General features: G+C 46.9%; 3 protein-coding genes across 6 annotated transcripts; 1 reads left to right on the top strand and 2 right to left on the bottom strand.

The window, feature by feature from the left end:
* Window positions 1–1,410: 1,410 nt before the first annotated feature.
* Window positions 1,411–44,248, bottom strand: SVOPL (SVOP like). 3 transcript variants are annotated; one of them, XM_041002385.1, is made up of 16 exons: window positions 44,165–44,246; window positions 43,934–44,025; window positions 41,535–41,633; window positions 39,257–39,328; window positions 35,656–35,780; window positions 34,358–34,421; window positions 33,021–33,146; window positions 30,249–30,377; window positions 21,791–21,864; window positions 19,811–20,016; window positions 19,131–19,242; window positions 17,396–17,477; window positions 16,004–16,093; window positions 3,658–3,771; window positions 2,309–2,326; window positions 1,411–1,421 (listed from the first exon to the last, which is right to left on the bottom strand). In XM_041002385.1, exons 1-15 carry the CDS (start codon window positions 44,244–44,246, stop codon window positions 2,315–2,317), a joined length of 1,479 nt encoding a protein of 492 aa, XP_040858319.1. In that variant the 3' UTR covers window positions 1,411–1,421; window positions 2,309–2,314. The 3 variants fall into 3 exon arrangements, with proteins under 3 accessions (XP_040858319.1, XP_040858320.1, XP_040858318.1); XM_041002384.1 differs by lacking the exon at window positions 1,411–1,421 and having other exon boundaries at window positions 2,201–2,326; window positions 44,165–44,248; XM_041002386.1 differs by lacking the exons at window positions 35,656–35,780; window positions 41,535–41,633; window positions 43,934–44,025; window positions 44,165–44,246.
* Window positions 44,249–52,750: 8,502 nt separating this feature from the next.
* Window positions 52,751–86,830, bottom strand: ATP6V0A4 (ATPase H+ transporting V0 subunit a4). Of its 2 annotated transcripts, XM_041002020.1 has the most exons (20): window positions 86,691–86,830; window positions 84,277–84,355; window positions 83,921–84,015; window positions 79,983–80,108; window positions 79,417–79,511; window positions 78,146–78,272; window positions 75,811–75,893; window positions 75,130–75,223; window positions 73,291–73,503; window positions 71,884–72,034; window positions 70,959–71,098; window positions 68,725–68,882; window positions 66,528–66,621; window positions 62,581–62,699; window positions 61,285–61,501; window positions 59,534–59,635; window positions 56,259–56,387; window positions 54,410–54,527; window positions 53,290–53,461; window positions 52,751–52,848 (listed from the first exon to the last, which is right to left on the bottom strand). In XM_041002020.1, the coding sequence occupies exons 1-20, from the start codon at window positions 86,805–86,807 to the stop codon at window positions 52,755–52,757; spliced, it is 2,523 nt and encodes an 840-aa protein (XP_040857954.1). In that variant the 5' UTR covers window positions 86,808–86,830; the 3' UTR covers window positions 52,751–52,754. The 2 variants fall into 2 exon arrangements, with proteins under 2 accessions (XP_040857954.1, XP_040857955.1); XM_041002021.1 differs by lacking the exon at window positions 56,259–56,387 and having other exon boundaries at window positions 52,755–52,848; window positions 86,691–86,807.
* Window positions 86,831–106,642: 19,812 nt separating this feature from the next.
* TMEM213 (transmembrane protein 213) lies at window positions 106,643–112,958 on the top strand. The gene is made up of 3 exons (XM_041001961.1): window positions 106,643–106,724; window positions 110,670–110,738; window positions 112,789–112,958. The coding sequence occupies exons 1-3, from the start codon at window positions 106,643–106,645 to the stop codon at window positions 112,956–112,958; spliced, it is 321 nt and encodes a 106-aa protein (XP_040857895.1).
* The last annotated feature ends 7,954 nt before the right edge of the window (window positions 112,959–120,912 follow it).

The raw sequence follows: 120,912 nt of genomic DNA, 5'->3' as shown, positions 1-120,912 counted from the left end.
GGCTTTGCAGTTGACAACTGTACAGATCGAGGAAGGTGAGTCTGTCTGCAAACATTTGCTTCATTTAGAAATTCACATTTTAAGGTCCTGTGCTGTGGCTGTGCTTTGAATTTAGAGAGATAAGGAAAGAGGAACTTCTGCTTGAGACCTGATCCAAATTTTGGATGAAGAAAGTAAACCACATCATATGAGTAAGATTCTCAAGTTTAAAGTACATTTTCTGTTTGTAATTGCTATAAAGGAAATTGGGTGATCTAATTGGCCATTATCCAGACATGATCATGAGTTCAGTTCTCTAATTTATGAAATTGAGCTCATATTTTAAGTCTTTCATTGCCCTTTGTAAACTGGTGGTTTTTATAAATATCTAAGAAGAAGGTACAATAAGTCACAATGCCATGTTGGGGACTCCTAGCCGGTTTGATCACAAATCCCAGCGTCCATGAAGCTTTAACTTACTGTGGAGGACATGTGAGGCTACCGGCTATTAGCTTCTACTAATTTGGAGGTCAGAGTGGTGATTTTGATTTTAATAAGTGTTAAATGTGAATTTATACTTGAAATAGCATAAGAATTTCAGTAATTTTGGCATAGTGTTGTGGTTTGAAACTAATTTCCCTTTATTACCTCTGTGTTCCTTTGCCTATGATTTTGATACATAAAGGGAGGCTCTGATAAGTATATTAGCAAAATTTCTTTATTCCAACATAGGTATTTCATGAGCCTGAAAAGCAGCAAATAAGCAAGTGGGAATAAATATCTGCATTAATTTAGGATTTTTTCGTGGAAGGATACCATGAAAAGCTCGGTCTCCACTTTAATTTTGTTCTATTAGTTTTGACATAGAATTATCCTAAAATCTTAGCAAAATCGGGTCTCCCAACATTTTCAAATGTGCTGTGGAAGAAAGACTATTATAACATTCTCTTCCATGTTTTCAGAAAACTTGTATGTATTTTTTTGCCCATGTTTTACTGCCTTTAACTTAGCCAGGAAACTGCAGCCAGGAGTCTTTCCATTGCAAAATCTCTTACGACAGTGGCAATATATGGAGAGCATGGAGTATACAGATCAAAGGTAAATATTTCTTACCCTTGGCATGAGACTTGAAGTGGGATTGACCAGAACAAAATCAGGATGTTGCAGGACAGGCTTCCATCGTGATGTTCACTATGCAATCATAGGCATTTCACTAGCAACAATGACAAGGAGGTCTGGTATACAAAAAGTTCCAAATAGATGCTTTGGCTGTTGTATAGACTAGATAGAGATGTCAGAACATTAATCTATTGTACAAAGCAAAATGTAGTTGTACAGATATTCCAGTTCCATAATCCTTTTTATTAAATTATGTCTTGACCTTTTAATGATCTGGGAAGACACCCCAAAAAGCTTACAGGTAAGTTACTGCAAAGCTTTGCCTTATTTCTGTTCATGTGTTTTGCTAACCCTACTTAAGAGTGTTAAGGGTTTCTCCAATTTAGTATGAATGGTTTTCTATAGGCTGGTATCTGGTTGAAGCCTGGGTTTCAAGCAGGGTTGTCAAAATCTTAAGACCTCCAAAATGTGGAAATATGCTTGAGCATCACCTTTGATTAACTCACTCAGTAAATTATAAATTACTATTAAGCTGAGGGTTGAGATTTTCAATTAAAATTTGTAGTTGGTTGGTCTCTAACCCTACAAATGTAATAGACTTCTTAGCATCTGAAATTTTTTTCTAAAACTGAAGAATTATTGATTTATATGTTCTATAACTTACATACAGCCTGAAAACCAGGTGATGTCTAAAGGTACATGTAGCTCACAGACCTTAAAAAAAAAGCCTAGTCAACCAACTACAAGTTCTTGTTTGGGTTCTGAAGAAGAAAACATAAAGTAAATGTGTTTCATCTATGATTTAGTGGGTAAGGGATGGTGATCAAGGGAAGAAAAGCTATCTTTAGTCCATTTCTCCCATTCATACTCCTTTCCAATTATTTTAAGATGCCGGGGCTAGATATTTGCTTCTGACACCTGCCAAGGCAGACCCTAGCAGCTAGTGGTAAGAACAGTGATGTGAGGTGGCACCAACTGGGAGGCCTGGATATGTTGCTTTGACCTGACCCCAGCCTTTATAATCATCTGGGGAGTCGAGCAGAAGAGAGTGAGTCCAGGTTCTTTTTGCTTTATATTAAGTAAGAACAATACACAAATGCCCAGTTAATCCATAATCATTTATTCCAAAAGTAGCATACAGAAGTAGAATGTTAAGATAAACAAGTCTGTTGAAAAAATGGGGGGGGGGACTTTTTCTTCACAGCAGTACAGGTCTTCATTTGATTTGCTGAGCAAAGAAACAATTGAATCAATATTTTTAGAAAGCATTTGGCATTCATACTCACATAAGGCAGTAGCAGAAAATTAACATCCAACAATTAGTTACAAGTTGTATTAAATAATGTTTGTGAACCTGAAAATGGGATAAGTAAGTATTCTGCTTCAACATAGACGGCATTAGAAAAAATTATACTTGTACCACTGTTTTGGTTCAAAAAATATAGTTGGCACTATTGTATCATCAGATCAGTTCATTAAGTAAATTTGTGGGGAGGTTGTCTGCACATGTGCTAAAAGGTCAGTTACTTTTGGGCCTATTCTTGGACACATCCCTAGGTTTATCAGATGGTTTCATGTGGTCAGTAGGACTGTTTCAAGGGATATATGTCCATAACTTAAACATGTAGGTTTAATATTTAGGACCACTATCAACTCTACAAAATCATTCAACCTATATCTACAGGAGCCCTTACAGGTAAATATTGCTTGTCATGCAGATTATAAAAAGAATCTTGACTAAGTTTAGCTATTGTATATACAGAAGTTGCATAACATGAGCAGTATAAAGGAAGCACATGCCTCATCTGTGTCTGGTCTCATTCACTGATGCGTCAGTTTTCTAAGCAAGGAAACTAAATGAAGCCCTAAGGTCATTATTGCATGATGAGTCTAATATGTGATAATTCATATAACTTAAACTAGAGAAAATACAGTGAGGCAGGTATAAGCCATCTCTTTACTCACTGGAGGCATCCTGTGTGCACTCTGAAAGGGGCCTGCTGCCTCTCCCTTGATGTCACTGACTCCACTGCATCCTATTCAGCAACTAGAGCTCAGGAGCAAGCATCCAGTCTAAGCTCCAATGATTCTCACCATCATTTTATACATTTGCTTCATTTGTGCTACAGACGGGAAAACATCAGAACGCTGGATCACAGAGTCCGACCACCCAGGAGGTATAGTGTTAGGATTCCCTCTTTGTGTATGTGAGCAGTCTGTGTGTATTGGTTGGCAACGAGTGCATGCTGAATACATTTCTTAACGGAGGTACTGTATTAAAGGAACCTGGACCAAGTAATGGCCCTCTCAGCTCCTCCCAAAGTCCTCTATCTAAACAGGAGGGGGCTGAGATGTTGCCACTGCTTCTGAGTATAGCTTCTGTTGTAACGGGTTTGAAGTAAACCATTTTGGTGCCCTCAATTCTACATGAGAAGAATTGAGTTCAGATAGTAGTTGAAACCCACTAAACATTTCATCACCAAAAACTTGGATCTCCATAGACCAAGTTCTGTGTTTTTTGAGAAAAGGGTAGTTAAGACTGATCACCGAATTACTTACCTGCAGGGCCCGCCCCTTGGTCTCAATGGGGAGTGTAAATGCAGAAATGGCACACAGCACACAGACAGATGAAAAAAGACACAGGGCTCCCAAAAATGATGCACTCATTAGAACCTGCAAGTCACAAGAAAGGGACTGTTACTCAAAGGGTGCTTAGATGGGGGTGGGAGACATTTTCTGTACTGAATTTGTATAGAATTTCAGAAATAACTAAGTGGGTAGCGCCTTGGTGCTGCATGTTAAGGAACCAGCAGAAGTGCTGGCAGTCTATATTGCGCAGTTTGGTCCAACATCCTGCTAACGCACCTGGAAAAGCAACAAAGATAGCTAAGTGCCTTGGGCCCTGCCACCCACATGAGACCACTCCAGCAGGTATGCCTTTCCAACAGAAATAGTGAAATATGTAGAGATGTTTCAATATGACAATTTTTAAAATCAGCCAAAACTGAAATTTTATAAACCATTTGATCAGAAACTATCCAGTAGACTTACCATAAAATCTTTTTGCTTCAGACAAACTTGTATGGTCCTAACCTTCCCTGCCCTATAGTAGAGCTGTGTATTTTTTGTTTTGCATATTTTCATAGCATTAATCCTGATATTTTCTCTTTAAGTTTCATTCTAGCAGAGAAAGAATAAAACCTTCAGTGGCTGATTGCAGCACTTGGACACACTGTCCAGTGTTCCATTGTTTTGTGACAATAAAAATGTGAATTAACAAGAAAACACTTGTGCGCCCACTTATTGAAGTGGATCTTATACATCCTGACAAAAATTAGTGGAAAACAGTTGTCACATGTACATTTTCACAGCTACAATCCACAGATGTGGATCAAGACGGAATTAGTTTTCTGACATCTTTAAGCCTCACTTCCTTCAGTGCCATTTTGAAGAAAGAGTAATGTGCATAGAAGGAAATGTAGAATCCATAATGGATGGCATTGTGTTCTTTACAGCTAAGTGAAAAGTATGGAAAAACACCACATATGCTAATAGAAGCGAATTCATACAATATTACAGTGGTCTTGTTAGTGTAGGACAAATATAAAATTAAAATAGCAAGTTCCATTGTTTATGGCGCACGGCTAATTTGAAAGATCTATCTTTCCATCCCTGTGAATATATTACCTAGATGGTTGCAACAACCAAAACTGCAGGACCTTCTTTTGGGTCTCTTATGAAGTACTAAAATTCATAGGCCTCAAGCAGAAATAAGTAATTAGTTCTTCAAGTTATTATATATATTGTAATTATATATAATATATATACTTGAATGTGTATTTAATGTATATTATTACTATTATCACCCTTTTCCCCAAGAAATATGAATTATTTTGAACAGTATGTAGAAGAGTATGCCTGCACATAATTTTCTTACGCAATGAAAGGAATTACAGAGAACCACCTACTGCCTCTCCAAGTGCAACCGGAAGCTGGTGTCCTGTAGCTAAGCGGATTGGATTAATACCCCAGTCAACATCTTTGGCTAGTTGCAGTAGCCTCGGGCTGAAAGTGTACTTCAGTAGCAGTAAGCCAACAGCATGGGGCTTTTGTCTTTCACTGAATGTTGCTGGGCTGTTGGAGCTGACTGATATTGCAGTGCAGTATTAGTGACCAGAAGACCAATTATTTGTGCCTAACATAGTGGCCAGCAGAGGCTGATGAAATTCATTCTAAGCAACCATGAACATGGAAAATTAGGCTTGGAGCAGCAATACCACAATAGCAGCTTACCTGCAACAATCCCAAACTAGGCACATTCTTAATGCTGATAGCAGTATTCATAGGCTCAGAAAACAAATTGCTTAGAATTTCTAGAAGGACAATGGCAGCAAGGTCAGATGATGAAACTAGAAAAAATGCTTCCGTGCAAGTCAAATAAGGTGTCAAACCTACCACAGGGATGAACTAACATTCATAAATACCTGAAGAAATTGAAATACAGATTAACACTGGGGGCAGTTTAGTGCTTAAGGTCTGGAAAAGCAACAAGGGATGGCCTAAATTCTTGTGACCATGCACCTGCATGGTTGATCCAGAAGCAGCTGCTGGCTTCAGATCAGATCAACTCTACTGCTGTAGCCAAGTAGATTCCAGGATCTTAGTTGTTCTTCCTCCTCTCCATAAATCTCCTTCCAAAGATGGATAATGTTTAATAAAATAAACTTCAAAAGGACACAGATCCAATAGCATAATAACAGGCTTACCAGAGCGGGAGATCCTTGTGCTAAAAAGCAAGCAATTAGCAAAACTTAAAATGTGATGGAATGCATCCATAGCGGAATACAAAAGCACTTGGCTCAGTTACAGAGGTGAAAACAGATTCAGGATTAATAGTCCAGCTTCGGGACAGCATTACAGGAGAAAATACTCAATGTATTGGAGTGTAAGTGGGATTTCTGAGAGTCACAAAAGAATAAAAAGCACATTCAAAGAGCTCTTTTCAGAATTCCTTCCTGAATCTCCAGACATATCCAGGAACGAGTGGGTCAGAGGTGACCAATCAGAGTCAACGTAGTGAAGCATACCCCTAGACATACTCAAGTGCCCCAGATAGAACACAGTAATAGCAGACTAATTCCATTTTCAGTGTGTCAGAAATCAATATGGAACGAAAGTGTAGCCTGCTTCAGTCTTGAACTTCCATAGAAAATTCAACAGGTCCAGAACTTTGTCCAGAACAGATCACATGATAGGTCACAAAACTTCAAAAATCTCATTGACTACATTGCGAAAAACTGAATAAACAATGTTCAATCAGTAGCAAAATAGACTTTGGGAGCTATATAAATATTGGTAAATAATTGAACATGAACCAATTGATCAAGGAAAAGGAATTTAAAATGTAACAAATGAAAATAGACATACAACCTTTAATGATATATAGGATACGCTGGAAGAAGATGGCAATTTAAATTGACAATGACCAATGAATCCTTTGCTGATTCTGAATTTCAAGGGCATATAAAAACAAAAATTATACAAAATAAGCCTTTGCACACACAAAAACCAAACCACTCCTTCTTGGGAAAAATGAAAGTCTGAGATGAGAAGATGGAGAACATTTGACAACAGTGGCACGATCCTCCTAGGGATTCTTAGATCTGATATAGTAATCGCATCCTGGAAGATAAGATGTGATGCCTCAATTATTTGGACTTGTGTCATCAACACTGAATCCCTGCATGGACAAAATCTGTATGTGCTTTGCTACCTTTCAATTGTTTTAAATAAAACTTGCCAGAGCTGACACCGTGGCATTGTGCACAAAGTCTTGTATAACACTGATCTCCCAGAATGCATACCAATTCAAGTTCCAGATGTTCCACTTCTGTTCCGCATCCCCACTAATGCATCTGGGAAAGCGGCACAAGAGGTCCAAGAGTTTTGGATCCCCGAATCCAGGTGGGAGAACCAGAAGCAGCCCCTGGATCTGGACTGGCCCCACACCAGATGCTGTGACTGCTTTGGCAGTGCACCAGCAGATGCAACATAAACCTCTTACTGCCTTTCAAATAACTAAACATTCCAAATATAGAAATATCATGGACATGAAAAAATTTTTTAGAAGTTATAATTTTTATGAACAATTATGTGCGACCAGATTTGCCAGTCAAGAAGATATGGACAAACTCTTAAAACTTACCAGGACTGAAGAAACAGAATGCCTCAGCAGGTATTGAGATGGAGTTGTTAAAATCTCTACCATCAAAGAAAATCCCTGAAGGAACATGTCTTTACCGCTCAATTTCCTTGAACACTTATCAAAAAGTTACCAACAATTTGTCTTCAATTATGTTAAAATATATAAAAGCAGATTAATTCTTCAAGATACGTTCTCTGAGACCAGCATCAGTGCAATTAAGAACCAAATGTGTAACAGGAAGGAAATAAAGATAAGCAGCTTACACTGGGAAAGCAACAGGTTTTCAAAGTGCTTGGATGCCTGACCTTGAAGCTTCAAAAGACAGATGGATTTTTTAGGTTTCTAGCCCTGCCTTAGCCATTTGGGAAGCTCACCACCAGAAGGAGATTCAATCTCTGTGTCTTTTAAAAAAACTAAAGGCTACAGGTCAATAGTCTTGATGAATATAATGCAGAAATCTTCAAGATACCAGCAATCTGAATTCAATAGCATATTGGATTTTTTCCAGAGTCAAGAATGGCTCAGCATACACAAATCAACAAGCGTGATGCATTACGTTTACAGAATGAGGGGTAAAAGAATTTAACAGAATTAAGAAGTATGATCAGTTCCAATATATTTTCATGATAAAAACTGCAAGCCAGGTAAAGAATATATATATCTAAACACAACAAAAGTGAAATGCCAAACAATTGGATAATGCCATATATAATGGCAAAAGTTGAAGGTTTACCCAGATGCTGCAATTAGACAAGACAATTGGGGAGGAAGTGAAACTGATTTGCTTTGCAGATGACGGGGTCATATGTGTAGAAAAGGACCAAAGATATTACCAAAAAAAAACCCCTGGATACAAAATGTGCAAAATCAGTAGCAATGTTATATACCAATAGGAAATTACCTATAAAACAAAGCAGTCCCATTTCTAGAGGCTATTAAAACATCACAATAAAAATCAGAATAAAATTTTCTACAGTTTCTAGATATTACAACAGTGAAGACGAATTGGCAAACGAAGTTGAACAAAACACAGAAAGACAAAACGTTACTGATTCGTTGCAATCACTATCAAAATACCAATGACAGCTTTCATAGGATTAGAAGGAACACTATTAAAATTCTTTTTGTGCTACAAACGACCCCAAACATAAAACCCATGTATAGCAAATAGAACTCAAACCATTACTTTAAGATATTATGAAGTTGTAATAATTAAAATAAAATAGTATATTACCTTTAAAACATTTACCTAGAAAAATGGAATAGAGCGCCAAGAAGTAAGTTTCAGAAAGTTGCCAAGAACACATTGCAGTAAATACAGTTTTCAGTAAATTGTACTGGAGAAATTGGATATTTTCATGCTTCTGCATGAAATTACATAATCTTGTAAAAAGGTTAAAATGAATTAAGGGTTGCATATATAACTTGAAATAATGAAACGGACACTACAAGAAATCAAATCAAAATCAGAATGAAAGCATTGCATTGGGCCAAAGCGCTTGTACACAGAAAGGAATCAATCATCAGATTACAACCTAAAGCGTCAAAGTATTTGTAAACTATACCTCCAATAACGGTTCAATAACCAAAATGAATGAGGAAGATAGCTCAATAGCACAAATCCCCTAATCGTTTAAAATGTGCAGTACATCTATCTAAATAGCTATTTTCAAATGAAGGCATGCAAATAATCAACAACTGACATATTGTTCAATGTAATTCTCTGAGCAAAGGCAAGTCACAATGAGTCACCACTTAGAATGTGAAGGAAAAATCCCTGCACACTGTGTTGGGAAGGTCAATAGTCTTTTTAAAAATCTGGTAATTTCTCAAATTTAATATAGAACTAGGCTATGGATCCAGCATTCTTTCTTGGTTATACAGCCAAGAGACAGAAACTCCCATATTAGCCAAAAAGTGAGAATAATCCACATTTCCATCAACTGGTGAATGGTTAATGAAGATGTGATATATTTACACAATAGGATTTGATGTAGTTATTACATGAGATCATCATGAATATCATGGTTGATAATTAAGGCCATTATGTAAAATGTAATGATCCAACTACTTTATAATCCCATAAATGGGATCTGAAAACACTGATCCTAGGCAAGTGTGCTTTGCATGCTGATTAAGATGCTGCATGTGTTTGCCTACATCCAATATCAAAGTGCTGTGATGGAGTTTCACTTCCAATTCCAGCTTCCTGTGAATTACACAGAAGGAGGTAGCAGGTCTGAATACTTAAGATTCAGATTGAATTTGCACCTTGGCTTCATCATAGCCCAGCCCTGATTATGCTGGACATTTTGGGGGACTAAATTCACTGATGGGAAGATCACTCCCTGCCTTTTGAATATGTAATTTTACGTAAGATGCCTTTATTTAATTCCAGTTGAAAAATCTGACCTCACAATAGTTGAGATACTGTTTACCTCAAGCTGGGAAGATTAGAAGGAAGACAATTGGGAAATGTTACGTAACAGGGAGTAGGACAGGTGTAACGCAGTTTTCCCATTGCACAAGAAAGTGGCTTTAGGCAATGCTGATGCACTGTAAATTAGAGTTGCAATAAAGGATTTTGAATGTTTTTACCATCTTTAAAAAAAAATGACAGAGACCCCTATACTGTGTCATAGTAAGCTAAGCCACTGCCCGCAGTGCCAGCATCCCATATGGATACCAGTTCAAGTCCAATGGCCATAAGTTGCAGTGGAGGATATCCCAAGTGCTGGGGCTCCTGTTCTCATATGGGAGATCTAGAAAAATTTCCTGGCTCTTATCTTTATACTGACCCAGCTCCAGCCATGATGCACATTTGGGGAATGAGCCAGCAGGTGTAATACCTGTTTCTCCTCCATCTGTGACTCTGCTCTGCCTTTCAAATAAAAATTTAAGAAAAATAAATTGGACATTATAACGTTTCTGCATGTAATGGAAGTTTAAATGGTAAGTCATAAAAATGTACAATTTTTAAAGGTGTATTTGAAAGAGTGACAGAGGAGGCATGGAGGGAATGGACAAGGGAGTCAAAAGATTCTGATCCTACTCCTTCACTCCGTAAACGGCGTTACCAGTCAGGTCGGAACCAGATCGAAGCAGGAATCCAAGTCGTGTGGCCATGTCCTGCTGCTTTCCCAGGCACACTAGCAGAGAGCTAGATCAAAAGTGAAGAACCGAAATGAAAACTGACGCTCCAACCTTGGATTCCAGCGTTGCCAAGGGGTAGCTTAACTACGCCATTATGCTGGCTCCCACGTCTGAATTTTGTGTATTAGTTATTGCTTTAACTTGCATCAGCAAAGAAACATCCTCGCAAAATGTTTCAATGCTCACTATGTGGCAGAAAACTTAGTAGGTGTCAGCAACATAAAAGAACTGAAACTTCACAGTACATAATGAAAAATTTTTGTAGATTTTTCAAATCCATGGATAGTTTTACTATACATTTTCTATGGATTTTTGAAACTATAAATATAAAATTTTATTAAAGATAAAAATTGGCAAAGTATGCATACACTTTGGGACTTTAAGGGCTTAAATTTTACTTGGAGAAAGAGGCAATAACATTCTGATAAATGATATAAAAACGTTCACAGTGCCATGATGGCTCAAAAGGAGACTACTCTAAAGCGAAGTCATCAGAAAAGGCTTCCCGAGTAAGTAATGAATTATGGCTAACTAGAGAATAGGATGGGGAAGGAAGATTCCAGAGTGAGGGAATAGCAGGTGAGGAAGCTCCAGGAAGAAGTAATTATAGCATTTCTAATAAACTACAGGAACACAATTATTTCTAGCTGAGCAAATGGGGAGAAAGGTAAAAGATGGGGCCGGTCATGGCTATGTTCCAAATTCCTATGTTGAAGCTGAAGCCCTAACTTCCCGTGAGAGGAGACCTTTGGGTAATTCAGGTGACGATAGTGGGGCTTTTCATGGGCTCAGTGTTCGTGCAAGAGGACAGGATACCAGAACTTTCTCCTCATGAGGTTGACACAGCAAGGCAGCAGTAACTTGGAAGCCAAGAACCCTCACCAGAACTCAAGCTGCTGGCATGCTCAGCATAGCATTTCAGCCCATGCAGTCATGCAGTCTGCTCAAACTACACAAGCTATAGTGATTAGTCACAGCAGCCCAAACTAAAGCATGGCCTCACTGTGAAAATCATAAGAATTCTGGGTTTCATCCATGAGGAGAAGAAACGATTATACGCATGGGAATAACATCTTCACAAATACAGGGAAGGAAAGAAGCTGAGGGAGCAATGTGGGGACATGAGCAGGATCAGGCAGCAAAGTGATGGTAGTTTGAACCTGAGTGCTGCCACAGGTAGAATAGGCGATCTGGTGAACAATTCAATGTGTATTAGGAAGTGAAAAACCTATAGTTTGCAGACTGACTACAGGAAAGAGGACAACTTCTAGGCCAACACGTGGTGCCATTCACTAATGGAAGGAATTGGATTTGGGGAGAAATAACCAGGAGTTCGGCTGCATACGTGCTAAATACTTTCAAGACATTCAAATCCCAGAGTTGGGAGATAATTGGGAGTTCAGAAGCAAAACTTGCCTAAAGAGATAAGCTAGAGAAAGATGAGCATCTAAGTGCAGCTGACAACTGGATCATGAAAGTGGATGATATCCCCCAAGTGGAGAAAAGTAACAAAAGATGAGGAGCTAGAATTGAGAAATAAGAAATAGGAAGATACGCCACATAGAACAGAGATCAAGAAGCAGAAGTCATGGGTTGTGGCCTAGCAAAGTCACCACCTGTGACACAGGCATCCCAAATGGGAGTTGGTTCAAGTACCAGCTGTTCCAATTCCAACCCAGCTCTCTGGGTTGTGCCAGGGAAATCAATGGGAGTCGACCCAAGTCCTGGGAGTCACTGTACCTCTATGGGAGACTAGAAAGAAGCTCCCAGCTTCTGTGTGACCTAGCTTGGGCTGTTGCAACCATTTCAGGAATAAACTTGCAGATGAACAATCTTTGCTGTCCTTCCCATTTTCCAACTCTGCCTTTCCAAAAAAAAAAAAAAAAAAACAACGGGAGCCAGAGGCAAGAGGAAAATCAGATACATGCAAGGCAACAAACTATTGAAGGGGGCAGAGGCATTCAAAGAGCAAGGCCAACGTTCTTCAAGTGACAGACCAAAAAGAGTGAGGGTATAACAGAATCCTTGGACTCGGTCATGGAGGTCACCAGATACCTTATCATTTTGGTGGAGCAGGGGTGGCTACAGCCACACTGGAGCTATTGAAGGAATGAGGGGAGAGAAGAAATGGAGAAGAGAAAGAATATTTAAAGAGTTTGGCAGAAAATAGGGTCAAAGAGTCAATGGAAATAAGTTTGCTGTTGTAAGCTGTGGAATCTATGAAATGCTAACTGGGACGCTTTAGCATGTCTCCTGCCCTCCCGCATCTCTCCTGCCTCCTAACTCCAATAAATAAATCTTTTTAAAAAATATATTAATTATATAAAGGATAGAGATAGGAATTATTGCCAGCAAGATTGGCAGTGATCTTTGTTGAGACTAACAAAACCATCTGGAAGATAATCTTAAGTAATAGCATTGATACAAGCTTCTCAGAGACCTTTAGCACAGTGTACCAAAATGGATCTCTTGATCTACCAGGCCAATTTCTGAGAACTCACCCAAGGCAGATGATTACATGGTTGGGTAAAAATGTGAGCATACTGACGCTGATGATTCTCATTTATAACAGGAAAATATCTGAAACAGTCTAGATGCTCAGCTATATATAGAGCTGATTAAGTGATTTTAAAAATAGCTTTTGGAGTATATGTAATCAAGTACTTTTCAACATTTCAAGAACACTTGAATATTTGCAATGTTTTGAGTGCAAACAAAGCAGGCTTCGAATACAATATGAACTCCAATCACATTTGGAGCACACACACATTTTTAAAATTATTTTCAGTGCATTTGAAAAAGAGACAACGTAAGAGATCTTCCGTCTGTGGTTTCACTCTCCACATGCCTGCAACAGTCACGGCCAGGCCAGAAAGAACCCAGCAGTCTGGATTTAAGTCTGTGCCACAGTTCAAAGCTGCATCCCTAGAAAAGACCCCAGCGCTCCTTTAAGGCCTGCCAGAGCTAACTGAAACACTGCCAACACAAAATATTTCTTCCAACCAGCATCTGAAAATAGAGGCTCTATCTCCTCAGTGCGAGAGCAGAAATCTTAACTGTGATAAGCACCACTAAGAAAACAGATGGAGTCCACATGGAGCAATACCCTTTCATGGATTTTGTATTCACTTCAACATGAGCCCCCTTTTCCTCCTTCATACTGCCTTAAAAATACTCACTCGGGCCCAGGGTTATTGAAAAAGCCAGTAAAATCTGCTTGCAACGCAGATGCATCACCTATGTGTGTCACCTTGTGCTCTGGTGTCCACTTTTTAAAGATTTAATTTTATTTATTTATTTATTTATGAAAGATAGAGAGGAGCAAAGACAACAATCTTCTGTCTGCTGATTCACTCCCCAAGCGGTCAGAATGGCCAGAGGAGAGCCGATCGGAAGCCAGGAGCCTCTTCCGTGTGTCTCATGCCAGTGTAGGGTTCCAAGGCCTTGGGACATCTTCGACTGTTTTCCCAGGTCACAAACAGGGAGCTGGATGGGAAGCCAGGCTACCAGGATAAGAACCAGTGCCTATATTGAACCCCAGGGCATGCCAAGCAAGGACTTTGGCCCTTAGGCTACCATGCCAGGTCTGCCACTCCACTTTCAATCCAGCTCTCTGCTAATTAATGACCTGGGAAGATGATCCAACTGCTTGTCTCCTGCCACTCACTTGGGAGACCTGGAAGAAGCTCCTGGCTCAGGGCTGGCCTTTGTAGCCATCTAGGGAGTAAAGCAATGGATGAAAGATCCTCTCTGTTTCTTTCTCTAATTCTTTCTAAATGATAAATTTTTACCAAAAACCACCTAGTCACTCTGGCCCAATGGAAGTTGAATCAACTTCCTCGGGGCTCTTTTCCTTACTGTTGTAGTTATTACCGATTAAAATCCTTGCCACTTGAAGTAGTGTCCAGTTTTAACTGACAATATACAGTTTCTCAGTAACTGAACTCTATTGGAAATCACTTATGGAAATATCTAATGTAGTTTTGATGTCCATTATCAAGTAGCTTGTATTCAGTGTTTACCCTGTCAAGTACTGAGCTAAGTGCTTTGCAGTTATTGTCACATAATCCCCAGAACAAACATAGTGAAGGTTAGTGCTCATCTTCATTTTACAGTGACAGCAGCATGGGAAGGTGAGTGATAACCGTCAACAGCTGAGAATCTACTCTGGTCACAAAGCAGCGGCCAAGTGGAGTCCTCTGGCCTGGAGACCTACTGCCCATCTCCCAAACCATCAAAAGCATCATGGCCTCAGACATAAACACTCCCAAATACCCAGGGAAAATACCTCTAGTGATTGAGAACCAAGGAACTCAATTCCTAAATTGGAGAAACACACCATGCTCTGCAGTCTGGTCATCCAGAAATATTTAATATTTCACTGCCCTCTTTTATGATTAAGTTATTTTCTGAAAATCATAAAATCTTAAAAAGATACTTTGTAAAGCACAAGACATGTAAATGGGAAAAACATTCCCACGACAGGTTAAGAAAATTCCCAGTGGCAAAATGCTGTTAAAATATACATTATGTCCACTTGGCCCATAACTGCTCGCTTCTTTGAAAGCTTCATTTCCCACCTCTGCATTTATGTATAACCCCCCAGATGTAGCTTAACCATGTACAACTGGCCAGAACTGGGCTAGACACCCCTGCCCTTTTTTTCTTTTTTTGGAATTCCGAGCTAGTCAAAGAGTAATGTGTATTTCGGATTTGTAAGAATCCCGTGCATGCACATTAGCACAGCACACTGGTCTTCAGGTGGAAAGGAAGAAAGAATGCATGCTCAGGAGAACTGAGGGGCCCCAGGCCCCACAACAACATGTGAAAGCAGAGGCTGGGTTCCTGCCAACCCTCCTACTTGCTGGACCATCCCTCCCCACTAGCCCTCCTCCATAGCCATGGCCCAGCCTCATTCCTGCCACCAAATCATGTGGATTTCTGTTCTTTTCTACTCAAAAGAGAATGACCAGTGCAAAGGGACACTCTGCTTGATCCTCTTTAGTGTCCACAGCCCTCTAGGCCATCCTCTCTGCCCCTGTTTTCTCTCTAAAACAAGGTCTTTGGTTCCTGGTCACATTGAATTTTATTCCAGTCTGCATTTGATCTGCCTGTCATACAACTTCTGTGCAATGCCTCCTCCCTACTTGTCAGCTCAACCACCCAGCACCTTCAGGCTCCATCCTCAACTTGTCCAACTGACCAACTGCCTGGATAACAAATGGAACTCAGAGTTAGAGCCACGGCCCCTGCACTGCTCTGGCTCCTTGTATTATCCCTTTTCCTTACCTCCCCCTCGTCCCCGCCAAACAGTAAGCAGTTTAAAGCTGACCAACACCAGATGTGAAGCCATACCTACCAAGGACTGGCTAAAAGCCAGGTCACAGTTATGCAGTCTTTTCCCCTACCCAACCCACTGAACAATGAGAAAAATGGTGCCCCGAGCAGCTTCACAAAGCAAGTACGAACACTTGGTTATATCCTTCATCTTGGGCGACTTGGGGTCCTCTCTTCTCCCAACTCTCCCCCTGGACACACTGGCTGTACCTGGGATATAAATGGCGCCAGCATTGCTCCGATGCGGCACAGCGAGCCACTGGTTCCCATCCCCAAAGCACGCATCGTCGTGGGGTAGACCTGGTGAAAGACATAGGAAGGGCCAGTGAGTTATGTTTCTTCTTAACTTTCCCTCGCCCCTCCACAGGGCAAGCTTTTCTAGGTAGATAACAACACTGTTTATGGATTCACAGAAAAAAAAAAAAACATTTTCTTAGCAATAGAAGCTTGCATTTTTCTAACAATATCAAAAAATTGAAATTATCCTTTAAGTGCAGAGTTTCAAAAAATATGTTTAATTGAATATTCCAAATATAGTGTTAGAGTGGTAATCTTTGGAAGCAAAAGGAAGATTTCCTCTTTAGGATAAAAACTTTTTTGGTATAAAAGTTCTACTGATTATAAAGAAAATACTCTACCACATACCCCACCCCCCAATAATAATCTGATGAAAAACAAATTTATGTGAACGGCAGAGTTATAGCAAGAATCTTCTATGTGCTGGTTCACTCCCCAAATAGCTAGAATGGCCAGAGCTAAGTTAATCCAAAATCAGGAGCGTCTTCCAGGTCCCCTCCAGGACTTCGGCCATCCTCTGTTTTCCCAGGCCATAGTAGTGAGCTGGATTAGAAATGGGCAGCACCTATATGAGATGCCAGTTCCAGTAGGAAGAAGATTAGCCTGATATGCCAAGGCCATGGTCTTAGGAAATAGAGTTTAACTTCAGTAAAAGGGAGAAGTGAGCAACTTTACACTTTTACGACCAGGTGTCACTTGATGCTAGGGCAATGAGTCATTTTCCATATGCATGACATTTAGTGAGAAAGGGAAGATTGGCTTTCAAGAATTAAATGAGAGGACTGACATCTTGGTATATTGAGTTGAACTGCCACTCGCATGCCAGCATCCTACATCAGGCCTGTTCCACCTCAAATGCAGCTTCCTGCTCATGTGCCTGAGAAAGCAGTGGAAGATAGTTGAACCCCTGACACTGGTGGGAGACCAAGATAGATCTCCTGCTTCTGGATAAGACTTGGCCCAGATCAAGCTTTGGCAGCCACTGGGGCACGGGGTTGGAGGAGGGTCAACCAGCAGACTCAAGTGCTTCCTCTCCTTCTTCCTCACTTTTTGTACCTTTCAAATAAATACTTCTAAAAAGAATAGTAAACTTAAACTCATTAAGCCATACAAAGTCCCTGTTTTAAAAAAATTAATGAAGGGAAATCCACATGAAGTAAAGCTTTTGATCTTGTTTTAACTTGATGCTTGAGGAATATGTGCAAACATCAAGAGAAGCCAGAGATACATTACATGTGTATTAACCCACTAGAAACAGCTCTCCTGGGATGCCCCGAGGTAACCAACCTTGTCAGGAGAGCATACCTCGGCAGTATAAATGTAGATGGTGTTGAAATTGGCAGCCACCAAGGCCCTCAGCATGAAGAGGAAGCCAATCAGGCCTGCACTGGAGAACAAGCAGCAGAAGGAAGTTAGGAAAGGCTTCCAGTGGGCCCCTCCGAGTGCGTGATAAAGGCTGGAGTACACCCACAGACAGCTCTGGCCCAAGGGAGCCACTGTGCCCGACTGTGGGGTCCTCGAGTCAGCCCCTAAGTGCTCCTCGTCTGGCCTCTTCTTTCCCCCAGCTGGATCGTTCCACCCTGGCCCTCAAAATGATCCCACTCTCTTGGCCACCCTGACTTGCAAACCAGTACAGTTTGAAGGGAAACTGACACCTAGTCATGCCCAGTTTCCGCAGAGCACTGCTTCCAGCCTCCCCTTTAAGATGCAAAATCCCAGGGCTGCTGCTATTAGAGGGCTCAAATGCTGTCTACAATACCAGCATCCCATCAAGTACCAGTTGGAGTTCTAGCTGTTCTGCTTCTGATCCAGCTCCCTGCTAATATGCCTGAGAAAGCAGTGGTGGATGGGTAAAGTGCTTGGATTCCCTGCCACCCACCAGCGGGCCCAGCTGGAGTTCTTGGCTCCTGGCAACTGCCCCAGGTTTTGTGGTCTTTTTTTTGGAGAGCGAATATCGGTGGATGGAAGATCAGCTTCTTTGTCATGTTGCCTTTCAAATACATTCTTTTAAAAATCCATGGGTGCTCCATGCCTTACACGAAAGTGCATGGTATTTGCATAGAACCTATGTTTACTCTCCGGGATGCTTTTCAAATCATCTCTAGATTTCTACTAACAGTGTCAATGCTATGGAAACAGTTGCTATACTACATTGTGTAGGAGTGACAAGAAAAATCTACATGTTTAATACAAAGGCAACCTTTTAGTATTTTTTTTAGTATTTTTCTCTTGATGGTTAGTTGAATCTGCGCTCAGAAGCTGTGAATACAGAGACCTGGTTGTGAATTACAGCTCAGAAAACACTAGGACAGCCAAATAGAATGTAGTGAACTTCATAACACAAGCTATGTCCTCTGGATCATCACATTATCTTGGTGCTGGTACAAATAATTATGAATAGATTTTTTTTTAAGTTAGCGTATTTATTTATGAAGCAGAACCAGAGAGAGGACAACAGACAGGGGAGACAGAGATCTTCCATCTGCTGGTTCTTTCCTCAAATGACCGGAGCAGCCAGAGCTGGGTGGTCCAAAGCCAGGAGCCAGGAGCCAAGAGTCTCCAGGTCTCCCAGGTGGGCACAGGATTCTTCCTGCTTAAAAGTACACACACACACAGGGGCATTCTCCACTGCTTTCTCAGGCACATCAGCAGGGAGTTGGATAGGAAGTAGAGCACCCCACGGAATGTCAGCACTGCAGGTGAAGACTTCATATACTATGCCACAATACCAGACCCAAGATACAGATAATTCAATAAATGACAAGGGTCCTGATCCTCCAGGAAGCTTTGGTGGGTCAAGTGAGAACAACAATGCCGGTGCCCACATCCCTGGGACCTGAAGTAGGGCAAAAACAGCAGTAAGAAGGAAGTAGGAATGGGAGCCGCCAGGTAAGATCCTTTTAGTCAAACAAGCATTCTGTTCTCTACCCGTCCTGGTGAAAGGGACCGTTCCTGGATCCCCACTGAACGCCGTAAGCCAGGAGACCCCATCATAAACCACCACACATACTTGTCTTGAAGCTACCCAAGAGAAACTTACCTGGATGTGCAAATATTGAGGAGAAGGAAGAATAAAGCTGTGCATCCCATGGTGATGGAAAGGCTGAGCCGCCGGCCCAGGAAATTGATACCCAAGATATTCAGTGGATTCACTAGGAAGCAAGCAGCAAAGACAACCAATTCCTGGGGTCTGGAATACTAGTGACATGGAGTCACCCTTCACCCAAATCTCATGACAGCCCAAAACCCATCACATTGTCATCAGCCTCATGAGACTCCACTTGCCATACTTTCCTCACGTGGGTCCAAGAATGACAAGGGGCATGCTGTATGTCCAGGAAGCTTATTCTATCACACAGATCTATTGCCAACTGCCAATCCGTAAGGCCTGTGTTTCAAATGGCACCTGTTTATCTCCAAATTCAAGGTGGCATTAATGGTTCAGTAACTTCAAGTAGAGCAGAAATAAAAACTGCTGCTTGAAACGTAGCAAGCCTGGAAGGCACACCCCAAATTCAGAGATATTAAAATGTGGAGATAATACATCAGATAATGGGTAGAATATAGTGATTCGAAGCTTTACCCCCCTAGACTTCCTCATGACTCATCCATGAGATTTGGGGACTTTGTCATCTACTAAGTCATGTCACAAGTTTGTCTCCTCCAAGACACAAGACCCACACCCAAGCGGTCAGAGCCAGCGTAGAGAGGAAGACTTACAAGCAATTTCGCCCACAGTGCTGATAATCATGGTCCGGTAGTCAGAGGGGGCAAACATGTGGCAGTAACAGGGGCTCTGATTCTCCTCCGAGTCCCCCACAACCACCACTGTTTCAGACTTAGACTTTGAACCACAGACCAGGTCTCGCTCCAGCAGCTCTGCGCTGGCCAGGATGACCCCATAGTAGGCGAAAGAAATGCCCAGCCTGGGAATGAGAACACACCGTTAGCCAAAGCTTCCTCCAGACGTGAAGGACAAACAGCATCACACGAGGCAGGGGAGGCCATTCCGAGCGGGAGGCACACATATGGAATGACCAATGGCACAGAAAACTCAGCCCTGCTATCAACAACATACTCGTTTTGCTGAGCATACACATGCATTTCTGTTGGGTACAGACCTAGCAGTGGAATTGTTGGGTCACTAGTCAAGCATAGCTCGACTTTCAAAGCAGTTGTGTTAATTTAGAACTATCATCTCCAGTTACTTTCCAAAACTTGGTTTTCTAAATGTAGTCATTGTCAGACTGATAGATTTGTAATAGTGTCTCATTGAACTTTAATTTACACGTCCCTGACTTCCTTAAGGTTGAGCATGTTTTAACGTTCTTATATGATACTCATGTTTTGGTGAAGCGACTTCTGTTTTCTTGCCTATTTCTAAACTGGTCATCTGTTTTAGTCTTAAAATACGATGTTATATACATTCGCTTTGCAAGGCGCTGCAAGAAGTTTTTGGAAGAACAGGTGTTTAGTAAACACCTGTGTTTAGGTGTGAGTAAAGTGCTCACATACGAGCACCCGGATTTAATTCCCAGTAGCAGTTCCTGACTCCGGCCCCCTTTCCCCTCCAATATCAGACCAGAGAAGCAGTGGCAACAGCTCAAATCCCGGGGTTCCTGCCGCCCACTTGGGAGACACAGACTTCATTCCCAGCTTTGGGCTGTTGTCCAGTCCAGCGTGGCTACTGCAAGCATCTGGAGAGTGAGTAGCAAATGCGAGTTTTTAAATTTTAAAAAACTTAATGGAGCCAACATTGTGGCACAGCATTTTAAGCCAGTACCTACAACACCAGCAACCCATATCAAACTGGTTCGAGTCCCAGATTCTCTGGTGCAAAATTCAGCTTCCTGCTAAAGGACCCAGGAAGGTAGTTGAAGTTGACCCAACTGCTTGTACCCTTGGCATTCATTCATGAAAGAGACCCGAACGGAGTCCTCGCCACTGCAGCCATTCGGGGGAGAGCACCCAGAAATAGAAGATCTTTCCCTGCCACTCTGCCTTTCAAATAAATAAACTTATAAAATATATAGATTAAAAATTGTGTGGAAAATTAAGTTTGCTTTGGTGTAGAAATCCAGGCGTAGTTTTTTTTGACAATTTATTTTCAATCTACTACTTCAAGTTACAGATTTCAAAGTGTTTTTTTTTTTCCATCAGAATAAACTCACCTTTTCATTCCATTGTTCATGGACTTTTGAAAATATCCTTATATACATTAATGTATACATAATGTGTTGGATACATATGTATATGTGTATATAAAATTTCTTCTTCAGTTGATAGCTTACCTAACAGGTTCTTAATGACACCAAATTCCTACTTTAATGTGGTAAAAATCACCAATCTTTTCCTTTACGCTTGGCACTGCACGTGTCCTGCAGAGCAATTGCTCACGGTGATGGCTGCAGAGAAATACAGCAGAGAGGACCCCATGAGTCTCTCTCACTGAATCGGAGATGTACGGAAAAGGTCCCAGCTGCCAAAGGTGAGCAGTGAACTCAGGGGCTCCTTAGAAAAAAGCAAATCAGAAAGCCTCCTTCTGTCTCTTTGGAAAATGTCACTTCCAGTAGTAAATGTTACCAGTGGCAATGCTTGGAGCAGATCTGGTGTTTGAGTTGGCAGCACTCAAAGGATGTGTTTAAGCAGATGTCCTCCAATTGCCTGGTGAGGCAAACTCTGAAATCAGTCCGTTCTTACCATATGACCCAGATCTGCAATGTGGTTCGTAGATACTTGGCATCTAATAGGTCCATAAATCTTCCTCTCTTTTCCTGGGGTGAGAAGGGGGAAAACAGAATACAAATAGCGGGGCTAAGGATAAACAAGGCTATGTCCTGGGTTTAGATCATAGGAAACAAACGCCGGCATGTGGTAGGCGAAGCCATCACCCAGCTCCACTGAGTATAGCTCTTGCAAACCCCACAGGTTCACTATTTTCAAACATTCATCTCAACCAATCAGACCTCGTGGTTTTTGTTATTAATGGCAAGAGGCAAAACTCAGTGACCTCAAGGTTCTAATTTGCCTGCTCTGCCTCTCCTAACCAGTGCTGTTGCTGGATGGGGGAACAGAGAACACACAAGTCAGGAAGCCAGAAGGGAGAATCCTCCTTAATGGACGTCAGAGTGAAAAATCAAGACAGAACTTGAGCTTGGTGTGAGACAACAGCATTAATGTGGAAAGGAGATAAAACACCTCATTTGTAAGAGCAGTATTCAGCAGAGATCTTTCTGTCCATCTCGGAGCTCACTTCAACACTTCTGGATAATAATGAGGATGGGCGCTATATGACTGCACAGAGATGGAGTTTCATGTCGAGAAGGATGTTTCTGAGGGTGCTCAAGTGGAAAAAGTGACCCTCAGGATTACAAGATTTCCCAGAGGGCTCATTAGTGTGGACCTGGTTTTCAACGTCACAGGCAGAGCATGAAGCCAGAAGTCTTTTGCTCCCAGGGCTGGGGATTCAGCTCCTGGAGATCTTTGTGGGTTGAGGGCAGCAGCAACAGCCCCACTTTCACCTGTTTTATTCAGTCGAACCCTGCTTCCTTGCCACTAGGAAACACCTGCCTTGTCCTAGCCTGCAACTTTCTAGCAAATACGTAGCGCAGAAGGCTGGCTCTGCAGTACAGTAAGATAAGCCACCACCTGTGATGCCAGCATCCTTTATGCGTGGCCGTTCAAGATCCAACTGCTCCACTTCTGATCCAACTCCCTGTTCGTGGGAAAGCAGAAGAGGATGGCCCAGGTGTTTGGGCCTCTACATCTACATGGGAGACCCAGAAGAAGCTCCTGGCTTTGCTCTGGCCCAACCCTGGTCATTGCAGCCATTAGGGAACGAACCAGTGAATAAAGATCTGTCTCCACCACTGTTACTCTGCCTTTCACACAACTAAATCTTTTATAAAAACCACATGGCCCAGAGAGGACAAACAGCTTCTCTACGGCTGCAAGGCATTTGGAGCCAGCCTAGAATCCAGGTCTCCTAAGCCCAGGCCTAAGTCTTGGCCATCCATCTTGGTGCTGCCCCAGTGCCACCGAAAGCTTACAGCACTGAACCCATGAGTGACTCCTAGCCATTATTCCAGTAAAGCGTTTGGCTCTCTTCAGCTACAAACCAGATGGGAGAAGTCATTCATCTTAAGCCCAGCATGGCCTCCCGTCTGACTCTGGAATGAAGCAGCCCGTGTGTTACCCCGTCCAGCCCTCTCAAACAAGACTATGCTCCAACCGCCCAGGCCCCTCTGCATCTGCTGCTGCTATGGGCTCAGCTCACGTCCCGCCTGCAGCACCCTCTCTCTTTCCTCTACAAAGGTTTGTTGTCCTACTGCCTATTGCCCTGGAGGCGACTCACCTAGCCCCAGTCACCCCTGCCTGCACCACTCACACCCTGCCCTAAGCACCGGCTCTGCTTTGTTGTTCTTTCAGGCTCAAGACTCATCTCAGCACCCAGAAAGGAAGAGACTAGAAGGCAGGGGGTCTGTGACTCGGGGCCTCGCTCAGCAGGTGACTGTGCAGCAGGACAAGAGGGCTTAATGCGCATGAGAGGAGCCTGCAAGCTTGAGAGGGGGAAGAGGCCAAGGATGAAGGAGAAGAGAGGAAAGCAGGAGGAGGAGGAAGCAAGGGAGGCAGCAGAGCATGGGAGGCATGGGAGGACAGGCAGAACTAGGACATGAGGGGAGGAGGGCAGGCAGAGCAGAGAGGACAGGATGTGCAGGAAGAAGGAAGGAGGGGAGAGAAAGCAACAGGTGGTAAGGACCAAGTCTCGGAGAGCGGAAAAGGTGATGGGAGAAGAGAATGAGGCGGGCCCCTCTGCACTTGTGCCTGCAATTCCTGTGTCCCCCTCACATGGTGCATACCAAAAATGGTTTTGGGCCTCCTGTTCAGCCATCACCTCTGGTTTAAGTACTTTGTTTCTGCTAAGTGTTTTTCCTAACTCCTTTTATTTATACTACTGTTAATTAAACCTTCATAGTCACTGAAAGATTCAGTCTACTCTTTATTGAGCATAACATCTTCATTTAATCACACCTGCTTGACAATCAGTCATCATACCATGCTTTGCACGGTAAGATGTAACTCTCGGCAGCCCAGTGGCTAAAGTCCTCACCTTGAACGCGCCGGGATCCCATATGGACGCCGGTTTTAATCCCAGCAGCCCCACTTCCCATCCAGCTCCCTGCTTGTGGCCTGGGAAAGCAGCTGAGGACAGCCCAAAGCCTTGGGACCCTGCACCCGTGTGGAAGACTTAGAGGAAGTTCCTGGCTCCTGATCAGCCCAGCACCATCCGTTGCGCTCACTTGGGGAGTGAGTCATCAGACAGATCTTCCTCTCTGTTTCTCCTCCTCTCTGTATATCTGACTTTGCAATAAAAAATAAATCTTAAGCAAAACAACAACAAAAAAAGATGTAGCTGCTGGCCTCACAAGAAAGGTGACAACTGACAGTGAAATAGCAGTTGTCCAAATACTGAACCCACAGCAGTTTCAAAGTTCAGAAAATAAATTGGAATAGTAGAGTGCCCCTTAATGCCTGGGAAGAAAGTTCAGATTTCCTGTTGCACAATCAGGTTTTGAAATACACATCACACTGAGAATACCTGACCTAAATGTGGTGGTGAGTCTGAGGAATGGCCAGGATACTTAAGCCTCATGTTTTCTGCATAATCCTGGAGTGCATGCTGTGGACACGTTAACTGCATGCCAGGGCTGTGGAGGATGGGCATGTGGAGTGACGGGTAAGGCTGATCCCGTGACACCAGAATCTCATATGCATGCCAACTTGTGTCCTAGTGTCCTAGCTTTTCTGATTCAGCTCCCTAATAGCCTGGGAAAAGAGCAGAAGATGACTCAAGTGTTTGGAAGACCTGTATGAAGCTTATGACTTCAGCCCAACCCATTTAGTCAGCGCTGCTTTCTCAAGGGTTAACCAGCAGGTGAAAGATCTCGCTCTCCCCGTCTTCCTAATAATCTTTAAAAAAAAAAATAACAGATGTTACACTTGAGACTTCCTCAACCCCAATCCTTTTCATTTTTATTTTAAAGATTTATCTTTTCATTGGAAAGTCAGATATACAGAGAGGAAGATCTTCTGTCTGCTGATTCACTCCATAAGCAGCCGCAACAGCCACAGCTGAGCTGATCCAGAGCCAGTAGCCTCTTCCAGGTCTCCCACATGGGTGCAGTGCCCCAAGGCCTTGGGCCGTCCTCGATTACTTTCCCAGGCCACAAGCAGGCAGCTGGATGGGAAGCGGGGCTGCCAGGACTAGAACTGGTGCCCATATGGGATCCTGGCATGTGGAAGGCAAGGACTTTAGCCATAGGCCACCGTGCCAGGCCCTAATTCTGTTTTTGAATGGCCGTTCTGAAGTACCTTCATCTCCTAAGGAGAGAAGGGAGACCCAGAGCTGCAGTGCGGATAAAGGCCGGGATCGAACGCTTGTTTATCGATCCCGTAGCTGCTTCAGGTCTCATGAACCCCTGGATGTGCCCAATTTTCATGTCAAAGACGTTTCTTGCTATTCCCCAGAAAAACAACTTCTTTGGCAAGTGTCCCAGGAAATTCTATGAGAACAGGTGCCATTTGGCAAGTCGTTAATAAGTGGATTAGGAACTATAAATATATTCTAGAGAACGAGTAAAAATAAATGAACCTAACACAAAAGAGATAAACTTGATAAAAAAAAAAAAGATATGCTGTTTTAAATTTTCATCTGCAAGAATATTTTTACAAATGAGATGAATAAGACAAGACAGTTTATAAGAAAAGACTCAGGATTCATGAGTAGCTTTAAAAGCTTCTAGGAAACAAATGCTTGAATAAATGGTAATGCATATTTGTAGCAAGAGTGCACAATGAATGAAATTGATTTCTTCAATACCAGCGCATCAAGTCAACAAAGCCACAATCAAAGCCTCATAGGGTTTTTGTTAAGGGGAAATGAGAGAAGATCTTGACAAAATGAATTAAAAATAGGCCTGAAAAATAGATTAGGCGCTTCTGAACCAGAAGTTTGACCAGGCATAAAGAACCAAATTATAGCATGATATAATTAAAACAGTGCCACGTTGTTTTTTTCTTCCAAGAATGTGCAATGTTCTATAACACATGTGAATCTATAAATCATTACAGAATAAGTTGTGACAAATAAATTTAAACCCTCATATTATGGGAGACGGATTAGCTAATAAAAACTATCCGTGTAATTAGTTTGCGATATAACAAAGCTATATTTGTGCCATGTTTTATACTCAAACTAAGATCCAACATTTAAATTCTAAAATCGAGTTAATCCAATAGATGGGAATTTAAGGAATCAGTGCTGATTAAAAAACTAATCTTAGGTGCTGGATGTTTGGCACAGTGATTCAGATGCCACAATGGTCAGGACGCCCCTCGGGACACCCTCGTCCCTCTCGGATTGTCCAGCAGTGCAATGTCCACCACCAACAGCCTCCTGCTAAGGTGTACTCGAATGGGAACAGGTGACAGCTCAGGTGGCAAAGTCCCCGCTGCGCACGCTAGGGCCCCACATGGACCTTCCGGCTCCTAGCTCAGCCTCATCTAGTCCTGGCTAGCGCAGGCTTTTGGGGAATAAACCAATGGATGTGAGGGAGATCTCCCTGCACCCTCTCTCTCCCAAACAAAATTAAAAATTCAAAGACTAAACATATATGACCCAAGTACCGAACTCAAAAAGTTAGAAGAAAAATAAACAGTAGAAATCAATGAAATAACCTCCCAAAAATCAATACAGAAAGTCAGCTAATGATCGTGTTTCAAAGTCTAATAGAACAAACAAATCTCTAGTAAGCTGGATCCAGGGGAAAAAAAGCAGAAATAAACAGTATTAAAGATGAAAGAGTACATAGGTTATTTAAAACTCAGTTTAACACTGGGAGAAATCTGTATGAACCATGCAACAATTCTTTTATGTATGAAACCAAAATGGACTCAACCGAAAGTATGAAACAAAAAATAGACTACAACCTTCAGGTAAATCAAATCACATTTTAAAAAATGTATTTTGGAACGGCGAACTTGGGGCCCCTCTGACCGTCCCATTGGTGGGAAAGCAAACTGGCAATCGCTACTGTGAAAAGAGTTCAATGACTTCCCCCAAAATTAAACATCAAATTACCAGGTGAGCCAACAATTTCTCTTCTGGATAAATACACTCAAATAACTGGAAACAGTAAATGAAGGGATATTTGGACACTCGTGTTCAGGGCACCATTACTCCTAACAGCTGACACGTCGAAGTGACCCACGGAACTGCCAACAGGACTCTAATCACCAAGACAGTGCCGAGACCCCCAGGACCCCGTGCTGAGCACAGTAAGCCACAGGTCAGCACCTACAACACTGGCATCTCATACAAGCGAGTCCTGCCTGTTCCATTTCCAATGCAGGGAGGGCAGTGCACCCGGGAAGGCAGCGGAAGATGCTCCACGTGCTTGGCCCCTGCCACCCACCTGCGGGACTCAGACGGAGGCTCCCGCTGCAGCCTGGCCCAGCCCCAGCCACCCCAATCATTCGGGAAGCGAACCGATACATGGTCTTTCCCTACGTCATTTTACCTTTCAAATAAACAATTTTTTCAATGTTTAAGACAGTAAATTTTATGTTATCTATGTTTTATCACAACAGAAAAAATACAAACCACCTCCATCAGCTGCCTTTCAATTATCTTCCAAATTATCTTGGGTCAAACCATTTTTTTTTTTAATTTATTGTTGCTTACATTGTATTATGTAGTACAGTTTTATAGGCGCTGGGGATTCCCCCCACCCCTCCCATACCCCTCCCCCCATGGTGGATTCCTCCACCTTGTTGCATAACCATAGTTCAAGTTCAGTTGAGATTCATTGCTTGCAAACACATGCCTAGCATAAAGTCCAGCGTCTTATTGTCCAGATAAGTTCAGTGGCCTTTTGGGGAGACCTTCTATGGTCTGAAGATAGGTCTAACAGAGTAAAGATCCGGTCAGTTAAAAGCCCCAACAAGGCCTCAGTATCAATATACAACATTATGGAATTAATTGACATAGTATTGGGTAAACAATATGTTAAAAATAATGCAAGTTCCATTCTTCGAAACATCTGGGTTGAGACAGTATCAATGACAGGTTCAAAAAATAACAAACAACCAAACAAAAAATTACAGGCTAAATCAAGGCAAACATGTGGTATCTAATCTTTTGGGATTCGCTCATTTCCCTTAGCATTATAGTTTCCAGTTGTGCCCATTTAGCCACAAAGAACTGCATTTTGTTTTTTTTAATAGCTGAGTAGTACACCAAGATCCAATCTACATGGATAAAAGACCTAAAGCTACATCCAGAAACCTTCAAACTCTTGCAAGAAAATGTAGGAAATACCCTGCAAGACCTAGGAGTAGGTTCCGACTTTCTAAGGACACCAAAAGCAATAGCAGTTGAGAACAGAATAAACAAATGGGACCTCATCAAACTAAGAAGCTTCTGTTCAGCAAGGGAAACAATCAACAAAGTAAAAAAGCAACCCACAGAGTGGGAGAAGATCTTTGCACACGATATAGGCGATAGGGGGCTAATTTCCAGGATATACAAAGAACTTCAAAACAACCAAAAAACCAAAACAAACAAGCCACTCAAGAAATGGGCACGGGAAATGGGCAAACATTTCACAAAGGAACAAGTCCAAATGGCAAACAAACATATGAAAAAATGTTCCAGCTCCCTAGCAATAAGGAAAATCCAAATTAAAACATCGATGAGGTACCACCTAACACCAGCAAGATTGGCCCACATAAACAAGAACACCAACGACGCTTGCTGGCGAGGATGCGGGGAAAAGGGAACCCTACTCCACTGCTGGTGGAGCTGCAAATTGGTACAGCCTTTATGGAAATCAGTCTGGAGAACACTCAAACAACTCAAAATCTGCATACCATATGACCCAGCAATAGCACTCCTAGGAATATATCCAAAACACCTGTTTTACGACAAACCAACATGCATCCCTATGTTCATCGCAGCACAATCAGTAATTGCAAAAACATGGAAGCAACCAAAATGCCCATCAGCAGAAGATTGGATAAGAAAGCTTTGGTTCATCTACTCAAACCATTTTTTTTAAGATTTATTTATTTTTATTAGAAAGGCAGATATACAGAGGAGAGACAGAGAGGAAGATCCTCCGTCCCATGGTTCACTCCCCAAGTGGCCGCAAGGGCTGGAGCTGAGCCAATCCGAAGCCAGGAGCCAGGAGCCCTTCTGAGTCTCCCACATGGGTGAAGGATCCCAAGGCTTTGGGCCGTTCTCAACTGCTTTCCCAGGCCACAAGCAGGGAGCTGAATGGGAAGCAGGGCTGCCAGGATTAGCACTGGTGCCCCTATGGGGTCCTGGGCATGCAAGGCAAGGACTTTAACCACTACACTATTGCGCCGGGCCCCAGGTCAGACCTTTTCATCAGCAGTTTGCCAACCTTTCAAGACAATTTCTACCTTAGATAAACTTCCAGAAATGTGGGGGAAAAAACTCATGTAACATGATTTATAAACTTGATATCAAAATAAGACAAAGCTGGGCCCGACGCAGTAGCCTAGTGGCTAAAGTCCTCGCCTTGCACACACCAGGATCCCATATGGGTGCTGGTTTGTGTCCCAGCTACCAGGCTTAGCATCCAGCTCCCTGCTTGTGGCCTGGTTAAGCAGTGAGGATGGCCCAAAGCCTTGGGACCCTGCACCTGCTTGTGAGACCCAGAAGTGGCTCCTGGCTCCAGATTGGCGCAGCTCTGACCATTGCAGCCGCTTAGGGAGTGGATGAAAGATCTTCCTGTCTCTCCTCTCTGTGTATCTGCTTTTCCAATACAAATAAAATACATCCTTTTAAAAAATAAGCCAAAGTCAATACAATGCAACACTAGGACAACTTCCCACATATGAATAAGGGAGCCAGCTCATGCGATTAGCTTTGCAAGCTAGGTGTCACCGCTCCATTTGCTGTTGAAAGAAAAGCGCGTGGAAGCATGCCAAGGCCATGTGGCTCCTGGAGGAGCTGTGTTGTCCGCCCCCATCTCTGCTCTTTCTGCGCCATCACTCTGCCTCCAGGGACAGAAGTACATACCTCAGGTCCCCCCTCCCACCCCGCGGCCCCTGGTGACTTCGGTACACTCACCAGCACAGGCTCCACCAGCTTCCCCTCCGGCATGACCGAGCGGTTCATCCTGGCGATGTGATGCAGAGTGGCCAGGGCGGCCTGGGTGTTCCCGGTGGAGACGTTGAAGCGAGCCGATTCAGGGATAAACTGCACAGATGACAGAGCATCAGGGTTGTGACTGTGGTAGACCCCAGGGGTGTGGGTGGCATTGCTCCCTACGCTACAGGCGCTAGTTTCCCCAAGTGGAAGAATGTAGGCAGCTTACAGGCAGGCAAGACAGCAGAAACGCCACCCAAGAATCAGCAGTGGCACAGTAGGTTAAACTGCCACTGTGGAACATACAGCCAATTTCAGAGTGCTTGGTTTGTGTCCCAACTGCTCTATTCCCAGTCCAGCTTCGTGCTACAGCACCGTAGGAAGCAGCAGGTAATGGCTCTAGCGATTTTGTCCCTGAAATCATTTAGGAGACTGGGACCGAGGCTCAGGCTCCTGGCTTCAGCGAGACCTTCTCTCCTAGTCCCCTGACCCCAGAGCTCAGCCACCTCCCCAGGGTGCTGGGGCCTCCCCACCAAGCAGCAGGGCCCCCAGCACCTGCGGGTTGGAGGAATGGATTCTGATCAGTAGGACCTTCAGCCCAGTAGTTCTTCAAACTATTCAGCATCACACGTAGCCGGCAAGGCCACGCTCCACTGCAGCTCCCAGATCACTTCAGACTGCTGTCTCCCAGGCCTCCTCCAAGCAAGGCCGCTGGGTGCTTCAGGGCCAGTGGCGCTCACGCCCCCTCTAGGCATGATCCTGACACGTCTGCTTTCCCAGCCTTTGCCCAAGACACATGTAGACTTCTGAGCACACGGACAGGTCTCTTTCAGAACCCACTCACTCCAATCACCCCCTGCGCCATCCCCTTCTTACACACCCACAGCACCCCTGGGCTTCAAGGCCTGCCTTCGCAATCCCTCACCGGCACCTCATGCCAGCTGTTCCTGCCAGCCTGCCTGCTGCATTTTCCCACCTTTACAACCTTTCTGCCCTTCTCTGGCCCCTCCAAGGCCCAGCTCTGATAATGCCACTCCAAGGCCCAGCTCTGACAGTGCCACTCCTCTGGAGTTAGCCACGCCTAGCTCTGAGTGCCCAGAGCTTCTATTGCTACAGCATCCATCCCAGTCCAGGCGGCAGTTAGAAAAAAGCATTTACTTAAAAGGTTGAATGAAGGTAGAATAAGAAACCGAGCCTCCATTGCTGCTTCATTTCCCAAAGTCAGGAGCCCCTCTCAGGTCTCCCAGGTGGGTGGCAGGGACCCAAGTACTTGAGACCAAATTATGTATCAACAGCAGGAAGCTGGATCAGAAGTAAAGGCAGGACTCAAGCCCAGTCATTCTGATAGGAGTTGCAGGTGTACCAAGCAGCAACTTAACCCGCCACATGACAGCACCTGCTCCAGAACCATCATTTTATTGTGCTTCTTTCTTTCTCACCGATTGGCTAAGAACTTCTAGGTGACAAAAATGGTGTTTAACATAGTTGTAGTCTTGCACTGAAACTTAGCATTGAGTCTGGCATACACTCCATGAGAGAACTGACCGAGTCAGGATTCAAAGCAGTAACTGCTAAGAAGGTGCCAGCATCACTCACCTAATGAGCATGATGCCCCAGGCACTGTATTAAGACAGCTGGGAAGTGGCATGCTGGTACAGCAAGTTAGCCCTCCGTGGCACTGTCATCCCATGCAGGTGCCAGTTCCTGTCCTGGCTATTCTACTTTTAAACCAGTTCTGTGCTTATGGCTTGGGAGAGCAACAGAGAATGGTCCAAACCCCGGAGGAGGGAGGACTCAGAACTCGGGCTTCTCCCGAGAAATCAAGCGCAGATAGAACACAAGCTAAAAGCAGAGAATGGAGTTGAAGTGCCTGAACTGAATTCAGATTTAACTTGGGAGAAGATGGGCAGAGGTAAGGAACCAGATGTCATGGGAAAGACCTAAGGGACACGAGATGGCTTCATTTAGAAAAGTAACGCGTTCTTAAAGAGAGGTCTTCCTAAGAGAACGCGTGAGGTTCACAGGCGAAATTTATAAAGGGAAACTCCGTTCACTATCCAAAGACCGTAACAACCAGATTGCCTGGAGATGGAGCATAATTACAGAAATCTGTTCAGCGATCATGTGCCTGAATCTGAGAACATTCCAGAACAGATCTGCTGTCACGGGACACATCTGCATTGTCTTCAAGTTTGAGACAAATGGCCACAGTTTTTGAAATTTTGATGCCAGGGGATAGGTAGGTGGCAACGAAGCAAGCCGAGCCTCATTGCACTGAGTCACCTACCCACTTCTCTGAATCCCACTAGAAATTCAAGATGCTGCTGCTGCTGCAGCTGCGTCTCACGGATTCAGGAGAGGGCAGGAGGAAGAGCCAGCAGGTGGACAGAGCATCCAGCAGGCGACAGGGGTCAGCACCAGTAGGGCCGAGTTATCAAAGAAACCTTCCAGGAATAAATGATGAGGCAGTCTCGAGCAGATGCGCCCGTGCTGGGAGAGGCAGGCGCCTCAGCAAATAAAAGACAGACACAAGATACATTCAGGGGTCTTCCCAAAGTTCACGGGAAACACACAGCATGAAGGAAACTAGACGTGGATCTCAAGGGTTGTTTTTTTTTTTTTGCATCAGAACAAACTTCCCTTATCCCACTGTCCCATCAGTTTCCCTCAAATTCCCTGTTCTTGTGGAGCACAATGGCCAGTGGACTCGTAGCCAGGGAGGGCGGGGGAGGGGGGTCCTGTGAGTTTCCTCACCTTGAACGCGAGGATAAGGATGATGCCAGGGATGGAGGCGATGCGGATGAGCCAGCGCCACCCGATGGTGGGGATGACCACAGAGGCCAGGCCGATGATGAGCAGCGAGCCGGCCAGCCAGAAGACCTGCGGAGAGACAGGGAAGGGGACATCCGCCCGTCCAGTGGCTGCAGCACTTCCTCCCTCAGGAGCTGCTTCCCCCAGCATTTTGCCAACGTTACAAGACGAGCTGGGGCAGTCTTTACCGAGGAGCAGGTTCTACTCCCAGCACTACCTCAGACTATGGAGATGAACTGAACAGGTTACCTCCTTTCTCCAGGGCTCGAGGTCTCAGCTGCACACAGGAGCCTCTGCTGGAGAGCCTAAGCCCAAGGTGCCCCAGACCTTACACAGTCTCAGACTTTGAGTGTTTTGTTCTGAGATTCCTAACACGCTCACTGGTCCATCACATGAAAGACAGAGCTGGCAGTGAAGGCACTCCTCGTTCTCATCTCAGAAGGAACCAGTATCAGAGCTGGCATGTTGGCATAGTGGGTTAAACCATCACCTGCAACATTATGCTGACTGGTTCAGGTCCAAGTTGCTCCACTTCTGACCCAGCTCTGTTAATGCAATGTGGAAAAGCAGCAGCAGATGGCCCAAGTGTTTGGGTCTTTTCTCCCACATGGGAAACCCAGATGAAGCTCTGAGCTTCAGCCTGGCCCAGTGCTGGCCATTGTAATAATCCAAGAAAAGAACCAGTAGACGGCAGATCTCAACGTTTTCCAATAGTTTCAACCTGGCCCAGACTCAGCCATGGTGGCCAGTTAAGCAGAAAACAAGAAGATCTCTCACTCAAATGTTAGAACAATTTGCACGTACCTAAGAATAGCTTTGGAAGGATGCATTGGTACAGCAGTAAAGCCACCGCCTGTGACGCCAGCATCCCATAAGGACACCGATTCATATCCTGGTTGCTTTGCTTCTGATCAAGGTGCTAATGTTTGCTAATGAGCTAGGAAAGCAGTGGAGGGTTCCCCAAGTACTTGGGCCCCTGTAGCCACGCGGGAGATGCAAATTCCTGGCTTCAGCCTAGCCTAGCATTGGTCGTCATTCCAGTGAAGCAGCTGTTGGACTGACCATGGTTGTTGGGGATGCTGTGGTTACAGTGTGAATGTGACTGTCGACTGATGAAGTCCTGGTCTTAGAAAACCCTGGGATTGAACCTGTCACGCCTTCACCATGCTGACTGCCGCTGTCAGGCAGTGCTCTAACCAAAGCAGCATGAACCAAACCGAGCGAAGCAGCCCTCACCGCATCGTACCGCAACGGCCTCGGGGATCCCTGGTTCTCCTTACCTGAGACAGTGGTAGCATGAAGCCCCGATACTTGGTGGGTAAAAATTCAGTCTTGATGATCAGCCTAAACAGGAAGGGAGGGAAAAAAATGTTTTTATAAAGCCCAGATAACAAACGATGACTTGTCTTGGGCATTAAAAAAAGTTTATTGTACATCAAAACAAAATTGTTAATACCCACGTAAGAGCAAGAAACTCGGAATGACTCCTCTGTTCACATTTTAACTCACATTATTATTTTAAGCCTTTCTACCATTTCAGAGGTGTTAGCTTTATTTCTTTTGTCAAGAGAAGCATCAGTAAAACCTTTTCCCAAGCCTGATTTCCTTTCTTAAAGCATGAGGGAAATGAAAATATGCCCAAAAGAAAGTGTGATCCTAGCAAATAATTGTCAATGCACAGATTTCTAATTAAGTACAGATTAATCTTGTGATTAGGAATCAATGGGATGCTAGTCTATCAGTTGTCTACTTGGTCATCTCTTCCCTGTCATTAGCCAGGGTGTGCAGTCTCTAACATTTATCGGGGTGCCCCCTGAGGGGTGCCTTCCAAGCTGACTCAGCTGCTCCTCCTTCAGGGCTCACAGTGCCGCTTCACTTTCAACTCCCAGAGGGACAATTCTTTCCCTAACACATTAAGGCAATAATGAGCTGCCTTGACAGCTTCTAATGTGTTTTGAGGATAACTTGCTTCCAGGCACCCAGTGAAGAATAGCTTGAGGCACCCTGTTAATTTCAGGGAAGCCTCCAAGGGCTGTTTAGCATACCAGCTTCTACACCCTTAAATAGAGAAATCCCACACTCTTGCAAGGGTGGCCAGCAGACGTGCCACACTGCAATTGTTTCAGGGTGGCTGTCCTGATGCGCAGATTCCCCTGGGCATCCTCTTAGGTACAGGACAATGACACTTTCAGTGATTATTCCCAAACATTACAGGTGCTTAGGGCCAAATTAAATTCCTCCAACAGATTCTCATGAAACAAATTGTGTTTGCATTGACATTTTTGTTACGGTCCTATGATACTTTGTGTTAATATTTAGTCTTACATAATATCACTCATTTAAAGATGATTAGCTTTAATAACAGAAAAGTTAACACATGCTCAATGTAGCTTCCTATTACTTTGCCATAATGCACCTGCTCCTAGTGGAATAAGCAACCACTACACACACAGAAAACACTCAGGAAAAAGGAGCATGGGCCTATAAATTCCCAACTCATTAATGACATTGGTTCATTGAGCCCAGGATGTGAGCGCTCCATCCCCTTCCCTGGGCTCCCCCCAGGACCAGTCTTTACCCTTGGGCATGGCCAGACACGCCACAGCCCACCATGGTCCGCAGGAAGACAAACCAGATGTAGGAGGGAGAGAAAGAGGTCAGCAAGGAGAAGTAGGCTCCCCATAGGAATGAGATGAACAAAATCTGAAACAAATAAAGATGTGTTAGTGGGACCTGCCTCAGTGGGCAGGCGGAGACTAGCTAGTGCCTCAGGTTTTAGTTTATACACAGTGCTTATTTGAAAGGCAGAATAAGATCTTTCATCCCTCTGTTAACTTCCCAAATAGTGGCAACACCTGGAGTTAAACTGAAATAGCCTGAAGCTAGCAATCTGGAGCTTCATCCTGGTTCGCCACATGGGTGGCAGGGGTCCCAAGTACTTGAGCCATCTGCTACTTCCCAGGAAACTGGATCAGAGTTAGAGCAGGGGCTGCTGTTGTGGCACAGAGGGGTAAGCCACCACCCACAATGCTAGCATCATACATAAATATACTGGCTCAAGTCCTGGCTGATGTTCTAACCCAGCTCCCTGCTTATGTGCCTGGGAAAGCAGTTACGATGGCTCAAGTACCTGGGCCCCTGCCATCGACATGGAAGACCTAAATGGAGTTCAAGGCTCCTGGTTTCAACCTGGCACTATCCAACCACTAATGGTCTTTTGCAAAATGAACCAGCAGATGGAGGATCTCTGACTCTCCCTTTCAAACCAACAGGACAGCAGTAGCAGCAGAGCAGCCCGGTTTATATCTGTGCTCCAGTAAGGGATGCCAGCACGGCAAGCCATGGCTTAACTCCAAGGCACCACACTGCCAGGCCGATTTTTCATTTCTACCTGGTTATTTCCTTCCTAAGGATCTAGTCTCGAGCAAACCATTGGTCTCCCATATGAAAGTAATACACGCATGCCATTCTATTTTCTGTAAGCTCAGAACTTCCAGATTTAGACTTCAATACTGTGCCCAGAATTTTCACAGCAGAAAGCCAGACACATTGGGGGAAGCCAACACTTCCCTACAAGAGCACCAGCTCAGGTGTCAGCAGCTTTGCCCCCTGATTCCCTCAAGGACCTGGGAAAACGGCGGAATATGGCCCATGGCCTTTGACTTTTGCCACTCACATGAGATCCACATTCCTGTTTCTGCGTGGCTCGGATCTGGTGGTTGTGGCATCTGGGACTGAGCCAGCTGTGGACTGAGCCAGCTGTGGAAGATCTGTTCACCTCTTTCTCTCCAAATTAACTTTTAAACTTTTTTTTAAATGATTCAGTTCCATAGGCTCAAAGTTTCCCCTCCCTCCCCCCTTGAAATTAAGTAGTAAAACAGTGCTCTCTACTCAAAAGTGGTCAGAGCACCAAAGCAGCCACTCTGTGGCAATGAGTATACTGAGGAAGTTTATATTAATATAAAAAATGTATTAAAGTTCATAGTGGAGAATGAGGAAGGAGAAACAACAAAACAAATGACATCTTTCATCCACTAGCCCAAAGAAACGACTATTCATGCCGGTTAGTCCTGTTTTCATTTGTAAGTGCAAACTCTTAATAGCTATAAAATGTTCAGGGGACTCATGCTGCAACGCATGTAATACAACACGCAAGCCTATTCTAAGCCTATTTTTGAATGCTGAGGCTGTTTCACACTTTCCTGTCCAATAAGCTGCTGTTGACCCCGACACGTGTTTGCTCAGTCTGATAAGCTGGATTTCCGGGAAGCAAACACCGGAGTAAGAAAATAGACATTTCCAATGTTCTTGTTCATATCGCCAAGGTGACAGGAAAATTATGCTAAGAAGTCTAATTGTCCTGAACTCCGTAAGGTCTCAGATGGGATGAATCCCTGAGATAAGCAAGTTCATGAATAGTTTATGTGCCCATCATGCCAAAGAAATTCAATGAGAAGCATCTCAGAAGGGCGCCCACTGGATGCAGTGGTTCACCACTTGGGACGCTCACCCCACAGCAGAGTGTGTGGCTCCGGTCTCAGCAATTCTGCTCCCAGACCAGAGTCCTGCCAATGCCCAGCTCGAGTCCTCGGGCCCCGGCCATGCAGGGGGAGACCCGCACTTGAACTCCTGACTCTGGCCTTCGTCTTGGTCCAACCTTAGCTGTTGCGTGCGTTTGGGAAGTAAACCAACAGCTAGAAGCGCTTTCATGTGAAAGGTCAAGAAATGAAGAAGTTGGGTAAAGAGCATGGAAAAGGGAATTAAAAGTTTATCAGTGGTTCAAAATCACCTTAAAATCCACACGTATTTTTGTTACATGCATTTCCTGCCAAGTTCAAGGACTCCTTGACTGCGGGTATAAAAAGGTTTACCCAACACAGGTTTCTTTATGAAAAATTCCTCGCAGAAGTTTGTGCCTTGCTCTGTAATTTTGCTTTTGAAAACTCTTGTAACAACTTTTTTCAAGGGTCCTTGAATTTATATTTCTTTCCACATAATTTTGAGATATTTACATCTTCATATTGATCTATGAAAGTCTGGTATTTGAGAGGCAGGCAGCCACCAAAGCAGAGGGCTCCCATCCTTTGATTCCCAGATGCCTTCAATGGCTGGGGCTGGCCCAGGGTGAAAGCAAGCAGCTTTCTTCAATCATCTGAGCCATTATTGCTGCCACTCAGGGAACACATTAGCAGGAAGAATCGGGAGCTGCAACTGGGTATCGAACCCAGGCACTGTGAGGTGAGCCGCAGACATTTTAACTGCTCATTATCTGTCCCAGATATTGTATGCACTTTAAGATGTAGAGAAATTTTTATTAATGTCTTCCTTTGGTCTTTAAAAAAAAATTATTTCAAAGTGACAGAACAAAGATCTCCCAACTATTGGTTTTCTCCCCCAAATAGTCCCAACAGCTGGGACTGAGCCAGAACAAACTGAGGCAAGATTCAGTCCCTTTCTTCCACATGAATGTCAGGGGCCCAAGCACATGACCCAACACCTGCTGCCTCCCAAGGTACCATTAGCAGGAAGTTGGAATCAGGAATGGAGCAGGGACTCCAACCTGGGCATCCCAAAGTGCATCTTACCCACTACCCCAAACGCCCCCCCACCACCACCTTTCTTCCCCAGAAATCAAAGTGCAAAAAAAGAGAAACAGACCGGGATTTGTAACCAGAAGACATGGATATGTGTTTTGGTGTTTAATCCTAATAAATGTGTGATCCTGACCAAGCGGCTTCGTCTTAAGGCTAAGACCAACTAAGATTTATCTGCTTCTACTTATACCCCCTAAGTGCCCACATTCTTATATTCCCCACTGCAGAGACAGAGTTTTGTAACAAACATATTGCACAGATTCTGGACCCACATACTCAGTGGCCAGATCCCCCACTTGCCCTCACCCAAGCAGCCCAGGAACAAGCTTCAACCCCCTATGGCCTGTAGTTCACCCAGTCTCTAATATGTTCCAACCTTGCCCATCCATTAGTTCCACACCTGGACTGAAGAGGACCAGATGTGGAGACAGGATCCAGGACTACGCTCTCATGGAAGGATGCTTCCATACTGCCTATCTCAAACATTGACAGGGAGATGTCCAGAGGCCAGAAGAGAAGGCGAGGCAAGGTTACTACAAAATATCCCAAAGAAGATTCCAGATTATAACCCAAGGCCCGACTTACCTTCCAACGGCCATATCTGTCAGCCAGGAGACCAAACAGGATGCTGAAGACCATGTAGCCGAAAAACACCATCTGAGTGGGGGCGAGGAGAAAACATTCTCTAAGCAGAGTTTAAGATGTGCAACAGTGGGGCGTAGTGGGTAAAGCTACTGCCTGTAGCTCTGGTATTCCAGTTCAAGTCCTGGATGTTCCACTTCCAATCCAGCTCTCTGTTAATGTGCCTGGAAGAGCAACGGAAGATGGCCAAGGACTTCAGGCCCTGCTCCCCTGTGGGATACCCAAGAGAAGCTCCTAGCTTTGGACTGCTCCACCTCCAAGCCTTGTGGCCATTTGAGGAATACAATCACAGAATGGAAGATCTCTCCTTTTCTCTCTCCTTCCCCTCCAATTCTGCCTTTCTATTAGACAAACCCTTGAAAAAAAAAAAAAAAGTTGTGCACTGATGCTTTAAGTCTTCATCTGTCTTAACCAAAAGCAGAGTGGGAATGTGTGAGGGGTGGAGGTTAAGGGCCAGTACATGCTGTATTCCTGGTGTTCCTGGTGTTGTCCGTGCTCCTTGGTGATGGATCCCACAGCTTAGGGACGCTGCTCCAGGCGGACACAGGGGTCCAGGGCTTGGAGAACTACCTTCCCTCTCATCTAGCAGTCCCTGTTATGTGCTTGCTTTCTCATTGCTCTTCCTTTTTCTTCTTAAGTGTTCAATAAAAATTATTTTTAACTAAGTTCCCATATCAGGCCCCAACAAACCAGAGTAAAAATCAAAATGGAGTCACTTGTGCAAAAGCCATCACCAAGCTTTTTATCTGCTCTTTTGTCTGCCCTTCCCACGTACCAGGATTAGAGAGAGAACTGCCAAGTTCCCTAACAGGCCGGTTTCAGTTGCCAAGAGAATCAAGTTCCCTCAGCTTTAATCCCAACACAAAAGGTAACAGGAGGATATCAAGCAGCTGTTTTCCCACTGCCCTGACTCCTGGTCCCCACCCCATGAATGAACCAACTCCAAAATGCTCAATTCCCTTTCTATTCTTGGTTTCCACTTTCCTTAGTTTTGTTCACAAAACCAACTTTTGCTCAGCCCATCAGCCCATCGAAACACTGTATGAAGTGTTACCAGTTTCCAAGAATTGAAAATAAAGCGAATCAAGACGGTTCGACTAAATTTTATCTTTTTACCATAAGACTCACATGCATTTCTTTCACCGTAAACTATTTTTAAAAATCATGAGTTCTCAGATAACAAAAATCATGGTTTTGCCCTGTGCGCTCTGCTATCTGGTACAGAATCCTTGATGCAAAGTTCTATACCCTCCATGCAAGGCTGTGCACCAACAGTATTTGCTGCCCTCCAAGCACCGGGTCTATTCTGCTCATGGGTAACGATGTGTAGCTTCTGATTATGCTATATATGGAGTTTCGTTTAACACTAATTTACCAGAATGTGAATGACATTGATCAGCACACACCGAGTTACTCAATTAACGCTCAGGCCAAGTTGTAGACAAGGGAACCAACGCAGCAGAACAGGGCCTGGCGCAGCGTCTCAGTGGGTTGGGCCGCCTTTTACAAGAGCGCTGACGTTCCACGTGAGACTAACTCAGTCCTGGCTGCTCCGCTTCGGATCCAGCTTCCAAATGCGCCTGCGCAAGCAGCAGAGCCTGGCCCACGTGCTGGGGCCCCCCACGTGCGAGACCCAGAAAGGAATCTCTGGCTCCTGTCTGCCCAGCCCAGCCCTGGCCATCAGAAAAGGAATTGGCAGATAAAAGACTTCTGTTTCTTCCTCTGACTTTCAAATAAATGAATCTTTAAAAAAAAAAAAAAAAGAGAGGGGAGAGAATTTTAACATTGGGAGAGGGAGAGAGAAGCACAGATTCACTATGATTGAGCATGACACCAGACTCGGGTCCTCGGGCCTCAAAGACACAACTGGCCATTTATAAGACACCACAGAGGACTCAAGTGAGGGATCCAGTCCAGTGACAACAGTCCTCGGCGGACATGTCTTGGCGATTGGTTAAGTCACACTGGCCTTCCTAAGTAGCTTCTTACTGATCCGACTTCATCCAAGACCAACTCACTTTCTCTACCTTGCATTTCTCTCATCTGGACTGTCTCGGGGCTGGACAGCGAGCATTTCAAGGTTATCAACTTCAGGGGAGCAGATCTGTAAACCCACCCAGGTGGTGAGGAACCTGTGAATGATGGCCCTGGGGGTGGGGAGGAGGGAAGAGGAGGCCCTGCCCACAGGGGTTCCCTCAAGGAGCAGAAAGCAGCTACTCACTGTTGTCACCAAGGCCACCTGCCAGTTCTCCAGTTGCCATTCACAGCGGATGACAGGCGACACCACAGCTATTAACATGATTTCCATGGCCTCAGCAACCTGCAAACAGAAGACAGAACATGGCGTCTCAGGGCCAGCTCGCAGTCCTTTCCGCCACATCTGTTATCCATTGTTGGCCCGGTCAGAACCCCCTCTTGCCCTTGCCTTCACGGAGAGCACCCCTCCTGCATACTCACAGCACTGCTAATCGCATAAGGGACTGGAGGAAGTTGGCTTTTTTGGATGGGACCTTTGGAGTTCCAACAACTTAAAGGTGTCCCCTTGTGCTTTTGTGACTCACACATCACACAGGAGCACCGTGATGGTGAGTGTTGGGCAGGGTGTGGATGGGGGTAGGGAAAGGCAGGCCCACAGTGAACCCAGCATTCCCAACGTTGGAAAGGATACAACAACTAGCACCAAGTAAAAGTTCACAAGGCAAGAATGTGTTGAGCAAACTTAGTGCAGGATGTGCTACTAAATATTGGCTTACTTTGGGCCCGGTGCAATAGCATAGTGGTTAAACTCTTCGCCTTGCATGCCTGGGATCCCATATGGGTGCTGGTTCTAATCCCAGCAGCTCCACTTCCCATCCAGCTCCCTGCTTGTAGCCTGGGAAAGCAGTCAAGGACAGCCCAAAGCTTTGGGACCCTGTATCACATGGGAGACCTGGAAGAAGTTCCTGTCTCCTGGCTTTGGATCAGCTCAGCTCTAGCCGTTGCGGCCGCTTGGGGAGTGAACCATGGGACGGAAGATCTTCCTCTGTCTCTCCTCCTCTCTGTATATCCGCCTTTCTAATAAAAATAAATCTCTAGGAGAAAAAATATTGGTCTACTTTGATTTATTTGAAAGTCGGAGAGAAGCATATCTTCCATCTCTTAAAGGTCAGGGCTGGGCCAGGAGTTCGTAACTCAGTCATCCCAACCACAGTGGCAGACACCCAGCTACTTGAACCATCCCCCAGCTCCCAGGATGTGTACCAGGAAGCCGTCGTCAGAAACAGAGCCAGGAAAAACACAGGCCCTCCAATACGGGATGCAGGTGTTCCAAGCACCATTAACTTCTATGACAACCACCTGCTCCCTTAACATTTTTTCAGCTTAAAGTTTGACATCATCCTGTAACTACATTTGTAACCCACAAATTTGTAACCCCTACCTCCCTCTGACAAAGTAGATAGATGTTAAAAAAGAGAAACATGCGATAGAAATGAAGTGTAGGATACGGAAGGGCTGAAAAAGTGCAAGGTTACGCGGAGGATTCGTGCCTAGAGGTGGAAAACGATGAAAGCGTGGAGGACAGCGCACACTGCTAGGGTATTCGTGTCGCTGAGTAGAACACTTAGAACTCTGCAGAGCTCAGGGGTCTGGGACATCAAAGCCAAAACACCGGCATCGCCTAAGGGTACAGGCTTTTGCAAGATGTCAGCGCTGCAGCGCTGCCCCCACCTCCCAGACCCCTCGGGTATCTGCGGAGCTGCGTGGCGGAGGCCAGGGAGCCCCGCGTGCGCCCTCTGCTCTCCCACCCTTCCACTGTGGGCTCAAACACTCCTTTTAAATTTGCCTTTCCGTCTCATCACCATCATGCTCCGTGTGGTTTCCTAACACAGTCTCACCCCCACTCACAGAGGAGGCGGCAGCGAGAGCTTATCCGTTCACACACTGTGAAAGTCCTGGGGGAAGCCAGCCTTGTTCTGTTCCCCTAAGATAGCCTGTGGTCCCTGTGCTAGCCCATTTGCCTTAGGTACGCCACAATACCCGAGGCCCGGCAACTTACAGAGCCCAGAAATGGATTTCCTGCTGTTCTGGAGATTGGAAAGTCCACGAAGCAGGCAGCAGCAGCTTCCGTGGCGCCCCCGGAGCGCGAGGAGAGATGCGCCAGCAAGCCGGGCGCTGCTGCGCGCAGACTCTTTGAACCAAGTCTTAACCCTGTTCACGTGGGCAGAGCCCTTCGTAGCTTCCCCACCTGTGAAAAGCCCCACCTCTAACTACGACCACACGGGCCCCACACCTGATTCTCCAAGCAGTAAAACAGTAAACCCTCGTGCCTCCTGAAAGCGCAGAAATCCATGGTTGTAGCAAGCGGCCCAGGTGATTCTTATGCCACGGGCCTGATTTTACACAGAAAAGCACCCTCATTGCCTCCCGGCTTCCCGTGGCCTCAGTATAAAGGCTTTTAAAATTAATAAATAATAAATAAATAGGCGTTAAGTTCTCACAACCGAGAAGGCACCTCATACCGCAGGTGCAGAAAGGGGATCTGCGGCTCTCGCAGTCTGCCCGCTCCTGTACCCCTGTACCCCTGTACCCCCGCCCAGGATGGAAGGCTCCATCCAGCAATAGGCTTCCCCGAGGACTCACCCCCGTGCTGCCCATGATCAGGAACAGGGCAATGTGGAAGCGTCCGAAGCCAATGGTCTCTACTGCTTCTTCCACGGTGAACGTCTTGGACTCTATGGGAGGAAGAGCTGGCCAGGGGAAGGGAAGGCGTGTCAAGACCACCCGCCACCACCGTGACAGCAACAAGCTCCTAGCGGGCGGTGGGCGACAGGGCAGTGGCGTGAGAGCCGGTCACCTCCCTGCTGGCCTTACCTTTGGGCTGTGGCTCTGGGGCAGCCACGCTCAACTTGCGGAGGCTGATGATGGTGACAGGCTCTGCCTGTCGGGTCGCCATCTTCTGAATGGTTCCCCGTCCCACTAGCTTCCTGGATGGAAGCGAGAAAGGGTAGAAGAGGAGGAGGAGAAGGCAGCTCAGTACTCGTTCCAGGTCAGGCTTGTTACGCACAAATTCTCACTGGGCCCTCTGGGCACTCCTGCAGGTGTTTCTGCCCTCCTGCCAGTCTCCCACCCTCCTCCTGTTTAGGCTCGCGCTGGAGGAAGCTGTCTTTCACACACCTCGGTTTTCTCATCTCTCAGTTGGGGGTAGTAGAATAATTGTAACAGAATTCCAGGTTGTTTTGAGTCCACAAGAAGCATTTAACCCAAACCCTGGTTGCACTAAATGCTCAGGCAGCGGGAGCTATTGGCGTTGTTACTATTTATCAAGATTGGATTTTTGCCCTCAAACAATAACAGGTGCAAAGGAGTTAAACATACCAAAGATGTTGAAACCCACTTCTTCATAGTACTAAGGAGAGGGCCTCCTGGATCATCTTTGGAGGATGCTAAGCAATAAACTCATTATTCTTGACTTTTTTTGTACAAACTGCCTGTACATTAGGGTCACCAAATAAAGAAAATTATTCTTGAATTTCATCTAAAACTTGCAGAAAGAAGGATGGAATTAAATCATCACTAGCTTGTAACTCCTAACAACATAACGGCTCCGGCCAGGGATGGATTAGGACTGACTACCAAGTAAAGGTTCTTGGAGAGCTTCCCTGAGAGAGGAGGAGCCTACTGCAAACTCCTACAACCAACTGAAAGAAAAACAAGCCGATGATAAGCCAGGGAGAGGCCATTAGAAAAAAAAAAAGTGATAGTATTATCACCTGTGAATTATTCTCATCAAAAGAGCTTGAACCTGAATCCAATCAACCCTCTAGCTCTATCTACCAGTTTGCCCCAAAGTAAAAAAACATGTTAAACAATTACCAAGTGGATATAATAATGAAAAAATGCAGAATGTAAGAATTTGGATTATAAATAAATGATCTGGCTTCTTCGGTAAATAAATGACAAGGGGAAAAAAAAAAAAAGAGGAAATAGGAACCTAAGGATTAAAAGACGTGGCTACCACATGCTTGAGCGGCTCTTACCTGGATCCTCAAATCAACGGTTAGAAACAGTTACAACAATACAAAAAGCAAAGGAGTACAAGAACAGAAAAAGAAAATAAGGGAAATATAAGCAAATTTGTAATCTTGTCATTAGGTATGACAATGATATTACAGCTATGGGAAAAATATTCCTACCTTTTGGAGATATTTAAATATGTAATGATTAGGATGTCGGGAATTGGTTTTGATATAATTAGAAGCTTGGGAGGAACAGTGCAAGTAGGAAGTAGCTGTGTGTCTACATGGTTATGGACAGAATGGCTCAATATTAAACATCACCGATGGAGGCTGATGGACACACTGGAGTTCATTTTACTGCATTTACTTCTGCATAGCTGTAACATTTTAACAAATGGTTCCCAGAATGTGGTCCTAAGATTCTTATGTAACTTACCCAAGGTCAGACCACCAAAAAATGACAGTGAACTCAGAAAGTGTTCATATCCAAAATATATGAGGAATTCCTGCAACTCAGGAGAAAAATAAAAACAGCCCAATGAAATAACAAAGACCCTGGCTCAACAGTCCTCAACCGACAGGTGCACGCAAAGGTACTTAGCCTCGCTAATCACCCGGGAGATGTACATCAGCAGTGTCTCGAGAGCGCTTCCAGGAAGAGTCCCAGGAAGAGGACTTCCTGCCATCTACAGCATCATGGATGGATAAAGAACATGTCTGCTAAGTGAAAGGAGCCGGGCACGTTGTATCACGTGTGAGGAGAATGTACAACAGTCTAAGACAAAAGCTAGAAGACGGACTCATGGTCGCCGGGAGGGTACAATGTCTCGGTTAACCCAGATGAGTGTGTCCCACACATCTGCAGGACAACACAGGGCCTGCGGTTAACAGCACTGTTACACCTGTACTCAGAGGGCTCATCTTGCTTTAATGTACTTATCACAGTAATAATAAGAGATCAGGAGGAAACTTGGAGGTGATGTATAAATACAGGGGAAATGGGACTGGCACCATGGCATAACAGGCTAAGCCTCTGCCTGCAGCGCAGCCATCCCATTTGGGTGTCAGTTTGTGTCCTGGCTGCTCCACTTCCCATCCAGCTTGTTATTTATGGCCAGAGAAAGCAGCAGAGGGTGGTTCAAATCCCTTGGGAATCTGAGCCTACATGAGAGACCCAGAAGAAGCTCTTGGCTTCAGATCAGCTCAGCTTTGGCCGTTGGAGCCATTTGGGGAGTGAGTCAGGAGATGGCAGCTCTCTCTCTCTCTGTGTCTCTCCTTAGGTCTCTGTAAATCTGTCTTTTGAACAAAAATAAAGAAGTCTTTTAAATAAATAAAATTTACATAATATTTTTAAAGAATTCAAAATAAGGTCTTGTCTTTCTAGATCGTAAAAGCCGCCCACTGTGCATCGTGTGGTGGCACATCCGGGGCATGTCTATTTGCCAGATGCCAGTTCCATGCTTGTGTCACGTGGGCTTCCAGTGTCTACCACATCCCCTGTCCTCGGGCATTTGGAATCTTGCTGGAGACACAAGATACACATGCGAACAATCACCCTGCAATGTAGATTCTTTGTCTTCTGGCCACACAGATGAGAGATGAACACTGCTCAGAACCCATGAAACGCTCCCACCCGAGGGGATGCTCACGGAGCAAGGAGTCTCAGCCCGTCTGAGAGCCCACAGCCAGGAGGGGCAGCCAGGCCTAAGGCACCACTCGGTGCTCAGACACTGTCAATCATCCTTTTGAGGGATGTTCTTCATCTGGCCATTTTTAATATAAATAGATAAACTGTTAGCGGGAAATTTGCCTTCTTTTCATTATAAAATAGACTTTAGTACACATTAAATATTGGCTAGGACTCAGCATGGTTATAGACAGCAAGACAAACCATTAACATATATTGAAATCAATCAAAATCTGAATGTAAGATGATTCGGTGGGAGAAAGGACAGTCTTTCCCATAAACTGCTTAGTCACATGCACAGGAATAAAGTTGGACTCTGATATCAGATGCAAAACTAACTCAGGGCAGGAAGTGTGGCACAGCGGCTTAGACCACCACATCCATAGGGGACTGCCTTGGACCGAGTCCATGCTGCTCTGCTTCTGACACGGCTTCCTGCTAACACCTCCTGGCAGGCAGCAGATGGACCAAGTGCCTGGGCTCTGGCCGCCCAAGGGGAACACCTGGATGGAGGTCGCAGCTCACGATTTCAACACGGCCCTGCCATAGCCGTTACAGACATCGAGGGAGTGAACCAGCACAGATCTTTCTCTCTCTCTCTCTTTATATATATATATATATATATATACTATTCTGCCTTTCAAATAAATAAACATTTTTTTTAAAATATTGATTTATCTACATTAGAAAGGGAGATCTAGAGAGAGGGAGGGAGACACAGAGAAAGACCTTCCACGCACTGCTTCCTTCTCCAAAATGACTAAAATGGCCAGGGCTGAGCTGGTCCAAAGCTGGGAGCCCGTCCGGGTAGCAGGGGCCCAAGCACTCAGGCCATCCTCTACTGCTTCCCCAGGTCACAAGCATGGAGCTGGATGCGAAGTAGAGCAGCCAAGTCATGAACTGATGCCCATAAGGGTTTCTGGCACTTGCAAATGGAAGATTAGCCAATTGAGTCATTATGACAGCCCCATTTTTGGTTTGGTTTTTTTTTTTAAATAACTATGGGGGCCTCGTGCGGTAGCCTAGTGGCTAAATTCCTCGCTTTCATGCACCAGGATCTCATATGGGTGCACAGTTTGTGACTCAGCAGCCCTGCTTCCCATCCAGCTCCCTGCTTGTGGCCTGGGAAAACAGCTGAGGATGGCCCAAACCCTTGGGACCCTGCACCTGTGTGGGAGACCCACAGGAAACTCCTGGATCCTGGCTTCAGATCGGCTCAGCTCCAGCCGTTGCAGCCACTTAGGCAGTGAATCGGCGGACGAAAGATCTTCCTGTCTCTCTTCCTCTCTGTATATCTGACTTTCCAAAAATAAACAGTTTTTTTAAAAACCTGTGAGGACGCCAGGGATAACTGAAAACACATATCTTCACAAAAATGTGCCCACAGATACGGCAGCTTTACACTCAACAGCCAATGCCTGGCACAGCCTCCGTCAACGGGCTGGATGAACTATCTCTCAGTATCCGCAGGAGTCTCGGTATCTGTGACTCCTCAAGTCCCTCAGATATAAAATAAATAAATAAATAAATAAATAAATAAATAAATAAATAGCTGCCGATGGGTCGGAGACCTCCCTTCGGAGGCTCCCTTAGGACACGCAGGCGATCCTCATCAAGCGTGAGCTGGGATCAGGTGGCCGCCTTCCAGTTAGCACCGAGACACAGATACTGAAAGAAAAAACTGATCAAGTGGATTAAACCCAAGTTTAAAGCTCTTTTACCTCAAAGGACAACATCAAGTAAAGGAAAACAGGATGCAGAATTGGAGTAAATATCAGGAAATTGTAGGTCTTCTGGGACACAAAGAAGAATGCCGTATGCATCTCCACTTTCAATTAAAAGAAGGCCCCAATACAAATGTTAAATCAACCCTGACAACAAAACACTAGACTCTCGACCTTTGCTTTCACCTACAGTGTCATGACTGTGAAGAGCAGGAAGCTGGAGCCGAGACTATAGCTGAAGGTGTGTGTGGCGGGGGGAGTGTCCTAGCCCCATGTGGCTGAGGTCATTCCAGAAGAAGGGAGGTGACACACAGTCACACTCAAAGGGAGAACCCGTACGAACAGAAAGGCAGACCTGGAGCTGATGCACCCGCAAGCCGAGAAACCCTGAAGACTGTCAGTAAAAAAGCAGAAGCTAGGGGGAAGCACGGGACCGATCCTTCCTCAAGCCTTCTAAAGGACTCACCCTGCCAACACTCTGATCTTGAACTTCTGGCCTCCAGAACCAGGAAGAACAATGAATTCCTCTTGCTTCTGCCATGCAGTGTATGGCACTTTGTTACAGCAGCCCCAGAGTGCATGTGGATGTTCATACGAGCATAAGGCGTAAGGGCCAGGAAGTAGGAACAAGCCGAATGCTTAGCAACCGATGAACGGATAAAGCAGATGTGGTACGTCAGGTAATGAAACACTATGCAGCACTTAAACGGTGCTGACACATGCGACCACATGAAAGCATTACGTCAAGTAAAAGAAACCAGACACACAACACCACATGCTGTATGGTTCCACTTACAGAACGTGTCCAGGACAGGAAAACTGACAGAGGAAGAGAGGTGAGTGCTTCCTAGCGTTAGGGCGAGGAGGAGAATGGGTGATAACTAATGGGTCTGGCATTTGTTTTAGATGTGATGGAAGTGTTCTGGAATTACACAGCAATGATGCCTGCAAGGCCTTGTAATCCTCCCCAAACTTACTTAACTCTACCCTCTTACATGGATAATTTTGGAGTATGCAGGGCATATCAATTATATGTCTAGTCTTTTTCTAAATATGTATTTATTCCTATTGGCCAATGACTCAAGAACACTTGAAAAGTTGGTGGAAAGAGAATTAAGACTTTTGTTTTACCGTAAACATTTTTTTTGAGATCCTTGTATATTTTTCCGTAATACACATTTCCCACAAACTTTTCAAAGTATTCATGTATGTTGCTTTAAAATAATAACAATGCCAATTATGGTGGAATACTAAAAAAAAAAAATCAAAGGTGATTTCAGCAGTTACGAATACAGTACTAGTGTTTAAAGCAACCAGATTGCATGGGAAAATAATTGTTTCTAAGTCTCACTCTAAATCCCTTACAATCTAGACAGAGTTTTGATTAAGTGGTGGATGGGCGGCTGGACAGCAGGATGAGAAGAGGATGGGTGGATGGTCACTTGGGTCAACTCAGGAAAACGGGAAACAGCACAGGGAACAAGGCTTCATTTTCCTCATTATCATTTTCCAAAAAAACTACAATGGGAAAGGAATCTGTAACCTACCTACAAAACCTTGAGAAATTGGGATTTACTCTGAAACTCATAGGCTGAATTGGAGTTCAAGTTTCATTATAACAAATTCAAGGCACTGGTTGATATTGTGTTTTTCTGTGTTAACGCTTTAAAGCGATAAATAATTGGGCCACCACAGATATTTTAAAAAATGGATTTTTGTGCATGATATAATTTGTTCTGCAATAACATCAACAAAAAGAATGAAATTTTCATGCTCCGTTTGGGTTTAGCCATGCGTGAATAGTCAACTTTCAACCCCCACTCCACCACTCAAAGCTCCAGGAAAAACAAAGCCATATCTATAATGCCGGCCAAGAGAGTCTTACCTCTGTGAATTCCTTGGGAAGCTTTTCACTCTGGGACTCCTGGTGTTCCCCTTTTACACACAAGCTGGACCACTGACGGCTTCCTGGAGACTTTTGGGGTGCTGTCTGAAGACCCTGGACCCTGCTCTTATTGTCTCCTTTCAACTCAGCTCTCCAAACAGGATTTAAGGAGCAGCCTTGAGCCAGTGAGTGACGCCCAGAACACACCCCTTTCTCAGTAGTCCTACACCTGTTTAAAGAAGAAATTACATCTCTCTTTGGAAGGGAAAGTGGCTGCCAATCTTTGGAGGAAATCAACATGTTATTCTCAGGAGAGCTGGAGGATTTCCAAAAGAGTAGGAGTGGCTAAGGGACAGAAAAGTTTTGCCCTTGCAAACATTTTTTTCAGGGCTATTGCTGTCTAGAATTAGAGGGCAAAATGTTGGTGCTCTAAGCACGGGAGCTTTGGGGGATCGATGCTAAGAAGAGCTGCAGAAAGTTGAGAGCCTTGAAGCTGTCCTTGATGGTGGCAGTGTGGAGGTCTCTGTGCTTCTCACGACCACTCTACGCGTTGCGTCAGCCTCTTCTTGCCGTTTAGCCCATGCCATCTCCACATGCAGTGCTTTACGGAGGTGGATATCAGATCTCTTATGGCAACAAGGGGAACAACTCAGTTTCTTGTCCACACGATAAGGTATGGAAGTAGGAACTCAAACATGTATTTGCACATCTTCTCCCTCCAAATGATAGTTTTCTACTCATTGAATGGGTAGTACCTCATTAAACACGGATTGAACACTTAACATGTGTCTTCAACTGTGTTGCTCAAATCATGATACCGACATGGAAAGTACACAAACATTTTCTTTAAGGGTCGAGTCATGCTTCTTCCATGAGCATTGGTTAGTCCTTCCACACAGAGCAGAAATGAGGGCTAAAACACAGTCCCATCCAAAAGGTGATTCTGAGTTTGTTCAACTCTTCTGGAACCCTGTTTACTAACTGTGAAAACTAAGAATCAAATAAGAGGGGCAGGCATGGTGGTGCAGTGAGGTAAACCACCTGCTGGGACACCAGCATTCCCATATCAGAGTGCCAGGTTTGAATCCGAGCTCCTCCACTTCCAACTCAGCTCCTTGCCAACGCACGTGAGAATGCAGTGAATGATCGTACGCACACTTGGGTCCTTGCCACCATGTGGAAGTCCTGGTTTGACCTCCAGGCTCCATACTTTGACCTGGCCCTGGCAGTTGTGGGTATTTCAGGCAGTGAAATGGCAGGTAAAAGATCTGTATCTGTCACTCTCCTTTTCAAATAGTGCCAATGATACTTAATACCAGCTCAGTTACCAAACAGAGTATAATTCCCCTGGATAAGGATCAGTCATTCAGACAAAAGAGTCAACAGGATGACTTCTCAAGTTCATGGGTGCTTGCCTGACCAGGTGTCCTAAGAAATCTTCAATGAACCCACAGGTCCAGGCAATAAGGGCATGTGTTAGAATTTGTCCAGGTTGACACATCTCTTTTCTCTGGTGACTGCAGCATATTGCACCTGATGGTGCGCCAAGTCCTGGTGATGCCGTGTTGTCACACTGCATTCTTACAGGATTTAACAATGCAGGGGGCCCCTCCCGCCTGAGAGTATTATCTATTCTTCCTCATCTGGTGTGAAAGCTCGTGAGAACGTTCCTAAGGCTGTAATGCTACGCTCTGGACGAGAGGAAAAGCTCTTGGAGGAATGGGGAAATGAGAGTAACATTACCATAATCTTCTCTGGGATTACTGGTTTATGTAGCTCTATTGTTCAGCCTGCGATTATCAATACGAAACGTTACAGAATCATTTTGAATAAAGATATCTAATAAAAATGACTCCTTTATTGAGCATAATACTCAAAGCAATGTGAGAAGACATCGGTTGCACACTGCCCCTCATTTCTCCATCATTTATTTGATAATTAAGACTCCACACAAAGTGATTTGCCAACGTAGCCCCGCTGTGACATGGCTGCGTCACATGAAACCCCAAGGAAATAAGGAACATGGAGCTGCATGCTGCAGCCTAGCCAGGAGCTATTTCCCAAGGGGACACCTTGCAGAGGTGACATCAGAGGCGAGACAGGACCCGTGGGGGGACAGAGACTGACGCGCATGGTGCAGATGGGCAGCCTAATCCTCCGCCGTCCCGTCCAGTATTTGTTTAAAGGAGAAGGGAGAAAACTTGTAACCAGCCCCAACGTAGAACTTGTTCTGGAACTCCACCCTGTGGTGGGGAGGCAGAGGGAGAAAAGGGGGATTACATCCACAGGCTGCACGCTGACAGGTGCATCAAGGAGAAGAACTTTGGGCAGATGAGCAGGTCTAAAACACCTGCCAGGAAAGCAGCTGGGCCAGTGGCTGCTCTTAACTTCGGCTTGGCTCCCCCTCTGGCCATTGTGGCCATTTGGGGAGTAAATCAACAGCTGGTAGATTCTCTGTCTTTCCCTTTCTGTCCTTAACTCTGACTTTCACAAAAACAAGTCTTTTTAAAATAAAAAAATAAATAAAATGATACCATTGATGACTAAACTCATGCTCCAACAAGGTATGTAAATTACTCATGTGGCACAACAGGGCAGGATTTGAACCCAGTTAGCTGGCTGCACAACCCAAACTGTTCCATAGCACCTGCCACCCGGACCCTGATCGGGATATCCCTCCTTACCAGTGCAGCCGTAGGGCGTGCAGGAAAGCAGAGAGGCCCTCCATGACGAGCAGGATGGCAACCGTCAGAACAGCAAAGACGGCAAAAATGATGAAGACCCCAACAAGGCCCCCCCAGCCCCGCAGGCTGAGGCCAATGTTCATCACCATGGTCCAGAGTACTTCCGACAGTTCTAGAAGACACAGGAGCAGCGCTGTCAACCACAGAAGGATCTTGTGACTGTGAACCACTGTGTGCTATCATCCTGCACCTGCCCAGCCTGCCATTCGGCATCTCTGCTTGGAGGGCAGAACCGGGAAGTGTGTATCCTAGAGGGTGGGCACCCGCATGTCTACAGAGCTTGCGTAGAGCTTCCCACAAGAACAATGGGCAAATACGTGATGGCATGATATGCACCTGTGAAAGTCGGCCAGTTAACAGCTCCTGAACAAATCTGGATAACAAAACTGATATTCAGAGAAGTAAGATACAAAAGAATACATGTGCCATGATTTGATGTGGGCTGAATGTTTGTCTCCATAAGATTCCTAGGTGAAACCCCAACCACCCGAGTGATGATGTTTGGAGCAAGGACTTTTGGGAGGAATCTGGAGTTAGACAAAGTTATAAGAGAATTAATAAGCTTTTTTTTAAAAAAGATTTATTTTATTTATTTAAAAGGCAGAGTGACAAAGAGGGAGAGATTTTCCAGCTGCTGGTTCAGTTCTCAAATGGTTACAACAGCCAGGGATCCCAAGGCTTTGGGCCGTCCTCAGCTGCTTTCCCAGGCCACAAACAGGGAGCTGGATGGGAAGCAGGGCCACGAGGACACGAACTGGCACCCATATGGGATCCCAGTGTGTGTGAGACAAGAACTTCAGCCACTAGGCTACCACACCAGGCCCAAAAGCTCTCTCTTTTTGTTTCTCCTTTTCTCTCTGTAACTCTGCCTTTCAAATGAATAAATAAAATTGTAAGTAAGAAATCTTAAAAAAAAGAAGGAGGAAGAGAAGAAGGAGAAAGAGGCTGCCTATATTAAAACAGCTACTCCGGCAGACTAACCACAGGTAACCAAGAGGATGCACCTGTACCTACAGGTCACATCACACCTGCTTCCCAGGGGAGCGGGCCGCTCACTCACGTGCATGAGCCAGGCTGAGAGCCCAGAGCCGGAGGTAGGAGGCTGTATTCGAAATGCACCCCAGACAGTACTCAATGGTGTGGATGGCTTGATGGACAAACACGTCTCCAAAGTTGAACTGAAAGAGAGGGTTATAAAACCTATTTCAGGAAGTCTTTTCCTACATGAAACGGAATACAACCCAAGGATGTGCACTTGGCTGTTGAGATGCTGCCAATACAGTGAGGACAGACATTGCCACCCTTGGGGAAAGAGCATTAGAAACACAGCTCAGAACATGGTGCGTGTGCACTCAAAACAAAAAGTTCAAGGAAGGAGACATGAGCTACGTGATGCCGTGAAGGACGTGTGAGCATCCGGAAGTAAGAGGGGAACAAAGTATTCCTAATGGAATCGGGTGGCAGATGGTGGCTGGGAAGGCAGAGGTGGGTGGCTGGGAATGCCAAAGTTTAGGAGCGAGCAATCTGGCAGAAACAGGAGCTCAGGGAGGCAGGGAACAGAAGATGATGCTCGGGTGTGGGACATTCTGGGGAAGCCAGGTGCAGGTTGAGTGGAGACATAACTTGCAGATAGTCAAGAGCCACGGGAGGTAGCTGGGTGGAGTAGGGTGGGGAGGATGGATCTGGCAGCATAGTGAGTTAGAAAAGAGACAGTCCATGAGCAAAACAAACAGAAAGCTAATGTGGTGGTTAGCTTAGTAATACAAAGGAGCCGAAGCCCACACTTTCCTTCCCTGTACTCCATGCTGTGCTGGAACTACTGGCTCACACTGTCCTTGCCCTCAAGCAGCTCACAGTCCAGAATATGCAAACATGTGGTGGCAATGTGGGGGACACAGAGAAAGGCCCTTACCCAGGTAAGCCAGCTCTAGAGTGGGCTCTGAGGCTTTTAGTGGGAGAGAGAGGCCAGTGGCTGAATCATGACAGGTGAGTGTCAGGTGCCAGTGGGACCCCTGGGCAGAATTTGAGCATACAGTTGCACAGGTGCAGCTGAGGTTCAAAGGGCAAGGCCTGGTTGGAGATAGAGCCCAGGGGAGAGAGAAAAGACTAACAAGGTCAAGATCACAGACCAAGGAGCCTGCAGCTTTGGGGCAGGTCTTCACAGGAGGACAGGGAGGGCCCAGGAAGCTGGGGAGGTGAGAGTTGCAGTCAAGAGGGCCCAGGAGAGAGAGGCATCTGGGAGGAAGGAGGCCGTCAGTCCACCAGGCTGGAAGTCCTGGTGAAGAAACAAAAGCCCAGGCCTGCCATCTCAGCAGTGCCAACAATATGAGGGACAGAGGCACAGGGCCGGGCAATGACACCGTGTGCTGGTAGATGGCCAAGGGAGAGAAGGCATGTGCAATGGAGACCCGGCTTCGTCCCAGCTCCTGGGAGGTAAACGCTGAACCCCTGGCATTTCCCAAGTGGAAAATGTCTTTATGATTCATGGGGGTCCCTGGGACCACCCCTAATCGTTAATACTGCAGAGGCAGTGTGTGCTAGACACCCAACACTTTACATGAGGGCTGGCTACACCACAAAGACCAACCATGTGATTTGAGCGCAGATGCTGCTCTCCAGGGATGGGAGGGAACCAGAGGCTGAGTGTCACTGGGCTAAAATATTAGCATTGGTCAATAGCACCTCTGATCTTCTAACACCTTGTGCCTTCCCTGGGACTAACCTGACCGCCCATGACACACGAGCTACATGGCTGTTGACCAGCAGGGACCTCTGGTCTCTGTCTCGTTCATGGTCATGGGCCTTCTCATGGATCAGGACTGTGCCCCCAATGACTGCTAAAACCAGACCTATTTTCCAGAACCAGCACAAACTAGAAAGCATTCCTTCGGCACCCTGGTCCCACATACCTCCTCCTCACTGTCGTCCGCAGCCCCATGGGCACCTGCAGAAGTCTTCTGCCCGGAGCTGCTGGATGGGCTGGGGCTGCCACCTTCGACATCCTCTGTGGCATCTTCGTGGATCATGGCTGAATGCAACTGTGAGTGAGCAAGGACATGAAGATGGCACCAAGATGGCACCCCACACCCGTAACAGGAGAACAAGCTTATGCCAAGTAGCCTCCCAAGTAATCATTTCATGCAAGTGCAACTGGCACTCAAATAGAGGAGCAAACAGTAACACAGGACAATCTGGGCATACCCCAAGATAACACAGCACAAAGGCCAGCAAGCACTAGAGCCAGGATTCACCAGGCAGTCTGTTCCCGGCGCATACATGTCTCAACAAGAGGCCCCAGCAGGTGCCAAATCAGATAGTTTTTTTTTTTTTTCTTATTTCCTTCCTTCCTGTTTTTTCTTTTTAAAAAAAAACATTTATTTATTGGGTTCAGCATGATAGCCTAGTGGTTAAATCCTTGCCTTGTATACACCAGGATCCCATATAGGTACTAATTTGTGTCCTAGCTGCTCTACTTTCCTTCCAGCTCCCTAAATGTGACTTGGGAAAGCAGCAGACGAAGGGCCAAAGCTTCCCCTGGCCTTCTCACATGGGTGCAGGAGTCCAAGCCTTTGGGCCATCTTCTACTGCTTATCTGTTAGCAAGGAGCTGGATTAGAAGTGGAACAGCCAGGACTTGATCTGATTCCCATAGGGGCTGTCTTCATCACAGACGGCAGCTTAACACACTGCACCACAGCACCAGCGCTGCCATTCACAGCCTTTCAGTGTTTCAGTGTGTGTCCCAAAGCGCCTTCCAACTATGGAAGGAAAACATACTGCTGCAAATTGTCAGTTGGCCCCACAGCAGTAACCTCGAACAGCCACATTTCCATGGGCAAGACTAACAGAGTGCCTGCTTTTTCAATGCAAATATTCCTTTCTTTAAATCATTTTACATAATTAGCTTAGGGAAGTCAGTGTTGCAGCACAATGGTTTAAGCCACCATCTGCAACACTGCCATCTGATTCGGGGTGACTTTGCGGATATTTGGAGAGTGAAAGAGCAGATGGAAGATTTCTTTCTCTGTCCTGCCATCTCTCTCTGTCACTCTGCTTTTCAAATAAATAAAATGCATAACGAGATGTCTCAGAATGGAATCCACATCTAAACATAAGAGTTACTTATGTTTCATAGCCACCTTGTACTCAAACCCTAAAGGTACTCAGTGTTTTCAGAATGCCTTCATGTTGAGTACGATCCGTCACATGAGCTCAGGTGTGGAATTTCTACTTGTGCCATTGTGCTAGTGTTCAGAAAGTCATGGATTTGGGAGCATTTTGGATTTGAGATTAGTGATGCTCCATCTGTATTTCTTTCAAGTCACTGTGAAGTGTTGTATAGCACATTTTCAATGTGCCTTTGCTAGAATGACTTCAACGGAGAAGTATTATAAATTAGACACTAAAATATCTCTACCATTCTGTTGTAAAGGAGTTTGCAATAATATCTGCCGAGTTCTGAGCAGAGGTAAGAATGGAATCCATATGCAATAGGTTTAAATATTTAAAAATTATAAACCAAACCTGCCAACTCCCAACTAAAACATGTTCTAGCGTCCTTGTTTGATGAGCATCTCCTGCTATGTATTTGCACCCAGCCCTCCAGGCTTTCAACAAGTGGTCCCCAAAGCTCCCATCATCCTCATCTCCCCCAGAGCAACCAACCAACAAATAAACAAGCTTTGCTTTTCTTCCTCTTTGTTCCGGCCTAGATGGTGTTCCAGATCTACATCCACGCAAGGTTTTAGAAACTAGGATGCAGCCTGACAAGATCTAGAAACATTAACAACATGTGTGATCTTCCACTTAATCCACTGCTCCAAGGAGGGCAGTAGACCCCAAGGTCTCAAACAGCCTTTGTGTGTCATTTCTAGACTTGGTGTCCCCTGAAGGGCGTTCACATTCTGAAACTCAATTTGTGTGGGGAGCGGGGTGCTAAAGCCACTCCTGGGTTTGGGAAGGGCGGTTGTAAGATGGCGGCTGGCCCAGGGCCAGGAGGTGGAGTTGGTCTCGCCAGCAGGTAAACAGGAAGTCACAGGGATAGGCTAATTCCCCCGCTGTGACTATGTCATTGCTACTGGCCTATCAAGTAGCGCCAAGTGGACCCACAGGGAGAAGTGGTTGGTGGAGAATGATATAAAAGTAGCCATCATAAAAGCTGGGATGGACGGACGACGACGAGAAAGGCAGAGAGACAGCAACGGAGAAGACTAGGGCAGGGGAAGATGGACGGGGAAAGCAACAAGGGCCAGAGCAAGAGGAGAGGGATGACGGAGAAAGATGGGGCGAGGAGAAGGACGGGCGGGAAGAAGGGTGGCGGAGAGAGGGCTGGAAAAGCCGGACCTAAGTAAGGGGACAAGAACGGAGAAATGCAGCAGAAAACGGGGACAAGAACGGAGAAGGGTGGCGGAGCGAGGGCTGGAGAAGCGGCACAGGAAAGCTAAGGCCAATGGGGACAGGAGCAGCAGAGAAAAGGATTTACCCGTGGCCGCTTTTGGCAGTGAGGGGTCCGGTTGCGGTTCTGGCTTTTCCCGGACCCTCAAGAGTATGCCTCATCTTTTTAGTGTCGCTGCTGGGCGGCGACAAATTTGATTTGGGTTGATATTAAACTCTTCTCCACTGAGTAAATCTGAGGCTCAGGAACCACTTAGCCCGAAGGAGAGAAGGGCTGGAACTGGTATTTGGCAACTGGAGCAAGTAGCACAAATCAACCAGTACTGACGTCTTTGAATGAGTTTACTGCTCTTGTTCACTGACAAGCAGTAACATGACATAGCAAAATGTCACAATTTTAAGACACTAATGAAGAACACCTTTTAATATTCATTTAAAACCTCCAAGCTAGTAAAATACTCATGTATTCAACTAACAAAAACAGCCACGTTCAAATCCTTGTAAGCCGTTAGCTCCCACCCAACAGCACAGACAAACACACCCTGAGCGAAATCTGATGTGAGATGTAAAGAGTGTTCAAACACAAGCTGATTGTTGTGCTGGAAATAAAAGGGCCCAGGGCTAACTCGCCAGGCATGAGGCAGCTGTGGGCAGGGCAGCTCTCCAACTTCACCGCCATGGTGCTTCAGATCCTTGGGAACCCTGGGCTCTCTCTAAACTCCAGACCTCAACCTGCTGCAGCCCACTTCCCTGCCCACAGCGGGTGGTGACGCAGAAGACACGCCCCTTACCTGGGACTTGCGGTGATTGGCTCTAAGAACAAACGGCTTAATCAGAAGCATCCACGGCACGGAAATCAAAGCCATAACGACAAAGAAACTCTGGACTTCCTTCTGCAAGACCCAAACAGCAAGATCCTGTCATCTTCATGGGACCACACAGCACACACACAGCATCAAGATGGTAGACTGCTGAGTTACGCCATGGCACGTTGAGCTATCCTTACCCTTGGGCCCCCCGCCCTTTTTCTATACTCATTGAGTGCCAGCGGTGAGCAGTCACTCGGAGTTGCCACTGTCCGAGGAAAGGCCATGCCGTCTCTCGAGCCTTCCCATGCTTCGGCTGATCCAACTATGCTTCCAGGGAATGCCAGGAGACTATTATTATCCCAACGGTTACAAGATTCACCCTGGCACTGGCAATAGTGGGAACACTTTATCCTTGCTCCATCTTCTATACTGGTTCCACTTTGAAATGCTCAATGGAGGGAAGGGAGGAAAGTGCGTGATCCTATGTTGAACTGACCATTTCCTGGCTCCTGGCTTTGGATTGGCTCAGCTCTGGCCATTATAGCCATTTAGGGAGCAAACCAGCAGATGGAAAAATCTCTCTCTTTTCTCTCTGAATCTGACTTCCCAATAAAAATAAATAAATAATTAAAAAGGAAAAAATTAAGAAGATTTACTTAAAAAGTGTCACAACAATAGGGTAAGGGATACTACAAAAAACCTTTGAGAGGCTGTTTCTTCTTGGATGGATATCTAACATAGTTTCTTGTGCAAAGCCTGTCGCAAGGCCTCTTTCTTTCCATCTGATGCTCCTCCAGGGAAGAGCACAACGAAGAACCAAGTCATGACCTGTGTGGTCCTGGAGGCAGCGGTACTTCCCTGGGACACCCAGCAGGGGCAATGACCTGCACCGCCAAATGAGCTATCCGGCCCTCGTGAAAACTCCCTGCCGACAGCGGTGGGCTAAGCATCGGCATGAGCTAGGGCGAAGACCAAGCCATCCTTATGAACTAATGACTCATTGTTGCTTTCATATCCGGTTCTCAAGGGATATTTCTAATTCCTAAAGATAAAATATCAGGTTGACAAGAGACTGAGAAGCCTGACTCTTGGACGCACAGAGGAGCAAGAGGCAGAAAACGTCCCATCTCCACTGCCCTCGTGCTTGCGGTCTTTGAGCTGGCCACTGGTCACGTGAACACAGGGCCTCTCCTGTTGATTCTATTCTAATCCTTATTGTAAAACTTCAGAGTTAATTGTTGAATAAAAGGTTAAGCTTTTAAGATGCTGTTCAGATTATCTCGCAGGCTCAAACAAACTTGAAGGATTTTTTTTTTTCCCTTTTCATATCCAATTTCAAACCCCTTTGCAATAATCCCTCCCCAGTGCGATTCCATCGGGAATGGCTGCAGACTCGGGCCCCCTCCGAGCCTGGCACACTGGTCTGGTGAGAGCCTGCTGAAATTTAAGAGAATTTGTACCTTTTACTGGGTGTTAGAAACAGCTCAGTCTTGCAAATACAACACACTTGAAAAAGTTGTTGGAAAATGAAATTAACGCATTTTAGTGCAAAAATACTTTTAAAAGTCTGTTTTTTTTTCTTATAACATGCATTATCTGGGAACTTTTGGAAAATGAAATGGATTTCAATTTTTTTTTTTTTGGCAGCAAAAATCAACGTATTTTTTAATCCCATGCCCCACAGGTGCCCTCTGGTAAACTCTTTGCCGTCCACTGGAGATTCGAGAGCGCACCTGGTGTCTGTAGAGAGGTGCGTTGGCAGCTTCGTTGTAGTCAAACAGGAACATGTTGATGAAGTGGATGAGGATGCTGGGCGCGTGCTGCGACGTGTGCACGTCGAAACGGCACCACTTGAAGACGACCATGAACACCAGGTAGCCAAACAGACACAGGAGAAAGATCAGCTCGGGGATAAATTGCAAAACAATGTTGAGAGTCTTTCTGAAGTATCTGGAAGCACATAACACGGAGGGTGGGGGGGAAAGACCAGCAGTTTGTTATTCTCCCCAAAGCCCAAAGCGAAACAAAAACCACTACTGCCAAGCAGCAACTCTGGGAGGATGGAAAGAAGAGCACAAACACACCCAGAAAGTGCTTTCATATATAAAATGCATGCAGGGGCCTGGCATGGGTGCTTGCCTTGAACGCGCCTGGATCTCCTATGGGCACAGGTTTGTGTCCCGGCAGCCCCACTTCCCGTCCAGCTCCCTGCTTGTGGCCTGGAAAACCAGTCAAGGACAGCCCAAAGCCTTGGGTCCCTGTACCACATGGAAGATCTCAAAGAGCTCCTGGCTCCTGGCTGCGGATTGGCTCAGCTCCAGCCATTGTGCCCACTTGGGGAGGGAATCAGTGGGTAGAAGATCTTCCTCTTTGTCTCTCCTCCTCTCTGTATATCTGACTTTCCAATAAAAAAATAATTAAATCTTTTTTTAAAAATTCATACAGAACCACGATTTGAAAGGGAAGTTTCAAAGCAAAGGCCACACCCCAAAGGGATGCTCCAGCTGCAGCTTCACTCAGAGCGATACAGAAGCACAGGTGCAACGCCGGCATCCGGAAGTGTTCCTCCAAGAAGGCTTTCCGACAGCAGTCAGCAAATCAAAGCACACAGATCAGACTGAGCCGACATCAAAAAGAGTTGAGAAGAAATGAGCAAGAGGCTGCCGGAAGGAAGGACACTGGATGGAAAGCAGCATCAGAGGGGCCGCTGGCTAGAATTTGCTGCTGTCCCACTGTTGGCATTAATGGAAGCCAAGCCTGCAAGCAGGTTGAGGGGCACAGTGTGACAGGCTTATTTCTGAACCCTCAAATATTTCCAAGGTGAGAGCTGCGCTCACTTCCGAGAGATTCTGCTCAGGAGGGACAGGTGTCACCACTGAGCCCGACTAAGACACACAGAGATGTGCCCCGCTCCACCCCGCCCGGCAGGAAAGAGGCTGGTGCTGGGGACACCCCGCTAAGGCCTGAGTTGTGTCCACACTCCTTGATGCTTGCAGATCAACCAGCAGAGGCTGAGTCAGGAGGCTCACATGTGATTGAAGAGGCTGAGAACGACGCCGAAAACCATCTGTGCGATCCCCAGGATGACCGACATCTTCATTTTGTAGGAGTTCAAGAACGTGAGCTTGTTTGAAGCCAAGTTCCAAATCTGGAGGGGAAATGCCACAGGAAACAGATGAGACCGAGCCTCAGGTGGGGCTCCCCCTGCTGGTGGGGCTTCAGCATGACTGTCCCTGCAGACATCCTGGGGACCTCGGGCCTGTGTGTGCAACAGAGAAAGACCACTCCCTTCAAGAGCGCAACTTTCACGGAAAAAAAAAAGTCAGAATTCTTAATGTCATGATCAAGTTTCTGGAAGAAAACCAAAGAGCCTTCCTTGACTTCTCTCTTGCACTAAATAAGATCATCTGCAACATCAGGGAAAAATCTCAAGCTTGCTTCAATTCCCCTGCAAATGGCTGGTACCAGGCTGGCCCATGAAGGAATATGTCCAATCCATTAAGACCAGGGTGGGGAGCGGTTTTTTTTTTGTTTGTTTTTTTTTGTTTGTTTTTTTTTTTTTGCGCAGAGCCATTTGGATATCCATAACATCATTCACAAGCCATACAGAATTGTCAACTTAAAAATGAGCCCGCTATAGATTGAAGTTTGAGTCCCACCTGTAGTTGCCGTGGCCGGGCAAGACAAGCTGTCACAGGTCTAACGCAGTCTGCAGGCCGGATACCCCCACCCTCCTTTAGAATAACACCACCATTTACTCTGAATTTCCACATCAACTCCCTTTACAAACTTCCCTTCTCTAAGAAGCCTTTTCTATAACCAATACTGATGAGTGCCAGGGGTAGCACCCAGTTCCTACCTTGCACACAGTACCTGTCCCAGCTTGCAAGGTGGGGACCCATGTGCCTGTCCTGCCCCAAGAGAAGCACAATGGTTAAGACATGGGGTGAGTGCTTAACCAGCTAATGACCCACCTCTAACTCTCCTGCCCTCACAGAATCTCTACTTCCATCCCAACTTGCTTCCCAGTCCTTGCGCCTCCCCTGACGGGCACAGACCAGACCGCCCACTGGAGGTCAACACACTCCACCTGCATCTCAGGGGGAAGACAGCAGCCTGTCTCACCGGCCCTCCAAAATGACTTCTTTCTTCACAACAGACTCTCTGTGGTCTGTTAAAGGGCCAGCATTGAGATAGGCAAGAGCCTCAACACAAAGCGATTTCCAAAGCTAGATGACATCAGAATTTGAAGGTGAACTTGGAAGTAGGTGTTTGGCCTCAGCGGTCAAGATGCACGCATTCCTGGGTTGGGTTCCTCCCTCGGGCTCCTGACTTCAGCTTCCTGCTAACGGCAGCTCTCCCGCCTGGTGACCCAGATGGAGCTCCTGACCGTTTCACGGCCTGTCCAGTCCTGGCACTGCGGCCATCTGCAGTGACCCAAGGTGTCAGAATTCTCGGTTTCTCATCTCTTTCTGTGACCCTCTGTCTCTCCAAGAAACAAAACATTTAAAATCACCACCGCCAACAGCAAAAAAAAAAAAATTTAAAGAGATATTTCTTTTGGTTTCAAAAATGAAGTTTTAGAATCCATGTGTAGATTTGTGATAATATGCATTTCTAAGAACTCTCTAAAAACCTCCACTTCTGTAATCCCCTGGATTCCTCCACCAAGAGCTCATGGGACACAGGTGTGCGCACACACACACACACACACACACACACACACACACAGGAGCTACACCTCATTGGATCTTGCTTTGCAAGGTTCCGAGTAGGCGTTACCTGGCAACCACCCAGAACCCTGCTGGGCAGCAGTGAGAAGGGTACCAAGAGCAAGTGCCTGAACCCCAAAGCCCCTCCTTCACCCTCACCCATCTGCTTTGGCTTCTCGGCTGCACCAGGCTTGCCCTCAGCCCTGTCTTTTTGCCCGTGTGGCTGACCAGTTCCTGTAAGAAGGCTCAGCGCAAGGAGGGCCAGGTTGCAGACACACTGTTGACCCAGCCAACCAGCTGTACAGATAACGGCAACCGTGATGTATCCGGCACCTGCCAAGTTGAGAGCAGCTTTCAGCAACTTTTAAGTTCCTTTGAATTTACCGGGTCGCAAGGCAAACCAGACTTGGGCCATGCTTTCTGTTTCAATGAGGGAGGGAGCACCCAGGAAAACTGGGGAGGGATTAACCCACTCTAGGGAAAAACCAGAGAAGATATTTTAGGTCCAGTACTGCTTTTTGGTTTAGATGCCTCTTTTTGAGGCACAGAGAAAGGCCATCAGCTCCCATCTGCTGGCTCTTTCCAAATGCTGCAACAGCCAGGGTTAGACGAGGACCAAAACGGAGAGGCAGTAACAGGTCAGGTCCCACTGGTGAGGGAATCCAGCTACCGCAGCCCTCACCACCCCCTCAGGGTCTGCATCAGCAGGAAGCTGGAGCCAGGCACTGTGATGCGGCCTTCACAACCGCTGGCCCCAGCGCTCCTCCACAACAAGAGGGCCTGCCACAGTCACCTCAAACACCCGTACTCATCCGGAGCACAGGGGCGCCACCTGGTGGCGGCAGGCACTGGCGGGCTCCATGAGCACCGCTCAACAGACACCCCAACTTGTTCTAAATCACAAATAGCAGAGCCAAGACTTAAACCCCACGCGCCTACTCCAAATGCCTTTAACATCCGAAGGCTGGGAGACAAGCAAGCAGCTTTGTTTCCCTTGAATCACATCTACTAGATTAAATAAGTAAAGCAAGGAAAAGAAAGTACCTACTTTAAGAAAGCTTTCAGCAATTCTAAAAATCAGTAAAAATAAAAGCAAATCCACACTTCTATGGGTCTGTTCCTCTTTCAACCCAGGTACCTGCTTCAGCGCCAGGAAAGGCAGTGGGAGATGGCGCACATACTCAAGTCTCTCGCACCCACATGGGAGAACCTGGCAGAGGCTCTCGGGCCTCTGGCTTCAGCCCGACCCAGCCCGACGAGGTCATGCAGTGAGTCGGGGAGTAGACCAACAGATGGAAGACCCTCTCTCTCTTGCTGTCTCCTGTTCTATTTTCTAACCTCTTTGTAACTATTTTCAAATAAACATTTAAAAATTAAAAATAAAATACATGATTTCCAGGCAACCAATGACTTTTTAAGTTATTTTTAAAACTTGTTTTTTTTTTACTTGGAAAGATCAAGGTAACAGAGGGAGGAGAGGCATAGAGAGATTTCTCATCCGCTGGCTCACTCCCCAATGGCTGCAATGCGCCAGAGCTGAGCTGATCTGAAGCTGGGAGGCAGGAGTTTTTCCAGGTCTCCAATGCGGGAGCAGAGACCCAAGGATTTGGCCCATCCTCTGCTGCTTTTCCAGGTCATAATGAGAGAGATGATTGGAAAGTAGAGTGGCCAGGACATGAACTGGTGCCCATATGGGATGCTGGGGTCTGCAGGCAGATGATTAACCTGTTATACTGCCACATAGGCCCTGGACTTTTTTTTATTATTATTATTAAAATTCTTTCATCCACTAGTTCACTTCCAAAATGGCTACAATAGATAGGGCTGGGTTAAGCCAAAACCAGGAGTCAGGAGTCTCCCACTCTGGTAGAAGCAGCCCAAGTACTTGGATTATCTTGCAGGAAGCTGGATCAAAATTAGAACAGCTGGGATTTGAACCCAGGCCCCTAGGAGATGTTGGCATCGCAGAGAGCAAATGAATCTGCTATGCCACAGTGCTGGTTCCAACCAAGGACCTTTTAAAAATAATGTCAGGGTATAACTGATGGCAATAAATAAATAAATAAATAAATAATGAAAAACAAAGGTTTGAGGAATGTGATGGCAATGACCCAGCTCAAGGTGTTAAAACCTTTCAGGACAAGTTATTCCACTTTGATGTGAGCCTGGTGATCTCATGGGCCTGGCATTTTCTTTTATTCTATCCAGAGATTGCAACAAGACACTTTACATAATCAGTATTTAACCCAAGGAGATGCGATTACCGGATCAATCCCAAATGGGTATGGGTTTCCAGAATATACTCCTGGCACGGCCGGGTCCAGCTGTAAAAGTGGAGTTGTCTCCAGGACTTGAGTACTACAGAGGAACAAGAAGAAAAAACAACAAAACAAAACATGAATCAACCATGGGTGGGGAGAGAACTACAGTGCATGCCACTGGATGGGAACCCGCAGGCCCAGCTGGGCTCAGCTGCAGCTACAACCCGCCAGGGTGGTGTCCTAAAGTCACCCCATGCATGGGCACTGGCTGGACGCTATGCAGGTGCCGAAGCTACGGCAAAGATCATTCGGCCACCGAGGAGCTGGAAGCCTGATGGGGCAGAGTAAAAAGCTAGGAGCTGTGATGTGGAGGCAGCCCTGCCCGGGGCGCGGAGCAGGGGGAGGATGGACAGATGGGGAAGGAGAGAAGTCTTTCCCTGGGGAACACCTGGGTTTTAACACAGAGACCTCGGTCTTGGGGAAACAGCCCTAAAATGCTGTCAGTATTTTATAACCTTTAAGTCTGGGCCCCATTTTCACCCAGGAGCAGGACTATCAGTGAGGAGCAGTTTCTGACTCCGGCCCTCCCCATCAGCCTAGAGGAGACAAGCGTGAAGGAATGTATCTTTGGAGACGTTCAAGAACTGGGGACCAGCCATTTTTGACAGCTGCCCAGAAGTCACATCCACCTACAACCAGGTGCTGGGGCTCCCACGCCACACCACACCCACACCCCGCAGCACCCACCCCAGGCCACTGGGTGGTGCTATGCAGGTTTGCAACATGCAGAGCAGACAGCTGGCCAAGACTGTCTCAGACCGAGACCGGGCTCACAGCGGTGTGGCAGCTCAGGTGGCTGGGCTTCATTAGCACAGATGCTAACACGGAGGACAGCCTGGTACCCACAGCTAAGCCCTAGTGCCTCCTGCTAAAATGCAAACAGCTTCCAGGACACCCACCTTCAGCCCTGGACTGCCTTGTCACTGTGATGGAGTGAGACTAAATAAGACTGTCCCATCATCACCCCAGACACAGTTGAAAAGGACAACATGCAAACGTCAGAAACAACCAAGTGACCCGTGATCCTAACATCAGCTGAATCCTCCAAGTCCCTGCCCGTGCCCCCTCCCAGACAGGCCCATGCTTACAGCTGTGCCCCATCTGCCTTGGAGAGGCCACCACCCCAGCCTGGTGACCACAGCTGCGACTGGGCACACTGTCACGTGTCACCTACCACAGGCCCAGGACTCGGGCTCAGCTGGGGACCAGCCTCAGCGTGCTGTGCGCCTCAGCTCTGGGGGCTGGCTGGCAGCGGCTCTGGTGAAGAGCTTTGTATCATCAAGGGGGCATGCATGCAGCTGTGGAGCCCCCAGATCCGGGCTCCAGCAACCCAAGAGTCTTGAGCCAGGAAGTGGTCATTTGCACGTGGCTGGTAAACCAGCCGTACCCGCTAGCTCGCCAATGCAGGCATACCCATGGGGGTGGGAGAGTGGGGAGAGAAGAGCTTGTTGTTGGCTGAGAGTGTGCAGAGCTAACACCGCTGTGAGTTTAAGTCAGAAAAGCAGAACTGTACCATTTGACCTGGCAGATGAGCTCAGAGGGATGCATCTGAACCTCCTCAAGCCACACGCAAGCCTGTGACTTAGAGCTTACGGCTGCTTCCATGATCATCCAGCCCTTAAAACACCCTGGAAAAGTTCCCAAAGGAGCCTTGCACTGAATCTTCTCCAACTGAAACACCCCGGAGGACAGTGCTGTTTCTCTTCCTTCTCCCCCGCAATCCCCATGCCAAGCGCTCTTTCCATTCTGATGGTCAATGAAGTGTATAAAGGAACTGTGCACGCCCCCTGGCAGGCAGAGAATGGAGTGGGGGGATCCACAGAGCTGATGGGCCCCTCTTTTCTGCAGCTCTCCTCCCACCCCCGACGTCTCTCCACCAGCCACGCTTCCTGGGCTCTGCTCCTGCTGCCAGCCATGGGCAAATGCAGGGAGCCATCAGGGCAGAAACTCATCACCTCATCCCCGACTTCCCTCTTGGGAATCAAGGCTCTCTGACCAGCCAAAGAAAACTCACAGTGCAGGTCTGGGAATTAATTGTGAAATGCGCAGGTACACATCTGAGTACCACCAGGGCTAAATCCTTAGGACATGACAGCGGTCACGGGCGGCCAGGGAACAAGCCACCGGCGTCCGTACTTACTTCCACGTGCCATTTCTGAACATGGACCGAACGCTCCAGGAAGAGCCGAAGATGTTGAAAGACTTGGAGAAGCAGTCGTTGTAGATCAAGCCCGTGTAGATGGAGAAGATGCCCATGAGTAGGATGAGGTAGCGCCCGTTGAAGAAGGTGTTCCAGATCTGGCCTCGAGCACAGAGAGAGCAGGACCGTCAGCAGGTTCCGCACCTGAGCCCGGAGCAGGGATGGTCTAGGAGGCTTCCAGGGCAGACGCCCTCTAGAGGGATCCAGGACCAAGGCAGACACCCATCGCGCAGTGAGATTTTCCTGAGCTTGTACAGGTGAGCCAGAAAGTCCCATATTGGTATTTATTATTGTGGGAACAAGTAAATATATATATAATATTGTCTGCTTGTTTGTTTTTCAGCATCAGCTGGAAAATGAACTGAACGGGCCAGCGTTTTGATTCTGTAGGTTAAGCGATCGCCTTATCAGTATCCCATCCGAGCAGCAGTTACAACTCCCAGCTGCTCAGCCACTCCCAATCCAGCTCCCTGCTAATGCTCCTGCGAGCAACAGAGTGATGGTTCAGTATTTGGGCCCTTGCCACCAGAGAGGAGGCTCAGATGGAATTTCTAGCTCCTAGTTAATGTGACTGGCCTAGATCTGGCTGTTGTGTGGTCATTTAGAGAGTGAATCAATGGATGGAAGGTCTCTCCTCTGCCTGTAAGGAGAAGGCGGGGAAGGAGACAGAGGAGAAAATAGGCCTCATGTGCTAAGGCAGGGACTTGAAGGTTGGAGGCTGGCTGCCACACTTCTGGAAGACCCAATCTGCACTCCCTTGGGGCCTTGTCATTGTCAAGTTGAGCTTCTTTCTGTCTGCTAAAAAGAGTGAAGGGCTTTCCCCAGAGCCTGGATGGTATGCTTCAATAACTCCAAGAACTGCTGAAGAGTTCTCCTTGACATTTGAATGTTTACCGTAGCACATGACCTTTGTTAAGCTTGTCATGGAAAAAGTATGTTAACCACAGGTAGTTTTCTGCCTACTAACATTGCTTATGATTAACTCACAATGGCATCGCCCAGCTAGCTCTAATGAATCCAATCAGTAATAAAGGATGGCAGATACTCTTAAAGTGAGGAACAGAGCTAAAGGCATATTTCCACTTTGTACAGTGTATTGCAAGGAACATAAAGGGACTAACGGATAAGCCTTGAACAAAGGCAGTTTTGTTTTGTTTTGTTTTGAGAGGCAGAGAGAGAGAGGAAGCAACCATCCATCCACAGGTTCACTCTCCAAACGCCAGGAACAGCTGAAGCCAGGGCTGAAGCCAGGAGCTGGGAATTCAGTGGCTCCAGGGACTCCCAGGGAACCAGTCATGTGTGTACTCACTGCCTCCGCCCGGGGAAGCTGGACTGAGAGGCTAGGGCCAGGCATCAAACCCAAGCCCACAAAACGGGAAACTGGCATCTTAACCGCTGGGCCAAACGTGCGCCCTCTGCTGCAGAGCCTTTGGGTTTCCACCTACACAGCCCTCTCTGTGGGCACCTGAGAACTTCAAGTGCAGAGCAAAGCCTCAGCATTAAGGATTTCCCAGCATGTCACAAGGACATTAGCCACAGGTTTATAGGAAAAGGATTTTGCCCTGAGAACGTAGTCCTGATATCTTAAGGCTTTTTTGTTTTTAAAAGGAGCCAGTGCAATGGTGTGGTAGGTATTACTGCAGTAGAGGATGGTTCAAAGCCTTGGGATGCTACACCTGCATGGGGGACCCAGAAGAAGCTCCTGGCTTCAGATTGGCTTAACTCTGGCCATTGTGGCCATACAGGGAGTGAATCAATGGAGAGAAGATCTTCCTCTCTCTCCTCTCTCTCCTCTCTCCTCTCTGCTTTTCCAATAAAATTAAATAAATCTTAAAAAAAAAAAAAGTCCAAACTTTAGACTCACAGGCCTCCCACATGGGTGGCAGGGACACAAATGACCAAAACCATCACCCTCTGCCTTGCAGGGGCACACACTGACAGGAAGCCAGCCTTGGCAGTGCAGCTGGGACTCAAACCCAGGTACTCAGGTAGGGGGTGTGGACCTCTCATGCTGTGTCTTAACAGCTGTGACAAATGCTGGCTCTGAATTTTGATTCCTTTTTCACTTGCCATCTTTCCCTCACCTGTCCTAAAAAAAAGTACGTGCTGAGAACCACATTCACGATGGGACCTCTTACCCCAAGGGATGAGGCTAGATTCCTAAAGGCACCCACCTCATTGCTGATCTTCTGGGAGAGCAAGTGCCGCTCGTTGAGGACCATCCAAAGGGCCGCCAGGAACATCACAAGTCCGTGGCCGCAGTCTCCGAACATCACCGCGAACAGGAAGGGGAAAGTGATGATGGTGTAGGGAGCTGTGGAGCGGAGACACACAGAAGCCTGACACCTGTGAACGGCACTGGGCCCCCCACCCCCAGAGTTCTCTGTCCCAGCTCCATGGCCTGCAAGCTGGATTCCTCTCTTGCCTTCTTCCATTACCACCCCCGCTCTGATACCTGCATAGCTCCCACATGCATGAACCCATCCATGAATATGCTTTCTTACTCCCCTACCTTCCATAGGGAGAAAGGTTAAGGGACCTGCCCATGAGTGCAGGTGTGATGGGATTTTTAAGTACTTGCTATATTCTTTCTATGACCAACCCCTCATCTGATTTTTCACCATTGATATGCACCAGGCATAACCAGCAGTTACTCGGAAGGATCCTTAACCCAGGGGAACTCTGCATCTTGAGTCACAGGATAGCTTCAGACTCAGGCTGTAGAAGAATAGCTCCATGAATTGTTTGGCTAAAACGCATCTGATCTGCCCCTTTGGTTTTATTAACCAGGGTGCCAAGACCCCACAGCTTAAGGCGTTGGAAACCCGTGCTTCTGATTCTGAGGTCTCTGGGTTTTGTCATTCCCAGAATAACTACAGAATTGTGGTGATGCTAGGATGGTCCTTGTTGAATCAGCAAAGGGAGAACTGGTAAAGACAAGGAAACATCTCTCACCAATCAGCATTCGCAGTAGACAACACAGGTCAGATTAAAGGAAGCCTCAGTTACAACCTTCTCACCTCCCAGGCCCCTCCAGGACTACCTGTCATGCAAGAGCGCCCCCCAGCGGGTCAGCTGAGCAACGTTGTAGATCCTTACCCGGGTTGATCTCGCGGTAGTTGCCCACACCATAGGCATCCACGATATTCTGGAAGCCGGCTGTGAACTTGTTGGTTCTGTTAAATGTCGGGGGAGCTGTCTTAGACTGCAGTGTGGTCAGGATGGGGGCCATGGAAGAGCCACTGAGTTCCTGCAGAAAGAATGCATGCCAGTAATGTACTAGGCACTGAGCTGTGGGCTGTGTGTGTTCTAGTCCCACGCTGCACTGACGGGGAGCTCCTGGCACTGTGTCCAGAGCTCTAAGAGCGGCAATGATGTCATTTGCAAAAGGTGAGAGGACCGTCAGTTCACCCAGCAGGTGAGCCATCAGATCAGAGCCCTTCATACTCCTGAGCAGGTTCCTATCACCTGCTCCTGGGAACAGCTGCCACTTGGCTCAATTCTAAGCTGTCCACCCTTCCCTGGCTCTCCCCATGTGCCCTAAAGAGCTCATCCACTTTCTGATTCATCTCTCTCTCTCTCTCTTTTTCTCTCTCTCTCTCTTCCCCAAAGGCCCGGACCCTTTCCAGAATTGCACTTGTTTTCTAATTGCCTGCTGAGGCTGTCAAACTCCAGAGCGAGGTCAATCACACAAAAACCCTGAAAACCACACAAAAACATTGAACCCTTCGGCTTGTCCTCTGACCCAGCCAGGTCCTCTGGTTCCCCAGGCTTCTTCCAACGCACCTGTCCAATACTCCCGGTCTCCTGACACTGGGGTCATCACAGTTATCCCATCTGCAGGTTTAACCTACCACTGAGCTTGCTACTGGGCGCCCATCCCCCAGAGTTCTCTGTCCCAGCTCCATGGCCTGCAACCTGGATTTCTCCCTTGCCTTCTTCCTTCACCTTCTACCTTCCTGTCACATTCATGCTCAACAGATACCCACTGGACAGAAAGAAAAGTGGGCTGCCCGTCAAACACTGAAGCAATGTTATTCCATCCATGTGTCTTAGCACTGGGTTAAGAACTGAAGCCATGAGGGTGGTGCTGTGGTATAGTATGGTAACCCACCACTTGCAGTACCAGCATCCCATATGGGCACTGGTTTCAGTCCTAGCTGTTTGACTTCCTACCCAGCTCCTTACTAGTAAGCCTAGGAAAGCAGCAGAGGCTGGCCCAACCTGGACCCTGGCATGCAAGTGGGACACTGGAAGAAGCTGCAGGCTTCTGACGTCAGTCACATGGACAGTGAATCATACATGGAAGATCTCTCCCTTTGTCTCTCCTTTTCTCTAACTCTGCCTTTCAAATATAAACAAATCTTTAATTAAAAATAGAAGAGATGAGCCCGCTACCAAGTCATCTGCTTAGGTGATGTGACAAGGAGGCTTGCGGGGGGGTAGCCAGGGCTGAGGCCAGGTGGTCCCTCAGCTTCCCTCTCGCCAGCCGCACTCTCCACTCACCATGCCCTGCTCCAAGGCCCTCTTGATGCGTGCCGTGTCTGCCACCGGGAACCAGATCTCAGCAATGACACACTGCTGGGTGACGTCGATGTTGCACATGTTCAGGACGTGGTAAATGGCCTTCATCTTCTGCACTTTGGTGACCCAGGAGTGCCAATTGGCCGCGGCTTCCTGCAGCAGGTGCTGGCGGTGAGATTCAGTCTGGGTGATGACCTGGACAAAGGACAGCCCACAGAAAAACAAGGGATGTTTATGGACGTGTCTGACAAGGTGGCCAAAGCAAAGGTTCATCGGTCATCACAGCTCTGTCTTTGACCTGCAGCTCTCCCACCTGACCTTAACTCTCACAAACAAGGCCTCATCCCCTTAACACCTGCAGGGAAAAAAAATTACTACCCTTCTCTTCTAAACCCTCACAGTCTCATTATTCTAGATTGAACTGTGTACTCAAGGTGTTTTCCATTGAAATCCTAAGACCCGGTGCCTGTGAATATGGCATCATTTGGAATTAGGGTCTGCACAGTTGGAATCAAGATGCGCTCATATTAGAGTAGGGATAGCCCTAATCTAATCTGACCGGAGTCCTTAGAATAGAAATAAATAAACATGTTTTAAAAAGTTGGACATCAAGGCACATGAGGAAGACTATCGCATGACAAAACCAGAGGTAGGGTGATGCATCCACCTGCCGAGTGACACCCAGAGCAGCCAACAACCACCAGGAGGTGAGAATAGGTGAGGAAGGCTCCTCCCTTGGTGTCTTCAGCCACGTGGACACCTTTGTTACACTGTGTTCTCCTTGCCGTGTCTGTTCACCAGCAGCTGAGCCTCTCAACTGTGATAAAATACATCGCTATTGCCTTAGACCACTGCCTTTGCAGCCATTTGTTACAGCAGACCCAGGAAGTTAATATACTGACCAGAATAACCCTTCCAACAATGACAAGTGGATTAGTGAAGCAAGGAAGGGATGACTGATTCGACCCACATAAAACTTGTCTAATGCAAATAGTTTCCGCTTCAATAATACAGCAAATGGAGTAAGTTTTTCTGAGAACCTTCACATGTGTCCACAGAAGGAACACAGCAGCCCCTGTCGGCATGGCTTAGAATCCCAGCCTCTCTGTTCCTGACCTAGGTTCCTGCCAGCGTGTACCCTGGGAAGCAGTAGGTGATGGCTCAAGTGCTTGGATCCTTGCAATCCATGTGGGAGATCCAGATGAATTCCGAGATTTTAGGACTAGCATTGTGGCACAGTGAGTTAATGCAATAACATCCCACACGGGTGCCAGTGCAAGTCCTGGCTGCTCCAGTAAGACCCAGTTCTTTATTAGTCACTTGGAAAAGCACTGGAAGATGGCTCAAGTACTCCACTCTCCCCTGCCACCCATATGGGAGACCCAGAAGACACCCCTGGCTCCTGGCTTTGGCCTGGCCCAACTTCGGTTGTTATGGAATGAACCAGCAGATGGAAGATCTCTCTGTGAATATTTCGATCTCAGTAACTCTGCCAGTCAAATAAATAAGACAAAATTTTAACAACAACAACAAAAAGACAATAATAACAAAGATACCTTGGATCAGGCCGGGGTGGCCACCTGAGGACTGACTAGGGTCAAGGTCAGCTCTCATTCCCAGCAAAGCACAACTGACAGGTAAAAATCATCACCCCCAGCTTATCACATCCTGTGTTCTTTAATTGTGCAATTGTCAGTAGACACAGCCAGACCAAACAGCAAATATCCCAGCCTCCCTTCCCCTCCTCTCCAGGTGACAGGACCCAGAGGGCGAAGGCCCAGGTGGCTGTCCCAGGATCACCAGCCTAGACCCCTCACTCACGGTGATCAAGTCTTCCAGTCTCACGTTGACATTAGCCAGCATGTCTCTGCGCTCAGCGGCGGGCTCTGGACACGGGTACACAGTGGCTCGAAACCTGTGTCGGGTTCATTTCGAGGGACACACGCAGGTTAGTGTGGGCAAGCCACCAGCACTGCCTTCCCTGCGTAGTCATCACTCACTGACTTGGCTTCAATGGTCTCCCTTCCCTAGAATAACTGCCTCCTGGGTGCTTGGAAAACGAGTAGCACACCTCCCATATTATGAAGCAAGGCTATGGCTCTGCCCAGTGAATCCTAAGATCTGAGAGCTGTTCCGTACATCAGACCACACCCTTGACCACCTCTTCCCCCTCCCGAATCCATCCTGCTGTCCTTGGTAATTTCTGCTTCCAGGAGCTGCATTGAAGAAGGTTCTGGAAGATCAGAGGCTACTTGGCTGTGCAGTGTGTCTGCTCCTTAGCAGCTGATGAACGGCACATCAAGGAGGACACGGAAAGCGTTAGCACATCTTGCCGTTGTTCAAATCCCAGCAGTATTTTTAATACCATCTGCAAAATGTGGGAAGCTGGCACTCTGAGCCCTGCCTGATCTGCAGGAAGCCCCCATCGGTGTATCTGCAAGGCACTTCTCCCTGCCTCCTGCTGCCCAGCACTGATGCGGCAGGTACAACCTGCCTGCTTACCCATCACAGATCTTCTTGATTTTCTGCCTGAGCTGCTCTCCTTGATAAAATATGATGAATATATTCTTTTTGATTTCTTCTCTCTAGAAAATCAGAGCAAGTGAAAAAAAAGGAAGAAGATTTTTTTTTTCCTTAGGACCAAGAAAGAGGAAAATACAAAATCCTACTTTTAGGCTTAAATGTTGAAACGTTTTTAAAAATTAGCAAATTTCAATTGTTCCCAGTTTGTCCACGTTTGCAGGTTACACCACCTGAAGGCCAGGTCAGCCAAGGAGGGCTGGATGGGACTCAGGGAGGCTGGGCCACACTGCTTAGAGGGAGAGCTGGGCTTGGTATTCAGTGCTAAGCCAATGCTGAGGGATGTGTTGCAGTTAGGAGACTGCAAGTCTTACGAGGAAGACAGGTGACACAGCTCCTGAGAGCTAACCCGCATGTAAATGCTACACTTCATGGATGAGTGGGTGCTTGATGCTTAACAAAGGTAAAAGCCACATCTAACTTCAGGCTCTCACGGGAGCTCCCTGCGGCCTCATCGAGCACTATTTAAACTGCATCTTTCAAGTCCAAGTTGGACAGTTACATGAGAAAGGAAGAAATATATGTTCCGTAAGTGTGTCTGATGATGCTCAGCTCTGACTGTACACAAAGAAATGGGAATAGAGAGGCTGGTGCAGTAGCCTAGTGGCTAAAGTTCTCTCCTTGCATGCACCAGGATCCCATGTGTGCGCTGGTTCTATTCCCAGAGGTCCTGCTTCCCATCCGCTCCATGCTTGAAGCATGGGAAAGCAGCCGAGGACGGCCCAAAGCCTCGGGACCCTGCACCCATGTGGGAGATCCAGAAGAGGCTCTGGGCTCCTGGTTTTGAATCGGCTCAGCTCCGGCCATGGCGGCCACTTGGGGAGTGAATTAATGGACAGAAGATCTTCCTCTCTGTCTCTCCTCTGTATATCTAACTTTCCAGTAAAAATTAAATAAATCTTAAAAGAAAAAAAAAAAGAAATGGGAACAGAAGCAATGTGTTACTTTAATCTCATTTAGCTTGAGGGGATAAAGGTAAAAATACAAAACCCATTATTGGAAAAGTTAGGGCAAGTCTGGTGAACACATCCCATAATACTCAGAGCGCTGGAATCAGGGGCTGAAAAGCCCTGTGTCAGGACACATCAAGTGCTAACAAAGTGCCCACATCTGTAAACCAGCAATCCTATTTGCCCTGAATTTATGTTATGGAAGTAACATGTAACATACAGACCGCCAGGCATGAAGAAGCTCATCAGAATGTCTATATTCTTAAAAAACAAAACAAATGGGGGAGTAAGTATGAGGTTTGTGTTTCTAAATAAGATTTCTTTTTCATTTTAACTATGAAGTTGTTTTTCATCAAATCAAACTTGATTTGGGGGTTGGAGGAGGATCTATTCTGGAAAAGACTATAGATTCTTCAGCAATAAACCCAGCTTCTTGGAATTAAAAGGAAATACATGGAGCCAGCATCGTAGCATGGCAGGTAAGGGTGCCACCTGCTTTGTTGGCGTCTCACATGGATGCCCGTTGGAGACCCAGCTGCTCCACTCCCAGTCCAGCCCCCTGTGGGTGTGCTTGGCAAAGCAGTGGAAGACAGACTAAGTACGTGTGCCCCTGCACTCACAGCGCAAGCCAGATAAAACTCCTGGCTCCTAGTGCTGGCCTGCTGCAGCCCCAGCCATTGCAGACATTTGGGGAGTGAACCAAAACATGGGAATCTCTCTCTCACTGTCTCTTCCTGTCTCACACACATGCACTCTAACTCTACCTTTCGAGTAATAATAATAATAATAATAATCTTTTAAAAGGAGTAAATCCATTCAAGTAACTAGGATAGGAGAGATACCTGCATTGTGGTAAACAGGTGCCATGTACAACCCTGGTGTCCCATCCTGGAATGCCAGCGTCACTCCTAGCTGCTCTGCTTCTGATCCAGCTTCCTGCTAATGCACTAGTAGCACAGTGAATGATGGTGCAAGTATTTGTAATGCTGGCACTCATATGGGAGACCTGGCTGGAGTCCCAGGCTCCCGGCTTCAGCCTGACCCAGACTCTGCCTTTGTGGACAGGGCAGATGGAATATCTCCCTCTCGCTATTTCTCCCTCTCTGTAACTCTTCCTTCCAGATGAAGCAATCTGAAAAAGAACTGCAGCTCTCAAGCTCAGCTCCAGGCTCACCCAATCAGAATCCACCTTCAGATGCGCAGAAGGGGGAAACGAATGGGTGTTAGCGCCAGCTGGCGGTCGCCTGTGTTTTGGGACTTTCTGTCCTTCGAGGGCCCCAGGGCTCCCAGTCGCCTGCCCGCCTCACCGTGACAGGGTCTTCCAGAGGCGTGTCCATCTCAGTGAACCTCAAGTACACGTTGCCTCGGCACACCCGCCACAGCAGCCTCTCGAAAGAAGCCATCCTCTCCCTGTTGATCACGCCGGCTGTGAAGCTGAGGGGTTGGAAGAGGAGACATTGGGGTGGGAGTGCAGGGAGAAGCCCCCATAGCGCCGCCACAAAGGAAGCTGTGAGCCTGGAGGTGTCTCCCCCCAGTGCCGTGACAGGGGCTACGAGGCCATCCCCACCGCAGCGCCCGGCTCCGTTTCGACCTTCTCTTTTCTTGGAATATGTTGAGGTTTCCTTCATCACCCCAATACAACAGATGTGCTTATTGTTAAAAACGTGATTGACATTCAGTGTAGCATGGTAACAATGGCAACAAATGATCGACCATAATCTCCATGAGGTAAATACATACATCGATTTTGATGCATCTCTCTCTTTTTTTTAATCATCCAGCTACTCAGACAACTGATGACCCAAACATCTTACCTTAGCCTCCTCAGCTTGGTGACTTTGGCTGACATTATTTTAAATGTACATTGGCCTTAAATTTCTGATGAAGCATTTTTGAAAATCTTGTCCTTCCATTTCAAATCCATTACCTGCCTACTGCCTCAAACAGTAGGCTCTCAAGTACGTGGGGACTGACAAATTAGAACTCCCAAACTCACAACTTTCAGAAATACTTTGGAAGTTCATCAATTCCATTTATACCCTAAATGAAATCCTCTCTCCCCCTCCCCCCTGCATAGATCTACAAGGACAAAATTAGTTTCTAGTACAAGGGCTTATAAGTCACTTGATTGTATAATTAACCTATTTCTAATTATCTTCAAAATCCCAAACTCCAAAAACATTGTATTCCCATAGGGGTATTTTAAACATAAAGAAAAAACCTATATCCAAAAACCATGTTCCCAAGCCCAGGAAAAGCTGAGAAACTCATCCAAATGACCATCTCCACACCCTTCCTACGCAGGGACAAAACAGACACTGCACGCTTTGGGATCAAGTCAGGTCATCATTAAATGGGAAACAACCTCCAACTCCTCTCACCTAACGAGGTGACATCCGGGTTGACTACTGAGGGTCAGACTTACATCCGCGGGAAGCAGTTATTCTAGTGGCTAGTGGCCACTTACTCTTTCATTCATTCATACGAACACTCAGGGAAACCTAGCACATGTCAGGCCCTGAGCTGAAGACCACAGACCCAGCCACGCGTGATTCTCAGCACACACAGTGACACTAACCCCAACTTGCCAGCCACGTGGGCGGGCACCGCTCTCAACTCCAGCAGCCCCGAGGTGTCTTCCGTAAAGAAATCTTCAGCTAAGTTGGTTTCTGTCTGAAAGTCCAAAAAAAAAAAAAAAAAGCGCTCTGGTCATGTACACACTTTCAGAGAACTTAAAAGCCATCTACACCCTTGGGTTTTCTCTGCTTTGAGTTAAGGTGGAAGTCTCCACAATTGGCTGAGAGAATTGGGACAAGCAGAATGTCCCCGGCCGAATCAAAAAGCATCCCGGTGTGCCCACCAATACCCCGAATCTGCCCAGACCAACTGTACTCTGACCCGTGTTTGCAGCTGAGTTGGTGTGAGCAGCGCCTCTCTGCTGAGCGCAGTAGCATTTTCGCCCACATCTCAGCATGTACCACACTGTCCCAACTGGGCTACAGTCCCCCATCACCAACACAGGTCTCCCCCCATGGGGACAGACACAAGCAATGTTGTCATCTTCCAAATGGAAATTGAGGCTCTTAGGAGAGGGTCCCGAAATAAACAGCACCCCCCCAAAACAAACAAACAAACAAACAAAACCTCAAAGAAGTCCTGGGTTTTCTTCAGGAGATATTTGAGTTCTGTCAGCTCTAAGAGACTCCTTTTCAGTGCCTGCTGGTTCTGGTTGGCTTCCTGTAACTCCGCTTCCAGTTTTTCCAGAACAGTCTGCACAGGAGGGCAAAGAGGGTCAGCCTAGCAGGCAGTGGGCTGGGACAGTCCCACAATACATGAACCCCATCAGCGAACTAAGAATGAAAGACGTATTCAGTGCTTCGTGCAGCAGTCGCCAACTGCATGTGCTTGGAGAGCACAAGCTGGAACCACACACTGCCTGGGCTTCCGCCATCACATGCAGGATTAGAAGGCACTCTAGGCAGATGGACAGCAGCTCCACGCAGAAGTCAACACATTTCAGCCATTGCCTAGCACTCTTGACACAGAAGATGAAGGGAGGCCACCTGTTGAATTCTTGTGCCTCAGACACCTTGCAATAACGGGTGAGCCCTAAGGAGGGGAACTGAACACCACGTCTGAGTCGCCACCGGTCCTAGGAGAGGGCCACGTCTAAGCCCAGAAGAAAATGCTGCAGAGAAAGGTGAGCACAGCAGCCAATCTCCTTTGCTAAATGAGCAAAGAAGAGGCGCGAGGTCAGCATGGTGATAGTTCAACACCAAGCGTCCACACAGGGGCGCTCTGGCTCAAGTCTCAGGCTGCTCTGCTTCCAAACCACCTCCCTGCTAATGCACCTGGAAGACAACATATGATGGCCCAAGTGCTTGGCCCTGGCCCCGCATGGAGACCCGCATGGAGACCCAGATGGAGCCCCCGCTCCTCTGCTCTCTGCCTGGGCCAGACCTGGCTGTTACAGCCACTGGGGGAGTAATCCACTTGAAAGGCATGATTTTCCCTTGCTTTCTCTGTCTCTCCTGAAACAGAAATATATGTGTGTGTGTGTTTATATATGTGTATATTTATACATATATGTGTTTATAAATATATTTGTTTACATGTGTTTTTACATATATTTATATGTGTATATATATATTTGTGTTTATATAAACGCAAAATCAGCTCATTGAAGTTGTGCTTATAGAATATAGTCTGGAATAGAACTTAATTTTACAATGTCCAAAGAGATTGCTTCTAGCTTTTTGGCCAAGATCAAGTGTAAAAAGTCCAAACATATTTTAAAAAGGTGCTATTTTTATTGGAAAAACACACACATATACTGACACACACATACATACAGATTAATAAGCCACCATGTCCTATAATAAAAATATATATAAAAATAAAGCTACCAAGACATCTTAAAAAATTAAAACTGCCCCAGAGAGATCAGCTGTCTACTGTACATAATTCATAAAAATAATGAATCATTTAAAAATATAAAAGAGCATTTAGTCAAACATCTATCAACAGTGAAAAGGGTAAAATGTGTTACATTCAATAAAAAAAAGAATACAGTGTAGCAATGAAAATGATTTAACTTCAGAAACATGAAACAATGGAGTCTTTGAAAATAGTAAAAGAAAATCCCAGGTTACAGAACAGGAGTGTAGCTCCACTTGTGTTACTCAGAACACTGAATTACAATAAATAAATGATAAGGAGAGAGAGAAGACACCCAAGCTTAAGCACACGGAAGTTCATCCTTGGCGCTACTTGTTTCTTTCATTTTTATTTTTAATTTTGAGTTCTATGATGCAAGTCCGTAGAGTATGTATGGGACTCCCGTACTTTCTGTCTAACACAGGGTGACGGGCACACAGCGTTTGCAGGGTCATGATTCCTTATGCCTTTTACAAATTTTATGAAAACTATCAATTCAACATTTAGTAAAAATTGCAAAGAGACCCATATGCAAACATACTGTAGTAATAAAACTACACAGCAACAAAAAGCCAGGTAAGTCACACAGAAATGACCTCTGGACTAGCAGTAGATTTTAGGAGAGATGTGCCAGGTATACATCCTGGCCTCTTAACTAACTGGGTGTGTGTCCTGCAACGTGAAGCATCAGTGCAAGCCATAGCTCAAGCCAAGAGAGGGCAGAACGGGTTGGTACATTAAGAAAAGCAGGAAAGGGGGGTGAGGGCAAAGCAGACGGAAACGAAAAAGCCAGTAAATCAGCCATCGCAGGAAGTGGCCTGGGATCAAGGAAGTGACCTGGGATCCTGCTAAAAAGGAGCTGGTTCTAAACTTGGAGGGGAGGGGATGGGGAGAGTCCATCTCAAACACTCTCCTGCCAAAGCAACAAAATATGCAGGCAATGAAAAAGAACACCCACGCAAATGTTAGCGCCCCTCCTCCACCCTGACTCTACAATATCAGACAAAAATGGAAGGTTTTAAGCACAGAATGCAGAGACCTGGAATGCAGGTGTCTTGGCAAAGTTCAAGAAACGGTTATAGGATGGGGAATTCAATCCATCAACCCACACCACATTCAACCGGAGAAATGGTGTTTTTAAATTAGTATCTGAAACACACAAGGAACTTCCAAAAGTTTGTGGAAAATAGAACTAGAATTATGGATTGTTTACAAAATCCATGCAAAGCAGCAGGTAAAACATCGGTTAAGATGACCCCATCCCGCATTCAAGTTCCCAGGTTTAACAGCTGCTCCAGGCTCCTGTCTCCAGCTTTCCGCTAATGCCTACCTAGGGAAGGAGTGCCAGCTCAAGGAACTGAGCTGCCCACATGGGGATTTAGTTCCTAGCCCAGCCATGGCTGTTACAGGCGACTGGGTGTAAACTGGTGGCTTAGAAGCTCTGTCTCTTCACCTCTCAAATAAATAGATAAAAATTTGAAATGTATGTATATTTTTTTCACAATACCCATTTTATACCTATTGTGAAAAAAAAAAATTGCACCAAAAGCATTTTTTTACATCAAAATGAACTCACTTCTAATTCCATTTCCCTGCAAATTTTCTGAAGTCTCCTCCTATAACTTTGTCTATATGGAAATAAAAACACATGCTAACTTTTAACAAAAGCAAGGAAGTCTCTATGCTTACCCAGTAATACTAAGTAGACAATATTACTAGTAATATTAAGAAGAATATCCACAGTTATCTAAATAGATTGTAAGATATTCCTCCCTTTTCCAACCACATATCTGGGCAAGGCTGGATTATCTTCCAACACTCAACTGGAATGTCACGGTTTATACTACAGATAGCTTCAAAAAATCGCAAGAATTTGAAGATGGCTTCACACAAACAATAAAGGAACACTCTAGGCAGTGAAAAAGCTCAGCTCTACAGAGCCTTACCCTACCTGCCTGTCCCCTTCCTCCCCTGAGAACAAAGTGTGCCCAGATCCTACCTGGTCTGACTCTGCCTACCTCCTGGGGTTCCTCTCCCTCCACCCTGCCCCCTCACTTCGTGCCCCACTATGTGCTCCTGGAGGCCTGGGCAAAGTTGCTTGCTCCATATGGCACCTTGCACAAGGCGGGCAGTCAATGTTTTATGAAAGAACGATGGGAAGGCCGCAGACAGGGCAGGGAAGGAGCAAGGGAAGGGCCTCCCTAGCCATGACAACCTTGGCTAAAGGACATCGCTAAGTGCCTGCAGGTGAGCTCCAGGAGCCAGTCTGTAGCTGCCTCCAGCTACAGAGGACGTTCCAACCAGGCAGACAACCAGAAACGCCCATCCCACCTGCAATTGGCCTAATCAGTGGCACAAAACACTGATAAGACTTTGCTGCCTGTAAGAATCTCACACATGCCAAGGAAGTCACTACTAGAATGGGATGAGCTGCTCCAGAGCTGTGCTCTCCCCTGGAGCAGCTGCAATGGCTGTGAAATTGGTGCACTGGGATTGCCCCAGGGGGCGGGGGAAGAATGCTACAAAGTGGACATTCAGGTAGCTCGGCCTCTGAGCCTGCAGCAACCCAGTGACAGATGGCCAGAAGCTTCCATTTAGGATTGGGCCATCCTTGGCTGCAGCGTGTGGTACAGCGCAGAGCTTACCTCCAGGGTAATCATTTCCCGTGGCAGAGGGGTCTGCGGGTACTTCTCAGGCAACTGAACGGCAATCTCATTCCGCATCTCATCTTCCAGAAAACCTGCAAGGGAGGGAACCCCATGAGAGCACCCCGGGGGGCTGTGGGTTTTCCTAACTTGAGAAGTAGGGTCAAATAAGACAGGTGTCTTTGGGGCTGCACCGCCCTTGGGCCTGCGGTAGTTCCTGACGGCCACCCCCCACCTCCCTCAGGACCACCCCCAAAACAGCATCACAAACTGTGCCACATTTGCTTAATGAAGTCCATAAACCATTCGCCACATTGCCAGTTCCCATTCGGATGGTAAGCAAAAACTTGGCTTACGAAGGATTCTTTCCAGCGACTCACACCTTCGGACTTCATTCACAAATTTCCTTTGGAAACTGCTCACGTTCGCATTTAGCTGCAGGATTGGGGGAGACACAAGGCACACGTTGGTAACCACAGCTGCCTGCATGCTGAATTTAGACATTATCTTCCTAATGCTGGAGAGTGTTAGTGGTATTGTCTTAGAGATAAATATCTTCACGGAGGTAAGACAGGCAAGTTACAGGCAAAACACACTTGGTTTCCCTACACTCAATCACCAATCTGAAAGAGAGTAAAAGTGCTATTTTATATTGGTCCTATGTCTTTGTCTCTCTTATGATTTATTAATTTGATGGGGGATGGTGCAATGGCATAAAGGTAAAGCAGCCATTTGCACATACAGGTGCCAGTTCAAGTCCCAGTTGCTCTACTTGTGGTTCAGCTGCCTGTTAATAGCCTTGGAAAAGCAGCAGAGGATGAGCCCAAGCTTGGAACCCAGACACACATGGGAGATGCAGAAGAAGCATCTGGCTTCCATAAATGGATCGGCCCAGGTCTGACCATTGCAGCCATTTGGCAGTGAACCAGTGCATGGAAGATCTCTCTGTCTCTTCCTCTCTCTGTAACTCTAATTTCAAATAAATGAGAGGATTCACTTGTTTGAAAAGCAAATTGATAGAGCTAGAGTAAGGGCAAGAGTGAATGAGAGAAAAATCTTCTATCTGCTGGTTCTTTCCCCAAATGGCTACAACTGATGATGGACCAGGCTGAACCAGGAACCTGAAACTCCTTCCAGGTCTTCCATGTCAAAGGCAGAGTCAAGTATGTGTTGTCTGAGGCACATTAGCAAAGAGCTGGATCAGGACTCAGAGGAGCTGGGACTCCAACAGGCCTATAAGATGCTGGCAGCATAAGCAAGTGGCTTAACCCACTACTCCACAATGTCAGTCCATGGCCCTCTCACTTCAAATGAAACAAGTCTTCCTATCTCTATGCTGTACATATTCTTAGCTACATTTGCATTTTTGATCCTCATAGACCTTACTAAGATCATGGATATGACCAGACTTTGAAAACTATGTAGTCCTTTGGTACAAATTTAACTCCTGTGTTAGGAATCAACCCTTGGCTCAGTCCAATTCAAGCTGAGGGTCCTTTGTCTAGAAGGCTTATCTGTGGATGTGCTTTGGGTTTTGGATTTTCTTAAGATTTTGGAGTATTTACATGTAAACGAGGCAGCTTAGGAAGAGGACCCAAATCTAAACACAAAATTCTTGCATGCCTGAGATACACTGGGTGATTCACGTAATAGTTTGACTGTACCTGGAGTGCAATTCATCACATGCCATGTTGGCAATCAAAAAGTTTTGGATTTTGAGTACCTCACAACTCATATTTTCAGATTAAAGATGTTTAACCTGTAAATGCTTTTGAGATCCCGCTTCGCATCAAGTCCTGAGGTACACTCTAGAGAAGCACCAACAAGACATGATGCCTCTCCTTAGCTTTGATTTTGATCTTGGTGGGGAAGTTAAAGAAAAATAATCAGATGAGTTTTCTAGTTTGGACTCAATAAGAGGTGGGTAAAGATCTAAACTTTCGCAGACGGCCAACATTGCAGAGCAGTGGATTAAGCCACTCCCCGCAACACTAGCACGCCAAAGCAGAGAGTACTGGTTCAAGCACTGGCTCACTTCCCATCCAGTTCCCTGATAATGTGCCTGGGAAGGCCCTAGAAGATGGCCCCAGTCCTTAAACCCATTACCCACCTGGGAAACCTGGGGAACCCAGATGGAGTTCCTGGCTCCTGACTTCAGCCTGGCCTGATCCCATTTGCTGCAGCCAACTGGGGCATAAATCAATGGATGGAAACATCTGTGTGTGTGTGTGTGTGTGTGTGTGTGTGTGTGTGTTCTTTCAAATAAATGAAATGAATTCTTAAAAACTAAACTGCCCCTTGACATCACACATAAGACAGCCTATCCCTAGAACTGGAACTCAATCCTGGTAGTCACCGCTAACTGTAGATCCAATACTTTGTCCCAACTCTGACTAGTCACAGAAAATAGGTTTCTATGTTCAAACCAAGATTTGGTGAGCCACAAGTCCACTGACTATACCCAAGGCTTAAAGATCCTACACAGGAAATAAAATACAATGACATTTAAAGGTGGTGATGGCTTTAGAATTTCAGAAGATCCCTGTGGCAGGTATGGCGAGGGAAACCTGGCTGTGAGTGGCTTTCCCAGGAACATCAGAAATCCTGGCTAGAGGACCAGTGTCATGGAATTCCACCTGCTCTAGCTCTGAGCTCCTCTCAGAGGAACTCCCTCTGGGAGCTGGGGGGAGCTCCCAGAAAAGAAGTGTTGTGAAAGAGTTCCTATTTCCACCCCCACCTGCCTCTTATGGCCAAAGAACACAGGGCTTACATCTTTGAATTGAACCAATCCAAGCTCTCCAAGTTCAGCCACGCAGCAGTACGCAGCCTCCACCTGGAGAAAGAGCTGTGACAAACACATCTCCTCACTCCGAAACACAGACGCCATCCTGGCCCAACCTTAGCCTGCAGGGGGAGAGAAACAAGATATGGAAGGCAATAAATGCATGGAAAACTTCAGCTGGAATTTGTTTAATTAAAATACCACAAGGTAAAATAGCCCAATAGCAATTACTCCTGACTTAAAAAAATAAGTGAAAATAAGACTACATTTTTTACTCTCTTTCAGGTTGATGTAAGATTAAAAAATATGAATGAAAGTTAGAGGGTATAAGGAAGCAGGCCCCTTCATATACTCAAAATGAAAACTGTTCAGGTGTTGTTAGTGAAAATTCTTTGTAGCATTTACAGAGAGCAGTTGCCAGGATCTACTGAATTTTATGACCCAAAGTTTCCGCCGCTATTTACCCAGCTGTGTATAGAAAAGTAAATGCACATGAAATTTCTCATAACATTGCATACAATCATTAAAATAAGTGGCTCTTGGGGCTGGCACTGTGGCATAGCAAATTAAGCCACTGCTTGACATCCCATATACAAGCTCATGACCTGGCTACTTCAATTCTGACACAGCTCTCTACTAACGCACCTGAGAATGCAGCAGAAGATGGCCAAGTGCATGGACTGCTGCCAGCCAGGTAGGAGACCCAGACAGTATTCCTGGCTCCTGGCTTCTGCCTGGCCCAGACCCAGCTAGTGCAACCATTTAGGGAGTGAACCAACAGAAGAAACCAGCTGTCTCTTCCTTTCCCTAGAGACAAAGGATAGAAAGAGGAGAGACAGAGACATCTTCTATCTGCTGGCTTACCTCCCCCCTGCCACCAAATGGCTGAAACAGTTGGAGCTGGGCTGGTCCAAAGTCAGGAGCCTAGAACTTCTTCTGGGTCTCCCACGTGGGTTCAGCGACCCAACGACTTAGGGCATCTCCCAATGCCTTCCCCAGGCATATTAACTGCATCAAAAGTGGAACACCTGGGAGTTGAACTGGTGTCCATATGGGATTCCAGCACTGCACTGCACGTGGCAGCTTTACTTGCTACCCTGCAGCACTGGCCCCATAACTCTGCCTTTCAAGCAAATAAATAAAATATTTAAAGAAAAAAAAATAAGTGGCTCTAACCTAGATATCCATCGATAAGGGAACTACTAAACAAACTGTGACAAATCGCAGCTCTGTGCAGTCAGCAGGTACTCAACAAGAAGAGGAAAAAATTCTGGGTTGGTTCTGCTCACCTGCAAGTCATAATTCCACTACACAGTCACAGGTATGCAACGAACAGCTAATTTTAGAAAATGACTCAGACTCACATTCTGCAGATGGGGTCCCAGATACACAGACTCAAGTACAAGGACAGGTGGAGCATTCCTAATCTGAAAATCCTAATCCAAAATGTTCTCACATCTCAACTTTGAGTCAGCCACATGACCCCACCAGTGAAAAATCCCACCCGCTCCTGTCCTCACAGGACAGGTCACATTCAAATCAGGTAACACTTGAAATACTGGATGAAATTACCTTCAGGAGACGGTAGAAGATAAATAGGAACCAGAAACTAATTCGGTGTTTACATTTGGGTCCAATCCCCCAGGATAGCTCATTATCCAAAATCTGAGAAAATGTCAAATGTGAAACATGTCTGTTCCCAAGATTAAGAACACTCAACCTGTATTAGAACCATCCCAAATGCCTTGGCAGGTGTATGCCCCAACTGTGAAGCGGGGAGAAGTAACCCCATGGGGGGGTCATACACCTGAACACAGCATGTATTCTATGGGAACTGAACCCAGGCAGGGTCAAGGACCCTGAGAAAGATCCAACGCCCACTGAACCGTGGGGTGTGGTAGCCACCAACCCTGTCTATTCAGGAAGCTAGCAGGCCAGGGCACCTCCCAGGCATGGATGCTTTTCAATGGCTCAGCCAGACACTGTGAAAACAAAAGGAAAGTGGGGGGGGCAACAGAATCCCTTCCAATCCAGAGATCCAGCCATAGCCAACCCAAATTGTCCCTGCCCCCCTCCCCCAAGTCAACATTCTGGAAGGGTTGTCAGTTCTAGAACATGTACAATTTGCCAGACTCTGTGTGTGGCCATTGTCCCAGTTGTGGCGGGACAATTGAAAGCCTTTGAGCTGGCTGAGAAAAGGTTACCACACTGGTTTGTTTCCCACAGCTGTCATCTGCCTTTGCTCTGCTCTCTGGGAAGCTTGCATTTCATTCTCGAGCTCCCATCTGCCACAGGGCCTTTGTCCGTGCTTCCCTCTGGGTTTGGAACCTCAACACCCACTTCCCCCCACCCCCAGCCCATCTTCCCATCCGTATAATCCTGACATTCTTCCAGTCCTCTTCCCAGAGGTCTTTCCCAACCTTCGCCAACACCCCCAACGACTCAAGGCTCCTCCTGTATGTTGCCAGGACATTCATCATTTGCAACTGCTTGTGAAAGGACTGTTTGTATTCCACATGAGCTAGTAAAAGCACGAGATGAGGTTAAATTTATGCCATGTTTTCACTCTAGCACTTTTTTTTTTAAGATTTATCTATTTTTATTGGAAAGGCAGATAAACAGAGAGGAGGAGAGACAGAGAGGAAGATCTTCCATCTGAAGGTTCACTCCCCAGGTGGTCTCAATGGCTGGAGCTGAGCCAATCCGAAGTCAGGAGCCAGGAGCTTCCTTTCCTCCGGGTCTCCCACATGGTGCAGGGTCCCAAGGTTCTGGGCCGTCCTCAACTGCTTTCCCAGGCCACAGGCAGGGAGCTGGATGGGAAGCGGTGCTGCTGGGATTAGAACCAGCGCCCATATGGGATCCTGTGCATTCAAGGCAAGGATGGGCCCCACTCCAGCACTTATATAGTTCAATATGGACCACAAAGAGGATGCTCAACCAACAGATCCCCCTTTCTGTTGACTGGACAATCAACAGCAGCCCCTCCCTCCATCAGCGCACTGCCAAGGAGAAGTTTTCACACTGCCCCTTCTCCTAAATAAAGCAGCAAAGAGTCCTTCCTTTGACATTAGCTTCACGCAGACTAAACAGCACAGAAGACCCTCCCCCCGCCCCCCGCCAACACACACACCTGCTTACCCTCACTTCCTCCCAGCCAGTCGTGGTGAGGGGTCTGGAGCTGGGCCAGGGGCTGCAGCTTCAAAGTGGCTTCCTTCCTTTTCAAAGCACCACGCAGGGATCCCCTGGCCGCAACAGTTCGATTGTATGGCCTGTGAGGGCCCCCGGGGGAGGGGCCTGGCGGCTGATCCCTGACCGCCTCCCTGAGGCAGCGCCCCGCCCTCTCTCCTCCCCAGGTTGTTCTGTTGTATCAACAGCTGCCTGTTGTGGGTGAGGACAAACCTGCCTCACCGGCCAGCCCTGCTCAGTCCTCTCAACCCACCTGTGCCCTCCGCGCTGACCTTGAGCCCCCACCAGGAAGCAGTGACTGTTTTCGAATGAAATTACCCTGCCCCTCGCTAAGCAGAGGACTGGAACCAAGGCTTCTTGGGGCCTTAGGCAAGTCCTAGATAACATTCTACTGAGCGAACCAAGCACACATTGAAATTATATAAATGAAATGCACTAAAAATAATTTTATAATAGAAAAAAAACATCGTGCTCACCATCCTGCCAACCACTGTTTTCAAAAACACTCCATGTACTTTCAAAGACCAGACACATAAGTCAGTTTTTTCCAACTGTGTATTTGAAAGAATAACAGACAAGAGATTCTCCATTCTCTGGGTCACTTCCCAAGAGGCTGCACTGAGTAGGGTCAGGCACAAGCCAGGAGTTTCTTTTCTGTCTCCCACGTGGGTACAGCAGGCCCAAGCAGCCGGGCCATCTTCTGCTGCTTTACCAGGCATAGTAGCTGGGAGTTAATTCGGAAGTAGAGCAGCCAGGATTTGAATTGGCACCCACAGGGGATGCCGCTGGCTACAGCTCCATCTTTCTAAATACTCAATGGCTACAATTTGTACGCAGCCCAGGAAGGAAGGAGACGGAGCCAAATGTGATATTTACCCTTCACTGAGTGAGGATTATTGTCTTTCCTCTCTCCTTTTAGCTGGAGTGGAGGAGGATGAGAAGGCAGCGAGCTCTAGGATGGTTCTGGCCCTGCGTAAGCTCACTAGCGCCACCTGTCTTGAGGTTAATGTTAATGAGTTTCCCTATGTACATCCACATGGAGTCCCTGTAAATGTTTCCCCACATGAGGGGATGCCTTTTGGTTCTGTTTCTACTTTTTTATTCTGGACAAAATAAAACAAAACTTTGGCATGAGTCCAGTGAGGAGCCCCCTTGTCTGCATCCCTTAGCATCAATAGCTGTGGGCTTTGCAGCATCTACACCCCACCTGCTCTTGATTAATTTGAAGCAATTATTTCTTTCAAACTATTTTCTCATTATCACTAAAACACACACACACAAATGTCACTGGCTATTTCTAAAGTACAGCAATCGTTTCTTAATATCAAACATCCTATCAAGGTTCAAATTTTCCAAGTTGTCTGAGATTTGCGTTTTCATTGAATCTTTCAGCTGATCCTTGTGCCAGACAAGCCAGAAAAGCTGTTTTAAGATCCCAGGCTGGAAAATGAAGCTTTGGCTTGGGAGGCACAGGTGGCCAAGCAAAAACGTGACTGTAACATTGTCTCATTATGTATTGCAACATTGTTTGTATTAAGCACGTAATTGGAAACCACCTAAATTCTGTCACTCATCGGATAAACATTTGCTAAGAGCCTGCTCTGTTCTGGAAACAGAGGATGGGGCAACAAGTAGAAGGCAAGGCCCTCCCCGTCCAGAAGATGGTGTCCACATGGAAGAAGCAAAACTGTAAGCAAGGGGCTGGCACTGAGACATAACAGGCTAACCTCCCAGCTGCAGTGTCAGCATCCTGTTTGCACCGGTAGGAGTCTCGGCCACTCCACTTCCCATTCAGCTCCCTGTTAATATGTCTGGGAAAGCAGCTGAACATCATGGCCCAAGCATTTGGACTTTTGCACCCTCATGGGAGAGCTAGAAGTTTCTGGCTCTTGGATTTGGCCTGGTCCAGCCCCAGCCATTGTGGCCATTTGGGGAGTGAACTATCAGATTGAAGATCTCTATTTCTCTGTCTCTCTTTCTCTCTTTCTTTCTCTCTCTCCCACCCTCCCCTTTCTGTAACACTGTCTTTCATCTAAATAAATATTTTTTAAAACCCATGAGCAAGCAATACATGAGCAGAATCATGTAGATTATGAAGACTGCAACTGTGGAGTGATAGGCTTTAGAGAAACAGAGGATTCATTTCAGACAGGAGGGCGGGGAGGAGAGGGCATTTGTGTTAAGGCCTGCAAGATTAATAAAAGGAACCAGTTTTGCAAAAAAAGGAGCCAGGAGACGCTATTCCATGCACCAGGAGCAGTACTTACTGAAAGAGCAGAGATGTGAAATCGTTACAGCAGCTCATGACCTGTGCTGGGCATTGTTCTTGGCAACTTTGGAACACACTGAGTTAGATGAACTATATCAAAAATGTTAGTTCATCTCATCTTCTCAACAACCTGCTGAGAAGGCAATGTTCTTACTCTCCCATTAAAAACAAGGGAACAGAGGCGTAAGAGCCTCTGCTTTTTCCCTTTGGACTCTCAGTCTCTGCTAACACGCCACTGGATATGAATCCTTGTTCACAGCAACTACACGGCACTATCTCACTGAAAAGGAGTAAGGTGCTCAAGAGAAACGGGGCCAATGGGGCTGGGAGGGGACCAGGAAGAGATATGTGAGAGCTTGCTGGAGTGATGGACATTGGCCAAGTCTTAAGAGGCCTGATAGGCTATGAGCCAGGGGCTCCAGGCAGCTCTCCCACAGGGCTGACAAGAACCCAAGCACTTGAGCCATCAGTTTGCCTTCCCAGATACATTATCAGGAAGCCAGGGCAGAAATGGAGATGTCATGACTCGAACTTGATGCAGGGTGCATGCATCCCAAGCAGTGGCTTAACTGGCTGTGCCCTAACAGACGACCCTCAGTTCACATCTTAAAAAATATTACCCTGGGGCCCGGCGCGGTGGCGCAAGTGGTTAAGTCCTCGCCTAGCACGCCCGGGATCCCATATGGGCGCCGGTTCTAATCCCGGCAGCCCCGCTTCCCTTCCAGCTCCCTGCCTGTGGCCCGGGAAAGCAGTCGAGGACGGCCCAAAGCTTTGGGACCCTGCACTCCTGTGGGAGACCCGGAAGAGGCTCCTGGCTTCGGATCGGCATAGCATCGGCCCGTTGCGCTCACTTGGGGAGTGAATCATCGGATGGAAGATCTTCCTCTCTGTCTCTCCTCTCTGTATATCTGCCTTTCCAATAAAAAATAATAAAAATAAATCTTTAAAAAAAAAAAAATATTACCCTGGTGTCTGCTTTTGAAAAGATGGAGCACAAACACCTTTTCTTCCCAATCAGTGAAATAAGAAACCCAAACACCACATGCACAGGAAACACAAGACTGACAGATGGAGAAAAGACAGAACATCCGGGGACGCCTGGACTGGAGGACGCACATAGGGCTGAGCTCCCAGGCTTTGTTTTCACCTCATTATATACCAGGCTTGGTGGTACAGAATCTGGGAACAAAGAAAATGCACCAACAAAAGTCAGTCTTCTCTAGCCCAAGGACCTAGAAAGGACAGTCTAGCAAGAAGCGACACTTTCATACAATCGTTATGCTAATCCAGTCAACCACCACAGAGCTAACCGTGGCCTTGCCCCACCTGTGCCAGCAAAACCCTACTCCGGACTTCTGCCATCATTCAGCTGGGATCAGGTGCACTCTCCCACATGTGGTTCCAGAGAAGCCTGGGGGAAGTCTGGTGTGCCAATACAGTAGGTTAAACTGCCATCTGTGGTGCCAACATTCCATATCAGAGTGCCAGTTCAAGTCCCAGCTGCTCTGCTTCTCATCCAGCTTCTCGCTAATGGGCCTGGGAAGGCAGTGGATGATGGCTCAGGTGATTTGGCTCCTTGTCACCCCTGTGGGAGACTAGGATGCTCTTCCTGGCTTCTAGCTTCAACCTGGCCCAGACCTGGCTATTGTGTCCATCTGGGGAGTAAACCAGCAAATAGAAGACTTTTCTCTCTCTCTCTCTCTCTCTATTAGCTTTGCCTTTTAAATAAACATAAACACATCTTTTATAATAACAAAAACAGCAGGAAGCCTAAACTCCCATCCCCATCTTGCCACATGTTGGCCCCTAGGGTGTGCAGCCAGAAGAGGCCTGCTTAGGCATATAATGACTGTCTACTGAAATGAGGCCACTTTGCTGGGGGGTAGAGCTCCCATGTGGAGCTGTGGAAGCCAGCGTGCACATGGGGGATGGTGCTGTAGATATTGACTCCTCCCAGTCCAGTCATATGAGCTGAGGCCTAGTGTGAAGGGAACAAAACAGTGGGAGAAACCACTGGGCCCACCTTCACAACCTGCTGTACAACTACAGTAGACACCAACAAAGGTAAAGACAACAGCAAGACCGTCATTCCATGCAATATGATACAACTGAAAATCCACTATCTCTTTCCTAGAAGACAAACTTTGTAATGTTTACTTTCTTTCTTTTTTTTAAAGATTTATTTTTATTGGAAAGGCGGAGAGACAGAGAGGAGAGACAGAGAGGAAGATCTTCTGTCCGATGATTCACTCCCCAAGCGGCCACAACGGCTGGAGCTGAGCCAATACGAAGCCAGGAACCTCTTCCGGGTCTCCCACGCAGGTGCAGGGTCCCAAAGCTTTGGGCCATCTTTGACTGCTTTCCCAGGCCACAAGCAGGGAGCTGGATGGGAAGTGGGGCTGCCGGGATTAGAATTGGCGCCCATATGGGATCCCAGGCGTGCAAGGCAAGGACCTTAACCACTGTGCCATCGCCTGGGCCCTTGTTTACTTTCTTAACAACCCATGATTTAAACACTATGATGCAAGCTAACAATAAACACAAGTACTATTGCAGAGTACCAGAGAGATTGCACTGGTCACAAGTGTAAAATGTTAGAAGTCTTTATCCACCAAGCTTGACAACCACAGCTCTCCAGGCACTCCAGGAGTCACTGCACCAAGTGGCAGAAGTCAAGGGCTTTTAAGCTGTCACCCTCCAATCAGACTGAGAGCCATATAGGACGCAGTTTCCATACATTTAATTAACTAAATGACAGGAAATATAAAGGGAGCTGCTAGAGCCCAAAGTTTTCCTGTAGCACAGTAAGAGGCAGGAGGGGCCACACGCATGGAGCTTCTGGAGCTGGTTTTGTACATTCAGTTAACTAGAATGACACAAGAGGAGGTAGGAAGGGCAGGGCACAGAACCTCCATTTCTACGCTATCTGCCCTGTGAATTTACCTGGCTAGGGGATACTGGCTATCAACTGGCTGTACCCCATCACAATACAAAGTCAACATATGCTATATTACACAGTAAGAAAACAGAGCGAAGAAAACAAAGACTTAACATACGTTATACATATGGCTTAACATACGTATATACATATGCAAATGTATTAATAAGAAAAAAAGAGGAAAATTCTTGAGACAAATACTCCATTTAAAAAAAAAATGTTCTTCTTATTTGAAAGGTAGAGCAGGGCCCAGTGTGATGGCTCAGGCCTGAATCTTCACCTTGCAGGCACCGGGATCCCTTGTGGGTGCCAGTTTGTGTCCTGGCTGTTCCCCTTGCCTTCCAGCTTCCTGCTGATGTGCCTGGGAGGGCAATAGAGGATGGCCCAAAGTCTTGGGGCCCTCTACCTGCATGGCAGACCCAGAAGAAACTCCTGGCTCATGTCTTTGAATTGGCTCAGCTCCAGCTGTTGTGTTCATTTGGGGAGTGAACCAACAGATGGAAGGAAGATCTAGAAAGACCTTATGTTGTTTCTTCTTTTCTCTCTAGAACTGCCTTTCCAATAAAAATAAATCAATCTTAGAAAGAAAGAGAGGGAGAAGGAGGGGGAGAGAGAGAAAAAAGAAAGACAGATAGACAGACAGACAAGGCAGAGTGGCAGGGAGAAAGGTAGAGATAGAGCAGAGAGATCTTACCTCCACTGGACTTTACTCCCCAGAAGGCCACAACTACCAGATCTGGTCCATACCACAGCTAGAAACTAGAACTCCATCAGGGTCTCCCCATGAGTGAAAGGAGCCCAAATACATGAGCCATCACGTGCTGCCTTTCCAGGCACATGAGCAAGAAGCAGGACTGAATGTCCAGTAGCTGAGATCCAACGCAGCACTCTGACATGGGGCACCAGCATCAGAGGCAGTGACTTAACCTATTGTTCCACACTACCGGTTCTTGAACTGGTCTCATGATTCTATATAGCTGGTCTTTATAACTACTTTCTTCTACTAACCATTCTGTACTCTTTGTGCCTTCAGTAGGCGCCTTTGCTGGGAGTGGCTGTTTACCTAGTGGGATATCCCAAATCTTCATTCCTTAAGAGTCTTGACTTTCGGTAATTCTGCTTGGATCGGGTTGCTGTAGTTTTCCATGAACCTTAATCACATGGTGTGAAAATCCCAAGAGATGCTGCAAGGGATCTCCTGCATTCCTCACATACTCTTCCTTGCCTGCACTGTGGAAGAGTAGCCCAGTTCTCCCTTGGTAATCCAGACCAGTCACCCAGGTCAGCACTTGAATCATGTTCTGCCTTATTTGTTCAAAGGCATGAGGAGTCCCCAGCAGCAGTCCCAACAATTAGTTCCATTAAATCATTGTTCAAGCATTCTTCCTGCTGGAACTAAGACCTTCGGATCAGATGCTGGATGCTGATTCAGAGCATCCACAGCCTTCAGGAGAGCCTTGGCCCAGCCCCACATGGTGTTACCATGAAACTGAAGCTGCTTCAGGATGGTTTGGGAACTTGACAAGACTTATGAATTCCATAAGTATGGGCCCAATACCATACTTTTTTTGGGGGGGGGGTGGAGGGCATGAATTGAGTTCCTTGAGAAGCAATCCTGTGCACAATGCCATGATGCTGGGCAAACCCAGATGGTAGTTTTGGCTGATACACTGAAAGCAGGAAAAGCAAACACACATCCAGAGTAAGTATCTGTTCCAAAAAGAACAAAATACTATCCCTTCCATGATGGAAGCGGTCCAACATGATCAACCTGCCAAGAGGCAGCAGCTGGCAGATCATCCGAGGAGTGGTACCATGTGAAGGGCTCAGCTGCCAGGCCAAACATCTGCTGCCTGCGCTTCACTGACTGATGTGTTTTATTATGGAATTAGCTACAACTTCCAGTAGGCTGCTAAAAAGTAGTGGTGAAAGGGGCTCTCCTTGCTTTGTTCTTGATCTTCCTAATGATTTTTAACATACAAAGGGAGCCTGAGACCAAAACACCAGGGGACCTCCAGCTTAGGGACAGTGGTATCCTCAAGGGTTCTATAGCCCAGCACTGCAAACCAGTAGCTGCAATAGCAGCTGGGCATCGTGTCCCAGTCCTGGAGGCTGCCAACCTTGAAATTAAGGTGTCTGCAGGAGGGGCTCCCCTTGAGGGCTCTGAGGGTTGAATCTGCCCTGTGTCTCTCACTTGCATCCTGAAGGTTGTTAACAACCTTTGGCACTCCTCATGTTTGTCAATGCTTCACTCCAATGTCTGCCTTTCTTTCTCTCTCTCTCTCTCTCTCTCTCTCTCTCTCTCTCTCTGTAGCCGATATCTGATTCTTACAAAATACCATCTGTGAATATTGGATTAGGGACCCACCCTAACTCTAGCTACCTCTGATTCCAAATAAGACCGCACTCTGAGATCCCGGGAGTTATCACTTCAGCATATGAATGGGAACACACGGTCATCCTAAAGCAAAGAGAAGTCACAAACATAAGAAGCTCAAAGGGATTAAGGCTGGACTGAAGAGACGGATAAGGAACATGGAAGGACATGACGAACTGAGCTGGACCCTGCACTGGCTGGTCTGGGGTCACCTCTGGCAAGGTTTCTTTTGGGACTTGCCCTACCCATAACTGATCCACTGGACTCAGAACTCCAACCACAGGGAAAATCACAGGATCTGTAATCTAACCATGAAGTGCAAGTGTCAGAACTGGGTCTCCTCAGTTGCTGAAGCCTGTGCAGCAGACGGCTTGCCCAGATGCACATGGGGGACATGACAACCAGTTCACTGGGCGCCTGTGGAGGACATCCAGTATCATGGAAGACAGAGCACATTGGACAGCTCTCCCAGCCAAGCTTTGACAGTGAGTATCTGGACAAATAGATACTCTAACATGGACTATGTCAGGTCAGCCAATGGACCTTGGAAGAATTTCGTCAACCTTGGAGCAACAAAATCAACAGCATCTCAGATTCATCAAAACCACTTAAGCAGTATCCTCAGAACACGCTCCACATCGGGGACTCTGTGATGACATTGGGTGGCTGTCCCCCATTCCCAGATGCTGACGCTGGTGGGCTGTTGGGAGCAGATACCCCAGAAGCCAGAAGAAAAAAGAAGAATGGAAACAGTTGTCTCATCCACTTTTCCCCCATTCCTTGACCCTTTCTACCCTAATTGATGGTCCACATGGGCATACATCCTTCTTAACTATGTAAACGCCATCAAAGGTAAACGTTACATATTTAAAAAGAAGAAAGGAACGTAGCTCATGGAATGATGAGGGAGAGGAGGCCTGAGATGCTCCCACATGTTACTGGAGAGCCAGCAGTTACTTCAAAGGAGGGAGAGGGCAGATCTGAGACAGCAGTAGGCAGTCGGGAAGCAGGTGGCTGGGGAAGCAGGGACGCAGATATTTGAAAAAAAAAAAGCAAGATTCTAGTAATCACTAAATATATGTGTAAATGTTCATGCATTTTCAAAATTCACAACCCCATCAGTTCTTTGAAGGAAAATAGTTCAATGTGGCATTAGGTTCTTGAGCTAAACAGCTTTCTCAGCTGCAGAAGGAACTCTTTTAGATCATCCAGAGGAGACTGTTCGTGATGGGCGGTGTTTCATAGCATTCCTCCTGTTTTATTCATCTGGTCTGGAGCACAGGGACAGTGGCAGCCCATCACACTTGTACTTTGAGGGTCTCTGGCGAGGCACTTTCAAGCTCAAGTGCTTTCTAGAAAATGGCTATTGAGGAGCTGAAGAGACGAACATTCCACATTGGGAAATGTCAAGTGGGCGTTCCTCTGAACAGAAGCTGCCCATGTTCTCAGCTCCTTGTGTCCAGGATTAGGCAGAGACTGCGCACAGCCACAGGTGCAGCTGCACAAGATGAACTTACAGGAGCTCATCATCATTTAGAAAATGAAAAGTGATAGGGAGAGAGCAAGCTCAAATGCGTGGAAGGAATTTAGTCCAAAAATAATCACCTAGTTAGAAAATAACTATCTGAGATTTTCCCGAACTGAATTCCAAGATCACCTTCATGCAAATAAGTATCGTATTTTACTGTCCTAAATGCTTTCCCACCGCTGTCCAGGCACTGACCCTACCACCCGCAATCCTTGACAACGTGCATTCTTAGAGAAAGTACCCCAGACACAGGCAAGGATTGGAGGTTGCTAAAAAGGAGAGCAAATGACCCTGAGCTCCCCCTGTCTACCGCCAGCACCCCACCCACACAAACACAATTAGTTGCAGTTCATTGATTGGAACGTCCAAGGGTTCCTATACCCGCCCACTGAGATCAACTTCCTCCATGCTGGAGCCAGGATCACTTCTTCCTGGCCAGGGACTTTCTCCAGCAGGGCATCTCGGGGCATGTTGATGCCACCCAGTGCCCCTTGGGCCCCACCGCTGTTCTCCTGCTCCATGTCCTTTGGGTCATGCCTTGGGCATGGCCTCCAGAAACTCTTAGAGATAGTTCCATTCTCCTCGCCCTCCCTGGCCTTGCCTCCTCCCCTCCTCTCACTCCTTCCTCTCCTCTCACTCCCACCCTCGTTCTCAGAAAATCCTCTAGCTTGGGCCCCTCTGGCTTCCTCTTCTCCACTACCACACACCTTAGCTGGAGCCTTTCTCTTCACAGCGCAGCTGCTTGATACCCTTTCATTCTCATCTCTGCTTGCCACATCTCAGGCTACCTGGTTCCAGATGTAGGAAAAGGAAATTTCATCAGAGAACAGAACACCCCAGTGTTAGCTATGGATGGATTTTACTCACAGTCACCTGGAGTCCTGCCCTTGAGAACACCTCCCTAGTGATTAATACTACTATTATTATTATTACTAATAATAATATTATTATTATTTAGGAAGACCTGGTTACAGATAGAGGAAGAAATACGTAGATCATACATCCACTGGTTCACTTCCCAAAGAGCGCAATGGCCAGGGCCATATATCAGGAATGCTGCTTGGAAGATCTGTCTCTATCTCTCTCTCTGTCATTGTACTTTTCAAATAAATGATCATCAATAAAAACATCTTTTAAAAAAGAGAGAAATGATAACAGGGAAGCTGGGTTAGGATTGGTGACCATGGACAGCTTGGACAGGTGCCATGGCTCAACAGGCCAACCCTGCACCCTATGGCACTGGCATCCCATATGGGCACCAGGTAGTGTCCTGGCTTCTCCAGTTTCCATCCAGTTCCCTGCTTGTGACCTGGGAAAGCAGAAGAGGATGACTCAAAACCTTGGGACCCTGTACCTGCCTGGGAGACCCGGAAGAAGCTCTTGGCTTCAGATCAGCTCAACTCTGGCTGTTACAGCCATTGAACCAGCAGATGGAAGACGCCATCAATCTCTCCTCTCTATAAACCTGCCTTTCCAATAAAAATATATCTTTAAAAAAAGAGAGAAAGAAAGGAATTTCTAGAAGAGGCCAGAAGGACACAGCAGCAGACCAGAGAGGATTCTGAAAACACAGCACCAACATGCTTTGCCTGGACCATGTGGCGTTTCTCAGTGTCACACTAACACTGAAGGAGAGAATGTGGCACAACATTGACCACAAACTTGCAGCTCATGTCCCCAAACCTTAGCTGAAAGTTTCTCTTTAAGAACCCACATCTGTTGACTAAACAAAAGGGGGAAAAAAAGGATCTAACCACAGCAGTGTTGTGCCAACAGAGGCAGGGAATCGCAGCGAGGCAGCAATGGCTGAGCACGGAGTGCCCGAGCTGAGCAGACCCACTCCTCCAATTACCCATTAACCTCACCTCTGCATGCCCTTACCTGCTCGGCACTAGTCACTTAGTAATTTTCCTCAATCCACAGAGGAACTGAATGCCTTACCTAGGAGTCACTTGAAGCATTTAAGAAGGCCCAGGAACAGCCTTGAGAGGAGGGCCAGGCCAGTGCTGCTACGCCAAACTCTGTCCCATTCGTTTGTTTGTGAAGACATTCCCAGTGGGCTAAGGAGTAGTCTGCTGGCCTCAGGGATCGCTTCCCAACATTGAGCTTCCCCTCCCCCAGACTTCTACATCCTGAACCTCCCGGGGAGTGTCTGCACAAGCTGGGTACCACACCCTCAGCATCCCGGGCCACAGGCCGTGAGAGGACAACTCTTCACACCACATGAAATGTGAAACCTAAGATTTCTAGAATGCAAAAAATTCTCTAATATTGAAAATGCTCCCTAGGCAATCAGACACTGAAACCATCTGTCAATTGTGACCTGACAGTATTGCTTTTCTGCAGAGCACTCTTCTTTAAAAATGTACTCACTTAGGGCCGGTGCTGTGGCATAGCAGTAAAACCACACTGGCAACGCTGGTGTCCCAGATGGACACTGATTCAAGTGCCAGCTGCTCTACCTCCAATGCAATTCCCTGGCAATGTGCCTGGGAGGGTGGTGAAAGACAATTCAAGCACTGGGGTCCCTGCATCCACTTGGGAGATCTGGAAGAAGCTCCTGACTGCCAGCTTTGGACTTGGCCAGCTCTGGCCATTGCAGCCATTTGGGGAATGAGTCAGCAGATGCAAGTGTTCTCGCCGCCCCCATGCCCTCTCTGTACCTCTATCTTTCAAATAAATCAAATATTTTAAAGTATTAACTTGATTTTAGTTCTTGCTTTAAATTCTCATTTAGTCGCTTGAGAGGTGGGAGCGTCCATCTGCTGGTTCATTTTCCAGATGTGTGCTACGGGGGGAGGGGGCCAAATCCTGGAGACAGGAATGCAATCCCGACCTCCCACGCGGGGGGCACGAACCAGGCTACTGCAGCCTTTACTCCTGCCTCCCAGGGCTCACATTAATAGGAAACTTGAATCCAGAGCTGGAGCCAGGGGACCAACCCAGGTCCTCTGATGGGGAACATGGGCACCTTCCTTTTGTTCTCTCCCTCTCTCTCTCTCTCTCTCCACATGTTTATTTATATAAAAGTCAGAGTTACAAAGAGAGAGATCTTTCATCTGCTATGTAGATGTACTATCTAGGTAACAGGAGCCAGAAGCTTCATCCAGGTCTATAGGAGGCAGCAAGGGCCCAAGCACTGGGACCATTTTCCACTACTTTTCCTAGGGCATTATCAGGGCTTGTATCGGTAGTAGAGCAGTCAGGACTTAAACCAGTGCCCATAGAGGATGCCAGCTTTACCCACATCACATGTCTCATCATGATTGTTAGATTCAAACACCACCCTTTGGCCTGGCACAACAGCCTAGTAGCTAAAGTCCTCACCTTGCATGCACTGAGATTCCATATGGGCACCGTTTCTAATCCCGGTGGCCCCACTTGCCATCCAGCTCCCTGCTTGTGGCCTGGGAACGCAGTCGAGGATGGCCCAAAGCTTTGGGACGCTGCACCCATGTGGGAGACCAGGAAGAGTCTCCTGGCTTCAGATTGGCTCAGCTCCAGCCATTGCAGTCACTTGGGGAGTGAATCATCAGACAGAGAATCTTCCTCTCTGTCCCTCCTCCTCTCCGTATATCTTATTTTGCAATAAAAATAAATAAATCTCTAAAAAAAAAAATACACAGAGAGATGAGGAAGAGTCTTCCATATTAACAGCCTTCCTGGAGCCTGGCTGTTGAAGACCACAGAGCACTGCTGCTTTCCAATCCTGCAGCACAGCAACCTCTGACCCTCTTTGTTTTCAAAGGATATCCTATCAGGAACACTAGCTAAAGCTGGAGGCAGGAAAGGCCTGACATTTGCCCCTGCGGTTCACTCCCGCTCCCATCACCACCATGGAGCCTAGCCACAAACATGATTCGCTTGGACTTCATTTTATTAAAGTAAGTGTCATCAAATCCATATCTCCACCATGTAAGTAAAAACAACAACAACAACAAAAACCCTTGAGAAAGTTCCTGCAGAATGTCTAGCTTTGAGCAATGCCACTTCCTGGTACGCGGTCTAAACTAAACCTGATCCCAAATGTCAGAAGAGGCTGCCACGCAAGGTGCCTGGCTCTGAGGGTCACCCACTGCAGACCCGTCCACACACGGGCCCGTGCAGCGAGGCCTGGCCGCCCTCTCTCTGTCAGTGAATGAGTTAGCAGTGGGCCAGGCAAGCTGGTCCTACTTTGGGACAAGAAAGTCTTTTCATCTGTTGGTAACAGCACGTTTGTCCTAATTGTCCAGCTGATCTAAAGGAGTATCAAAATCAAATACCAACGAGGAAAAGCAGGGGTGGAGCGAACAGAACACTAGCTTCCCTCCCATTTCCACTGAGATTTGGTAGGATGCTGTCGGCTCAGACAGGTGGGTGGCAACCAAACCACCACCGCCAGCAGCACCAGCACCACCACCATAGCCCCAGCTGGGCCATTTTCAGTCTGTGCATCTCAGACTCTTGCCATGTGGGAGGAACATGCCCTGCTTATAACAAATATATTGAAACACACAGAGTGTACTCCACTAAGTTGGGTCTGTTTAAGTGTCTGAAATGAGCTATAAGACTTGTTTTTTTTTTTTTAATCATTATTTAGGAGCAGGCGCTGACAAGACCAGTCACTAAGATGTTAGTGTGGCTGGGTTCAAGTCCCAGCTCTGGCTCCACATGCCAGCTTCTTGCTAATGCACAGTTTGCAAGGCAGCCATGAACCCTCAAGTAACTAGATTCCTGCCACCTATGTGGGAAACTCGTATTACATTTCCAGTTCTCACTGTGGGCCTGACCCAGACCTGGCCCTTGTAGCCACTGAATGGAGGGAGAGCTTTCTCTCTCCTTTCTCTCTCTGCCTCTCAAATAAGGAGTAAATAGCGCCCAGTACAAGAGCCTAGTGGCTAAATCCTTGCCTTGCATGAGCCTATATGGGTGCTGGTTCCATGTCCCAGTTGCTCCACTTCCCATCTAGCTCCCTGCCTGTGGCCTGGGGAAGCAGTTGAGGATGGCCCAAAGCCTTGGGGCTATGCATTTGTGTTAGGAGAGCATGGAGGAAGCTTCTGGCTCCAGGCTTCAGATGGGTTCAGCTCCGGCTGTGGCAGTCACTTGGGGAGTGAACAAGTGGATGGAACATCTTTCTATCTCTCCTCTCTGTATATCTACCTTTGCAATAAAATAAGTGGCTCTGTTTAAGATTTATTTATTTTTATTGCAAAGTCAGATATGCAGAAAGGAGGAGAGACAGAGAGGAAGATCTTCTGTCTCATGATTCACTCCCCAAGCAGCAGCAACAGCTGGAGCTGAGCCAATCTGAAGCCAGGAGCCAGGAGCTTCTTCCAGGTCTCCCATGTGGGTGCAGGGTCCCAAAGCTTTCGGCCATCCTTGACCGCTTTCCCAGGCCACAGGCAGGGAGCTGGATGGGAAGCGGTGCTGCTGGGATTACAGCCAGCACCCATATGGGATCCCGGTGCATTCAAGGCTAGGATGTTAAACGCTACGCTATTGCGCCAGGCCCAAAATAAGTCTTTAAAAAAAATAAAGAGTAAATAAATGAGCTAATTGTTTTGCCCAGCTTTTGTGTAATATGAACACACAGACCGTTAAGACCTTGTAGATTGAATGCACTGCTATCATTTCTAGTGGCCACTGAATAAATCCATACTGGACCACAAAGCTCATGGCAGGATTTATTGAGGGAAAAACATCGAGAACAGCATTCATTCTAATTAGCAAGGTCCTCTCCATCCATCTCTGGCTTTGCTGTCATCACGGGGCTCTGCCTACATGGTTTGCTTTCCCTGCACCTGGAAAACTAGACATCCTTTTAGTGTTGATCAGAGATGCCACCTCCACTGTGGTTTTGCGCTGGTCAGTGGACAAAACCCCGTGCGTGTATTTCGCTGCTGAGCACACGTATTTCGCTGGTTGGCCATTTGTTACTTGTTCACCTGCCTCTCTGGGCTGAGCACTCCTCTGGGATGATGGAATGAGCTCACTCGCTTTGGAATTTGTCTGCCAAGGGCCCAGCACAAAGCAGCTACTTGGTGACTGCTCAGTGTTCAACCAGCGATAAACACAAGCTGAACTTTGTCCACTGCCCGAAGCACGTCAGTCCCATCCTCCAAGGCAGGGACTTCGCCACCACTGATTGGTGCCTCTGGCCTCAAGGGAAGAGCATATGTGTTGCACACGTTCCTCGTCTAGGCAGCTACACCACAGTAGGACATCCCAAGTCACCGCAGTAGGACATCCCAAGCGGCTGCTCGCATATCCTGCTACAAAGCTTGGGATGAAGCAAGTTCCAACCCTCTCTCTGTCCCTCTGCAGGACACAATGCCCTTGTCCCTGCTGGCGTGCACATGCCCCCCCTTCCCCCCTCCCCATACACCTCTCCCCTTTGTGTGTGGTTCTCCTTTGACTTCCCAAGCCCAGGCATTTCCCTCACACACACAAACCTCAACACCTGCGGCTCCTTTCCCTGCAGTTCTCGGAGGGCCAGTCACTCCCTCCTTCATGTATATTACCACATTGCAGAAAAACCCTTCAGTGCCCAGCCTCCCTGCTGGGAATGCACACTCCTCAAGGAATCTCCAAAGCCTAGGACGATGCTTCTCTCTTATGTGCAAGTAGGTCCACAACCGCCTCGCTCCCCCCCGCTTTACCCACAGACTACCTGAGGTCAACTGCAGCCCAAACATACTAAACCAAAAGGTACACACGTAGATAACGCACACTTTTTAAATCACTTATGGTAGTACACTGGCATCACTGTTCTATTATTGTTAATCCCTTACTGTGCCTAATTCATAAATTCACTTGCTCATGGGCATGCACTGCGGCTCTTGGAACACATCTCCCGTGGATACGGGGTCTATGGTAACTCTCTGGGCTCAAGATGAAGCATCCATCAAGTCACACTGAGCTCCTGTCATCACAGAGCCTCCCTCTGACTTCCTGACCCCACATCTGGCTCCTGGCTAAGGCAAGCCAGAGGCTCAGTCTCAGGGCTCTGCAGCTGTCCGGTCTCCTTCCCTTCCCCCACCTGTGCCACTCAGATCCCCTACCCCACCTACCCAGCATGCCCTCTGCTCCTGTCCACCTGTCAGTATCCTACCCATCCTTCCAGGCCCAATTGTCGAATACGCATCCGCAGACACAGCCCCTAGCTGCTGATCAAAGTACTTTGCTCTTCTCGGGTCCTGAGACACAGCTCTGGGCTTCAGTGATGCATATGTGTAACAGAAGAGTTTAAAGGACAGGAGTTTCCATACTTCAGAGCTGGACTAACAGCGACGGAGAATTCCTGCTACATCTGTAGGCAGAAGAGACACCTAACCTATCTCTAGAGAACTGACAATCTTTCTCTGTCAATCTTGTTCTCCAAAGCAACACATCCTGAGCTCAAGGAAGAACGGAGGCTTGCCCCTCCTTCTCTCCCGCTAGCCGGCACAGTCTCCCTTCGAGTGAGGTGGAGCAGCGGTGACAGGTGCAGAAGCGCTGTTTGCTCCACCCCCTCTCCCTTCCCTAAACACAGAGCAGCCGTTCTCTGGCTTCTGGAAGACGCAGTCCCTTGGGCAGCACACAGCACCCAGGCGACAGACGCCTGGCATTTGGCATTGGGCACACCTCTGCGGAGATGACCCTGACCCGTGCTTCCCCCGAGAGCATGCAGTGCCTCACCTCTGCCCCCCAAGCCGTCCTGCTTCTCAGCCTGATCTTCACCTCCTTCCACTCGGCTTGCTGGGCAGGTAGAATTGTGAGCTTTATTCTTGGCCTCACTTGGGAAGGGGGCGGGAGGGGGAGGGGGAAAGGGAGGGAGGGGAGGAGAGCGAGGATTCCTTGGCCAGGGTTGGACCTGCACGAAGGAAAGAGGAACCTGAGCTTTCTTGTCTGCAGGATTAGGCATGAGACGCGGGTGTCTTAGGTTTGCTGAAAGCCAAGATCACATACTCCTCAGCTGGGGCAGGAGCAGCCACCTGTGCTGGCCTGCAGCATGTCAGACACCCGCAGCTTGCCGTCCTCGGGTTGCTCTCTGTCCCTGGAAGGCCCTTCTCAGCAGCCTTGAACCGTTGTGTCTCCAGCTTGTGCTTGACCTTCCCTTACCTGAGCTCATCTGTCGTTCGTGACCTTGGTACTGCAACTTCGGAAATCCTGCACCCCCACCTCCCCAGGCATCAGAAATGTTGGATCACTGCCCTGTTTTCTCGCCTTTTCTTTTTCTCTTTTCTTTTTTTGTATTTATTTATTTGAAAGGCTGTCACGAAAAGAGGGATGGAGAGAAGGAGGAAGGGGGAGAGAGGGAGGGAGAGAGGTAGAAATAGATCTTCCACCTGCTGGTTCACTCCCCAGATGATTGCTTCAGCCAGGCCAAAGCCAGGAGCCAGAAATTTCTTCTTGGTCTCCCATGTGAATTCTGGGGAAGCCTCTCACTGCCTTCCCAGGTGTATTAGCAGGGAGCTGGATAGGAAGTGGAGCAGCCAGGACTCAAGCCAGTGCCCATATGGGATGCTGGTGTCACAGGTGGCAGCACCGTGCCCCAGTGCTGGCCTCACTACCCCATAATGAGACTTCACTCTCCTGGGATGGCCCTGTATCTTTCAGCATAGGACCCTTGGCTGAGTCCTCTGCTGCCCCAGCACATGGTCCTGCTCCATGCCTGATTCCCCACTCTCACAGCCAGTCCATGCACGGCGGTCAGCATGTGGGCATCCATGACCACCATGCCTCGACCCCACTCCAGCTTCCACAACTCACCGGCTGTGTGACCTTGAACAAATGACCTCACCTCTCTGTGCTGCCACTTCCTCTTTAAGCCCTGGGATAAGGCAGTGCTGAGTTACAGGGTGGTTGCAAGGAGGAAGCAGGAGAACCAGAACTTAACATTAGCATTGTGGTCAGCATGTTTGTTTTACTTACCAACTCCTGCTCTCTCCGATACGATGTTTCCATTTCTTCCCATTCGTTTTCACGGTGCCTCGCCTATGACAGGGGCGCATGACAGGTTGAAGTGTGCTGAACTGTTGGCCTCTCCCCAGTGGAGTCAGTGACTGGCTGGTTCTGCTTACAAGGAAAAGTGGGTAATGTTTAAATTCTTAGGAATGTTCACCTGGGCTATTACTCCAGCTGAACCATATGAAACTGCTAATATTAAACAGCTTTTTTAAAACGCCAATACAAACAGCAATTTCCAAGACTTAACCTACAACCAGCACCCCATTAGCCAGGTTTTCTTCCATCAGCTTGCTTTGGGTGGGGACCGCTTCCATTCTGTTATAGAGCACAGATGAAAGTCAAAGCCAAGAAAGTTACTGAGTTATAAAGAAAATTAAAATGTTGACAAATTGATTTCTCCCAAATGAATCAAGATCTAGCCCTCAGCCACTGAGTTGTAAATAATTTACAGTTCCAATCAGATTGCATAAGGTAATTGCCTTACTCCAGCAGGACATTGGAGGGGTCTGGGGCTCGGGTGGCTAAAATTAGTCTGAGCAGCAATTTTCTGGCTTTGGCTAAACAAGTTTCTTCTCTGCTATGTGACAACAGGCACCTCGGAAGGACACATTGACCTAGGGTGGGGATCGAGGTGAGAAGGGGCCTTGAAACTTCAAACTATCATGTTTTTTTCTTTTGGCATTTGCAAAGAGGCAGAATGAGTAGACACGTGATTCTCTGAATCTTCTTTAAAAATCGTCCTCTTGGCTTTGATCGTCTAAGATTTGGGAAAGTGCTGATCTCTGTGTTGCATAGTGGGAAGGCTGCACCTCACAGTTGTTGTGCTGCAGTTTGGGGGCCACTGGTCACATGGGGACGAGCAGCACTTGAGAATGACCAACATGACCAATGGGATTTTTTTTCAAAACTTGACTGATTTGTTTGTTTAAGATTCGTTTATTTGAAAAGCAGAACTAGGAGGGGCAGAAAGAGAGAGAGGCCTTCCATCCACTGGTATACTTTCCAAATGGCTTCTCTGGGCAGGGCTAGGCCAGGTCAAAGCCAGGGGGCTACAATTCCATCCAGATCTTCCATGTAGGTACAGGGGCCCAAGCACTTGGGCCGCTTTCCACTGCTTCCCAAGGCTGTTAGCAGGGAGTTGGACTGGAAATGGAATAGGTGAGACTCCAGCAGGGGTCCACACAGGATGCCCATCACAGGGTGGTATCCCAATGCTCTGCTCCACAACAGTGGTCCCCTAAACCTCATTTAACAAATGAAATAGTCACAAATAGCTGGTAGCTATTGCAGAGGACAGTGTGGGTCACCTGCCTTCCTGTTCTCTTGCATGTCTTTTAGTCTATGGGTCCTTACATCTATTTCCATAACCCAACCCTACCCCTTACACTGACAGTGGCTGCCCAATCTTTGCTTCTAGCAGGATTTCAAGAGCAAGTTGAGAATACCCAATAGCAAGTAGCAAGTGTGTTACTAAGAAAACAAAGGCACACATTCTACCAACAGGGTAGGGCTTACCTGGAAGAGAGTGGCCTCATCTCTGAAAGTTTTACCATAATACTGATTGTTTAATTAAAGGAAAGTAACAGCTAATAACAGAGAAATGTACATGGTCTTTCTTGGAATCCAGCTGCCATCCATTTTGCTCCTTATATCTACTGATGTTTCCTGTCATGGTGCTGGCTGTCACTTAGCATGCTACTGTACTGTCATGAGCCTATGGTGTTGTATAATGGTCAGTCTAGGTCAGCCTTTGCCCTGAAACTCTCATGAACTCGGGCCAGGCATCTTCAGAGAAAAGAGTCAACCCCATATTCCATTGACCTTGGCTCAGCTGCTCCTTGGCCCAACAGCTCATTCTGCCTCCGTCTCTCAGTGGAACTCTGGACATCGTGCTAATGTGCTTTTCCTCTTTCTGCTCCTTGCCTTCCAATCAGGGACAGCTCTGAGTGCTGCAGAGCCTAGGGGGTCTCTGGCCTTGGATGTTTCTTGTTTTTGATAACCATCTACCCTGGGTAATGTCACAACCATCAGCAATAAAAAAAAACAAGTTCCATGTGCAAGTTTTTGAAAGGAAGTCAAAAGATTGTTGTTAGAAAATATTTCACATGTTTTCATGGACATTGTATAGCTATGTTCATAGAGAAAGAAGCTGAAGTGGCATATTTGGACAACCACAGGCAGTGAGTCAAGAAGAGAAAGCCTTCTTGGAGTGACAGAGCAGTTGTATCCCGCTGCTCAGTCTGTCCTAGCTAACAGTGCAGCATGGGTGACTAAGTCAACAGGAAGGGGTGTTCCCACAGCTCTGGAGGGTGGAGGTTCAACAGCAAGGTGTCAGCAAGCTTGGCATGTTCTGGGGCCTCCTACTCTGTGTCCTCACATGGCCTCTCCTCCCTCAAGCAAAGTGGCGCTACCTCCTCTTCTAAGCACAACAGTCAAATGTTTTCAGGGATGACCCGTCAGACCTCACTTCATCTTTACTTCTCTCAAAGATCCATCTCCAGATACAGCCACGTGGTTAGGGATGAGAGCAGTGTGGGAGGCAAGTGGAAGGCAGTTTAGTTCAGAGCAGGAAGTTAGCTTGGCTCCCTAAAGCCTCAATAGACCCACCACACTCACAAAACTCAGTATTGGCTTACCAAAAAAAAAAAAAAAAAAAAAAAAAAAAATCAAACAAACAAAGTCTTGCAACTGAGTCTGAGACCAGATTTTCCCACCGAGATTTTTCCTGTCTTTTCTTCCAGAAGCAAGCAGCAACAATTCAGCTTTGAGCACCCACCATCCAGACCCTGGCTTCCTGGAGCAGTGCCCCAGTAAGTTTCTCCTGTCACCTGCCCTCAGCCTGCAGCTGACCCTAGAGCTGGCCAGGAAACTTAAGCCCCCTTGCTTTCTGCCAATGGGTGTCAAGTGGCCGGGTGCCTGGCCTTCCTGTGCGTTGTTTTTTTGTCCCAGAACCATTTGGAGAGTAGGGCGAAAAAGCTCTCTTGGCTTTAAACCCAGACTAGGTTTGATGTCTTTGGCTCAGGTGGCTTTAAGCTCCATCCCTCGGTTGGCAGCCAAGGATGATCCGGGTTCCAACACCTGTAGAAGTTTGGAAGTGAACAGCCATTAAAATTACCTGGTCTTGCTTCGCCCCAGAGCTCAGACTTAGTTTCAGTACTCTCCCTGCTTCTGTTCCCCCTCTAGTTGAATATGCCATGGCAAGGAGCTCGGTCATGCATAAAGCAACTATTGTTTTCTATGTCTAGTGTTTTTGAAATGTTTAATTATTCATTTGAAAGGCATTTACACAGAGAGAAGGAGAATCAAAGCATCCATTTATTCACTCTTTAGATGGCTGCCACAGCCGGGGCTAGGCCAGGACAAAGCAAGGCACCAGAAACTCCGTCTAGGTCTCCCACATGGGTGCAGGTGCCGAAGCACTTGGGCCGTCTTCCACTGTTTTTCCCAGGAGCATTAGCAGGGAGCTGGATTGAAATTAGAGCAGCTAGGCCCAGTGCAGTAGCCTAGTGGCAAAAGTTCTTGCCTTGAAAGCACTGGGATCCCATGTGAGCGCAGGTTCTAATCCCAGAGGCCCCGCTTCCCACCCAGCTCCCTGTCTGTGGCCTGGGAAAGCAGTCAAGGATGACAAAAAAAGCCTTGGGACCCTGTACCTCTGTGGGAGACCCGGAAGAAGCTCCGGACTCCTGGCTTTGGATCAGCACAGCTCCAACCATTGTGGCCACTAGGGGAGTGAATTAATGGACAGAAGATCTTCCTCTTTGTTTCTCCTCCTCTCTGTATTTCTGACTTTCCAATAAAAATAAATAAATCTTAAAAAAAAAAAAGTAGAGCAGCTGGCACTCAAACCAGCCCACATATGGGATGCTGGCGTCACACACAGTGGCTGCTAGCAGGGCTAATTATTAGTAAGTTTTATTTTAAGTCTGGCTTCGTTTTATAGTACTTTTACTGAATGGCCAAATGTGTTTATAGCTGGGGATTTTCAAGGTAGGCCAATTGGCAAAATTAGGTAGAAGAATACAGCTTTGGAGCCCCCTGGACATGGGTTTGGGTTTCACTTCTGCCACCTTGAGGGCTTGGACCTGCATAACCACAGTTGTTTCACGAATTACTGAGTTCTTTGCCACTGGCTGTATTATTCAACTAAAAGGACAGCAAAAATAGGTAACCAAACTCCAGCACTGGGTAAAATTAGGACCCGCTGATCTTTTTTTTTTAAGATTTATTTTTCATTTTTATTGGAAAGGCAGATTTACAAAAAGAAGGAGATATGCAGAGAAAGATTTTCCATTCACTGGTACACTCCCCAAGTGGCTGCAATGGCCAGAGCTGAACTGATCTGAAGCCAGGATCCAGGAGCTTCTTCTGGGTCTCCCACATGGATGCAGGGGCCCAAGGCTTTGGACCATCCTCTATTGTTTCCTAGGATACAAGTCAGGAGCTGGATGGGAGGTGGAACAGCCGAGATACGAACCAGCACCCATATGAGATCTGACACTTACAGGGGGAGGATTAAGTCACTGAGCCATCACCCTGGGGTCAGAACCAGCTGATCTTACTGGCCTGTCATGTCGAAGTTTCTAGAGGTGTTGGAACCCAGACTGCCTTGGGCTGCTGACTCAGGGGACGGATCCCTGAAGGCAAGTGACAGTCTCAGTGTCTTGATGTAAATTGGGAACGAGTGCACCAACCCTGTGTAAAAGCAGTGAGCGTAATCCCTGGCACAGCATCAGTGCTCCTGGAGGCCAGCAATTATGGTATCATTATTGACACTGCCAAGGATTGTGACTTACCCTAGACGGTGAGCGAGGCAGGGCCCGTGTGACACCTCCTTGTCACCTCTGCTCTCCCCCGCACCAGGCGTCGACTTCTGCCCACAGGCAGCCCGCTGCTGCCACACCGGCGTGGATGGGTATGGCTGGATCGCGGCGGCTGTCGGCTGGAGCTTGTGGTTTCTTACCCTCATCCTGCTCTGTGTGGACAAGCTGATGAAGCTGGCTCCAGAGGAACCCAAGGACTTGCAAGCTTGAGACCTGGAACTGAAGCCCCAAGGACGGCCAGGGTCAGCTGCTTGTGAATTGCAGGGCAGGGGGAGATGGGTGGGTGGAGCTACATGGCTCCTATTGTTTTGGAGTGATTTTCAGCTTTAGTCTTCAGCTACTTGCAAAAGGGAAGGAGTGAAGAGGGATCCAAGGAGGCCAAGCCAGTAATGCCTTCACTCCTGGCCTAAAGAAGAAAGCTCTGGTTAAAGAGGAGCCATTCCACAGGCCTGTGTGGAAAGAAGTTTCTTGGTGTCAGTTCAATAGTTATCCCCTTCTTATTCTAGTCCTTTACTTACTATCATTCTTCCTTCATCATTGCCCCATGGTGGCCCTGTCTCCCCGTCCTGCTATCAGCACCCTTGTTCCGGCCCCGTTAACACCAGCCCATGTTCTCTCAAGGATGCCTTACTCTGTCTCAAGGACTGGAGCTGTTGTGCCCAGCTTGCCCCAGCCCCGCAGAAGCACCACAGCAGGCACTATGGCTCTCTTGCTGCCATTCATTCACACAAGCTCCTCATGACCCAAACCTCACAGCCTGGCAGCAGGCCCCACGTGCGAGCACAACCGTCTTTCCAGGAGTCAGGGTCCCCACAGGTCCTCTCACTGTCCTGATGTCTTCACTTTCTCTGCTACCTCTCAGGCCTCAGGACTGCACGCCATTCCTCAAAGACCAGCTCAAAAGCTAGAGGCCTCAGTGACTGCTCCTGGGCAGCCTGGAGCCTGTGCTCCTGGACACTGCTGCCCTGCCCTGAACTGTGGCCACGGTGAAGGGGCCTCTGCACAATCAGCTCCCACTTCCTTCTGTCCTGCATGTGTGTGTCCACTGGATGGAAGGAAGAAAGGCGAGAATGAGTCCTTGCCCTGGATAATTTACAAACCATCCCTTCGCGCTGAGAATACCCATTTTTCTGCAAATGGTTCAAGTCCTGAGCCCCTGGGAGCCATGGTCTGGTCATTTCTCTCCACCACCAACAGTCATCGTCAGTTAGCATGGGGACTGGCCGTTGCCTCTGGGAACTCTTCCTGTGGAGGCCATGGCGGGAGGTGGCTCCAGGAGGAAGAAAGGACAAAATGACTCTTCATGGAACTATTTCTGCCCTCTGAGAAAACACATCTTTAGATCAGATAAGCTCAAAATAGTAAACATAGAGAAAGAAAAAGAAAAAAGAAGGGCCCTTAAAATAGGAGGAAACATTTTCTAGACATGGAAAATGAGTCAAAGCTATTAAACTGCTCCTTCAAAACATCTGAATAGATTTCCCTGACAGCAGGGACACAGGGCATGGCCCAGTTTATCCTGCGGTCTTCTAGAAGGTCAGGGAGTTTCCAAACAGCAGGTGTGTAGTACCCTGGGAGGCTCTGCTCTTCCTAAGTGTTCAGTGATGATGGGCCCAGTGTCTGCCCAGGCCCCACGCCCTGTGCTCCCCTGGGACCTGCACACAGAGAGGCCCTCCCCACGAGGTGAAAACACCCATCAAGGAAACACTTTGAGTTCATACCCACATTTGAAAAACAGAGGTGTGTAACCTGGCCCAGGCTGAGGCCAGGAGCCCAGAGCTCCATCAAGGCTCCTCACGGGTGGCAAGGGCTCACGCACTTGGACCATCCTTTGCTGCTTTCCCAGGTACATTAGCAGGGAGCTGCTTCAGGCGTGGAGCAGCGACTGGGAGCTCCAACCAGCACACACAGGAGATGTTGGCATCACAACAAACAAATTAATTTTTGGGCAGTGTGAAAAGAAATGTCACTTTCTCTTGCTGGCATTCACTTTGTAAGCAGAAAAATACAGCAATGGGATCAAAACAGTGATTTTAAGCTCAGTTGCGAAAGCTCAAGGGGCTGTTTGAGGAGCTGCGTGGAAGGGGGGGATATACCAGGCAAACGTCTCCCCAGCATGAGTAGCTAGGCTCTAATCTCCTTGCTAAAATCTCCTTCGTTGCTTTTGTAAGTGTCAGGTCAGAACCCCGGCTAGCGTGTAAGCTCCCCTTCCAGCCTGGGGGTAACACCATCCCTTAGATCCATAGCCGGCGACTAGATTGACTTTTCACCACATCACACAAACAGTTAGGCATTCTGTGTGTGGCTCCTCTTTCGGAGACCAGTAAGGAGGTCCTGCAATGGGATGGTTCTGGCACCGCTGTGGCATCTCCCGGGCATCTGAGGCATGGGAAATATTAAATTATTACTGCACAGAAAGGTCTACCCATGAGTTCAGAGACAAACTCCCAGAGAAAAGCACGGCATCCGTGCACAGGCACCTCAGAGCTTCTAAATACTCGGCGAAAGGAGCTGCTTTGTAGCTTACACGTGCGTTTTCATCTGGACGCTTTTCCTCAGTAGTGAATACAATCCCCAGTACTGCTACAGACTTGTACATCAACATGCCATGTGGACAAATAAAACCTTCAATAGGAAGGTGTGACACAGCTACCTTCCGTCTCATTTACTTATTTGAAAGGCAGTGGGAGGGGGTGGGAGCGAGGCAGTGTGGAGAGAGAGACTGACCTCAAATGCCCACAGCAGCCAGGGCTGGGCCGGGCCAAAGCTGGAAGCCTGGATCTCATTCTGGATCTCCCATCTGTGTCGTGGGGACCCAAGCCCCTGAGCATTCACCTGCTGTTTCCCAGGATGTGCCCGAGCTGGAAGCTGGATCCGAAGCAGAGAAGCTAGGACTCAAGCCAAGTACTCTAACACAGGATGTGGGCATTGCAGGCGGTGTCTATAGCACCAAGCGCCCACACACCCGATTTTAAGATCATCACTCTTCCCGCCTATTTCTTTTTATATGGATAATACTCAAGGGCCTGAAAAAAAATCCCAAATATACAATTTTCCATGAACAGTGGTATAGAAAGCAAGATAATAATTATAAAAAAATCTTTGGATAGCTTGGGCCTTGTCTTGGCACTCTGAGCTGTAGTGAATTATCGACAGCTGGGTGGCTGTGAAACACCAGAAATTTACTTCTTACTCTTCTAGAGCCTGTAATCCTGAGACCAGGGTGCCAGCCTGGTTGGCCCTGGCAAGGGTGCACCTCAGGGAGGATGCCACCCCCTCACCGTGTCCTCTCACAGGAGACAGGACAAAGATGCTCTCTGGGGCATCTTTCCTGAGGACAAAAATCCTGCCCACGCATGCTCCATCCACCTGGCCTAACCACCTCCCAAAGGCCTCTGCTCCGAGTATCAGCGCCCTGGGAGTCAGGATTGGACATGAGTATCGGGGGAGGGGAACACAGACATGCTGTCTATAATGGGTCTCACTTCCACCCAAAATATATGGACTTTTATGTTGACATTTTTGTTTATTTGTATATTTATTTATTTGTTTCCATTGGAGACAAGGAAAGAAAGCTATTAATCTCCAGCCTGATGATTCACACTCCAAATGCCTACTAACATCCAGAGCTGGACAGGGCTGGGAATTCAATCCTGATCTCCCACATGGGTATCTTAGCCGAAAGCTGGAGTCCACCCCAGGTACTCTGATGGGATACGCACATCCCAAGAAGGCACCAGACACCTGCCCTTGTCAGCATACATTTAAGGAAACAATCCAGATGTCTTTGGGAAGAAACGGCTCTCTCCATTGTGCACCAATGGTACGGCTCTGCAGGTACTTCATGACAGGTTGCCCCTACAGCCTGCACCTGGCATCCATTCCCAGCCTTGCCCGGCACAGCCCAGCCTACTCGCTTCTTTCAGTGTGATCTTTCAATATGGAAATGAGTGACCACAGCAGCCAGCCCTGGATGCTCTATGGCTCCTCCTTGTGGACAGGTGGAACATGGCATGAGGTCTGCAGAAGCCTCTGTAATAGGATTCCCAGGCAGTCTCCTAATCCGATTGCTTGCGTAGCTTTCAGGGTGAACCCAGTTCTGAGTTGTTTCCGTTCCTTCCCCATGCCTTCCGTCTGCCTGTCCCCACTGTCCCCACGACCTGGAACATACCCTTCTGAGAGGCAGATATGCTAGGAACCAAAAGAAGCTTAAATCTAGGTCCCCTACTCTGCCAGAGCCCCTCTGCTATTGTATTCCTTATTTGGTATTCTTTTTAGTTGGTGGGTGGATTTTACCCAGGCCTTCTGGCTTCCTCTAGGGCCCATAACCCTGGGTCAGCTTTTGCTCTGCCTCTGCCTTTCCAGATCACCACTCTTGGGCCTCCCAAAGCAAGCCATTCCCTGAACCCCGGAGAGTGAAGGATACAGACACAGTAGCCTGTGCTCACTCTACAGAAGCACTGATAAAAATCTAGCCAGATACTCTCTGAGCTCTCTTCTCAAATAGACCTTCATTTTGGCCCAAAAGACCTATTTTCTTTTTGCTTATTTTTTTAAAGGTTTATTTTTGATGGTGTTTACATAGTTGAGAAGGATGCATGCCCATGTGGACCACTGATGAGGGCAGCAAGAATCAAAGAATGGGTGAAAGTGGATGAGACCAATGTCTCCATGTTTCTTTTTCTTCTTCCTGTATCTGGGGAAAGGGAGAGGGCAGAGGAACTGCAGCCAGCATCCTAATCACATCAACACCCGGGGATGGGGAATGCTCATGCCAGGGTCCCCGATATGGAGCATGCTCCGAGTTCTGCTCAAGTGGTTTCGGCGGTTCTGAGCTGCTGTTGATTTTGCTGCTTCAAGGATGGGGAAATCCTTCCAAGGTCCATTGACTGACACTGCCACCTTAGATGCTCCATTTATCCAGTTACTTGCTATCAACGCTTGGCTGGGAGAGTTGTCTAATTTGTTTTTCCCTCTATCCTCTGCTGTGGTACCAAATGTCCTCTGCAGGCCTAGCCCTGACACATGCACTCCACGGATGGACCAGGCTGCTGAGAAGCAGAGGTGTGGCAGGGCCTCTCTCACGCTTCCGTGGCAACCCGGCCAGCACAACACCTTCCTGGGGATATATCGCAACCCCTACTCAAACCCAAGGACTCTCCTGCTCCCAGTAGCACTATGCTGAGGACACATCCAAGTTGTAGCAACGCATTTTGAATCCTACACAGCGGTGTCATAGGGCTGCTAAGACCTAAGAAGAAGGCCTGATGCTGTGGTATAGCAAGTCAAACCTCCACCGTGGAGCTGGCATCTCATATGAGTACCAGTTTGAGACCTGGCTGCTTCATTTTCAATCCAGCTTTCTGCTACTGTGCCTGAGAAGGCAGCAGAAGATGGTTCAATTGCCTGGTCCCCTGCAACCCAAGTGGGAGACCCAAAAGATGCCCCTGGCTTTTTCCCGTCCCACCCCTGGCCATTGTGGCCATTTGGAAAGTGAATCAACAGATGGCAGATCTCTGTCTCCCTCGCTGTAACTCTGTTTTTCAAATAAATAAATAAATTTTAAAAAGAGCCCAGGGAACCAGTGCTTGCCTTGTCCGGTGCCCTGCCCATGCGCTCCACACCTCCTTTCTGACTGAGTGCTCACGCCTCTGATTTGTTGACACGCTGGATATAGCGAGCTGAGCTTCTGACATTCGCAGGAGTCCATCATGGGAGCCTCCGTGGCTCACTTCTCCATTCCCTGGGATGGGAAAGCTGACGTCTCCAAGCCTCACTTCCACATCACACTGGGATGAAAGCCTGAATATGCTCCCTTCCTGGGCCATGATCTGATTTCCCTGGAAAATATCACCAGATACGGTAGTACTGGGTCCCAGGAGAACCTCCTTAATTGAAAATGACTTAACCTGTTTTAAAAGCATTTGGGTATTTCACTCAATGGTTCAAGAAACTGAAATTGATTTCTCATAGTTTCTATCTCCCAGTCCCAAGACAGACCTCAATCTTGTCTGTGTCTCATGCAAGCACAATACACGTAAGGTTCCCACCGCTAGCTACTGAAGCCATGTACTGAATTCAATTGTAAATGTGAGACAGAACTTTTGTTGATTTGCATCACTTGGCATTTTTCTCTACCATTCAGTGTGGAAGGGCTTTCTCAGTGCGGAAGGGCTGTCCCTGTGGTTACCACAAATGAGAGAACCAGTTTGAGGCTAGCATAACAACCCAATGCATACCAATCTGAGCTTATAGTAAGAATGCTATTCTGTAAGACACCAGAAAGTACCTGCCGGGAGGGCAGGAACTTTAATAACTTCCAACTCTTTTTTCACATCTGAAAGTCCTGTCTATAGACTACATATTCACCGCAGGAGCTAAACTGTCCAGGAGGGAAACAGAACCTCCCGAAGTCCCTTGGCATCCTCACGCCACGTGGAGAAATGGCAGCTTTGTGCTGCATTGCTGGATAGACACACAGAAGGCAGCCAGAGGAGTGGTAGCAAACTTCCCCATTTCCTGAGTGACTCGCTTGAAAACAACCTAGGAGTGGGGGTGGGGTTTGGATGGGTGTGAGGGTAGGGTGATCACTACAGACAGGACCCTGCCTGACCCATGTGATGGGAGCAGTTGGCATGTCAGCTAAACAAGAACTCATGGATGGTCTGGGCTGAACAAGTTAAAATCATTATTATTATTATTATTATATTGCCCAGACACGTTCAGCAGAACATGTAATGGTAGGAACTTGTAAGTTTCCATGAAGCTCAAGGAAATCATGTGAGCAGGCCCAAATTGCATCAAACTGACTCGGACAGAAGAGAAAATAAAGAGAATAAAATCTGGTCCTCTCCAGGGCTGGGATTCTCTTCAGTTGTCCTCGGCGGGACAGACGTGGGTAGCAGGACATACAAGGAGTCAGATGATGAGTTTTAAGAAACCTCAGAGACCAGTTGCATGGTGCAGCTGGTTAAAGCATCCCTCTTCTTTTTGCTAGCATCCCATATTGGAGCGTCACTTTGAATCCCAGCGACTCAGCTTCTGCGTCAGGTTCCTGCTAATGTGCCTGGCAAGCGGCAGAAGAGGGACCAAGTATTTGAGTTCCTGCTACCATGCGGGAAACGCAGAGACTTCTTGGCTCCTCACTGTGGCATGACCCAGCCTTGGCTGTTGGCAGCCATTTCACGGTGAATCAGCAAATGGAAGACCTCCTCTCACTCTGTTACTCTGCTTTTCAAATAAATAAAAAAATTTTTGAAAGGAGCAGCTGATTCAGAAATCAGTAAGGGTCTTGTCATCATCAAATCTCTCTCTTTTGTAAAATCAATATATGTATATAAAGAATATCACAAACTTCTGACCTTTTGCCTAACAGCAAAAAATTCAAAGGACAAAAGTCATAAAGACAGTCTAGAAAAGCAATTCTTTTTCTACATAATTTGCTAACCTAAATAATACAACATTTTCGGAAAAGAAATCTAGATATCAAACAATTGAGTAATAGAAAAATAATATTACCAAAGATATTGTATAGCTATAAAAACAATTATGAGGTTTATGTGGAAAACTTTTTTTGTCAATTATTAAATACTTTAAAATACATAAATCTAAGGCCCAGAGTGATAGCCAAAGGCTAAATCCTTGCCTTGCATATGCCAGAATCCCATATCGGTGCCAGGTCATGTCCTGGCTGCTCCATTTCCCATCCAGCTTCCTGTTTGTGGCCTGGGAAGGCAGTCGAGGACGGCCCAAAGCCTTGGCACCCTGCACCCGCGTGGGAGATCCAGAAGAAGCTCTTGGCTCCAGGCTTTGGATCAGCTCACTTGGGGAGTATACCAGCAGATGGAAGATCTTTCTCTCTGTATCTCCTTCTTTTTACTTATTATTTTAAAAATATTTTTGTATTTTGATTTCATTCTTTTAACGGCTGAGTCATATTCCATGGAGTAGATGCATCAGTTTCTTTAACCACTCCTCTTTGGACAGGCACCCGGATTGTTTCAATACCTTTGTTATTATAGATTGTGCCGCTGTAAATATAAGATTACAGATCCCCTGCTCACATGCAGTTTTCATTTCCTTTGGGTATATTCCTAAGAGCGGGATAGCTGGGTCATATGGCAGGTTTATTTGCAATTCTCTAGTGTCTTAGCAACTTTAAAAA

Source organism: Ochotona curzoniae, unplaced genomic scaffold, assembly GCF_017591425.1.
Source record: "Ochotona curzoniae isolate NIBS_2020 unplaced genomic scaffold, NIBS_Ocur_1.0 scaffold_2476, whole genome shotgun sequence".
Classification (NCBI taxonomy): domain Eukaryota; kingdom Metazoa; phylum Chordata; class Mammalia; order Lagomorpha; family Ochotonidae; genus Ochotona; species Ochotona curzoniae.
The sequence above is the reverse complement of the archived record's forward strand: the minus strand, read 5'-3'. Positions and strand labels throughout refer to the sequence as shown.

What these genes read in the sequence shown, in the direction of transcription:
- SVOPL (XM_041002384.1), bottom strand. Translation starts at nt 44,246, where the DNA reads ATGGCGACCCGACAGGCAGAGCCTGTCACCATCATCAGCCTCCGCAAG. An exon ending in ACAGATATGGCCGTTGGAAG is followed by an intron (nt 35,781 to 39,256) that starts GTAAGTCGGGCC and finishes TATTTGTTTCAG; the next exon opens with ATTTTGTTCATCTCATTCCT. An exon ending in GTGTCTGGCCATGCCCAAGG is followed by an intron (nt 34,422 to 35,655) that starts GTAAAGACTGGT and finishes CTTCCTGTTTAG; the next exon opens with GCTGATCATCAAGACTGAAT.
- ATP6V0A4 (XM_041002020.1), bottom strand. Translation starts at nt 86,807, where the DNA reads ATGGCGTCTGTGTTTCGGAGTGAGGAGATGTGTTTGTCACAGCTCTTT. An exon ending in ATCAAGAAGATCTGTGATGG is followed by an intron (nt 75,224 to 75,810) that starts GTAAGCAGGCAG and finishes AACCCGACACAG; the next exon opens with GTTTCGAGCCACTGTGTACC. An exon ending in CGGACGACAGTGAGGAGGAG is followed by an intron (nt 54,528 to 56,258) that starts GTATGTGGGACC and finishes CCTCTCTTTCAG; the next exon opens with TTCAACTTTGGAGACGTGTT.
- TMEM213 (XM_041001961.1), top strand. Translation starts at nt 106,643, where the DNA reads ATGCAGTGCCTCACCTCTGCCCCCCAAGCCGTCCTGCTTCTCAGCCTG. An exon ending in CCACTCGGCTTGCTGGGCAG is followed by an intron (nt 106,725 to 110,669) that starts GTAGAATTGTGA and finishes CTTTTCTTCCAG; the next exon opens with AAGCAAGCAGCAACAATTCA. An exon ending in CTTCCTGGAGCAGTGCCCCA is followed by an intron (nt 110,739 to 112,788) that starts GTAAGTTTCTCC and finishes CCCCCGCACCAG; the next exon opens with GCGTCGACTTCTGCCCACAG.